A 144,179-nucleotide genomic window follows, 5' to 3' on the forward strand; every position below is an offset into this window, starting at 1 on the left:
CAATCTTTATGAGCTCCTCTTGAGGACATTATCAACCTAGTATCTCTAGGACACAGTTTCCTTCTATAATCAACAACACACACTATAAGTGATATCATTTCCCAACTTATCGGGTTTATTGATTCAACGAACTAAATCTCACCCATTGATAAATTAAAGAAATAAATATCAAATATATGTGCTTGTTATTACATTAGGATTAAGAGCACACACTTCCATAATAACCGAGGTCTTTGTTTCTTTATAAAGTCAGTATAAAAGAAACGACCTCAAATGGTCCTACTCAATACACTCTGAGTGTACTAGTGTAATTATATAGTCAAGATAAACTAATACCTAATTACACTACGACCTTCCAATGGTTTGTTCCTTTCCATCATGGTCGTGAGCTACTGTTTATAATTTATAAGGTACTGATAACATGATCTTCTGTGTGTGACACCACACACCATGTCATCTACAATATAAATTAATTGAACAACTACATTTATCATAAATGTAGACATTTGACCAATGTGATTCTTATTTCTAGATAAATGTTTATACCAAAAGCTAGGCTTTTAGTATACACTCCAACACATACGAGCTCCGAAAAATTTCCGAAAATTTTGAAAAAAATCCCCTTATTATTATCTTCCCTTTTCTGGTATTTTACAGATCCTCTCCCCCAAGCCCCGGGTTCCTCTCTTCGTCAATGTTCTCGTCATCGTCATTAGTACCCCCATCTGACTCAACTTCTGGATGGGATATGTACAACTAAGGCGTCTAAGATATATCCAAGCGCCTTAATTTAAAATAAGATTTGTTTTTTGTTTTTGGCTTTTATTGAAGCGCCTGGATTTGATCTAGGCACCTTAGAGCATGTATATTTTTTTTTTAGATTCGGAGTTAAGCTAATTAGATTTTATCTTTAGGGTTTAGGGGTTGGATTATAATATTCAAGTTAAAATTTTTTTCAGGTGCTCATGACGTGTAGTATATAGTATTTAGGGTACGTTTTTTTTAAATTTTTTTTAAAACTTTGAATTTAGGATTTAAGATGAGGTCTAGATTTAGTGTCTAGGATATAGTATTTAGGGTGCTTTTTTTTAGATCAATTTAGGGTGATAAGATTTAAGGAATTTATGATTTTTAATATATATATATATATATATATATATATATATATATATATATATATATATATATATATATATATATATATATATAGATATATATAAAAGTTGTCTAATTAAATTTACGTAACAAATAACATATAATAATACCATGGAAATAAATATTTGATTATTAAAATTAAATATATTATTAATATTTTCTTTTCAAATTCCTTAACAAAGTGAATATTTATTTATGACTTCAACTACAAAATTTAATTTAATTGGTATTGACTTAATCAGTAAATTCTTTTTAAATTTTTATCAATAAAATAAATATTTATTTATAATTTTAATTACAAGAATTAATATTTATTTTTAAATTTCTATGAGATTCAATTTAATTGATATTGACTTAATCAATAAAACTATCCTTAAACTTCTCAAATTCCTCTTCAAATTTTAATTTTAAATTTATTAATAGCTTGAAAATATAAATTGCATTTAAAGATTCATCTCAGTTCCATCATATGATTTAATACCAATGAAGGTGAAGGTTATCTGTAATATATATAATACCTGCACTCTTAAAAAATAGTATATACTATCTTAAATGATTACTTTATGCAGAATATATAAAAAAAATGACCCCTTTGTTTAATGCCATCCAAGAGATTAACTCTTAAAATACAATGAGCTCTAAAACTATGCTTGATTCGTTGTTATGATTTATTTGCATATCGAAATAACGGAGATTTTAGTTTGAAATGTGTCTTTTGTGTTAAAAATGCTGTATAATTTTTTTTTACATATTTATTTGATTATTATTGGGATAAATTATGAATATTTACTCTTTCTCTGGAGACATTACATAATTTTGAAATCGATGAAAAACATGCACGGCGACATAATTTAGGTTCCGACTAAGAATGTGATAAAATGAAGTAATTTTCGAATTGGATCGTTAATTTAATTAGGAGATGAAAAATTAGAGAACAAAATGAAAGATTGCAATGATCGTATTGAAGCAATAGTGAGACTATGTCTCCGTCTTCAAGCAATAATATCATCGATGATACAGTATATTTTTAGCAGAGGGTTATTTTGGCGTTGATTTTTGATGGTGTTCAATTCATAAATGAATACATGATATCTTTAAATCATTTAGAGAGAAGGTTGTATATAAGTTATGATTCGACGTGTCACTCGGATAGAAATATTGATTTACTGCATGATGTGCATACCCGTGAAATTCTTAAATGGTATAAGATGTTTTGGAGTATTGGAGTATTGAATGACGAGTTAAACTTGAAGGTTGAAACTCCGGTTGTGCTGTATGAGGAATATATATCAATTTCTTGTATTATGATGGGAAAGTTGAATATGTTCGTTTTCAGCGTCTCTGTCAATTTGTCTCAGGATCAATACGGAGGAGATAAATCACGGACGACTACTAGCCTTTGAAACAATGACTAGCATATAAGGGAGACATTTACCTCGACTTTGTCGAAATTCGAACCCCAGACCTCATGATGATAACATTTCATGTGCTAGCCACTAGACCCATCCGAGAGTACACTATATTGTTTGTGACTAAGCTCGGAAATCATGTTTTGGGAGGACAAAATTTTAGTGGAAGTAATGTGGGCCACAAAATGCTTATTCTAAGAATGCCATCGATCCTTTATGATCCAAAACTTCCTTTTAAATTTCAACGAATATAGTCCTTTGATTGTATCATATGCAATGACAGTTAATAACATTTAGGGTCAATCATTGTCTAATGTAGGACTTTTTTTCGAAGAACTCTATTTTTAATATGATCAGCTGTATATCAGTATCTAGAGTTATGAATCTTAAGGATAGAACATTTTTTATATGAGATAGTGATAGCAAATATAAAAATTCAATAACAAATATTGTATTTAAGGAAGTTTTTCAAAATTTATAAATTATTTTTTATTTTCTAATTATGCGTTTTATAATCAATTTAGTTCATTTATATTTTAATCATACTTACTAATTTTAATAATTAATTATATAAAATAACGTGCGTATGGGGTGAAATACTAGTTTCTTATAAAACATACTTGTTTTCCACGTAATTATATTGATTTTAGGATTTCTATCTTTATTTTGAAAAAAATGCAACACCACTTGTATATTTTATTTTTAGTACCATTTTCGATATCCTGAGATTATAATATTCTAATAGGATATTCAAATTATCATCCAAATATTTACAGTTTGAATCCTAACTATAATATATTTGTAAAAAAATATCAAATGAAGAACGTAATTAAAAAAATATAAAAGTTTTAGATTGATCATCGCATATATTTTTTAATTTATGTTAGTGGTTGAATAATCAAAATTAACCGAGATATTTGAAAAAGTAAAATATGATTTTAGCGAAAGGCATAAAATTGAAAATAAATGCATCTGATATTTAAAAGTTAAATATCTTTTAAAAATGTTTGAATTCCGTAACTTTAAATCTGAAATTAATAATAATAATAATAATAATAATAATAATAATAATAATATTATTATTATTATTATTATTATTGGAGGAGGCAGACATGAGGTCAGCTGAGACAGTTCGGATCGTCTGCACCATAAATCCCTGCTCCATCCCTGCACCACAAAGACCATATAAAATGTTATCACGTGAACAGCACGTGAGCTCGTGCTGGACCACAAACTCATGCGAAACGCAATCCCTAGCCTCTCCATCGTCCCGCGATCGCGACAGTCGCCGGTTTACCTGCTAAAACGAAGAGGAGGAGGAGGAGCCCTAACCTCACGCCGGCGACGGAAGCCTCTCTCTACCACAGCAGCCCCGACGGCGGAAAACCTTCACGCCCACATATTTCCCAACCCTAACCCCTCGCGTCCCCGACGGCGCGCGGCGTCCGCGACGGCCTCCAACGGCCCCGACTCACGCAGAAATCCAACTAAGGTCCAGCCCTGCCCGGCGACCAACGACACCCAAGCTCTGCCGTCCTGATTTCAACTGTTGGTACATCTTTTGAGCTTTCCTCAGTGTCATCTTTCCTTTAGGCCACTATATGGTACAATTGATCAGCTTGCTATATCAGCTTTCCTTCAGTGTCAGCTATTATCAGATGGCACTCCAAAAAGAAAATTGATCAGCTTGCTATATACGTATCTATATGTGTTTGTTGCATGTTTATATTGCTATATGTGTTTGTTGCATGCACATGAAAGTTTTGACAAAGAAAATGCTGCACAGATGCAGTCTACTGTACCATGCATCGTGCATCTTTTCAACGCCTCGACGTGAGCTTACATTGAAGGGGACATCGTGTCTTCCTTTTCATGAAAATCTACTCTCTTTTTTAGGGGGTAAAAAAACAAAGAAGAAAGTATTCAATTCTCATTTCTCAACCTATTTCAATCGTATTAATTTAATTTTCAAATAAATCCTATATTTCTGACTCATTAAGTGAATGATCAGATACATTATACATAATTATTTTTAAATAAGTAAAGTCTAACTAATCAAGGACAATTTTCCAAAAAACTTATCTAATATTTGATATTGTCCAAAGGACATCTAATATCTAATATTGTGATTATCCAAAAGGTACAAATCTTTTTCCGTTTACCCTTACGAGAAAATTGATTTTTGGTCATTTTTTCTCTCATATTTGCATGCAGCTCTCCTTCCATTTTACCCAATATTTCTCTCTCCGTTCATAGAACAACTGTGCTGATTTTTAAAAATCATACACCAACATCAAGCTTAAATCCTACACCAACACCATAATAGTTGTAATTTTAAAAATCAACATCAATATGGTACTAATATTTAGAAATTAGCACTATAATAATACTGATTTTTAAAGACTAGCATTTGTGTGATGTTGGTCTTTAAAAACCAACATTATCATAGTGTTGATGGGTTAAATTGTCTATTTTTTTTTTAAAAATAATAAATAAAGATATATTTGGATTCTAGAATACTATAAAAATCTATAGGAATCGGGATGGATCCCAGTAGAGGTGTCTAGGTCCATTATAGGTTTTGATTGAAATCCATTGTTGAACATGGGGATTTGAATTTTTGAAAATTTGACATGTAATGAAAGGGTAATGCAGTGAAGGTATTTATGATGCCCATGTCTGGTTCTGACATCCCTATAATAAGTTATGGGTATGCGCAAATTGTCTTAAAGTCATAAATTTTAAAAATCGTTAATTATTTCAAGCTGATATTTTTGTACACATATAGACTATAGGATACTTTAGAAACCTATAGCACTTGGAATGAGTCTGATCGAAGCTCTCTAGATCCATCGATGAGTTTTGATAAAAATCCATTGATGGACCTAGTGGAATCAGAATTATGAAAAATTATAATGAGATGAAAGCTCTGAGTGTGGAGAATATAGAGATGTCGTGAAATCATGGTTTTGAGTTTCCTACAAAAAGTTATGATTATATTCCAAGTTGTATAAATATCGGTGCTGATATTCTAATAGCAGCACCACTATGGTGCTGATATTATGAAACCAACACCACAGTATTGTGTTCTTCTCATAAACCTAGTATTGATTTATAAAGATCAACACCACATGATTCCTTAAAACCAGCACCACAATGTTTTGAAATTTTAAAATCATTTAAGCACCGCTGGGAAGGTCTAGCTAGGAAGGTCTAGAAGCGATAAAGGAGAGCACCTTTAGATCCTTGTGCATCATATCAACTCACGAGACTTAGAATGGGTATGATTTAAGTTCTCTAGGTCCATTAATAAATTTTGACTGAAACTCATTGGTGGACCTATATGTTAGTATTAGCCCTAGTACCAATTATGAGATGATTGTAAATGGCTCATTTTGTATAATAAAAGACAAAGTTAATTATTATATTTATTTCAGTTCAGTGCCAATTGAATAAGTATAATAATATCCTTGGGTAGTAGGTCCTTATCTACAGTATATCAATTGGTTGAATTGATAGTGAGATATTGTAGAGAACACTACTCTTAACTATTCCTAGTCGAGCATTAATATACAAGGACAATATTAATGCGTTGAGACTAGCATGTAGGTCGACGAATGACTTGATTTAGTCATGAATATGAGATATCAGGTTGACACATGAGTATATATTAAAGAATATATACTGAATGACCCGCAATGAGAATGTTTCATGGATCATTATATGAGTGTTATAAACATTCTCATGTGACTATTTGTATGAATAGTCCTTAGACCTGAAGTCACTACGATTCCCTACATAAGGAGTTGTGTACTTTGGTATCGGCAAACGTCACATGTAATAAGGTGGACAATAAAGTCGATCACCGGATATGCAATGAATTATGCGGAGGGATGTGAGTGATGTAGATGGGATCTATCCCTTCCATATAACGGAAGCGATATCTATGGGCCCCTTCATTAGTAGAACACAAAGAAAGCATGACCATGCTCAAATGAGTCAATATGATATATTGAGCTTATTTGATTGAGTGTGTCTACTTAGAGATCAAGAAACACAAAGATTGATAAGAGGATGACACGGTCTATGCCTCATTGATCAATCTAGATATCAAGGATAGAGAGACCAAGTCATACAAGATAATAGTCACGGACAGATTAGGTCGGATCTTGACCTTCTCGTCACTTGGGTAGCAATGATGTCTTGCTAGATGTCACTCACAGGAGCGAAACCAGGATTTTATTTTAGGAGGGGCTAAATTTAAAACAAATCATCACTATAAAAAAAATTGTTATCATATTATATAGCAAGTCTTTCATATAATAGTGATAATATTTCAACAAACTATAAAAAAAAAGTAATTCAAAAAACAAAATAGATTAAAAAAGTATAAAGAGAATAACCTTACAAGGCACCAGAATTACAATCAATCAAGTTCATTGACACTATGCTTTACTCTACGAGACTTCTCATTAAACTCATCTATTATAGATTCGACATCTATTGAATTGGCAAACTCTCGCTCAATGTAAACAACCAAACAATCTGCAAGGAAATCATTATCCATCTTATTAAGAAGTGATGTCTTCACAAAATTCATTGCTGAAAATGCTCTCTCTGTAGTTGCTGTCGAAACGGGAAGAGTCAACACTAAGTGAATTAATCTATCAACCAAAAAGAAGTGATCCGGTTTTCTAGTTTCAACCAATACTTGACATAACTGAGAAAGAAAAGCAATATTCTGAAAATCTGCATGACGAACCACTGTATACTCATAGTGCTCCAACTGTCTTCTCAAAGCATCTAACTCAATTCGAGTAAAATCTTGAGGATAGAAAATTTGAGCAAGAGTATAAATATCCTCAATATTGAATGATTTAAACCCATCAATAGGATTCAAGGCTAAGCTAAGAGTTAGGAGTTGCATTGCTTGTTCAGTGAATCTATTATTCAACTCCATTAATTGAAAATCTATCACAACATTGAATATGTTAATGTGATTGTTCCTGTCGGGAAGTTGAGAAGACGGACCTGTCGGAATGACGTGTCTGGAAGGTTGACCGCATCCTCATGACCCGACTGATGAGTTGTCTCCTGTGTTGACCAAGTCGTCCGATATCTTCTGGTCAACAACACCTGCAACCAGTGATCGGGTTGCCTCGATCCCTGGTACCTCGATGCTCGAGGTGGGTCCCGCGAACATATAAGCATCCACATAATAACAGGACAATAAATGCACGAATATGAAGTACGAGAACATGCCCTGGCCCCGAGGGGGCGCCCTCGGATGGATGGGTGAGCTGGTTGCGGTGCTGATCAGGTTGTCGTGGCCGTGAGGAGTAGATAGACGTCCACCAGATGAATAACTGGCTCCTGTTGCTCAAAGCCGGACGCGATATGGATCCGCGGGGTGACACATGATCCGACTACAGCCTCGGCTCGCAGGCCGGAGCGCCACAGCGGCACGAAGGCCGAACACTCCATCGCCTCGCAGGCCGAGATACAATAACGGCACGAAGGCCGAATACACTCTCGACTCGCAGGCCGACATATAGACATAGTACAATATCTGAGCCCTTGGACGGCGGCTGCTCGGAGGGTGGCGACGGTTGCCAGGAGGTGTCGGCGGCTACCGCAGTGGCTGCCAGAGGTGACGACGCTGGACGCCGGAGGCGCTGGCTGCCAAAGGCGAGTGTGGCAATGGTCACCCGGTTGCCGGAGACGGCTGCTGTGGGAGGCGGCTGTGACAATTGCGGGAGATGACGATGGTGCCCCTCAACGGCGTCAGCGCCGGAGAAAGGAGGAGGAGGCGGTAGTGCCGCATATCTAGTAAGGAAGGAGGAGGTGGCACGTCACCTGCTCCAGCCGACTGTGGCCCGGATCGGGGACGAGGAGAAGGGCGAGAAGAGCAGAGAGGCGGTGTCTGTCGGCGATGGCGCCGGTGGGCAACATGAGATGAGGAGGGAGGAAACCCTCTTCGTGTTGGCGACAGCTCAAGGGAACGAACCCAGTCTCCTTCCTCCTGATGACGGAGCCGGAGTGAAGAGGAGGTAGAGGAGAGGAGGAGGGCAACACCGGTAGCTTCGTTCGGCACCGGCGAAGGGTGTGAGAGGGAGAAGGCGGCGGAAAAACCTGAACGCGCCACCCTCAGCGTTGTGCTACAGTGCCCCCTCTTAACCCCCCAACCCTACTCCTCCCTAATGACTAAAATGCCCCTCCCTCCTCCCCTAATTACTCCCATGCCTCTCACTATATCCGGATCACAAGTCTCCCCTTCAAGTCTAGTTGAAGGAGGCGCGAGTCCGACTGACTGGACAGTCTATCGCAGAGGCTGAATCACTCTCAATATCGAAGTTAAATTGTTGCAACCCTCGTATAATGCCTCACGAGTGGTCGCTATAGTAATGGTGTCGCATGAGATGGTAATCATGCTGAGCGGACCAAGTCAATAACCGATCGAACTGATGCTAAGCGAGCGATACAACATTAAGCGAGCTACAAGTAAGATGATAGTAGACCGAGCAACATACGGGAGTAGACCGAGCAGATGAGCGATGCCGAGCATGCGACCTCGTAGATGTCGACCAATAGATTGCAAAATGCTGACCGGACCATCTAGAAAATGTCGAGAGCTCGACCCAAGTAGTTTAAGTGTGTGGCCGAACTGACGGCTGAACGATACTGGTCGGGGCGATTACGAGAGTGCTGAGCGAGCGACCCCGAGACTGTTGAGCACACAACCGCGAAGGTGTCGACTGGATGATCGGAAGGATGTCGATAGGAAGAGTGGACGATCAGGCGGCTGCCAAAGCGCCGACCGAGCGACGAAAGACATGGCTGAATTGCTGCCAGGTAAACTATCGGACGAACGCCAAGTGTGTGCCTGGACAAATATCAAGCAAGAGTCGAAGCAGCACCGGGCAGGAGTGGAACTCGAAAACCGAGCGGGAGCATAGCCCGTGAAATCGAGTGTGCACAAAGACGAAAGTCGTGAGGCCAACGGACGCATCACACGTGGACTGAACTAGAGCGTAGCCCGTGAATCGAAGGCGCATGGAAGCGAAAGTCACGAGCCGAACGGGTGCGTCGTACGTGAACTGAACTGGAATGTAGCCAATGAATTGAAGGTGCGTGGAAGCGAAAGTCATGAGCCGAACGGGCGCATAGCCTATATTCTGGTCTGAAACCAATAGAGATACTCTTCGTTCGCGACCATCGGAGATAACTCGACCCCGAATGGGGGAGATAAGAAATAACTGAAGCTGGTCCGAGACCAGTGAAGACCACTCGACCTCAAATGGGGGAGATGAAATAACTGATAAGCCGATCCGAGACTAGTAATAATTGCTCAACCCCGAACATGGGAGATGAAATAACTGAAGCTGGTCCGAGACCAGTGAAGACCACTCAACCCCGAACGGGGGAGATGAAATAACTGATAAGCCGATCTGAGACTAGTAATAACCGTTCAACCCCGAACGGGGGAGATGAAACAACTGAAGCTGGTCCGAGACCAGTGAAGACCACTCAACCCCGAACGGGGGAGATGAAATAACTGATAAGCCGATCCAAAACTAGTAATAATCGTTCAACCCCGAACGAGGGAGATGAAATAACTGATAAGCTCGACTCCGAAAGGGGGGGATAGCTGCTCTAATAAGCTCGACCCCGAACGGGGGAGAAAGAATATCCGATGAGCTGGTTCGTGAAGACGAGGGTTTAACGTCACCACTCGAAGGTCTTCAGGCCGGGTGTTTTTTATAGTCGCTGGTTCGACTCTAGAGTTTAACGTTGCCGCTCGATGGTCTTCAAGCCGAGGGTTTTATAGTCGCTGGTTCGACTCTAAAGTTTAACGTCATCGCTCGACGGTCTTCAAGCCGGGGTTTTATAGTCGTCGGTTCGACTCTAGAGTTTAACGTCGCCGCTCGACGGTTTTCAAACCAGGGTTTTTATAATCGCCGGTTCGACTCTAGAGTTTAACATCGCCACTCGACGGTCTTCAAGCCGGGGTTTTTATAGTCGCCGGTTCGACTTTAGAGTTTAACATCGCCGCTCGACGGTCTTCTGGCATAACTCAAACACGGCCGATCGGCACGGGGTCTTCGCTATCGAGCATGTGGCTCGGATAATATACGCCCGGCCGATCGACATAGGGTCTTCGAAATCGAGCCCGTGGCTCGGATAATATACGCCCGGCCGATCGGCATGTGGTCTTCGACATCGAGCCCGTGGCTCGGATAATATACGCCCGACCGATCGGCATGGGGTCTTCGATAATGAGCTCGCATCTCAGATAATATACGCCGGACTGATCGGCACGGGGTCTTCGACATCGAGCCCGTGACTCGGATAATATACGCCCGGTCGATCAGCACGGGGTCTTCGATAATGAGCTCGCAGCTCAGATAATATACGCCCGACCGATCGGCACGGGGTCTTCGACATCGAGCCCGTGGCTCGGATAATATACGCCTGGCCGATCGGCACGGGGTCTTCGACATCGAGCCGGTGGCTCAGATAATATACGTCCGGCCGATCGGGACGGGGTTTTTGATAATTAGCTCACAGCTCAGATAATATACGCCCGGCCAATCGGCACGGGGTCTTCGACATCGAGCCCGTGGCTTGGATAATATACGCCTGGCCGATCGGCACGGGGTTTTCGATAATGAGCTCGCAGCTCAGATAATATACGCCCGGTCGATCGACACGGGGTCTTAGACATCGAGCCGGTGGCTCGAATAATATACGTCCGGCCGATCGGCACGGGGTCTTCGATAATGAGCTCGTAGCTCAGATAATATACGACCGGCCGATCGGCACGGGGTCTTCGACATCGAGCCCATGGCTCGGATAATATACGGTTGGCCGATCGGCACGGGATCTTTGACATCGAGCCGGTGGCTCGGATAATATACGCTTGGTCGATCGGCACGGGGTTTTCGATAATGAGCTCGCATCTCAGATAATATACGTCCGGCCGATCGGCATGGGATCTTCGACATCGATCGGCACGGAGTTTTTGATAATGAGCTCGCAGCTCAGATAATATACACTCGGCCGATCGACACGGGGCTTTCGATAATGAGCTCGCAGCTCAGATAATATACACCCGGCCGATCGACACGGGAGTACTTGCTCGAAAAACCATGATAAATTCTATGACCAAAAGAGAACATAACTGAAAAACTAACCTGCCGACTAGTAAAGGATCTGACTCCATTTCTCGACTCTCGAATACCCGTGGAGTGAGGAGGATATGATATACTCGTCAAAACCCATCAAAGTCATGAGTATGGCGGAACTTTCTGGGTCGTCCGTCTTTACGTTTCAGACCAGGTGCATTCCCACAGACAACGTCATATTGTTCATGTCGGGAAGCTGAGAAGACGGACCTGCCGGAATGACGTGTCAGGAAGGTTGACCGCATCCCCATGACCCGGCTGATGAGTTGTCTCCTGTGTTGACCAAGTCGCCCGATATCTTCTGGTCAACAACACCTGCAACCAGGGATCGGGGCTGCAACCAATGATCGAGTTGCCCTGATCCCTGGTACCTCGATGCTCGAGGTGGGTCCCGTGAACATATAAGCATCCACATAATAACAAGACAATAAATGCACGAATAAGAAGTACGAGAACGTACCTTGGCCCCGGGGGGGGGGGGGGGCGCCCTCGGATGGATGGACGAGCTGGTTGTGGCGTTGATCGGGTTGTCGTGGCTATGAGGAGTAGATAGACGTCCACCAGATGAATAACTGGCTCCTGTGGCTCGAAGCCGGACGCGATATGGATCCGCGGGGCGACGTACGATCCGACTACATCCTCAGCTCGCAGGCCGGAGTGCCACAGCGGCACGAAGGTCGGGATATAATAACGGCATGAAGGCCGAATACACTCTCGGCTCGCAGGCCAGCATATAGACATAGTACAATACCTGAGCCTCGGACAGCGACTGCTCGGAGGGTGGCGACGGCTACCAGGAGGTGTCGGCGGCTGCCGTAGTGGCTGCTAGAGGTGACGACACTGGACGCCGAAGGCGCTAGCCGCCGGAGGTGCTGGCTTCCAAAGGCAGCTGTGGCAATGGTCGCTCGAGACGACGGCGTTGGTTGTCGGAGACGGTTGCTGTGGAAGGCGGCTGTGACAACTGCGGGAGATGACAATGGTGACCCTCAACGACGTCGGTGCCGGAGAAAGGAGGCGGCGGTGCCGTATATCTAGTAAGGAAGGAGGAGGTGGCACGTCACCTGCTCCAGGCGACCGTGGCCCGAATCGGGGACGAGGAGAAGGGAGAGAAGAGCAGAGAGGCGGTGTCGGCCGACAATGGCGCCGGCAGGCAACATGAGATGAGGAGGGAGGAAACCCTCTTCGTGTTGGTGGCGGCTCAAGGGAACGAACCCAGTCTCCTTCCTCCTGATGACGGAGCCGAAGTGAAGAGGAGGTAGAGGAGAGGAGGAGGGCAACACCGGCAACTTCGTCCGGCACCGATGAAGGGTGTGAGAGGGAGAAGGCGGCGGAAAAAACCTGAACGCACCTCCCTCGGCGCTGTGCTACAGTGCCCCCTCTTAACCCCCCAACCCTACTCCTCCCTAATGACTAAAATGCCCCTCCCTCCTCCCCTAATTACTCCCATGCCCCTCATTATATCCGGATCAGTGATAATAATGCTCAACAGTGATATAATTCTTTTGTTGACAAGAACGTCTTGTTCCTTCCAAATATCGAGCACTCATATTGGGCATTTCAATGTGATGCCTTCCAAAAAAAAGAAAAGAAATATTATCATCATATAACAAATTTCATGTAAAAATGAAAAATAAATAGTTAAATAAATATATCTATACCTTTCATAAAACTTCAATATACTTTCCAAAAGTTTCTCCCATCCAACTTCTCGTAACTTTTGAAGAAGAGTCTTGGTTGATGAGACCAAATTGATTGCATTTAATATGTCTTGAGATTTCATTTGCAATGCTTGACAAAGAATATTAGAGATTCCCAAAACTTCGTTCTGTTGGTGCAATATTCCCTGGGTCAAGGTTGACCTGGTTGACTGAGCTTGAATTGGTTCAAGTTCGAGTCTTGATGTTTGGGTTTCGATGTTTGACAATACATATAGACAACACATGCAGATTGCAGGTGCGATTGTTCATGTGGGGAGATTATGCAGGAGAGTCAAGTAGGTCAAGGTTGACTGGATACTTGACTGGAAAATCTTGGTGAGTGAAGTCAGGTGAAAGACCTAGTGAGTGAAGCTAGGCAAAAGGGAAGTCCTGGTGAGTGAAGTCAGACAGTTGTGGAAAGTCCTAGTGAGTGAAGCTAGGTAGAAGGGAAGTCCCGGTGAGTGGAGTCGGACAGTTGAAAATCTTGGTGGGTGAAGCTAGGTGAAAGATCTAGTGAGTGAAGCTAGGCAGAAGGGAAGTCCTGGTAAGTGAAGCCAGACACAGGAAATTCAAATGGATCAAGATTGATCGGACATCTGGTGCTGGGAAGTCCAAGTAGGTCAAAGGGATTGACCGGATACTTGGCACAAGAAAATCCAGATGGGTCAAGATTGACCAGACATCTGGTGGAAGTCCAAGTGGGTCAAAGGGATTGACCGGACACTTGGTGAGGGAGTCCTAACAGGTCAAGGGTGATCGGATTCTAGGCATGATGAACCAACAGGTCATGGTTAATCGGATGTTGGTGTAGGGGACTTTGGACTTATTTTTGGGCAAAATCAGGAGCTGAATCGATGAGCTGATCGATTGGCTCATGCCCAATCGATCGGCTGATCGATTGAGTAAGTCCCCGCGACAAGGCTCCTCCCAATCGATCAGTGAATCGATTGGGGAGAAGTGTTGCGCGAACAGAAAGCCTCCCAATCGATCGGTCGATCGATTGGGAGCCTCCAATCGATCGGGCTATCAATTGGGAGCTGCGATTTTGCGCGATAAGCCCTGGATCGATCAGCCGATCGATCTAGGCAATTCCCAGGAGCACAGAGGCGCTTTGGATCGATCGGGCGATCGATCCAAAGCCTCCCCAATCAATTGGGAGTAATCCGATCGATTGGGATTTGACTGTTGGCGCAGGATATAGCTGTTGGCAAGTGTTTCCCACAGCACTTCTTCCTCTCTTCGACACACACGACCAGAGCTTGAGTTTGGGCGACTTCTCCACAAAGTTCACCGCCAGATCTTGAAGGCTCTTGGAGGTACGTCCAAGTTAAGAGGCGAGAATACAACAAGAAGAATGAGCTAGAGTTTTATTGTAATCCTGTAAGATTCATTTGTATTTTGCTTTCTTCTTTCTTGGTGTTATATTGTGAGCTTGTAGGGCTTCTCCGCCTTCGGTAGTTATCATAAAGGAGTGTTTTATTAGTGGAGGATGCGTGAGTGTGTGGATCCTTGGATTAGTCACCTCTTCTTGAGGTGGATACCAAGTAAATCCTTTGTGTTAGCATTGTAGGTATTTGTTCTTGTATTTCCGCTGCACATCATCTTAAGAAACAAGCAACGAAGAGCACGAAGATCGCGACGAGCTATTCACCCCCCCCTCTCTAGCTCCATTTTCGGTCCCAACAAGTGGTATCAGAGCAAGGTTGTTCTTCATCAGAATCATCGCCGGAAGGGGCAAAAAGCTAGAGGGTGAAGAAGTTGGAGCATTTCTACAAGTAGAAGACTTCATCAAAAAGCTCAAACTTCAAAATGGAATTCCAAGATGTCCTTGCATTCGACACAAGGGTACCTCCACCATATGTATCTACAAGCTTCGATTTTTGGAAATCAAGGATCGAGAATTTTCTTATGATGGAGATAGAGCAATGGTTTGCTCTTATGGAAGGCTTCAAAGCTCCAACAAATTCAAAGGGCAAAATCCTCAAGAAGAGCAAATCCAAAGATGTGAGACCAATGACAAAGTGACCAAGCTTTTGGTCAATCTATTGCCGAGCAATATCTTGGAGAAAATTAGAGAATTTGAAGACGCCAAAGAGCTATGGAGCAAATTGAAAATGATTCATGAGATCTCCTCCACTGTACCAATCCAAGAAAAATCTAAAGAGGGCGTCTCATTGGAGCAAGACCAAGAGGAGGAGAATTCCGAAGTTGAGAGATGCTCAACTTCCGAAGAAGAAGACCAAGAAGCTTCATCTTCAAAGGAATACAATGAAAATGGCAAAGAGGAAGCATACTCTTTGTTCAATATACAAGATGAAGATGAAGAAGCCTCCACCTCTAGGATTGAGGGGGAGCTACTTTTGGTGACATTGGATCAAGAAGAAGGAGAAGCTTCTACATCCGAGTCAAAGGGAGAAGAAGACGATACATCCTCCAAAAATCAAGAGACATCAAATGGAGGATCAAGTGTCATCCCTACATATGAGGGTATAAATATTTCATCTAAAAATAAAGATCATATCATATGTTTTGAATGTAGGGGGCATGAGTACTACAAAAGCAAGTGCCCTAAATTGGCCAAGAAAAAGGATCAAGTGGCACCAAAGGACAAGGAGAAGCCCATAGAGACCGCTTCTACAACAAAGAAGAGCAAGGAGCACATTGTGTGCTTCTTGTGCAACCAAAAGGAACATTATTGGAGCCAATATCCTAAGGGGAAGAAAGCGGTCAAAGTCAAAGGAGGAAGTACTAGTCAAGGGGGAGCTTCCAAGGTAAAACGTAAGGTATTAGTTATTGAACCTATTCCTTTGACAAATGGTAAAAAGCATGCTAATTTCAATTTTTATCATTTTAATACTATTTACCATAAGAATATAAAGCATGATAGCTTTAAGGAAAAACATGTAGCTCTCCATGTTAAGACTACCACACCTAGGATTAAAAAGGTAGGTAAAATGTTAGGCAATAACACTAAGGACCATATTTATAAGCCTAGAAATAAAAATGCTCAAGAATTTAAAGAAAAATCAAAATCTAGGGATTTATGGGAAGAAAATCAAGTCTTGAGGTTAAGGCTTGACAAAATGGAAAAGACCCTAAAAAGGATGGAAAGTATCCTAAAAGGGCAAAAAGAGCAAAACCTAGGTTTAACACAACAAAAGTCATTCAAGGGCCATAGGGGTTTGGGATACAAACCTAAAACTAAAAAGGATGTGCCCTCTTACCATATGGTTCCATATAATTATGGAACCAACCCTAGGTCAAATGGTCAAGTCAAAAACACTAGGGAGGTTATCCCTAGAAGTATTTTTGCAACACCAAACGTGACCAAGACTCCTAAGAAGTCTAAGAAAGTCATTAAAAAGGTCACAAGGGAAGCAATCCCTAGGGTTGACCTAGAAAATGTGAGCAAGGCCTCTAAGAAGCCTAACAAGGTCACTAGGAAGGTATCTAGGGAAGCTATCCCTAGTGAGTACCTAGAGCATCCAAGGAGCACCAATAAATTTTAGGTTCCTAGGAGCATTTTCTCTACCCCTTAGATGTGTTAGAGAGTGTCAACTCCGATTAGAAGGGTAGTTAACCGAACTTTGGTGAAGTTGACACTCGAAGAGCATTTTCAAAGTTATTGTTAATCTTTGAAAATGATATGGATAAACGAGTTACTCTTGGAAAGAGTAAAATGTGCCATAATTTGAGTATTTGGATATAATTTTAATTGGTACAAGAAATCAAATCATAAGAAATGTCAAGTTGGAAGTTTGACATTTTATTAGGGAGTTAAAGGCAATCTAGGACTTAAATTTTAAGTTAGCTAAGGCTTAAGGATACTTGGATAGGTAATCTAAGAAAATTTTATTTATTCTAATTTACCGTGTTTGTTTGCCTTTAATACGCCATGACATCATATTGTTGCATTCATGCCTTATTATGAAAAATACAAAAATACCATGTCATGTCATACATACATCATGTAGTTATAGGAAAATTTCTTTTAAAAATTATTTCTTTTTGATGTATGCCATAACATATCATGCATTATGTTTAAATTCCTTGCAATTAAGGACAAATGACATTTACTTACAAATAACATCCTCGGTGGATGTTCATAATTCAAAATGCCTAGATAGATATGCATGATCCCTAGATTAGGGCAAAACCAAGATATTACATCTCACTAAAGAACTATAAGGTGACTTGTATGTGGTTTCGTACACATTAAATACAAGTGAGATATTAGAATGATGAACAAAACTCAAGATGTTGATTTAGTGCATTTCTTTTTGTTTTAGATTCATCAAAACACATAATTATGTGTTTTCCAATCATTGGGAAAACTAATATACAAGTCATGTGCATTGATCCCAAAGAACATGGTTGGGTATTGGTTTTGAAAATTATTTTCAAATACTTTTGGAAAACCTTGATGAAGACTATCTTTTGATAGTAATTATCATTGAAAAGTTAAACACAAACTCGAAGAAAACACTAAAGTTTTTATAAGTTTTCAAGTTTGTGTCAATCTTTAAAAATATGAAGTACTTTCTTATAAAACTATTTTTCCATGATAATATATACCCTAAATAATGTCTACATGAATTTTCATGATTTTTAAAATTTTGTAGAATTTTCTAGGGGTTTCTGAAGTTGACTGAAATGAAATTTCAGCAACTTCAGACCTTCAATCGATCACCCGATTGATTGAAGGGTCTCAATCGATCGGGCGATCGATTGAGAGTGAGCTTCTCGCGAACAGAAGCTCACTGGATCGATCCACCGATCGATCCACACTAGCTGAATCGATCAGTGGTCGATTCAAGCATGTTCAATTGATTGGGACCCAACTCCAATCGATTGGGGATGCTGATTTTGACTGGGAAAGCTTATTTTCAGCATTCTAAACCACTTTTAGTCTAGGTAACCATTCATTACCCCTCAAAATACATTTGTATAATTTAGGGGGAGTTTTCATGATGAAAACAAGGATGAATTGGTTAAGGAAGACTAAGTAGAAGTTTAGGTTGAGTTTTAGTTTAAATATTGAATTTATGAACTTCAAAACTTCTAAATTTGGGTTTCCTAAAGTTTTAGGAATTCCAAGTCATTGTTGGTGCAATGATAGAAGTTACGCGCATGTCTTTAGGGGGAGTTACTCTTTAAGGACATGAAAATCTATTTTACATACACCTTGGAAGGTGGTTAACCTTCTTTAGTAAAAATGCTCAAGGGTGGGTATTTGAATATAATGGAGAGTGGATATCTTCATTATTCAAGTGGTGATGCTCATGGATGAGCATTTGATAATAATGAAGGGTATGAGACCTTCATTTGAATCGTGTGTGAATATACCAGGTGGTATATGCTCAAGGGTTGAACATTCAGAATAATGAAGGGTATGAGACCTTCGTTATTATGTTGTGAACAACGAGTGAAGTTGTAAACAACGTTGGGTAACTCTTCAGGGGGAGAGTTCTTGATGTGTGCTAATAGGGGGAGAATGGGTGGTTAAGTTAGGCCTTCATTACCTGTAAAGGGAGTTTGCCCTCTGATAAAGGGGAAGAATGAAGGAAACCATCACTATCATTCATATATTGGCATGAAGAGAGTTGAGGCTATGAGATTATCCTAACTTAAATGTGGTATTGTTAAACATCAAAAAGAAGAAGATTGTTGGTGTAATATTCCCTGGGTCAAGGTTGATTTGGTTGACTGAGCTTGAATTGGTTCAAGTTTGAGTCTTGATATTTGAGTTTCGATGTTTGACAATACATGTAGACAACACATGGAGATTGCAGGTGCGATTGTTCATGTGGGGAGATTGTGAAGGAGAGTCAAGTAGGTCAAGGCTGACTGGATACTTGACTAGAAAATCCTGGTGAGTGAAGTCAGGTGAAAGACCTAGTGAGTGAAGCTAGGCAGAAGGGAAGTCCTGGTGAGTGAAGCCAGGCAATTATGGAAAGTCCTAGTGAGTGAAGCTAGGCAAAAGGGAAGTCCCGGTGAGTGAAGTCGGGCAGTTGAAAATCCTGGTGAGTGAAGCCAGGTGAAAGACTTAGTGAGTGAAGCTAGGCAGAAGGGAAGTCCTGATAAGTGAAGCCAAGCACAGGAAATTCAGATGAATCAAGATTGATTGGACATCTGGTGCTGAGAAGTCCAAGTAGGTCAAAAGGATTGACCGGATACTTGGCACAAGGAAATCCAGATGGGTCAAGGTTGACCAGACATCTGGTGGAAGTCCAAGTGGGTCAAAGAGATTGACCGGACACTTGGTGAGGGAGTCCTAGCAGGTTAAGGGTGACTGGATGCTAGGCATGATGAACCAACAGGTCATGGTTAACCGGATGTTGGTGTAGGGGACTTTGGACTTGTTTTTAGGCAAAATCAGGAGCTGAATCGATCAGCCGATCGATTAGCTCATGCCCAATCGATCGGCTGGTCGATTGAGTGAGTCCCCGCGACAAGGCTCCTCCCAATCGATCAGTGGATCGATTGGGGAGAAGTGTCGAGCGAACAGAAAGCCTCCCAATCGATCGACCGATCGATTGGGAGCCTCTAATCGATTGGGTGATCGATTGGGAATTGCGATTTTGCGCGATAAGCCCTGGATCGATCAGCCGATCGATCCAAGCAATTCCTAGGAGCACAGAGGCGTTCTGGATCGATCGGGCGATCAATCCAAAGCCTCCCCAATCAATTGGGAGCAATCCGATCGATTGAGATTTGACCGTTGGCGCAGGATATAGCTGTTGGCGAGCGTTTCCCACAGCACTTCTTCCTCTCTTCGACACACACGACCAGAGCTTGAGTTTGGGCGACTTCTCCACAAAGTTCACCGCTAGATCTTGAAGGCTCTTGGAGGTACGTCCAAGTCAAGAGGCGAGAATACAATAAGAAGAAGGAACTAGGGTTTTATTGTAATCCTGTAAGATTCATTTGTATTTTGCTTCCTTCTTTCTTGGTGCTGTATTGTGGGCTTGTAGGGCTTCTCCGCCTTCGGTAGTTACCGTAAAGGTGTGTTTTATTAGTGGAGGGTGCGTGAGTGTGTGGATCCTTGGATTAGTCACCTCTTGTGAGGTGGATACCAAGTAAATCCTCGAGTTAGCGTTGTTGTATTTGTGTTCTTGTATTTTCTGCTGCATATCATCTCAAGAAGCGAGCAACGACGAGCACGATGATCGCGCAGAGCTATTTACTCGCCCCCCCCCCCTAGCTACATTTCAGTCCCTACACATTCATCAGGTGCAAGATAAACACAAATTCAAATGACATCATCTCTTTGTAAATGCTTTTAGCTTCTCCACGTATACTACTATTGAGTCCATTATCAATCATTCTTTCAAGAAGTATACAAGTTGCACCATACATATCAATTAAATTATTAACAGAAGCAAAATGAGAGCTCCAACGAGTAGCTCCAGCTCGTTGTAAAGTATGAATTTGATTAGCCCCTGTGCCAGTTTTAAGTTCTCCCGAAGCTATCATATCGGTGATTTCATCTTCTCGAATAGATTTTAATTCACATTGACGTTTGAAAGAAGAGCCAAAAAAATTAATAATGGAACTCAATTTTGAAAAGAATAACCATACCTCATGCACTTCTTTTGATACTGCAACTAAAGCAAGTTGTAAGCGGTGGGCAAAATAATGCATATAATAGGCATACGGACAATCTTTGCGAAATAAGGCTTGTAATCCATTCCATTCACCCCGCATATTACTAGCTCCATCATATCTTTGACCTCGTAAATTTTCAACCAAAAGATTGTAACGAGAAAGCACATTACATATTTCTTTTTTAAGCGTTAATGCATTTGTGTCGATCACACTAACAACTTCAAAATAATGTTCTCGAACAATGCCCTTGCAGTCCACATATCTCAAAATGATGGTCATTTGTTCCTTATTAGATTCATCAAGAGCTTCATCGACAAGAATACAGAACTTCACACCCCCCACTTCTTCACGAATCATATTTCGCACTTTATTAGCAAAAATATGCAATAATTCTTTCTGAATCTTGGAAGATGTATACTTGGCATTTTGAGGAGCTTTTTCTAAGACAACTGAAGCAATTTCTTCATTCACTCTTGCTTGCAACTTAACCAATTCAATGAAATTTCCACGATTAGTAGAATGGATAGATTCATCATGACCTCTAAATGCACACCTTTGCATAGCTAACCATTTCATACTCTCTATTGAAGTCTTAAGTCGTAATTGATTCTCAGTATTTCTTGAGAAGTAACCTTGTTTATAACTTTGTCAATGCGATGAGATGAATCCACTAAATTATTTCACTTTTCCATAGCAAAATTATGTAGTGAATTCGCATTGCCCTCATGTTGTGCAAATGGGCATTTCTTCCTTTCTTTGACTCTCTTCCAATCTTTAAATCTTTCACGAGTAAATGTAACATACTTCGAGGAACATGTGTCGAAAAGATAACATGGAAAACAAAATGTACTATTTTTTGCTTTTGAGTACTCTAACCATGGGAATTGTGCAAACCAACCATATTGAAAATGTCGATTTTGATTTGAATATGCAATAGGTGGATACTTACTCAATTTAGGTTGACATGACCCCATTTTGATATAATTCTTTCTAACATCATCACACATATCCACATGATGGGATCATATTGGCAAACGTAATCCGGGATCACGTTCCAAGTAAGGAGCATCAATCGTTGATGAAATATCAACTTTCTCAACTTCAATTTTTGCAGATTCTTGAAAAGGAGATGGGGCATCATCAACATTCATTGAAGAATTAATTGCACTTGTTTGTCCATCATTATTTGCTTTGTTGTAAAATTGATGAAGGGTTAACCTTGATTTTGTTCGCTTGGGGATATGTTCACTTGACATTGTAATCAATAACCTATATACATATTCATTAATAAAATAATTAAACATAACCAATGGTCAATGAGTTAGAAAAATAAAAATTAAGAATCTGAGTTTTATACAGACTTACACTGTTAGATGCGTGAATCATGATCAAGTGGAGCAAAAAGTCGCAGACTCACTATTAACCATTGCAGAAAAGAATCTCCATCCTCCACCCTTCAAGAAGGAAAGATCCAAAGGCAATCAGCAAAAAGTTAGATGCTGATCAAGTGGAGCAAAAAATTTCTTCAAACTGCAGCAAGCGGTAGACCATAGCCACGAGGTAAAGACGTGAAGTGAGAAATGGGAAGGAAAAAGGGGGGAAAAAAGGCAAATAGAATAAGATATGCCCTAATGGGCTTTGGGTCGAGCTAGCCTGGGCTAAAGCCCATGCTAGCCCCCTGATATGGTTCGCCCCTGGTCACTCATTGCTTATGTATCTAAATGTTGATTTAGGTACATTGTCAATGTTACGAGAACCTATTGAGTCACACACAAATAACAAGTAGATTTGGAGATGAGTTCATATGATGAATCATTGGATTAAGTCTTATCCGAATTGGACTTATTGAGTTAGACTCAATTGGATCTAATTGTTGGATTAAGTCCAATTCAAACTAGACTCAAGGAGTCAATTCAAATTAATGAAATGTGATTCATTGAATTTGAATTATATGAGATTAATTGAGTAAGACTCGATTGAATTAGACTTGAGTTAGACTCAAGTGAGGAGACTTGAGTTAGACTCAAGTGAGGATTAATGAGACATTCATTGAATTTCAAAATTTAATGATACATTTGATTCAATTTTTGAATTTGAAATGAGGAGTTATAAGTGTGTGGCCCTTAATGGAGTGTAAATGCTCATTACGGCTTTTAATGCTAATTAAGTGTTTTCATTGGATGAAAATACTTAAGTGTTTTTCTCTTCATTTTGGTTTAATGCTCTTCATTCTCCTTGCTCTTCTCCTCTCTTGGCTGAAAATCCATTCTCAAGGTTGCTAGCACAACCTATCTCCATTTGTGAGTTTGTGAGACAAACGAACGCTTGTTCGTGTGGATACCGTAGAGGCGCGAACGTGAGATTGTGCTGTGATCCGAGCTGCCGGGAGTCCGTGAGCACGCTTCAAAGGTATAATCTCTCATGTTCCTATGTAAACTTAGTATATTTTTCTTCTCCCTTCGCATGGATCTTCTGGAGGAAATAGGTTTTTCCGCTGCGTGTTTAGCAACCTATTTCCTTAGACTATAAAATTTGTATTTATGAAAAATTGACATATAATAGAAGGGTATAGTGTAGTGAAGGTATTTATAATATCTAAGTCTGATTTTGACATCTCTACGATAAATCATGTGTATGTATGTATCAAATACTTACTTCCAGAGGTCATAATTTTTTATTCCAACATCAGAACAAGGTGTTCTTTGGTTTGAATCGAAGCTCGTTTAGAGATCTACATTTATTATCGGGTGGAACTCAAAACAACCCCTTTAAAGCCAAAAATATGATTTAAAGCCTTTTTTTTTAGAGATCATGGGGCTTTAGTTAAAATTCATAAATAAACCTAGACAACTTCGATCGGACCTATTCCAATTCCTCTGGATTTTTTGAAGTGCCCTAGAGTTTATATGTACCAAAAAATATCAGTTTGAAGTAATTAATAGCGGTGATCAAAGATTTTCAAAATTTATAATTTTAAGATAATTGACACATACCCATAACTTATTATAGGAATGTCATAACCATATATGGACATCATAAATACTTTTACTGTATTACCCTCTTCCGTTATATGCCAATTTTTCAAAAATTCAAATCCCCTAGATCCATCAATGAATTTAATTTCGGTCAAAATCTATTGATGAACCTATACAACTCCAATTAAATCCATTCTAATTTCTATAGTGTTGAGTTAAAATATGCCCTTATTTATTATTATTTTATAAAAAATGCACCGTTTAACATACCAACACCACCATGATGTTGATCTTTTAAAAACCGACACTATATTAGTGTTGGTTTTTAGAAACCAATACCACAGTGGTGTTAGTGTAGGATTTAAGTTGTGGTGCTGGTTTTTTAAAACCAACACCATAGTAATTGTTGGCAGCATGCAAAGGAGCGAGAACACAAGTGTTGGTTTCATAATACCAGCACCATAGTGGTACTGGTATTCTAATACTATCACCAATGTTCATATAACTTGGCACACAATCATAATATTTTTAGAAGACTTAGAATCATGATTTCATACCATTTTTACCTTATCTACACTAGAGCTTTCATTTTATTGTAATTTTTCAGAATTCTGATTTCTCTAGATCAATTAATAAATTTTAGTCAAGACTCATTGATAAACCTATAAAGCTCTTATTGGATCCATTTCAAGTGTTATAAGTTCCTGAGGTGCCCTAGAATTTATGTGTCCAAAAATATCAACTTGAAGTAATTAATAGTAGTGATATGTAGGTTTTTAAAGTTTATGATTTTAAGGTAATTTGCATTTATCTATAATTTATGTAAGGATGTCAAAATTAGACATAAACATTATAAATACATTTACTATATTACCTTCTTCCATTATATGCCAATTTTTTAAAAATCTAAATCCCCGAGGTCAACTATTGAGTCTTCCATCAATAAATTTTAGTTAAAATTTATTGATATATTTAGATAACTTTAATTAGCTCCATTATAATTTCTATAGATTTCTATCGTGCTCTTATTTATTATTAGTATTTTTTTTTAATACACAACTTAACACATCAACATTGCTACGGTGCTAACCTTTAAAAACTAATATCAATATAATATTAATTTCTAAAAACTATTATTAATATGGTGTTGGTATTTAGAAATCAATACTATTATGATGCTGATGTAAGGTTTAAGTCATGCTGAAATATTTTGCACGTATGAATAAAAATAAGAAATATTTAATATAATTTAAGTGGAAAGAGAAGCGACGAGAATCAGGTGAAAAATAAAATGATGCAGGAAAAAAATATCAATTTTATCGTATGGGTAAAATGATAAAAATGAGCACATTTTAGGCCATGGGCACTCAAATATTGGGTATTTTGGGAAATTGCCGAACTAATTACGATTCCAACTTTTCTATTGAATGTCGAATTATTTTATTATTATTAACATTCCGATGGGCGCTGAAGTGCTGTGTGCCTCCGGTCTTCTCCTTCCTGCGGGCGCAGCCGCCTTCTCCGTGGATGAGAAGGCAGGAAAAGGTTGGTGCAAGATGGAGCACACAGCTCTTCTCTCTCCCCTCCTTCCCTCCCTCTCGTGCACGCGCCTCTGCCCAAGTAACTGACGAAGCGACGAGCCCTAGCTGCACCATCGTTTTCGTCTAGTGTTTGCTCGCGAGATGGCGACCTTCGGCGAGGTGCCTCCTGGGAATGCAAGGGCGGGGGAGAAGATCTTCAGGGCCAAGTGCGCTCACTGCCATACCCTTGAGAAAGGATCCGGCCATAAGCATGGTAGATCCTGTTCCTTATTAGATGAGTTTTTCTTTTACTTATGTTATGTGATTTCGCCCTAAATTTTTTGCCTTTATAGATTATCGTCGAGCATGTGATTGGTTATTGGTAGTTGTAAGAAGAGATCGAATTGTTCTCCGTAGTGGACTAACTCTGACCTGACCTGTAGAATTGCCCCACTCCTTGAAGGCCTGTCACCTTTTGTGGGACTAGATCTTGTTCTTTGCCACTTCGTTGCCTTGGTGCACAGAACCCCCCTCTGAACACAAGCCATGGTTTCTTAAAGGTTTATGACTTAGTCTCCATCGACATGCCTACACTATTAATTTATTTCTTGTTTGTTTTCCTCCCTTGCGTTTATACAGACTTGTTTTTTGTTGTTGTTGTTATTTAATGTGAGCCTAAGTCCACACTAGCTAGCCAAGACGCCTGGCTATGAAACCAATTAAACCTCTCCTTGATCGATGCTTGTTTGTGATTCCAATGGATAGCTTTGCATATCAAGCTATCTCCTCAGATAGCATCTAAGTCCAGCTCTTAACTCTTATTATGTTCGTTTTTTTCCTCATACTTTCATATGCTTTCTTATATGCCTATGTTTTATCCTTATTACTAATGCAAATTGGTAGGCTTCTTTCCTCCCCTTCAAAAAGGAAAAGAAAAAGGAAAGAAATTTACACTGAGCCAAGGTGTATCTAGAATGTTGTTGATCTCCAATAGTTGCATTCATTCAATAAGTTGCTATGTTCATTGTTGTTACCTGTATCAATTTTTGGTTGTAAAAAATAGATTATTTTTATTTTATTTATTTTTTTAAGCCAAATGATTAGCAAGGAACCAACCAAAATTAACTTTTAATCTAGAAAGTTTTATATAGAATATTAGGTTAGAAGGAATGACATTATAGGAGGCCTTTTTTTGAAATGTTTAAATAATGATTGATAGATGAACCACTTCTCATTGGGTTATTATAGAGAAATTGTTGAGGTCCCCTCGGATGGGTCTTGTGGTAAATACCTCCCTTATGCGCTAGTCACTATTCCAAAGGCTAGTAGCCGCCCGTGATTTACCTCCTCCGTGTTGGCCTTGGGACGGGTTGGCGGGGACGCTGGGGGCGAGCATATTCGTCTTTTGCCACAATTATAGAGAAACTGTTGTCCCCTTGGGGCGGTGCGGTGATTAAGACATGAGGTGTTGCCACATGTCTGAGTATGCCTTCCCTCATGTCTTGGCCATCTGCACTAATGGCTAATAGTCATCCGTGATTTACTACTTCTGTGTTGATTTAGAGACGGGTTGGCAGGGGCACTGGGGGCTAGCGAATCACTTTTTTTTGACACATTATAGAGAAACTGTTGATTAGAATTGGAATGTATAACAACTTCTTTCAAATGATAACATGCTCTGCTGGATTATCAGAATTCCTAAAACCTGGTCGTTTTTCGTAATCGGATTACTTGATGTTTTATGGTATAAAGGTGATCCAATGCATGAAGCATTGGCAAGTAAATGGTTATTAATTTAGAGTTCACTTGTAAACACATTTACATCTTGAAAAGCATTTAGCTTACCTTACTTTTCATTGTGGAGTATTAAAGATCATGCAACACAGAAAAATGGGTCATTAAGTTGATTTGATGAGTTGAAAATGTAGTTTTTCATCGAAATTATGATATTTAAACAAGACTTTTTGCAGTCTAATTAAGATGACCACCTCAATTATAGGTCCAAATCTGCACGGCCTATTCGGAAAGCAATATGGTACCACCCCCGGCTTTTCGTATTCTGCTGCAAGCAAGAACAAAGATGTTGTCTGGGAAGAAAACACTTTATACGACTATTTGCTAAATCCAAAGGAGGTAAAGATTGCTATCTTGATTGAACCGATAAATTCATATCTACACAAAAATGTTTTAGTTCCAGTGACTTGCATAATTAAGGTACATCTTTTAGCTGCACTCAAACACAGGTGGGATTTGGTAATAGAAGAAATATGTTTCATGATCTAATGGTTTGTAGTTCTTGTTTAGGAAGGTTGAAGCTTAAAACAATCTTTCTCCAAAGCTGGGTCTGGACTGTAGGGCACCCTGTTCGATATCCAGTTTACCAACAGCAATAATACTCTATTCTATTCCTTGCTATCATATGATATTTCTTCTTTCTTGCTGCAGTACATTCCTCTAAAGGCGAAATTCCCCTGTATGAAGAATCCCCAGGAGCGTGCGGATCTGATTGCCTTCCTCAAGGAAACCACATCCTGATCAACTGAAGTTTACTTATAGGGATGGATTTGTATCCATTGGACTTGTTCAATTTCACCTCCTATCAGACAACTACTTGCAGCCTTCTTAATGCACTTATTCTTAGATAATCCACTAATGTCGGTCATAATACATGTCTCTGTAACACTAACTTGGACGATGCCAGTTAATCCTAAGTTATGCTTTGGTTGACAGATTTCAGAGGGAAAAAAAATTGAAGCAAAATGGTCCAAGGTATCACATTTTAGAAATTGAATCAAATAAAAAAAGTTATCATGATATCAAGTCAAAGGAGATTTCTTCTTTTATTTTTAAGGATATTACTAAATGGCCAGAATCTGGCCAGTTAGAATATATGCATGCATGCATATGTATGGGTATTTTAGTAATTTCATATGGTCACATTAATTATATGCATGTCCATGCATACATTTTAATTGGGAGATAGAAATTTCTAGCTGGTCAGATTCTGGATTTACTCTATTTTTAAATGCCATCGTATATTTTTTGGATCGGTCACCATTATCAACTTTACAATATCTAAATACCTAACGAGCTCATGAACTCAATCCAAAGTTCGGCACAAAATTCAAGCCTCAAAAGCTGCGCTAAGATCTGAAAACACTTCATACTTGTAAAGGAATTTATCAAAAACATGCAAATTAATCACAACATGCGATGATTCATCATAAACGATTATTCGAATCTGGGAGTAATAAGTACGTAAAGCAAACTGTTCATTAAATGCTGGCTGATGTGATCTTGATATCGATCCATGGCGAGTATGGAAGCTCGAATCGAGCAAAGTAGTTAAGCGCCATTCCCGAAGGAGGGGGAATGGTGGTGCATTCATGTGAACGTCTGTGTTCAAATCTTCAGAAGAGATTTGAACTGGTTTTGTTTTTTTTTTGTTTTTTAATAATGAGAAACGAAGTTAAGCAGCAGATCCCGATGCAGAATTCACAGAGGACGATGCTTGCCTCTATTAATATTACAATTCGCTGCAGCAACACGAACTTGGCCAGAAAAATGACGTCGATGAAGCTGCTGCTCTGCCTCTTCCTCTTCGCCGGCAGCTGCTTCTTGCGAGGGCTGCAAGTCCTTGGACACCCAGATTACGCCGACGCTTTGGCCAAATCCATCTTGTTTTTCCAGGGCCAACGGTCCGGTAGACTCCCCGTGGACCAAAGGATCACTTGGAGGTCGAACTCCGGCCTCTCCGATGGCTCGGCAGCTAATGTAATTGCGTTTTAGTTGGAATTTTTGAGCGTGGGTTGATAATCAATCGTCTGTTTTTTGAGGTTGCGAAATCAAAATGTGATTTTTTTTTTTTAATAAATTCTTTACTCATTGATGTATGTATAGGTCGATCTCACCGGTGGCTACTATGACGCCGGCGACAACGTCAAGTTCGGCTTCCCAATGGCTTTCACCACGACCATGCTCTCGTGGAGCGTGATCGAGTACGGCAAGCGCATAGGCCCGCAGCTTGGCAATGCTCGCGCTGCCATCCGCTGGGCTGCAGACTACCTCCTCAAGTGCGCCGCTCAGTCTCCCGGCCGACTCTACGTCGGAGTCGGAGACCCCAGCGCCGACCACCACTGCTGGGAGCGGCCGGAGGACATGGACACGCCCCGGACGGTGTACTGGGTGTCACAGAGCAGCCCGGGGTCGGACGTGGCGGGGGAGACGGCAGCGGCTCTGGCGGCCGCCTCAGTGGTCTTCCGCGTCGCCGACCGGAGCTACTCGAAGCAGCTGCTAGCGGCAGCTAGGGCGGTAATGGCGTTCGCGATGCAACACCAAGGGCGCTACAGCGACTCGCTTGGCGGAGTGATGTGCCCATTCTACTGCTCCTACTCCGGATTCAAGGTACATAAATTGCAAACCTTCAATTCCTACTGATCTCTAAATTTCAATTTCTTTTGATCGCAGGACGAACTGCTGTGGGGTGCTGCATGGCTTTTCAGAGCAACAAACGATGCATTTTACCTAAACTACACAAGATCTTTAGCTGCAAATGACGACACTGATATCTTTAGCTGGGACAACAAGTTTGCTGGAGCAAGGGTGCTTCTTTCTAGGGTAAAATACCAGTTTTATTTGTTGTTTTTGTTGTTGTTTGATTCATGTTTCTTGTGCAGAGAGCATTCGTGGACAAAGACAGCTCTTTCGCACAGTTTGAGCATCAAGCTGAGGATTTCATGTGCAGAATACTCCCCGGTTCTTCTTCCTCCTCCACCCAATACACTACAGGGGGTTTGATGTACAAGCAGAGCTCTGCCAATCTCCAGTACGTCACCTCCATTTCTTTCTTGCTCTTCACTTACGCCAAGTATATTGCTCCCTCGAAACACACTTTTACATGTGGAAATCTCATGGTGAGATCGAGCACCCTCAAGTCCCTTGCGAAGAGGCAGGTCGACTACATTCTCGGGCAGAACCCTCTAAATCTGTCGTACATGGTCGGCTTTGGAGCAAGGTACCCCCGGAGGATCCACCACAGGGGCTCCTCGTTGCCTTCCATGGCTACTCACCCTGGCCGCATTGGTTGTCAAGCAGGGTTCCAGTACTATTCGTCGAGCAGCCCGAACCTTAACATCTTGACTGGTGCTGTCGTCGGGGGACCAGACCAAAGTGATGCCTACTCCGATGACAGGGGCGACTACAGCCGGTCCGAGCCCGCCACCTATATCAATGCTCCTCTTGTTGGATCCCTTGCTTATTTGGCTGCCACTTATGGCAGTTGATGAGAGTTTAACACAAGGAAGAGCACTGTAAAATCGCAGATCCTCTATTATTCGATAGAGGAGCTTAAGAAAACCACTTAAAACAGTGGTTGTAGATGAATAAGTTATACTGGCTCACAATTAACAATGTAAACCATCATAACCACCCTTGATGGTTTTATGAAGCTCACAAAGTTAAAAGAACAAGCTAAAATTCCTAACAACAATTTAGCATGAAAACTATACCTCAAAGGTTCAATCTTGATATGCGTCATTCACTTCTCCAATGTCCATTTCAAAATCATCCACTATGGAATCATCTTCATCTTCGCTAAGAGTTTCGTCGTCTTCAACTTCCACAAACGAAATTTCCTTCTCATGACTTGTATCGATCAAATCATCATCAAATTCAGACAAGTCGTTAGAATTTTTGATTCTCTTCCTTCTCCCTCTATACCCAGAAAGTTTTTGAATCTTCTCCTTCCACAGCACTAAAGGGCCTTTATCTATCAACTCCATACGATCATAAGCTTCTGTCAGGAAGACGCTAAACCGCTTGCCCCTTTCTGAAACGTAAAATATGGCAAAATGCTTAAGCAAAATTCGCATTAGTTTTTGAGGCATTACGAATTCACGCCTGAAGTGTGTGAGATGATCACAAAGAAGTCTCTTTTCTGTGGTGAAACTCAATAGCTCATGCATAATAGCCACTGCCCTTTTATCAAATTCCTGTGAGCCAGGCATTAATCCTCTTGCATCAGCGTAAGGGGACAAATAACTCCTCTTTTGAAAATGCTCCATCCGTCCACCATGTCTATAAACCTTATAGTCTCGTGGAAATTTCATCGGAAAAGGAAGGGAAAGAACTCCAGGCTCAGGTTGAAGCTCCGAGATAACTCCTGTCGCCAAAGCTTTCTTTTCTAACTCTGTAACTGCCCATGAAGGGTTCCATGACACCAGTTGCAAGTATTCATCATCTTCTCCTCTCACAACTTTGAAATGTTCAGGAAACCTATGAATCCATCTTTGCCTAAAATCATCAGGAAGGCCCATATCTCTCCTAAAGTGTATTACCTTATCCACAGGAAGCCTTTTATCCACAGACATCATGAGAAGCCTCGTGACGTACTCGGCAGCCTTCTGCGAATGCTGTTCCAGAATCCTAGCCTCTTTCTCAAGGAGATACTCAGCTTTTTCTGTGAATCCGCACCAGACCACTCCTTTCTTGTCCTTGTAGAGCTCAAACAGCTTAGGAGACTTGCGGATGAAGTCCTCGAGCTTATGCTGCTTACTCAGATTGATTTGCTGTCGATACTTCTCCAAATGTCTTAGTGAAATTACTTGCTCTGGTTCTTTCTTCAGCGCGTCCATTACGGTTAAAATTTTTGAAACGCCCTTCCAGCGCTCTGTGGCGAACTCAAGGTCATGCATCTTCTTGAACCTGCTCCTATCCTGCACCCTTCGGTTCGTCGCCATCCAGCGCTTTTGAAAGACGGAGAAAACCCCATCGGGATATGATCCAACTTTATCAATGGATGCATTGGACAGAAACCTTCTTCGAATCATTGCATAACCACGTATGCCGAAAGCAAAGGGGATCAAGGTTGATCTTTATTGATATTTAGCTAGAAAAAAACGATCTTTGTACTGATAACAATGGTGCGAATGGATTTACAGCATAGTCTTTCTCCTGTTTTTTTAATTTACAAATGCAAAATAAATAAACAAATAAATAAATAAATAAATAAATAAACTTGAATTCACTGCATGAACGCACGCTAATAATTCGTACTCGAAAAGCTTCATACCGGATATTCAGATGAAGCGAGAAACCTTAAGTATCATCAGGATAATCGCCAAGGTTTGGATGATTGTGCTACAAAGCTTCTTCCATGAAGATATATAAAAACCACTCTTTGCCACAATCAAAAGTCGGTCAGATTGCTTCAACCGGGAATCTTACACGTCCGACGGTGCCAGAGATCAGAAAAGTTCGAAGTTAGGGTTCGTCGTTTCCAGGTAATTCAGGAAAGAGGAACCGCCAACCTGAGAGGCGGAGAAGGGAGCACTGCCACGCCTTCCTGCTCCCTGCGGCGCCTCGTAGTCTCGCTCCTGCGAATAGACGAGCTAGGGTTTACGGCTCAAGGCGAGTGCCGATCAGTTCGAAATAGCCTCTTTGGTAGGAAAATTGCCCCCTTTTATTTAAAAAATAAAAATAAAACGATTAATTGGCATGTAGAGTGTGGAATCGGACCGTACATTTTAGGATTAATTGGTTCGTAAAATTATGATAACTCATATAAAAAATAAACAAAAATTAAAAATCGTGTCATGTTGGACTAGGCCGTGGGGCTCAGCTAGCGGGCAGCTTAAACACAACTCTATTCTAGATTACGGTGAGTTCGACTCGACTATTTAAAATAATAAAAAAATTATTTTAAATTTTAGAAAAATATATGAGTTTAAGAATATCAACGATTAAGCGGCGTTTCTTCTGTTTATACCCGATGCGGTAACACCAATCCTGTCGCCGTTGTCGTACCTGCCTTTTGACTGGTGGTAGATGAAAAGATACGGCTGGACCCACACAGCCGTTCGTGCAATTTTCCCGTCTTTGATAATCCAAGACCAAGGTTACGGAAGGAAGGGTATTAAAGTTTTTTAACTGCTGCAGATCTCCTTACCCTACGGCTTCTCCTTTGCGCTTCGTCGTCAGATCGGGATTCTTTGGCGGCCGGAGATGGCGCAACCGGAAGGGCGGCCGGTAGTGGCAGGGGAAGCGACGAGGCAGGGGCGGCCTGGCCAGCAGCAGCAGCAAGGGTTCGGCCAGACGTTGGCGGGGATCGTGCGGATGGCCGTGTTCTGGTACTTCGCCATGAAGTTTTTCGGCGCCAAGAAGCCCGCAGATCCCTCTCAGCTCATGTCAAATATGCTCACTAAGGGAGAACCCTTGGTCCGTGGCATCTTTCTCCCTCGAACCCTAGCGCTTTTAGAAGCTTTCCGTAGGATCTCTCGAACGGCAAAGAGTTTTTTGCGGTGTTCGATCCACGCGAATAAAATACGTTTTCTTTGAAGAATCTATAGTTGCTTGAAAGCATGCGGATGGAGTAGCTATATCAATTAGTGATCTGGGGTTGGAATTTTAACCGGGGATGTTCCTCAAACCGATTTCATTTTCTTCCCTCCCTCATTTTTTTTTTGAAAGATTGATTGTGCATTCAGGGTAGACTGTCGGGTGATAATTTCATTAATCATCAAATTCAACATAAAAGTGATTTCCTGTTTCTTTATTTTTTTAATTATGTTTTCCGATTTTACATTTTTTTTTAGGGTAGATTGATTGTCTCATATTGTTTTTGGGGTGATAGTTTACAGGTATACTTGAATTTGAACTATTTACCATATATTGTTTGAAAACTAGCTGAAACAATGAATTCTCTGGGCTACCGGTCTAAGTTCTATAGAATTTGGAGATGAGATAAACACGGATCCCTATTTTTGCTAAAGTTTGTTAGCTTAACCAGCTACTCCCATTGATTTCTTATTTCAAATTTTATTTCTTCAAGCCAGCATGTTTGACTTATTTAAAATTTTACTCCGATTTGTATTTGTCTAATTGTTTTCATCCGTAAATAAAAAATGCCTCTAAGAAGGACATGGCTTGATTTGTGAAAGATTTGCTCCACTACAAGTTAATTATACTTAAAATATCAGCCGACTTTATTTTCACAAACTTTATTCTTGATTGTTTACAATGTAATGGTGTTATGGACTCTACTATGTCAATGGAAACTCAGGACAAGTCATGATTTGAGGTAAATGTCTTGTTCTGTTTTAAGGAACAATATTCCCTTTGGAGCTACATCAGGGAATGAGTCCATAGGTTAAATATGCAAAATTTCTTATGCAGCCTTAGAAGTCGGTTGAATTAGTTATAGACAGATATTTGTAACTTTAATGAATATTGCAAATTCTTTGTTGGGCCTCCACTCTCTTCACATGATATAGATAGAAATATAAACCTCCAGCATGGATTGTTCAGTTCTTTATCACTCACAATCTAGCTGATGTTCAATCTATCGCACCATTTTCATCCTATTTAGGAACTACGAGTAACAGCTGCACTTTTTTTTTTCTAAATGCACAATAAAAGTCGTCTATGTTTGGATGCAATGCATAGTTGTTCTCTCTTATTTTTTTTTTTTCCCTTATCCAGGACATGTGGGTCTATCTCTCTGAGAATCAGAAGTTTAAGGACTTTGGCAAAGAGGATGCCTTAGTTTGGCATGAGGCAAATATACCTTACGCAGTTTGGGGACCAAGTAGTTTCAGATCCATATCTTTGAAGTATTACCCATCAGAGGTGGTGCCACATGGTTTTTGAAGATATAAGCTTGAGTTTCTAGTTTGTGGTTAAATTTTGCTTCTATTGAACATGTAATTTTGACTTGTTTATCTTAGGTTGTAAAGAACAATGGTAGCCTGTATGCTCATGTTTTCTTTGCTCGTTCGGGTTACCCTCCAGATCCTAATGATCCTGAGTATGAACCACTATCTACCTTTGGAAGAACCCATTGTGAGTATTGTAGTTTTTACATTTTTTCAGGTTGCTTGTATAATATTGCTCTGAATTGTGCATTCTTTTTTCTATTAGCCATTGTTACCTTCTTGCCCAAGCCAAAATCTGGTAAAAAGAAGAGTTTGCTTGGAAGTTCCAAGGATTCCGAAGAGGAAGAATCTGCATTTCAGGTTCTACTAATCTATTTCATTGCTCCTCATGCCCTTTCCTATAAGTTATCACTATTGTTCTGCTACTAATTTGTCTTGTTAAATGCCTCGGTTCATTTTATTCTGATCTTATTTCTTTTCTTGTCTTCCTGACATATATTTTATTAGATTCCTTGCATGCCTGCTACTTTTCATTCTTCTTGCTTTTACCAGAACTCTCTTATTGTTATCCCAGGCAAAGGATGACAAGCAAGTTGACACAATTGATGAGAGTCATGTTGAATGGATTCCATATTGGAAACCAAATGTCACCATTGATCTTGTTGATGATTTCACTAGGTAACACTCCCTATCAAAAGGCAACTGATTGACAACTATGTGCTTGCATCATATTGTGGACATATACTTTTTTTTTTTAATTAAAAATATGCATTGAATCTTTTTCTCAAACTGAGTGAACTAAAGTTAAATGAGTTTTCAGTGTTTGAATGCTGAATTTTATAAGTGATGGGATTTTTCTGAATATTATTATTATTTTTTTATTTACTCTTAGACTTTAACATGAAGGGGAGCCTTGACGCAATAGTAAAGTTGTTGCTTTGTGACCAAAAGGTCACGAGTTCGAATCCTCGAAACAACCTCTTGCAAAAAGCAGGGTAAGGCTGCATACAATGGATCCTTCCCCGGGACCCCGCATAGCGGAAGCTTCGTGCACCGGGCTGTTTTTGTACTCTTAGACTTTAACATACATTGTCTATTGACTTTCATACATTTCTCAAAAATTCAATTTTGTTATAGTAGGACGCATTGGGTGTATAAGTTTTGCATCTCTCAGGTTTTTTGGAGTGTTAATGATCTAAGATAAAAGTATGGATTATGATTCATGATAAAAATTGCGATTTGTTTTGTCAGATCATGTCCTAGAACTGAAATTTATATATTAATTTTTTTTCCAATTTATTTACTCATAGTACAATATATATGGGAATATTAACTTATAGATTTCTCTCTTCCTATTGGATTGCCGTTATTTAAATTTTATTTTAGATGATTCTCTTACAATTAAAATTGGATGTTGGATCAAGAATTAGTTTGCAGTTCTTTTCTGATGCATCTTTGCGGATACATTGGCTTTAGGCAAAATAAGTTATTTCGAATCTTTGTTTGTTAACACTTATTACCACAAAGGATTGCTATTCATAAGTATTCACTTCTCTAATGACCTCATCATGGATAACTTATCGAGCCAGAAGAATCAATCACATGAATTATCTAGTTCAGGCTATTGTGCAAATAAGTTATTTTTTCAACTGTTCTTTAGATGACATTTGCTAGAATCATTTTTCTGTAATTCTGATCCCAACAATCTTTGCTTTAAAATATTTATGACACTGGTTTAGAAGGTTCTTTCAAACTTATGTATTGAAGATTGTTTTTATGATAAGACTTTATCATTTTGCAGTTATTGTACACTGTTCCTCAGAACTTAATAAAATAGTTTCAGACTATTAGTTGCTAGATATCTTCTGTGGAAAGTTATTAAACTTATTTTGGTTTCTCCATTATTTTATGGTTACCCATTCTGGTGTTCTAATTTCCGTGTCATTTTTGGTCAACTGTGCAGATACTCACATAACCAGATCCCACCACATATTGCTGGCCGTATCCAAACATTTTTATGATGTTTGATTTCCTAGATACAAGAGATGTTTCTTGCCAACTTTAAGTGATGCATTGTTGTATATTCTGAGTATTATATGAGGCACTGCAATTATTACCTTTGTTAGTAACTTGTGTTTGCAAAATCTGGATTTCCTTGTGAGTTTACATATGAACTGATTAGGCTCTGAGAATGTTTTTACATTCCACTTACCTTTTACTTGGTTCTTAAAATATATCTATTCCGATTATCATAATATATGTTTTTGTTAGAAAACATTCAGAAGTAGTACTCATAGGGGTTCATAAGGTTTATGAATTGTTTTGTTCAGAGTTGTCCATAATCTAATATTATGATTTTTGCTTTTGCAATTATCCATTTCCTTTTATTTTAATTGAGAGGACATATAGTGTGGGCACAGAAGATCTATTGTTTTTCTCCTTATCTAGTCTATTCCAAAAGATACAAACCTGACTGTGAATCTTGCTGGATATAGGTAGATAATTGGAGCATACAGAACACTTATGAACCATTGGGCCAATGTTTGTATTTTCCAAGAAAATCACTTGTCGGCCTTTTATTTGCTATGCATTCAAATTCCTTTTATACTTGGTTCTCTTATTAATTATGATTCTTGACAAACCACTTACTGATAAGATTGGCATTCTAATTTTTGGGCATTATATGTTTTCTATATCTTCCCCTCACGTTGATTGTGAGACCACTTAATTCAATAATAGGTGACATACCTTTTGAAATCCAATTTTCTTAGCAGTGCAGGGTACCTACCCAATGGCATAATAGTGCAATTTTGCATAAGTAGCATGTATCAAGAACATGCCATGCTTCATATTTTTCCTCAACATATTATGAGTTAAATTAGTTCATGTGCATATCATAGAAATCACGTTGTTATTGAGCTGTATACTTGAAATGCTTACACTAATTGAATTTCCTTAACGTAACTGTCTTAAATAGCTGCTTTTCTATGCTTATCTCTCTGCATTCTTCATGCATCAACTCTTTCCATCCTTAATCTTGTTCTCACATCGCATGAAGTTGCTTGTTTTTAAGAGAATAGAACCTAAAATTTACTCCTTGACGGTGTGATTAGCCCCAAATGAGCTCTTTGTTACTAAATAACTTGCAACACTACCCCCTTGCCTTCGATTTGTGTGTTTGCTAATTCATAAACATGGACTGTATGCCCTGTAAAATAGGTTTATATTGTTCCTTGACTTTAATTCCAGATATAAATGTTGAGCCAACCACAGGGAATTACTATCCCACTATTTTCTTCAATGAATTTTGGCTATTGCGGGATAAACTGATACCACTAAATGACACCGTGATAGAACTGCCACTTAATTTGGAAGTGGGGCTCATCAGCTTGACTAAGTGGCAATTCTTTTTGCAAATTGAGCAAGCATTTCAGGTACAGCGTAGCTATGGTAGCATGCTTGAAGGCGAGTCTGATGAAATTAAGGTACATTTACTGAATTATAACTGTTCTGCCTTTCAACTTTTGGTTTTCTAAATGCTAGACAGGCAATTATAATTTACCATCCAGCGTGGTTTGTTCATTCTTTCTCCTTGTAAATGATTATCGATTCGGGTATATGTATTGAATTGCTCCTATATCTGTGGATTACATGAAATTAGTAAGGTTTGATATGTTTGAATATAAGTTTTCATATTAGCATGTTTGGTTCTTCCTGCTTCCTGATTTATTGAATCACCTTATCACTATTTGTAGGCTTTATAGGTCCGTGGCTAATCAAAACCTTTATTAGGTTAGGGAACTATATGAATTGCACAAGTAGCAGAATACATAATTTTGAAAATTCTTTATCTGATATTACAGGTGGCATTGTAATAAGATTTCTATTGTTCCTATCATTTTTCACAAGAAACAACAAATATCAAATATAATACTGTCATGGTCACTTCGAATAAGCTATATGCTCATTGGTGAATTGGCATGCCTGATATTTTTTCCAATTATGTAAAATTTATCTTGTGGAATGAAGAAATGAACTGCTGAGATATTAGCCAAAATACCATCCAAAGGTTATACCAATTTCCTTACAGAAATTGAAAACCTGGCCATAAATGAATTTTTATTATCTACAAACTAATGAACCTATCCTTCAAAGCAAATTGAGGATATCTGGAGAAACAGTAGGTACATTATTCAAATCATTTCAATCCAACACAGTCAAAATCACAAGGAGAATTGATCAGGAATCAAGTTGCAGCTGATTCATAAGATTCAACAGAATGAATATATGGAGTTGGGCAAATGCAGCCATCAATTGAGGAGGATTTTCAATATCTCGATTCCAGTTGGGTTACATGGCAACTTTAGTAAGCATTTGGAGCCTGCTTAATTGATCAAAACATGCAGGCTTATCTTCTTAGGCCTCACCTATTTTGCCTTTAGACAGACTCAATCTGCACTTCACACGGCAGTTTGTATTACTGATAGAGCATATTGGTATTTTCTTTCTTTCATCTTTCATGTGAAAATTTAGACCAGATATCACTTCTACTTTTGCAAAATTATATCTACAAGGTACGGGCATGAATGCTCCAGTTAGGCAATGTGAAACTATGACACACACACATATTAAACGAGGAAGAGGAAGCCCAAAAAAGTCTTGGTTAGCAATTATTTTAATTTTTTTAACTATAGATGATGATATAGTAGGAGATAGAACTCAATGGCATAAAAGGATCCATATAGCCGACCCCACCTAGTGGGATACGGCTTGGTTGTTATTGTTTGTATCTACAAAGAAAATGAGTTGAAACTCTAGCATTGTTTCAAGTCTTTGGTAAAACAACTATAGTGGTCAATGCACTTGATTAGTCACTATGGGTGAGGATGGTTAGGATAACTAACGATCATTGGTAGAAGAGAGAATCCATATGCTCCACCGGTTCATTGAGAAAACAAAGGTCAGATCTTCTTGGAAGAGGACAAAGGAGAATCATTGTGTTTGGACTTTGGGATTGAACTTTCTTGCTTAGTTTTATAAAACCATTACACGCTCACATATGGGTTATATAGATTATTATTCTTTAACACCTATAAACTTGGTTAGCTCTTATTAACTTGATCTACAAAGACTTTTTATTTGAGCCACTTCCTATAAAGTAAATCATTCCTAATCCTTAGTCTATAGTGGATCAACTCTCTTTTAATTAAAAATCTACAACTAAAATATTTTAATCTAGTTGATATTGCCATTGTAGTTAGATTACACTGTGAGAAACATATTTTAATCCTCATAGTGGTCTTAGGCAGTGTTTAAAATATTGTTCTGATGATGATCATAATGTTTTGTAACAAGACATCTTGCATACTGAGTGGTGGTGGTGGTTTGAAACATACACACATGTGGAGGATGATGAGCAGAGGAGAGCGTGTTTTCAGTTTTTTTTTTTTTTTTTTGGGGGGGGGGGGCACATTTATTGCATATAGATGGAGGTTGCACCACTTCATACACGCTGCCTCACACTAAAAAGATTGAGAAGAAGACAAGTCTTGGCCCTAGAAGAGATCGTCCTCTGCTATCACGTTGAGAGAAAACCATATCATACTTATTAAATGAAAAACATAAGATATCTAGCCCATTTGGAAAAACATAAGATATAGTTAGGTACCTTTGTATATTCCTACATTAACTCTAGTTTTTTTGGACTTTTGTATATCTAGTCAAGCAATGACCTGCTGATGGTGCTTAAATTTATGTTTCTTACAGCGAGTATTCTTGGAAGGGAACCCATATCTATTGGCATTGACAATGATGGTATCGGTTCTACATTCTTTGTTTGATATCTTGGCCTTCAAGAATGGTATGTCAAAATTACAACTCAGAGACATGTAAAATCATGCTTCCCATTTTTCTACTAGTGTGAAGATAAAGATTCATGAGTACTGCAAAATTATATATCTCTGTTTATCTTTCAGATATTCAGTTTTGGAATAAGAACAAGTCTATGGAAGGATTGTCTGCAAAATCAGTCATCTTGAATTTCATTTGCCAGCTTATTGTTTTCCTTTACCTCTTTGACAATGAAACTTCATGGATGATACTTTCTAGCTCTGGCATTGGGTGCTGCATTGAGTTTTGGAAAATCGGGAAAGCCATGCACATTGAGGTACACTCTGTTTTTCACTCTTGTTTCTTTTGGTAATTGTATATAGACAATCTAACATCACGTCAAAACTTGTGTAGTTTTGCAACAATCTTTGCTTAATATATCAAATTAACAACCTGCACAATCAATAGAAAAAATTGCATCTATCATTCAACATATTTGCATGTGGTTCCTTATATAGCTGCATAATTGGCTTGTGCTATTACTTTATAGAGTAGTGATTCCTGTTCTTAGAAGTATTACTTATCCAATGTCTCACAGTCAATTTTTTAATTTAGTCATCAAAGTTATTATTCTATCTTTGCTTATTGCCTGCATTTAGCATGAACATATGTGAATTTGAAACAGTCTAGTAGATCAACAAAATTGGTGACTAATTATTTACCATATTGATGATCAAACAGGGCAAAAATGGACAAATAGTTGAACTTTATCGTGTTATCATCTATCTCATCCAAAGCCAAACCATAAAATTTCATCCATCATTCAACATATTTGCATGTGGTATATAGCTGCATTTTTGGTTTGTGCTGTTACTTTATATAGCAGAGGTTCCAACTTATCCAAGATTTCATGGTCAATTTTGTAATTTAGTTATCAATGCTTTTATTCGATCTTTGCTTATTACCTTCATTTAGCATGAGCATATGTGAATCTGAAACAGTTTAGTAGATCAACAAAAGTGGTGACTAACTATTTACCATATTGATGATCAAATAGGGCAATAAAAAATGAGCAAATAGTTGAACTTTATCGTGTTAACATCTAACTCATCCAATAGTCAAACCTTAAAATTGTTTGCATCACACTTTTTTTAATGAAATGAACAGATTGACAGAAGTGGCAGGATACCCATCTTGAAGTTTCGAGACCGTGAGTCATATGCTAAGAACAAAACAAAGGAGTATGATGATCTTGCCATGAAGTATCTCTCATATATTCTGTTCTTCCTTACAATTTGCTTCTCCATATATTCACTCATGTACGAGCAACATAAAAGCTGGTATTCTTGGATACTTTCTTCTCTCACTAGTTGTGTATACATGTTTGGTAAGTCCGCTGCTCCATTTTCAGTTAGAAACTAAACATGATGCATTTTTCTCATGCTCTTATAGTATTTATCTAACGTTGCAATTACTTTCACTCTCATATAGCTAATTTTCTTCTTTATTTCTTTTAATATAGTTAGCATCTTCACAATAATTTTGTACAGGTTCTATGACTTCCTTTGTACCCATGTGTACTTTGTAACACATGCCTTTGGATCTTTATAGATTGTTCCCACAGATTGATCACACATTGCTTCAGACTTCCACTTTCATGATGATGCATGTGTGTAGATTAGTTTCATTATTTGGAATAACTTTCTTCTCCATTCATTTGATGATACTGTCAGAAGACCATAAAGCGCACATATTAAATTTAATGACAATCAAAGTGTCAACCTAGAGGCGTCAAAATGGTTCGACAAGCTTGTGTCAGATTGTCTTGTTAAAATGGGTTGACGTCTGTTTGATTTTTTAAAAAAATAAATAATGAAAATATAAAAATATATAAAATAAGAATAGAACAAATAATAGAAATATTTTTATAAAATAAAAATACTTTTATAGATATATTTTATTTTTTTAATATATTTTAATTTTTTAAATATATTTTAAAATTTTTAAATATATTTTAATATTATAAGTAATTAGGTCAGGTTCAGCTTGCGGGTTGTGTCCAACCTTGCCTGTGGGCTAAGCCGCCTTCATTAGATCCAATTGTGGATTGGGTTGGGCTTGACATGATCCAAATTTTATCAGGCTATGCATGCTGCAAATCTGTCATGCAAATCTGTCACATGGTTATCGGCTTGGCTACGCCTTGGGGGCTAGGCTATGCATGTCCCATGCCAGGCCATGTCATAGCCTAATTACTGCCTCTATGTCAACCTTATTAACAAAGATTATCCCTTAAACTTGTATAAATGAACTTAACCCAAACATAAACTTCTAATCATTAGAATACCCATGGTTTGAAATCTTGCATATCCCTTAAACTTGTATAAATGAAACATAAACTTCTAATCATTAGAATTCTCATGGCTTGGAATCTTGTATCATGCCAGCAACACAGTTGAAATGTTTCGTTCCGATAAATTACCAAAAGTCAAAAATACGTGAACTTGGGTAAATATGATTCCTCACTAGTGTGACCAAATAAATGCAAAAATTGTATAGCATTTGTTTTATAGAAAAGTGGTAATGTGGGGAATCCACATGAAATAAGTCCTGTGATTCAAAAATACATTATTTCTATTGGTAGTCTACTGGCCACCAACTCCATCTTGACTGATAAATTGCCTGGCTTTTCTTCTTCATTATCTTTCGTGACCATATCAGATGGCCTGATTTGTTAGATACGATGTTTTGTTGTTAAAATTTAGTCATACAGACAAAAAGAGAAAAAAAAATTTAGTGAAAAACTGATGGAAAATTGTTATCTTGGTAGAAAATGGAATATTGAAGAATGAGTCAGAGCACAAAAAGTCACAAGGTTGCAACATTTGTTCAGAATACGTCACACTTTCTCTGGATAGGATTGTCCTCTTGGAAATAAAGTTTTCTCTTTAGTTTCTAGGTTTTTTTATGGTGGATAACATTTTATGGGAAGGAGGGGGCACTATATTTTTTTACAGTACCTTTGAAGAGAGGCCTGAGTAGTGGTAAGTTGCTACTAGGAAATTGTTTTGAAGCAGGATCTGACCTGACCCCTTGGTGATGAGTTTATTCCTTGGGTAGTTTTTTTCTTTTAATCTTTGCATCACCTAGATTCTACAGAAGCACCAAGTCGTTGCCACTTGCCATATATGATCTGATACTATAAGGAACCTCTTAAGATGCATACCGTGGAATGCTCATCCCCAAGGTTTGATCTCAGAGACCAAAACTTTCAACCATTCAGACTACATTAGTTCAACCAATAGTAGGAATTAAATTAAAGCAGGAGTGACAATTTAATTTTTGCTCCATTCGACGGTATCAAATATAACATTAGAAGGAATTTCTTGTCTGATTGTTAGTTCAGATATGTGATGGTCTTTTGTTCAGTCAGGGCTTGATCATTGTTTGTAACTTTTTATACAGTTTTTTTTTTCCTGGCTCACATTAGATTGTTCTCTGGGAACTTGTAAACTACATAACGATACTGTTGTTGTGATGATATAGTTGATTTATAGTTTTTTTATACCTTATTTTTTTAATTAAGATTTTTTTTTTTTTGCTTTCAGGGTTTATTATGATGTGCCCACAGCTTTTTATTAACTTAAAGCTAAAATAGATAGCTTATCTTTATTATTATTATTATTTTTTTATTCCTCAATACTTGTCGTGGTTCATTAAGCCTCTTATTTATTAGATTTTTGGCTTGACAGATTATTTCGATGGAAAAAAAAACGTGGCAAACTAGTACGAAACGATCTTCGTACTCTTGTAAATTACTAATAGAATTACTTGTTATTACTCGATATATGAGCATAAATTAAGAGCAAACCTCGTTATTACTCATGGATTGTTTAGGAAAATTTAGACAGATGGCAGACTTAAAAAGGCAAACTGGAGCAAATTGTATTTACATGGCTAGCTAGAGGAGTACACACCACAGGAGTTCTTTACCATCACGGGATTTCAATAAGGAAATATTGGGGAATTCCCTCTTGAATAACTAAAGATTGTAGATTATAGTCCACCGATTGACACTTTGAGCAAAAGATTATTGTATGGTCAAAAAATTACACTTTCATATGCACGGAAGGCATAATTGATTAAATCAGTCTTATAAGGGGTTGAATGTTGCTGAGATGTGTAAACCCATAGCTATGGACAACTAAACACTTACCCATAGCTTGGACAGAGATGCGTAAACCCAAGAAGAAGGCGTGAGATTTAAGGAGTTGAAAGCTTGGAATAATACTTTATTTGTAGAAGTATCGTGACAAGTACAAGATAAGTAAGATGTACTCTGGGTTAATAGGTTCACTACACGTACCTACAAAACAGAGATATATGGGAATGAAAATCCAAGTATATTAATTCTCTACTCCTCAAACGACTAACACATGCAGACGCATGATCAGATAGTGACATTAGTGGGATTAGCAGAGGCTATCTGGTATTACACCCGACTTGAATAGATGACCAAGGGCCAAAAAATGAAAATCTCTTTTCACCATCCATGGATGGAGCATCATCGGCATTGGATGGGGCCTCTTGAAGCCAACTTCTGGCATCTCATCATTTTGGATAGAATAATCTTATGCAGCTTCATCTAGAGCCGCATCAGCTTTGGATGGAGGACTCTCCTAGAGCTTCTTCTAGAGCCGCATCAGTCCAGAATGGAACACTCTTTTGGAGCTTCTTTTTGGAGCCACATCAGCTTTGGATGGAGCACTCTTCTGGAGTCACACCAGCTTTTGGAGCCGCATCAGCTTTGGATGGAGCCACTTAGGAGCATCTCATCCGCTTGGATGGAGTTGGGGTACACAGAGCCTTGGATGGAGTATACTGAGTGCATACATTTTTCTGTGAGTTTGTGAGGTGTGAGAGCATACATTTTTGTTTAGAGAGAGGGTTTACATTCTGAGTTTTGTGAGGCGAGAGCATACAATTTTTTTTGTTTGAGGAGTAAAAAAATATACTTTTTGTTTTGTTTTGAGGGTGTATAGATAGGGATGGTGAATAAATTTATCAAAAAAATCTATCTAGTCATGTAAAAACAGCTCATGGTAAAAACACATCAAATCCGTTTAAAACTAAGATTTTACCAAAAAACCTAAAGAAGATGAATAAATTCATCAAAAAGATCTACCTAGTCAACAAAAAATGGCTAGTAGTAAAAACAAATCAAATCGATTAACAATTGATCACTTGCTAAAATTGAATGTGGATAGTAATCATTATGATAGATAGGCTGATTAAAGACATCCAGATGTGATCAAAGGTGTTTGAGCTGACCTCCAGAGATGATCAAAGACATGTAGATATAATCATAGGTGCCTAAGCTGACCTCCAGAGATGATGAGAGGCATGCATTGCTGGCTGCTAGAGGGGAAGGGTAGGCGGTATGATAGGATCGAGAGTTTGGAGAATAAGAGGGCTACATTGAAAATACTATGCACCCTCCTGCACATGTCGATCAGTATGGAATGAGGACATGGATGCTAGTAGACCGCTGAGCAACATGATACAATTAGCTGAGGATGAGTAGACCGGAGGACTAGAGCTAAGGCTTTTGATTGTCATATGCATTATGCCACTAACAGAGCGGATATTTTAGTTTGCTCAGACATCCCAATTTATTCACTACATATGGTAGGATGATTTTGACTAGATAACTACTTAGATCTAGTACTTCATCGTAAACAAATAACTATCTTTCGATGCATGTTTAGTTTAATTTTTTTTTATGATATATAATTTATTTTTCATTAAAAGTAAATAAATTAATTAATAACTTAACCTTCATAACACTCACTAAATCTCTAGACTTAAACTTGAATTCGTGATAGAGATAATTATTCTTACGTGTTAATTCTCTCCTTTTTATGAAAAATAATTTTAATAATTAAAAATATTTAATTTTAATTATATGAAAGTTATTTTGATATTTCTATTAGAAATTATTTTAAAATTTTAAAATATTCTTATTAATTTATAAATAAAAGGACCATGCTGGACCAGAGCCCGATTCGGGCCGGACCTACCCACAGGGCGGCCCGTTTTACACTGGCTAAATACGTAATTTACTAAAACTCCATATTGGCAGCGAACATATAAAACATCTGTCTTCCTAACGAGTAGTCGCTGGGGACCTTAATACCGTCATACCGATTCGTGTTCGATTGCTTTCGGCTTTCGTCGGATTGGAACCCGATTTTGGGGAAAAACCCTAGCCGGGATCCAAGGGCTTCCTGGCGTCCCAATCGATCCCTTGGGAGGATTACCGCAGCGGGAACAACGAGATCTTGGAGCGGGAGTGTCAATTTTCAGTCGAATTGGAGGGTTTTCTAGAATCGAGCACATGAAGGATCCTACGGACCGGACGAAGGTCGCGGTTCGGCGCTTGCCGCCGTCCATGTCTCAGACGACGCTGGTGGAGCAGATCGACAGCAGGTTCGCGGGCCGCTACGATTGGTTCTGCTTTCGCCCTGGGAAGAACAGGTAAGGGAACATTATCATGCCTTTTTGAAAATAAATTTAAAAACGTTTTTTTTTTTTTTTTTTTGTGTTCCCATTGGACGAAGTTGGGTTGGTGTTTGCTGTTAGGAAAGTCGTGAGTTCGATAGGGTTTTGTAGGGACCATTTAACGCCGTAATCCAGCGTGGGGATCGTGGTTAGGTTGCAGGCGGCATCGGGTTGGGCTGTGTGACACAGGAATTCATTTAGGCTTAATTTCGTGGCCATTGTTCTGGCACTATGTTTCAGTTATATACGGATCTAGATCTAGTTGCACTGGAACAAATTGGTTTTGATCTTCGTGTCGGTATCTTTTTTTCATAAGAAGTCAATTGCCTTCTAACTTTTGTCGTTTGAATTTTTAAATTTGAAGTATTTTGTTGCTTGTATTTTATTCTTCTCTTTCCTTTTCATTCATACAGCTGAATTAATTTAGTTAATGCACTAGATTTTTTAAATTTCAGTAGGATAATGTTAATGTTTTTGAAATAAACCTGTTTCTGTATTTTTCACTTAATTTACCTATAAAACTCTTGTTTACAATTTTTTGGGTTCTAAATTTAGTGGCTGACCTGATTTAACTCATGATAAATGGTTAGGTAAAATTTATTAGTCATAAAAAAACAAAATATACAAAATATTGTTCATGCACATTGTGTTTTTTCAGTTAGTGCTAAATGACATACATCATGTTTCAAAATCTCATCACTAAGTACAATCGCTCTAGTCTCAAATTCTTATTATCATCCTAATATATCACTACCACCTATTCACACAATTTGATGAAATGGTTGAGGCCATCTTGAATAGGCTTCATCCATGTGGCTCATCCATCAAGGCCTGCTATACGTGCAATGCAATGATAATATTATCTGAAAATTGAAATTGAGGGAAATCTGAATGAATGAGGTAAAAAACCAAATTAAATCAGTTGATTGGTTAGCATTTAATCCCAAGCCCTCCCCTGCATTGGCATGCTTCAAGCACTGTCAGTGGTGGGAATGCTCCAACTGGCAAGTTTGTATTCTTGTAAGGATATGAACTACATTTTTAATCTGAGCCATACAATGATGAAAAATTGGACAAAAGTAATAGTTTGAGAAGTTGAGAGTTGTTACTCATTTGACATTTCTTCACCCCAAGGGCAGAGCCGCTACAATTTTTATCATAATTTGCAAATTTAGGGGAGTTTGCATTATGGTTTGTGAACTCAGCCAATCTAGGAAATATTTTCATGTTAAACTCCATTATAGTTTGTGAACTCAGCCAATCTAGGAAATATTTTCATGTTATTTAGTGTTTCGACAATAGTTTGTGAACCTAGCCAATCCACTGAAATGGGCTGTGTTGGATATGATCAACAATGCTGAGACGATCTTTCCTGATTTTGTGAGTATTGGTCCGTGACAAATATAATCTGTAAAACTATACCTAGACAGGTGATAAATGGTTATGTTCGACTGAGAATGTTGAAAATCTTATCCAGCTTCATGAGGATGGATTAATCAGCTCTTATGTTCTCAGCTGGTTGTAATATTTTATATTATCCATGGTTGATAAACTTGAATGTGTATTTTGAAATTGCAATGGTGAAAGGAGAGTTGGAACTTAATCATCACTGTCTTTGTTGTTAAATGCCAATTCGTTAATCCTTTCGGAATACAACTTGTCTCCACTCCCAACCAATTTTTCCAAAAATGGGACTGGATGTCTTGATCGAGGTTTTAAAAGACATTCCAGGCAGTTGACTCACTGCATAGTGCATATGAGCTAGGCGAGGGAATACTTTGTGGGATATATGTAGAATGTCTTTGTTGGTCATATTTTTATCTATTGAAATTGTGGCCAATTCATAATTGCACATAGGAGCAAATATGCATAAAAATCACATAATTTGGCAATGTAGAATGTCATATTTACCAGTAGCATACATATAATTTATATCTAAAATGTTTATCTTTTTTAAAACAAATGTTCAACAGTTACAAGGTCTTCTACCACATTAAAACTTAGTTTTGATTTTAACAATCACAAGAATTAGTCTTTTCTAACGGAAAGAAATCATCAGAAAAGTCATTGCTAAGTTTTGATCATCAAATAAACTTTAGTGTTTGTTTCTTTTCAGCACATAAAAGGCCCACCTGGCCTGCCAAGGCTTCTGTCTAGTCATTGAAATTGTAGATGAGTGTTGGGACAAACATGGCTTGATGATGATTTTGAGATGGTGATGATTGGAAGGATTGTTCTTCCATGATTTTCAATTTATGACATCTTCATAAATGTAAATCTTAGACACATAAAAGCGATATACAACTATTTTACTTATGGAAATAATGAGATCTTTCATCTACCTATAGGAAAATCTTAGATACTTGAACACAATATACAAATGCATTAAAACTGAAGAAGGCTATTTTTTTTTAAAATTATTGAAATGATCAAATAATTCATCCACCTATTGAAGTTATAAAAAAAATTGTATAGTTGACATCCTTTAAAGCTTTAGGCAAATAATATTATGAAATGTTTAATTGTTATACAGATTAGCAAAATTATCACAACTAAGATTGTATGTAAAACATTTTTTAATCTTTATTTGCAATCCAAAATAAAATTAGCATAAGGCTAAAAATAAGCTTGTTTTACTTTTAGTAATATTGTGAAGTTTTTTTCTTTAAAAATATCTGATATTTTTATATTATGATTATATCCTTTTCCATTATTTCTTTAAGTCATTTTTTACCTTATTCCAAGCCTTTTGTGGGACTGTAATTTTTATGACATGTTCATGACTTTTCACCTATCATTTGGAGGAAAATTGTTTATATCTCAATAGATGAACAAGCCTGTACATCTCTTGTCAATGTTGATTGGTCGTGTCTGTGAATTCCTTATTCCTTAAATCTTTTCATATCTCCTCTCTTTCCCTCGTGTGGACTATTTTTATGCAAAAGTTGATTCATTTGTACTTTGTAGCACTTAGTTGAGGAATATACTAATATGTATTTTTTTAATATAAATTATGAAATTATCCTTTTATGGTCATGTTTTATTCTTGTGAATATTACCATGATAAATTAACTTTCTGTCTCTTTTGTTTGATCTGCCGACCCCACCTAGTGGGAAAAGGCTTGGTTGTTGTTGTCGTCGTCTCTTTTGTTTGATAAGTTCCTACTTTAAGTTTGTGGAAAATCCTACTTTTAGTTTGTGGATTTAGATTTAATATCCAAATTTGCTGAATTTCTGCAGCCAAAAGGACCACATACATTCTCGAGCATATGTCAACTTTAGAAAACCAGAAGATGTGGTTGAATTTGCTGAGTATTTTGATGGGCACATATTCGTCAATGAGAAGGGTATTTAACATCATTTCATTCACTCTGCTTTTCTCTGTTTGACCTACTTTGTTGTTACAACTTCCCGAATGATTACCTTGTAAGATTTCCTCTGTATAATTAAGTTCATTTGGTTGCAACAAACCATTAAAACTCGATTACTTTCAAGGCGTGTTTTTATGATGTGCTCTTGAAATATTTCATGCCAGGTGCTCAATATAAGGCTCTTGTAGAGTATGCACCATCTCAACAAATTCCAAAGCTATGGTTAAAGAAAGATGGCCGTGAAGGGACTATATCTAAGGGTAATCTATTTTCAACTTTGGTGCATATTGTCAAACTTTATTAGATTTGTGCTCGTCACCTTTCCATTCTTACTAATTAGCTGTTTTTCCTGTGAACTTCCAGATCCTGAATACATTGAGTTTCTTGAACTTGTATCAAAGCCAGTAGAACATCTTCCCAGTGCAGAAATTCAGTTAGAGAGGAAAGAAGCTGAAAGAGCGGGTCAGTGGCTAAATGTAGCTGCAATCACTACCATCTTAATTAGATAGTGCTGAGAAAGTAGTTGTCCAAATCACATTGCTTAACTAAGAGATATATATATATATATAATTTATTTTTTTTATATTCCATCCTTTTCTTTTACATAGGCACTACGAAGGACACACCCATAGTAACACCATTAATGGATTTTGTTCGACGAAAAAGAGCAGCTAAAAATGGTTCTCAGGTATCATATTATCTCCAATGTCGCTAATTTATGTTGTATCAAGTTTATGGTGTTTAATGTAGCTATCTGTCATTGTCATTTAGCTTTTAAACTCGCCAGGTAAACTTCAGAATTCTTGTCATGGTCGACCCTTTTAGATTCTGGGGCTGCCTATTTCCCTTGGCAAGATGAGTGGTCATTTGTATTGTGAGGCTGACTAGCCATTTAGACACTTCATGAGGGTGCTTTCTGAGTGGCATAAGCTTGACAGTTGGGTTCTCTATGTTAATGGGAATTATTATTTTATGAATGTGAATATAACAATGATTTCTATTATGAAACATATCAAAGGAGCCTATTTATTATGCTTATTTTTTTAACAAAATGATCAAGAAATTATTTTGCCCACTTCAATAAATCCTGATGCTGCTTATCTATTCTATTACTTTTAAGATGCTTTTCAATAAATATTGAATTAGGTTTCATTTCATATACACTCTTATAGTTCTGTTATTTGGATACATATAATTGTTTGGATTTCAAACTCGCTACACTTTTTTCTTTTTGCTGCTTTTGGTATAATATTTTTACAAGTTCAAATATTTTTATTTCCGCAGAAATTATCTGGTAGTGGTAAAGGTAGTAAACGAACTTCAGGAGTTTCTGCTAGCACTTCAAATTCCTCTGCAAAAAGAGGTTCTGAGAGGCGTAGAATTGCGACTTCAACTGTATGCATTCTTTATTTCAGTTTGAACTGATTTTATGTCCTTCAAGTTCTTGGGCATGAATGTGAGGCATTTTGTTTCTGATTACTTTGCTTGTTCAGTACAGGAACCTTGTCCTTGATGTCATTAACATTACACTTGTACCCAAATGATCAATTCCCTTAGTATGGCTAGTGATGGCCGCTGCAGAGTTTGGTGAAATGACCAACATTTATAGAATCACCAATATGGAAAGTCATGATATATTATCTGAAAAAATTGCTATTTAAGAGAAAAAGTAGACCTGAGGTGCCTACTTGGCTTCCTAGGAAGTACCTACTTAGCTTCCTAGGCATGATCTGGGTCTTCAAGATTGGCTAGACCTGGTAACAGGCTGTGAAGATTGCCTGAATGGTTGGGTTGTGTGATTGTTTTTTTTTGTGTCATCTTGGAAGAGAGTGTGTTGAATGGAGGAGAAGGTCAATATTTTTCCCCGATACATTTGGATGTTTCTTCAAATACAAGTGTGGCGATAATTTATCTCATCATATTTGATGTGATCCTCGGTGATGAATAGGTACTCTAGTGGGTTATGCTGACTTGGTTAGCAACATTTCTTTCTCCTGCATCATTTGAAAGTCACTGTTAGAAAAACAAGACATGTCATAGTCTGGCTTGAACTTTTTTGTAAAGTAACCATATGTCATTCTGATACTTTTGATTATGCAACTTAAGAATTCTATCATACTTAACCATTCAGCACTGATGGTAGAAAAGTCAACATTTATTTTTATACTTGCAAAAAATGCTTCTGAACCTCCATCAATATCCGTAATCTAGCATTTCCTTCCATTCATCCTCCTGAAGCCTATGATCATTTTCTATTTAATCATTTCTCATGTCTTTTACACTCTTTGCAGTATGTGCTAAGGGATAGCATGAAAAAAGGAGGCCTTAAAGACAAACCAACATACATTTTGATGCCAAGGAAGAAAGACCACGTGTCTGCCATGGATAAATCTGTTTCTGCAAACTCTACAATTGAGAAGGAAGCAGTGGAAGATGAATTTGGTATGCTATGTTCAATTCTGATTACGCAAACATCTTTTTTGATGATTTTTGGTTGGCTGCTCTAAGTCCTCTGCTATTGATTATGAGGTCCAGAAATCCATCAGGCTGTTGTCCAACCATTAGCTTTAATAATAATAGTCTTGGGCATTACAATCTTTTGTGAATATTTTCCACACGTGCACACACAGTGTATGTTGTTTGAAATATAATTGCCTATTCTTTTTTTGTATTTTAGTTCCTGATGTATTTCCTTGTGGATGGATTACGATATAATTGATTGATTATTTTTAGCTTTTACGTATTGTTGAACTTTGTATTTATAGATTGTATGTTCCACCGTTGTTATAGATTGAATTTATAGATTGAAAGTTTGCTTGGGATAAGGTTCCTATTGTTGGGTTGATTGTCCTATATATTGTTGTTTTAATTGTGGCGGGGAGGTGGATAGCTTGAATCATCTGCTTTTTAGATGTAGTCATGAACAAGAAGTTTTGGGTTTTATTGAAAAGGATAAGGGGATGGAATTTTGGACTTCTGGATGTTTGATGGAAGGGACTATGGTTTGACAAAGAGGGATCTGTTTGGTAGTTTCTCTGTGCTTTTATTGATATTGGATTTTGGCATAATGTATTGAGGAATTCTATTTTTTTATAAGAATTTTATCTCCATCTATTTGGCTAGTCAAGTTTTCTTTTCTTATTATTCATATACTAAAGTTTAGTTCTTGCATAAAAAAATCAACCTTATGCCCCATCTTTTTTATGATAGCACTAGATGAACTAATCAACCATATTTAACATAAACTTTTTTTTTTTTTTGGTGTATTGTATTTATTGACGAAATTGTCTAAATGAGTGTAATTAGATTAAATTTAAAGATTGAATTAAGAAGAAAAATATTTTAGAAACTAAAGGCTTTAGATTAGAAAGTAAAATAAAAATTGAATATATATGATATGTAGGCTTAGTAATAAGAAAAGAATCAAATGACATGAAATGTTTATCTTGTGTGCTTGTCGTGTGCCTCGACTAAAAGGAAATTTTAAAGACTTATAAAATTGCCATACTTTATAGATCAGAGTGTTGGATGGTTAGGAACATATATAAACGTTAAATATGTCATATGGTAAGTTACTGGAAAGGATAAGATAAAAATACTAATATGTGAGAACAATTAGGTATAACATCAATAAATGTATAATAAGGGAAAATATATTTAAATGATGTGATCATGTCCACAGACAACCAATAGAACATATGTGGAATTGCTATGTTTTTATAGAGTAATGCAATTTTTACCTCTCAACTGCTAGAATAATGGAAAAACTTTTCCTCTCAACTGCTTCATATATCTGTACTTTTAATAGAACACTCCCGGTGTCAAAAACTCTAACATTTGTAACATACACATATATTATATGCTATATGTAAAAGCGAAGTATGAGTTGGCTTTATTCTCTTAATCAGCAATTGAATTATTGGAGTTCCTGTATGCCCAGGAATTGAATCTGGAAAAAGCAGAATTGTGCTCCTGAAAGGGAAGGAGAGAGAATCTTCTGATGTAAGCAACTGATGGTGTGTAATTTCTGTATTCTTGATCATTGTTATATGATAAGTCATAACAATTGCTTGGTAGTTTGGCCAGGCTTCTAGAGTTTGGGCACAACACCAGATTGTAACATCTTCAGTCAAAGGTTCACCTATTTTAACATCTAGAAAGAACCAAGCGAGTGGAAGGATCATTAAAAGCATACTTACAAAGGAAGGTTGTACAGATGTGCCACATATAAATACGACCCATAATGAACAGCAAATGCAGGTGGTAAATGGAGAGGACAAGCATTCATCTCGACCTCCCTGTGCAAGCTTGAATTCCAAAGATCACATGCCACGTATATCACCATTTGTATCTGCTTCTGATGACGATAAAAAATATGTAGATGATAAGGCTGCTGTAAACAACAAACATGGTTCTGTATTAACCAGTGAAAAGCATGAAAGGCGAACTAGGAATAGAGACAGACCTGATTGTGGTGTTTGGGCTCCTCTTCGTCGTCCAGATAGATCTCAATCTAATGATGGAATGCTTACCGAAGCATCCCAAGAGTCAGCAAATTCTTTAGAAAGCTTATCCTTATCTCAACAGCCATTTGGGAAAGTTAGGGAGGATGAGATGGCTATTCAGACCCGCAATGGACGTGGCAATAACTTGCCTGCTGTCTATGAAACATCATTGGGTTATGGAGAAAGAAAACCAGATCTTTCTTATGCAAGTAGAAGTGAAGACATAAAGGTTCACAAAGGTGGACGAGTTGATTATTCTGGAGCTGAAAATGGTGAGGCCCTGTTATATTTGTATACAAACTGTATAGTGCTTTCTTCCTTTAGTTTGCATGATTGATGATTGTGAATAATTCAGGTTCTCATAGACATGTTCGCCGTCGTGGATCATTACGTAGTCTGAAGGATGTAGATTACTCTTTAAATGCTTCAGAAGGAAAGAATTCTAAGAGAGGTCCTACCGTCTATAATTCTCATGAGGTGAAATATCATGAATTAATGAATATCAGCCAGTGAGATTTTACAATGTTATACTTAATCTTGGCAAATTATGTGCAGCGACAAGTATGGGTTCAGAAGTCTGGCTCAGCTTCATGAATTTTGTACTGAATGGTAAGTGTTTATATATTTTGTTTGATTCTGAGAGTCAACAATTCAGGGAAAACTTCACTATTAGAGAGCCATTGTTATAAATATGTAAATACTTGCATCCTTTGTTAGTAGGTTCATATATGTTTCAAGATTGCAATTCTAGTATCTTTCCTTAATACATACCACTAACAGAGCAGCAAATTCTTTGTCTGCAACCTTGATCTGTAACACCCCCACCCTTATTTTTCCATAACTGCTCATCTTTGCTTTCTTGTATTAGGCCTTCCTTTGTCTATGATCTACTTAACAGCAGGATATATGTGATGCTGCAGTTTATCCAATTGTTGCAAATGTTCTGTTTGGAGCTCATTGTTACGAGTTTTTGATTATGTAAAGTGCACATTGGCAGCGTTTCTCTGGGCAGATGCTGCTTGAAGTTTGCTATTACCAAATTGGTCCACAAGTACAGCTATAACTTGTCAGTAACAAAAAGCATGAGTTAAACCGCCTGGAAGGTGAAATAAATTTGCTAATGGTCTGCAATTTGCTGTGAATATGATTTATTTGAAGCTTAAGTTTGCGAAAGGATGGTGTTGGCAGTTGTTGGCCTTGAATGCAAATGCTTTCTCCCGTTCCATTGTGCTTGCTAAGTATTTTTGGCAGACCTCCAGCTGAACTTCTCTAGTATTTTATGCATGACAGTGAGGGGATCATCCGGAGCAATTATTCTTGGTGAAAAAAAAAATGTAAATAATGCTTGAGGGGGTATGTTGGTTTTGCTTTCTAGCCATTGTTTATAGGTTCGAGAAGCGTGCATGACCATTATGTTTCTGGGTACTCATTTTGGCGAATACTTTGTGTAATGATAGGAACTAGTTTTCTTGACAAATATAAGTTTGTCATCAGTGTTTTTACAGTGGGCAGTGGAGAAGTGCCTCCATTGACGTTTGTGGATGATATTGATGGTTTGTACTACATCCATTAAAGTTGCTAATGACTGGTTTATAGAGATGCACCTTTTATGCCTTCATGTTTTTGTTTCCCTTGCAAAAGATTGGTTGTCGGGCGTATATATGATATTACGATCCAAAAAACTTGATCCTTTTGAATCATTGCCAGCTGAAATTTCTTAGCTTGTGAATTTTTATCCCTAGTTGTAGGTAGAATTGGAGAGCAATCTTGAACCACTCGAGTTGTCTGAACAGCCGACTTGATTGAAGTAGTTCAGAAAAAGGGGTCAGGCTGTTGCATCATCCAACATAGGCTACAAGATCTATCAAAACACCCGGCTTTGACAGCAAACAGTGTGACTCCATCCTCATAAATGGATCAGGTTACTAGATCAACTTATGCCGACATGTTTACAGGCGACGCTAATGGATCTGCTAATGCATTAGTTCAAAGAACAAAAAGACAACATGCATGAATCAAAAGCTGTAGCTTTGTTGATGTAGAAGGAACCAGTACATTGTTGATGCAGTGCTCTTCTGATACATACAGACACGTGATGAAGAGAAAGCTAAGGAAAATCAAAGGAAGGCTGATGATGAGAAGGCCAAGGGACTCCTTCCCTTGGGCATGGCAGAGGAGCTGGTTGAGCAAGGTATGTTGGATATAGCTGCCCTGGCATCAGCACTGAGAAATCCACTGCAATGCTACTTGTTTCCTGCAACAACCTAAATCGGTTTAGTGATCTCCTTAACTAATCGAATGGGGTGAAATTGACTTGTTTCATGAAATGAATTGCTAAAAGCAAAGAAGCATTGATCTAGAAACGATTTCAGCGATTAATGTTAAACTCAACTTACACTCTGTGAATTCTTGTTCTTCTTTGCCTGAGTCTGATCCGCCTCTTGTCGCGCTCTGATGGCATCGTCGAGGGGAGATGACGTGTGGGAGGCCCTTGATCTGAACAGGTGCTCAAAGATTGCCATGATGAGGAACATCGAAATCAAGATTGCAGTGGCAAGAAATCCAAAGGACAGAGAATTCATGGATGATCCATAGTTCCTGAATGGAGCAGCATTCTTGTCACTTGTTCCTGATCCAGTTGCAGAATTCTCAATCCAAATCTTGGGTTTTTGATCACCAAGTCCATTCATTTTCCTCCAAAAAATAAAACACTTTCTTCAACTCTGCAACTGCTTCAATCTGCTCAAATTCAATATATAAAGAAGCATGTTTTGACAAACAGAAAAAAAAAAAAAAGGAAAATGAAATGATTGCTGACCTTGGATTTCAGTGAAGGTCAAGGATGAGAAGCATTGAAGCCTTCTCGAGGAGGATTTTGCAAAACAATTGCTCGCGATGTGTCTTCTTGTCGGCTTTGCAGTGGCTTAACAATCAAGGAAGGAATAATGGAAGGTCGAGCTCTCAAAGATTTGTGTAGCTGAAGGTCAAGAAAAGAATGCCCAACAATTACGAATCTTGAAGGCTTTTGCTGCTTCAGTGAGCTTTATACTTTCTGAATAAGTTCACAAAGCTTTCAATAGCATCATACGCCCAAAGGATGGCCATTCAGTTGAAACGAAACTGAATCAAACACAATATATATATACCGTTAAAAACTAATATCTTCAGACTGGTTGTTGAGTTCTATTTAGATTTTTAATTTGAGTCCAATAATGGACACACCTAAGTTCGATTTCAATATTGACACTAGCACAATTGCTTACAGTCAGTATGAAGAAAAAAAATCTTCTAGAAAACATAAACTAAGGTCTCCTCATAATCTTGTATTGTTGGACGCCACTAAGTGAACAAGAAAAGCTGCTAAAGCAATGGTTTTGGTGTTTATTTAAAGAGAGCAAAAGGCTGCAAAGGAAGGCAAAGTGTAATGGCTAAACCGCATTTGAATGCTGTAAAGTAACAACTAAAGCTTAAGAAAGTAAATTAATCAAGTGGATGTATGAAAGGATTCATCTGTTTATCAATACATGAACCAAAAATTGATGTCCAGTGGTGAAACCCAATGGTCTAGTTTTCTTTCTTCGATTTCGATTTCTTTTTGGGCACATGCAAGCAAAGAAAAGGAAAAGGAATTGCAACTTTGCTTGAAAGAAAAAACATATGATGCAAAGAGTGCTCTTGGTAAAAGAAGAGGTGACAAGGAGCAACATAGCTTTAGTAGCTAGGTTCTGATGAGCCTTATGGGTCCATGCTATGAGGATGTTCGCTTGAGGAAGCGACTAATTAAAGCCTAAACGACCTATAAATATGCATTTGCAAAGTGAAGGAAAGGAAAGGGAGAATGTCATGGTTTAGACATAATGAAGACATTGTCAATGGGATAAACAATAAACGTACGATTGACATGGAGAAGAACACCAAGATGATCCTAAATGATATGCAAACATTGGCATGTTAATTTAAGAACTGGGAATATAATTAAAGTTTCATATTAAAAATACATAAAAATATCATAAATTAAAAAAATAAAAGATATCTCCATTAGGATGAGACTAGAGTCCAAAAATAAATTTATGAACTTTAGGACTAAAATGAACAATATTATATATTATAGAGATATATGATTTTTTTTCCTAACAAGTCATATCAAAGTCAGGTTGTTCTTCATCGAACTAACCACTGGAAGAAGCATGTATCAAAGTCATGGTCCATGCCAGATATTATGTGAGGTGATCTTGAACGAAGTTGAGGGGAGACCAAGAGCAGGTCAAGAGTAATCGGATGCTTACAAGGAGGTCTGAAGTAAGTCAACAATGACCAAATGCTTGCGGAGAGACCCGGAGCATGTCAAAAATTATCAGATGTTCAGGAGAAGCTCAGACTATGAGATTATTAGTGGTCTTTTGTTGGAGGGGAGGTTTGTTGGGAATCTAATCAAAATCTCACATTGGAAAAAAATTAAAAAGATTATGAGTTTTAAAGATAAAAGATATTTTCATTGGAATAAGACTTTTTTAGTAGAATTAAAAAATAAATTCATAAAAATTTAGATATAAAGTGAATAATATTATACTATTATTATAGAGATATGTGAAGTTCAGATGAAAGTGTCATAGAAGATATCGTATTTGTCACTTAAAAATGCAACCTATAAATTCTATATTTTCGAGAGAGTAAGAAAATAAAATGTATAAATTCTATATTTTTGAGAGAAAGATAATAAAATGCTTCTAATGTGATCGGCGTAATAGCCCAAATGCCTATACAATGTATTTTTTTGTTAGTGCACAAAACTCAAATGTTCTTACTCGACTATTCATATCCAATTTAATGGAAAAACAATTGAAAAAAACATATAAGAAGAATAACAAAAGACTTTCTTAGTGTGGGTCAAAAATCGCAAAGGCTCACTGTAGCCTTCCACATTTATGAGTCAAAAAGAGGACAATAAGTCTAAAGTTAGCATAGTCATAGTTTATTTGCGAAAAACAGAAGCATCTTACTTTTGTCTTCTCCCTTTATTTTTACACATTGACTTCATTAGTTTTTCTCACAGCAACTCAAATGGTTCATTATTCAATAAATCATTCATCAGTTAATTCTTCATAAAAAAAATAATGAACCATAAATGTGCCATAATAGGGTTGGAACCGTAGAAACCCTTCCGTTGTATCATAGTCCTAGACATGATGAATTAGTGCATCATAAATTTAATATGTGTTTGTTCAGTCATATATGTTCAATTGATTTTATTGTGTTGGATCATATTGGCCGGTTAGAAAGGGAGTTGAATAACCCTATAAAAAAAAAAAAAAAAACTACTTTTCTCGAACTCTCAGAATAATACTTGTATAAAATAAATAAATAGAAAATAACAAAAAGAAGAGACACCAGATTTGACTTGGTTACAATCGGAAAGGTTGTTAATCCAAGAAATGTGCCGCACTAGTATCTTCTTCAGACGGAGAAGCCTCTTACAGTAATGACGCACAGAAAAATAGAAGCTAAACTCTAAAGAAAGTGTACAAGTGATGGAAATACTAATTGCTTGAGTTGATTGAGTTTCTTGGACCAAAGCTATATTTATAACTTTGGTCGGGGTGCCTGGAAGGGTTCCAGACATCTGGGAGGGGATAAAACTTTATCTCTTCTCGCATAGATCGTGTTTGACCACGATTAGGATAAACTTCAGGTCCGGGCGCCTGGGAGGGGATAAAACTTTATCCCTTCTCGCATATATCGCGTTTGACCGTGATCAGGATAAACTCTAGGTTCAGGCGCCCGGAAGGGTTCCGGGTGCCCTAGAATGGTTCTGGGCACCCGAACCACAATAGTCAACAAAGTTGACTTTTGGTTCGGTCCCTCTACTTTGGTGCTGCTCACCTCGGTCCGGGTCTTCCGCTTTGGCTTTGCTCGCTTGGGTGATTTCAGCCAATCGAAATAAGGCTCACCTGAACCCAATTTCGACCTTCTCGAGCAGACTTCTGCTCTGGCTTCTCGTCCCTCGAAATCGTCGCGTGCTTCCTTCTCGTCTGCCAGCGTACTCATCCGTAGCTCTTCGTCTCTCGGTCGCACCTCGTGCCGACCTTCTTGCTAGCTGCGTCTCTTGCTCCCCGAGCAATCTTCCGCTCCGGCTTCTCGTCCCTCGGAAACACCACACGCTTCCTTCTCGTCCGTCGGTGTACTCTTCCGCAGTGCCTCGTCCCTCAGACGTACTCTCCTGTGCTGTTCTTCTCGCTAGTTGCGTCTTCCGCTCGACTCCCTGTGCTCCTAAGCTCCTGCACACTTAGACACAAGGTTAAAATACCACAGGACCTAACTTAATTTGTTGATCATATCAAAATAACTTTAGGATTTCAACATATTGAGCTAGGGAATATACTTACAAAGAAGATTTCTTAGGCTCTTAGGGGATGGTTTAGTGGTAATAGTTTAAGATATAGCTATAGTAGTCGGGGGTCAAAACTCAGTAGAGGATTTCACTGTCTCTATAGACCCCTCGCCTAGACACTTATCACTTGGACTTTTCTGCTTTATCTCCCTCAATAATAATGGATGGCTGAAATGGTTAATGTGGTGGTTTCACATTTTTAGTAAATTATTTGTTAGAAAGAATTGTTTCTTCACATATTAAAACAGATGATACAACGACTGTTAAAAGGTGTCATGGGTATAAAAGGGGTCAAAATAGCATGTTGAATTGGGTCAAAGTCAAGAGATGTCAATAACTATCTCTCCTAGACTAGGGTTGACCCGCCAAGGCTGACCCGACCGGTCACTCGACCACTCTTCTAAAACCAACAAGCATACCTAGCAGAGCATAGTCAAGCCAACTAGGCTGCCTAGTAGAACATTCGACAAGTCAGTTTTCTTGGTCGACCAGAACATCCAACAAGTCAGTCTTCTTGGCCAAGCAGAAGATCCGACGGGTCAGTCTTCTTGATTGAGCAGAGCATCCGACCTGCCAATCTTCCTGGGTAGACAAATCATCCGACTGACTAGTGTTCCTGGCCAAGCAGAACATCCAACGAGTCAGTCTTCCTGTTAGAGCAAAGCAACCGACTAGCCAGTTTTCCTGGCCAAGCAGAGCATCCGACCAGCCAATCTTCCTGGCCAAGTAGAGCATCCGATCGGCCTTCCCGGCTGAGCAGAGCATCTGACCAACCAATCTTCCTGACTAAGCAGAGCAACCAACCGACCGCCCAGTCACTCCTCCAAAGCCAACCAGTCTTCCTAGTCGAATAGAGCATCCGACCGACTAATCTTCCTGGCCGAGCAGAGCATCCAATCGGCCAGTCTTTCCCGTTGAATAGAGCATTCGACTAGCCATTCTTCCTAACTAAGCAGAGGAACCGACCGACCACCCGGTCTCTCTTCTAAAACCAATTAGTCTTCCTTGTCAGTAGAGCATTCGACCGATCAGCCTTCTTGGTTGAGCAAATCATCCAACCGGCTAGTCTTCCTAGCCGAGCAAAGCATCCAACCAACCTAGCCGAGCAGAGCATCCGGCCAACCAGTCTTCCTGGTAGAGGAGAGCAAGAACCAAGTCAATCCATTAAAAATCCGTTAGACTGCTATTCCCATCATCCCTTTTTGTCTCATCTACTTACATCTAGACAAGGAAAATATGACCCTCTAACATATAGACAAGTGTATCATGATCCTCTGACACCTAGATAAACGTATCACATCTTTTATCTTAACATAACCCTCCTATAAAAAAGTCCCGCCCCCAAAGGCCAAACAAGGAGGAGGGAGGTAAAAGAAACTCCCTACTACATATATTGATTCTTCATTATTCTTTTGCACTATTAATCTTCTTCATTCTTGGCATCGCCGGAAACTGATTTGAGTATCGGAGGGGATAACTGGGCAGCTCGGTCTCCATTCTAACTCCTCTTTTATTCTTTTACACTCTGTAGGCTCTTTCAACGATGAAGACATCTCACCCCCTCCACCGAGTCTCTAGCTTAAAGCCTTCCTCAGTCCACCTCCAAGTTAACTCACCGCTAGCCCATCACCACCACTTCTTAAAAGGAGCAACTTATATTTTTTAATTTGGTCTACTAGGAAGTGAGCGAGATTTAGAAAGCATTTGACTAAGTAAATTTATTATTATTATTATTATTTGATGCGGATATATATTTGGGCTAAGAAGGAAATAGGAGAAAAGAGAGGGGCAATTTGGTCATTTCACATTTTAAGGGTTTTGGTATTAAAGGGAGCACTGTTCATCAGAGAAAAGGGGAGGAAAAGGGGGCTGGATTGGATCCCGCCGCTAGAGGGACGAAGCACGTTGCACCATCGTCGGAGGCTCTCACCGTCACCTCGCCATAGATCTCATACGCCTCTCCCTCTCTCTCGCTGCTTTAGGTTTTTTCCAGTGCCGCCACGAGGTTTTTGGTTGGATTCCCTTCTTCGCATCAGTCCACCGCCACCGAAGGAGAAGAGGAGGAGGCCTGCCTTAGTGATCTAAAGCCGCCACTACCCATTAGAGGAAGTGTACGCATGTTGCTGGCGCCGACTACGCCGATGCCTTCACGCGAGGGTTCTTCCGCCGGTCACTGACACCCCCTTTCCTCTCTTGTGTGTGAGTCCTCGGCACTTCGAGCAGTCACGGGCAAATCTCGTCACTGCCTCAGGCCTTTGAGCCGTTGGCGCCATGTATTCCCTGTGGTGCTTTGCGCCGTCTTCGCCCCTTCAGGTCAGTGTTTCCAACAGCAGTCGTTGGCCGACATACGACTTCCGCCGGCCTCGCAACATCACCGTCGCTGCCCTTCTTCTCATCACCGCTGCCCACCTTCTCTGGCACCTCTACAGTGACCTTCAGTGCCGCTACAGCCGACTTCGGCACCTCTACTGTCACTGTCGCCGCTTCCGGCGCCGATCCGACCACCGCTGTGTTTCACCCTTTTCGCTACTATTATTATGGGGACCTGTTAGTATTATCCTACCTGGGAGCCATTAGTGTGATCAGGCCTTTGAGCCTCTAGGGTATTCCGACCTACGTGCCATTGTCATATGCCGACCATGCCGATGTTGTATTTCGATTGTGTGCCGCCTTTTGGATCCATGCTTATTCAGCTCCGTGTCGTCACCTGCAGATTCAACTCCTCTTCGATCGGCTCAGATTCATCTACTCTTCTGAGTCACGACGACTTGATCAGCTCCACGGTTAGCTCATCGATCCATCCGAGGGCGCCCCCAGGGCCAGGGTACGTCACCGCACTCATCTTGTGTTTATTTCATTGTTCTATTATTATTCGACCACTTATATATTATTGGGACCTGCCTCGAGCACCGGGGTGTCAGCGATCGGGCAACCCGATCGCTGTCTATAGGTAGCGTTGACCAGAGGACTTGTGATGACTAGGTCAACATAGAAGACAGCTCACCCTTTGGGTCATGACAACTCGGTCAGTATTCAAGCCACATCACCGACAGTTCTATCTTCTCATATTCCTGACAGGATCATATTGGCGTCGTCTGTGGGAACTTCGCCTGATCTGGAACGTGAAGATGGACGACACCGAAAAATTCTGCGATACTCATGACCTTGGTGGGTTTCGACAAACATATCGTATTCTCCTCACTCCACGGATGTTCGGGAGTCGAGAAATTGAGTCAGATCCTCTGCTGGTAGGCATGTCAGTTTTCCATTATATTTTTTTCTTTCGGTTATAGGATCTGTCATAGTTCCTTGATCAAAGACTCCCGTATCGATCGGTCAGGTTTATATTATATTAGAGTCTAGCCTCAATGTCGAAGATTCTCGTGCCGATCGGCCGGGTTTATATTATATTAGAGCCACGGACTCAATGCCGAAAACTCCCGTGCCGATCGGCCGAGTTTATATTATATTAGAGCCACGGGCTCAATGTCGAACACTTCCGTGCCAATCGACCGAGTTTGAGTTATATTAGAGTCACAAACCCTAGAAGTCGAGCGACGACTATAAACCCTAGAAGTCGAGCGGCGATTATAAACCTTAGAAGTTGAGCGGCGATTATAAACCCTAGAAGTTGAGCGACGACTATAAACCCTTCAGTCAGAGACTCCCGTGCCGATCGGGGTGGGTTTGAGCTATATTAGAGCCACATGCTCTAGAAGTTGAGCGACGACTATAAACCCTAGAAGTTGAATGACGACTATAAACCCTAAAAGTCGAGCGGCGACGATAAACCCTTAAGTTAGGGACTCCTGTGCTGATAGGCCAAGTTTGAGTTATATTAGAGCCACGGGCTCTAGAAGTCGAGCAGCGATTATAAACCCTAGAAGTCGAGTGGCAACTATAAACCCTAGAAGTCGAGCGGCGACTATAAACCCTTGAGTCAGAGACTCCCGTGCCGATCGGCCGGGTTTGAGTTGCATTTGAGCCACGGGCTCAGCGTTAGAGACTCCTGTGCTGATCAGTCGGGGTCAAATAGTACCAGTCACAGACCAGCATATCGGATCTCTTATCTCCCCCGTTCGGGATCGAGCGGTATTCACTGGTCGCAAACCAGCTTATCGGATCTTTTATCTCCCCCGTTCGAGGTTGAGCGATTTTTACTAATTTCGAACCAGCATATTGAATCTCCTATCTCCCCCGTTCGGGGTCGAGCGATTTTCACTGGTTTCGGATCAGCTTATCAGATCTTTTATCTCCCCCGTTCAGGGTCGAGCGGTCTTCACTGGTCTCGGACTAACTTATCAGAGCATATATCTCCCCCGTTTAGGGTCGAGCAGTCTTCACTGGTCACGGACCAGCTTATTAGAGCATCCATCTCTCCTAGTCAGGGTTGAGCTATCTCTAATGGTCGCGGACAAGAGTATGCCTACTGGTTTTAGATCAGAATATCTTATGGGCGATGCGCCCACTTGGTTAATGACTTTTGCTTCCGTGCGCCTTTGATTCCCAGGCTACACTTCCATTCAGCTCATGGGTGATGTACCCGCTCGGCTAAGAACTTTCGCTTCTGTGCGCCTTCGATTCCCGGGCTACAGTTCCGCTTAGCTCATGGGCGATGCACTCGCTCGGCTAACGACTTCCCCTCCTGGGCACATTTGATTTCACGGGCTATGCTCCAGCTCGGTTTTCAGGCTCCACTCTCGCCCCGCGCTTCGTAGCTCGTGTGGTATATGCCCAGGCACTCACTTGGCGTTTACCCGATCGCCTGCTTGGCATCCACTTGGCACTATTTTCCGCCGCTCGGTCGACACTTGCCTCGCTCGTTGCTTCGTCGATATGGGCTTGATATTTTACGACAAACCCAGCAATTTGACTCTGTACCAGAGGAGTGATTCAGTCTTCTGCTATAGGCTGTCCAGTCAGTCGGACTTGCACCTTCTTCGACTTGACTTGAAGGGAAGACTTGTGATGCAGATATATCTTTGGGCTTAGAAGGAATTAGGAGAAAAGAGAGGGGCATTTTGGTTATTTCACATTTAAGGGTTTTGGTATTAAAGGGGGCATTGTTCATTAGACAAAAGGGGAGGAAAAGGGGGGTGGATTGGATCTTGCTGCCAGAGGGACGAAGCACGCTGCACCGTCGTCGGAGGCTCTCGCTGTTACCTTGCCGGAGATCTCATACGCCTCTCCCTCTCTCTCGCTGCTTCAGGTTTTTTCCAGCGTCGCTGCGAGGTTTTTGGTTGGATTCCCTTCTCAGCATCAGTTCGCCGCCACTGAAGGAGAAGAGGAGGAGGCCTACCTTAGTGATATAAAGTCGTCGCTACCCACTGGAGGAAGCATAAGCATGCTGCCGGCGCCGACTACCCCGATTACGCTGACGCCTTCGTGTGAGGGTTCTTCCGCCGGTCACTGATACCCCCTTTCCTTTCCCGTGTGTGAGTCCTTGGCACTTCGAGCAGTCACTGGCAGATCTCGTCACTGCCTCAGGTCTCCGGGCGTTGTCGCCATGTATTCCTTGTGGTGCTTTGCGCCGTCTTCGCCTCTTCAAGTCACTATTTCCAGCAGCAGCCATCAACTGACATACGACTTCCACCGGCCTCACAGCATCATCGTCGTTGCCCTTCTTCTCGTCACCGTTGTCCGCCTTCTCTAACACCTCTACAGTGACCTTCAGTGCTGCTACAGCCGACTCTGGCACCTCTACCGTCACTGTCGCCGCTTCCGGCGTCAATCTGACCACCGCTATGTTTCGCCCTTTGCGCTACTATTATTATGGGGAACTGTTAGTATTATCCGGCCTGTGAGCCATTAGTGTGATCAGGCCTTTGAGCCGCTAGGGTATTCCGGCCTATGTGCCATCGTTATATGCCGGCTGTGCCGCTATTGTATTCCGATTGTGTGTCACCTTTTGGATTCATGCCATATTCGGCTCTGTGCCATTACCTCTGGATTCAGCTCCTCTTCAGTCAGCTCAGATTCATCTACTCTTCCGAGTCACGACGACTCGATCAGCTCCATGGTCAGCTCGTCGATCCATCCGAAGGCACCCCCCGGGACCAGGATATGTCAGCGTACTCATCCTGTGTTTTTTCATTGTTTTATTATTATTCGACCACTTATATATTATTGGGACATGCCTCGAGCATCGGGATGTCAGTGATCAGGCAACCCGATTGTTGTCTACAGGTAACGTTGATCAAAGGACCTGTGATGATTGGGTCAGCATAGAAAACAGCTCACCTTTCAGGTTATGATAATTCAATCAGTATTCTAGTCATGTTACCAATAATTCTGTCTTCTCATATTCCGACAAAATCATTATTATTATATTTTCAGTTAAAAAAAATCCATTGAACACGATTCAGCTTTCCAACATGAGCATGCAAAATATAAAAGCCAAAAAAACAAGTGAGAATTATTGTGTCACATAAAGTTCAAATAAACGACACAAATTAGGGTGCAAAACAACATCATTAGCCTTGTCTCCAAATGATGGCATGCCTCCTTAAATTATAGAAAACTAGAGGAGCCAATTGCATCCCCATTCTGAGCAAATTTATAAAAAAGGACAGAAAATTTAAAGGAAAGAATAATACAATACATCATCGTCCATTAATTAAAACAACCTCAACATAATTACCTATTTTACAGAGAGGCCCTTATGCGCCCCGGCAATTTAGTTATTCGGTCCTACCAAGTATCAGAATTACAACTAGGTCAAAAGATCCGGAACTAGCTGGGGCGGCGACTGGTGGCTGCAGCTCTCCGGCAGCCTGTGGGGGAACTCCGACAGCATCTGCACTACCTCCCTCATCGTCGGCCGCTCCACGCTGTTCTCCTGCACGCACAGCATCGCCACGAAGAAGACGTGCGCGACCTCGTCGGCCGGCGGCGCCCCCACGCCGAGTCGAGGGTCGACGATCGCCGCCACGCCGTCCCGGCTGCCGCCCGTCGCGAACTTCGCCCACTGCACGATGTCGACGCCGTCGCCGAAGTCGCCCACCGGCCGCCGACCGGTGACGAGCTCGAGCAGCACCACGCCAAAGCTGTACACGTCGGATTTCTCGTCGACTTTGAGGGTGTACGCGTACTCTGCTCAGAAGAAAGAATCAAGTAAAAACAAGACAACGAGTATATTATTCGCCATCAAATCTAATCAAAGAAACAGAGGACTGAGGGTACATCATGGGAAGAATCTTTGTTTTGCCATCCAAAAACTCAACAGGATCTGGTCCGGTAACAATTCCTAGGAATTAATTAATGAATAAGTAAAAGAAAAACCCATCCCAGTTCACCAGGATCGAGAAATCTATCACAGCAATTGTTTGACCGAGAACAGAGCAGCGAGTGATCGTCACTTTGGGAACGGCGCAGTCACACAGGCCGATGCTGCGGACTGAATAACTTGACCGAGACTCCTCCCACGCCACGGCATGCATGCATGCATGCATGCATGCATGCAGTCGCCGCAGTGTCACGTCCCTGTTCGTGTTCCTCCTCGTTGGGATTCATAAGCTGGACGGGAATTAAATTCCATTGATGGGGTTCGCAGAACAAGGAGATTTGGTGTTGGATTTCTGTCATTTGTGTGGACGAGGGGGGAATAGTTGTGTAGTAAAATTGGACCACGGATGATTGAACTTTTTCATTCAATTCTTCGTCAGATCAATGAATTCGATTGTTCCATCAATTCAATTAGGGTTAGTGGGAAAGCTGAATCCAGAGAAGAGCTAAAATTTGGAAGTAGAGTTGGCAAAATAAAACAAGAAATTGCAGAGCCAAAAAGAACGAAGAAAGAATCAAACAAGAAATCGAGAAACAAGGAATTAACCATTGATTGTAATTAAATAAGGAATTGTAATGGATAGAGAGTGGTATTTGTTGCACCTGGAGCGATGTAGCCGTAGGATCCGGCGATGGCGGACATGCTCTCGGAGGCGGCGCCGTCGTGGTGGAGGAACTTGGCGAGGCCGAAGTCGGCGATGTGGGCCTCGAAGCTCGCGTCGAGAAGGATGTTGTTGGATTTCACGTCGCGGTGCACGATCCGCGGGCTGCAGTCGTGGTGCAGGTAGCAGAGCCCCCGCGCCGCCTCCATGGCTATCCGGTAGCGTCTTCCCCAGCCGAGGGATGCGCCGCCTCCCTTGCCGTGCAGCGCCGCGCCCAGGCTGCCTTTCCCCATGTACTCGTACACCAGCACGTTCGTCTCCCCGTCGCTGCAGAACGCTAGCAGACGTACGATGTTGCGGTGGCGGATGCTCCCCAGAGTGCGCACCTCCGCCCGGAAGCCGTGGTCATGCCCGCCACCCCGCAGCCGCTTCACCGCGATCTCGCTGCCCCCCGCGCGACCGAGGTACACTGTCCCTCCGCCGCCGCGCCCGATCACGTTCCCTTCCTTCATACTTTCCAGCACCTCCGCCAGGCCGAACCCCACCTTCTGGAATGCCGTCAGCTGCCACTCCCCCGCCGCCCTGCCCCCTCCGGGACGGTACGTTCGGGCCCGAGCCACCGCCGCTGCGGCGAACACCAGCGAGCAGAGCAGCAGTCCCAGCGCGACGATCAGCTTGAAATCGCTCCCTGCGCGGCCCCTGCCGGCGGGAGGCCGCGACATCGCCGCCGCCGGGTGAACATTGCACAACTGACCCGTCGCCGCCCCGCACAGAGCGGCGTTGCCCGCGAATGCCGAAGCGTTCAAGTAGGCCAGCTGGCCGACGGCAGGCACCTCACCGGAGAGATCGTTATAGGAGAAGTCCGCCGCGGTGAGGCTTCGCAATTCCGAGATGGATCGCGGAATCGAGTCGCACAGATGGTTGCGCGAGAGATTGAGATAGTTGAGTACCGAGATCCTGGCGATCTCGCCCGGGATCGGCCCGGAGAGGTTGTTCTGGCTGAGATCCAAGTATATGAGCTGGGTGCAAGCCCCGAGCTCGGACGGAATCGCGCCGGAGAGAGCATTGTGGCTAAAGTCAAGCTTGGCCGCGTGCCGGAGTTCTCCGACGTCACCGGGGATCTCGCCGGAGAGTTGATTGTTGCCCAACAGCAAGGTCTGGATCGAGGAGAGATTGAAGATTGACGGAGGAATTGAACCAGAAAGCAAATTGTTGGATAAGTTAATCTGCGCCAATTGGGAGCTGCTCTGTCCGGAATCATCATTGGGTGGTATTGAACCAGAGAGGTAGTTGCTCTGCATCTCTAACAAGTTCAGACTGGGCAAGTAGAGAATCCCCGAGGGAATGCTGCCATTGAGATAATTCTGCCCAAGCCTCGCTCTCGTGAGGCTCCAACACTTGCCCAAGCTCTCAGGGATCGGTCCAAACAAGAAATTGTTCAACAAGATCAAAACTTTGAGCTGGTTAAGCGGACAGAGATCGCCAGGAATGGTGCCCGTCAGCTTGTTCGACGAAAGGTCCAGCACGCGGAGCCGGCCGCCGGACCCCAGCTTCTCCGGGATCACGCCGGTGAAGTTGTTCATGAACAGCTGCAGCGTGTCTAGCTTTGGCAGCCTGGCGACGAAGTCAGGGATCGAGCCGTGGAGCCGATTGATGAAGAGGTTGAGCAGGGTGAGCTCGGCGAGCGCGGCGAGCTCGAGGGGTACCTCCCCGGTGAGCGCGTTGTTGGAGAGGTCGAGCAGGGTGAGCAGAGTGAGGTTGCCGAGCGCCGCCGGGATCGGCCCCGACAAGCGATTGGAATGGAGGAAGAGCGTGTCGAGGTTGGCGAGGTCGCCAAGCTCGCCCGGGATGCCCCCTTCGAGGCCGCAGCTGGAGAGGTCGAGATGCACTAGGGTGGCGGCGAGCCTCCCGAGCTCCGCTGGGATGCCGCCGTCGAACACGTTGTAGTAGCCCAAGTAGAGCTGCCTGAGTCTCGTCAAGTTGCCAATCTCACCGGGAATTCTGCCGCGGAGATCGTTCCCATTCAACGACAAGTACTCCAACGCGGCCAAACTCCCGTAGCTCGCCGGAATCCTCCCGGTGAAGTAGTTTCCGCCGAGGTCCAAGTACCGTAGTCGACTCAAATTCGCGACGCCGGACGGCAACTCGGCGGTGAAGTTGTTGTCGTAGGCGTCGAGCACCTCCAGGCTCCGCAAGCTCTCGAAGTTCCACTCGAGCCCGCCGTCGAGCAAGTTGCCCGAAATGTTCACGAACCGAAGACCCGGTAAGTTGGCGAGCTTAATCTCGCCCTCGAGCTGGTTCCCGGCGAGCGAGAGGTTCACCAGCGCGTCGAGGCCTGAGACGTCGACCGGCATACTGCCGGAAATGTTCAAGTTAGAGAGGTCGACGCCGGCCACGCGGCCGAGGTCGCACCGGACGCCAAACCACGAGCACACTGAGGTCAGATTGGCTTCACTCCAGCTTTCCAGCTCCGGGATGGAAGACTGGAACCCTGCTTTCATGGATGCCAGCACTGAGGCATCATCATGAAGCGTAGCACCAGCAGCAGGGTTTACAACGGCGGCCAACGCCGCTAGAAGAAGAAGAAAAATAACCATTTCTGTGGAAGAGTCGGCCATGACATGAAATATAGCTTTAGATTTCAGGAAGGCGGCATGCATCTGTTGTAGAAGACAAGACTTCGCAGTGAAGATCCTTGAAGATAAGTGACTACTTGGCAAGTTCCTCAGCCTCAATAACAGATCTTTTGTACTTGATTGGATTTAGGAGCTGAGGGTGTGCTCGAGGGGATACTAATAAGTATGAAGTGGAAGAGGGAAAAGGAAGAGGGTGTATTTGAATAATATTGGCAGGAAAACCATGACAGCCGACAGAAGTTTCAGAGTTTTTTCATTAAAGTTTTAGATTTTGGAGAAACAAAAAACAAACAAACAAATAAACAAGAAAAGATTTAAGAGGCTAAAGTGTTATTAAGAATCATGCCTTACTTCACTTGCAGTAAATTTGGGCATCAAAATAGAATTTGCATTTGCAGAGAAGCTGGACCTGAAACTGGAACCTGCAACTGATTCCTCCCTCGTTCAGCCACATCTCAGAGCCTGCACCTACCATTAAAGTGAAGCTCGGAAATTCGGAGTAATTTTGCCAGAAACATTAATTTCAGTTTGTTATCAAAGAAAAGATATAGACATTGACAGAGAGAAGATGTGAAGTGTTCCACTGTTGCAGCGTTTGACAGTTCATGTCCTCCTACCTTAGTCAGTAAAGCAAAGTGTGATTATAACTGAATCATTATGTCCTAGTAAGTGAGGCCATGCATGTTTTTTAAAACCTGGAGGGAAATGATGGAAGATTAGTATAGAAATATTTGCAAGTGAATGGATTTGTGGATAGGAAAGGAATCATTAAGCTTTTGTTGGGCTTTGTTTCATGTCCCTCCCAAAGGTGGATGGTTCCTCAGAGGAGGGCTCCCAAAGATCCCCTCCACTTCAAAAGACTTGATAAAGATGAAATTGGCTGGCCCCCTTCACATGGGAAAGAGTGCTCTTGTAGCATATGGATTGATTGAACAAGAGGCTGAGTCACTCTCTTTTCTTCCTCTTCTTTGCCAAAGTAGCCTTCTTTGCTTCCTGGTGCTTCTACTTCACTCCCTTTTTGCTTTAAGTCTTTGTATGATTTGTAATCTATGCATGGTTCCCACAAGATAATCTACAAGCCTTAATATGAGGGAGGTCGCTTTGTTTGAAGTCATCCATGGCATCTGAAACCTCCCTTGGTGATAGGTCTACTCATCAAAGGAGCCTTTATCTTATGGTGCCAGTGAATAAGATGGAAGAGGATCACACAGTAGGCATTATTGTTATGAATGCTAGTTCATGATTTGGGTAGTGATTATTGGATTCACATATATATAGATTTAGAAGACCATTTGCACTCAAGATTTACTCTAGTACTTGTAAGCATATTTATTTAATCAATTTTCAAACTTGATGTATATGCGAAATAGAATGATCATGGAGCTATGTGGATTGGAAAGTTCATTTGTAGAGATAAGATTGAGAGTTTGGCTGAAATTTTAGCATTCAAAGAGTTTGGTCGCAAGATTTGAGAATCCTTCCATTCATTTATAATGCAATAAAAGAGATCTTTTGATTCTTTCAAGATTTACAAGATCCTTCCCCAATTGCCAGTGGTCCTTGATCACTCTTTCTTGGATGCAGGTTTTTTATATTTTTTATATGTAAAATTTGTGTTCTACAGATTAAAAACCTTCCTTTTTGGATCATCAAGAAGGAATCTCAGTTTTTCTATTTGTGCATTGTTTCCCACCTGAAAGCAGATGTTCTTCAGTATTATTCAAAAGCTACAAGGCATGAACACTAGAGCCTCTTTAACTTTAATGAGCACAGGAACACCTCAAACATTTTCATTCTTAAAGACAGCAAGATGATGAGACAAAAAGAGAAAGTTGAAAATTAAAGCGAGAACAAAAACAAAGCAGAAAATGAGCTTTTTTTCTTTTTCTTTTTTTTTTTAAAAAATACTTCTTTCTATAAAATAATTTCCATTTCTTGAAGGCTTCAAGCACAAGGGAGTATCTTTGGAAGCTGCCATGTCTCATTTCCAATGAAATGATATGAGGAAGAAATTAAAGCTTCAATGACTGCACTGTTCCCTAGCAAGATGGTGGTTTCTTTTGGGTTTTGTAATGCCCTTGCATTGTCTCTGAGCAGGCATCAGTTCAGATCAGACAAGATTAATTCAGCTTTGCTTGTATGAATGCTTGTAAAAGACATTAAAACTCGATTCTTATTAGGTGATCATTATTTTTTTTTAAAAAAAAAAGGAAAAAGAAAAAGAAAAAGAAAAAAATTGGCTTTGAGTTAGTGGAAGAATCCTTGGATTCTCTCCTTCTTTCCAGACCTTTGGAACTGCATTATTGCAACGGCTACAAGATGTTTGTTTAAATTCCATCAAAGAGACACGTTCAACCAGAGCATCCATTTAAACATCTGACAAGGACCAAACGAACATGATTAAGTCTGTGAGACAATTACTTCTCCAGGACAGATATTTACATCGCTGGATTGCCCTTCGTCTTGTAGACATAAAATTGTGCAGAGCAAAGGAAGATGAGCAGCTCTACGGCACTGAGGCCTGCAAGGAGCAGGTAGAAGTAATCAAGATGTGCCCTGTTGAGGTTATCAGGGAACCAGCTCCCTCCCTGGCTGCTGGTAATGAGGTTGATTGCTGACACAATGAAGCCGCTTATGAAGTTTCCAACGCCAAAGATGCTGAGGCAGAACGCGAGGCCCAGGCTTCTGAATGCCTCGGGCACCTGGTCATAGAAGAACTCCTGAAGGCCGACGACGGCGAAGACATTGGCAATTCCGCACAACACGTTCTGCGGCATCAGCCACCACATGCTCATGGGGATCACCTCGTCCGGCAAGTCCACCAGCCCCATCTCTCTGCAGGTCCTCAGCCTCTTCATCTCGACGAATGCAGCGACGAGCATGACGACGACGGAGAGCGCGACTCCCGTGCCGATGCGCTGCAGCATGGTGATCCCGCTCGGTTCGCCGGTGAATCTTCGAGCGAGCGGCACGAGGAGGCGGTCGTAGACCGGGATGAAGGCGATGGCAGAGATGCCGATGAAGCACTGCAGCGATGCCGACGGGACTTGGAATTTGCTTCCCAGTCTCCTGTCCATGGTGCTGCCTTGTTTGGTGAAGAAGGTTGATGCCTGAGAAAGGACGACGGCGTAGATTAAGCAGGACGCCCATATGGGAAACAACCGAAACAGTCCCTTGGCCTCTTCACGATCGACATTGTTGGCCGTGCTGTCTTCTTCACTGGCAAGCAAAATTGGGGAATCATCAGAGACAAGCTTGATTTTTAATAACTGATCATGAAACAGGATCAAAATGAGCTGCTCTTACTTGGCTAGATCAGGTGCCTTGCTCAGTAAAGCCTGTCTTGATTCTTCTTGCTCTGAACCAACCTGCCATTTTTTGAACAGAGTGAACAATGCTTTAGATGCTCCAGAGACGGGGTTCTTGCCGTGCCCAACGTTATAAAACCTATACGTGCCGGTGCCCAGCAAGAAGATGAGAAGACCAAGTGCCATGAACACGCATGATACCCCAAATCCTACGACCCAGCTGACGTTATCTTGGACATAATTGAGGCAGATGGTGGCGATGGTGGAGCCGGCAATCAAGCAGAAGGTCCACCAGTTGAAGAAGGAGCTCTTGAGATTGCACTCCTCGGGGTCGTTATCGTCGAACTGGTCGGCGCCGAATGCCTGGAGGCAGGGCTTCTGGCCGGCCTGTGCGACTGCCACAAGATACAGGGAGAAGTAGAACAGAGCGAGCTGTAGCTTGCTGGGGGAGCAGAGCGTAGAGTCTATGTTGCATTCCAGTGGATGGAAGGTTGGAAGAACAGAAGACAGTGTCAACAAGCCTAATCCCTGAGAAATGTATTGAGTTTACAAATACTATTGTGTTCTAGATAGTCATCATCCTTCAGATGAAATGGTAAAGAATGAACAATAAAAATAAAGAAACATTGTTTTTTACCCAAAACATGCATATGTTCAAGGTATATTTTTTCAGTAGAATGATAAATCTAAAAATGTTCATCATTCTAGAATCTATTTGTATATGTAAATTATTATTATATAAGAGTAAATTGGTCTTTTGCTATTATTTTTATTATCTATTGATATTTAATTTTCCTTTATAAATCATGAGTTTTTTTAATACAATTATCTAGCCTTAGTTGGTTTTCTTTTTTCTCTCATCTTTTTCTCCTTCTCTTTTCATCATTTGTTTGTATTTTATTTGCATGGTTCATATGATATCAGAGCACGGTCCTGTCGAGCTGAAAAGTTTGGATTTGGAAGGACTTCAATGTCGTTGTTGAGATTTGTTATTTCAAGATGTCTGAAGATTGATCATTATGAGACTTCTTCAGCGATTCCTATATTGTGGTTGGTTTGTTGGAAAAATTGACTCACTGTAGCGGTAGGAGAATTATATTTTCTTGAGTTTTAACTGTTGGATCGTCTTGAAACTTTGAGTGAACATTTCTCATATCGAGGGCTGCATTTTGAATAGTGGAAATCAGATTTTGAGTTCTTTAAGTCCACTTGATAACTAAAAAATGTGAATATTAATTCTGTTTTCTCCTTGAAAATGCAGTAGTCAATCACAACAACAATTCCTTAAACCCGGAGCACCCAACATGACAACAGTAGTTCCTCCTATATACTTTGGAGTGACTCAATCATCTAATGCCACAATCGCTACTCTTAATAAACAGTTTCAGAAGTTCCTTGCATCTCAACCACATGTAATGCCTGTCTCTTCTCATATAGGTTTTCCCTCTAGTGGTACCTCAGGTATACCTTCCCTTATCTGGATCCTTGAATTGGGAGCTTCGCATCATATATCACCTAATATAAATTCTTTTGTTTTTATAAATTCATCTTCTTATTGTTGGAGTGTATACTGAAAGCCTAAGCTTTGTAAACATTCATTATGAATAAAGAATCACATTTGGTCAAATTGTCTACATTTGTTTGTAGTTGTTCATTTAATTTATATTGTAGATAACATAGTATGTGGTGTCACATACAGAAGATGATGTTATCAGTACCTTATAAATTATAAACAGTAGCTCACGACTAAAATGGAAAGGAACAAACCATTAGAAGGTCATAGTGTAATTAGGTATTAGTTTATCTTGACTATATAATTACACTAGTACACTCAGAGTGTATTGAGTAGGACCATTAGAGGTCGTTTCTTTTATACTGACTTTATAAAGGAACAAAGACCTCAGTTATTATGGAAGTGTGTGCTCTTAATCCTAATATAATAACAAGCACATATGTTTGATATTTATTTCTTTAATTTATCAATGGGTGAGATTTAGTTCGATGAATCAATAAACCCGATAAGTTGGGAAATGGTATCACTTATAGTGTGTGTTGTTGATTATAGAAGGAAACCGTGTCCTAGAGATACTAGGTTGATAATGTCCCCAAGAGGAGCTCATAAGGATTGTCATGTTAAACCCTGCAGGTGGACTTAGTCCGACATGACGATAAGGTTGAGTGGTACTACTCTTGGACTTAGATATTAATTAAATGAGTTGTCAGTAACTCACTTAATTAGTGGACATTCGATATCTTAAACACAGGGAGACTAACATGCTCATAATAAGGAGCCCAAAAATGTAATTTGGGATTGGTGCGGTAGTTCAATGATAGTTCTCTAGTGGAATGAATTATCATTGATAAAATTAAGTTGTGTGTTCGAACACGGATGTTTAATTTTATCGGAGACCAAAACCAATTCCTCCTCTCGGTCCCTATCGTAGCCTCTTATTTATAGAGTTCTATACTCACCTATACCCACCTTCTATACCCACTAATAGGGGGTCGGCCAAGCTAGCTTGGGAACAAGCTAGGGCCGGCCTATTGGGTGGCCGGCCCTAGCTTGAACCCAAGCTAGTAGGGCCGGCCAAATTAAATTAAAAAAGAAATTTAATTTTAATTTTTATTATTATGTGGAAGATATAATTTAAAGAGAATTAAAATTAAAATATCTCTCTTGTAAAAGATCTACAAAAGATTAAAGAAAGAGATTAGATCTCTTTCCTTATTTGTAGATTGGAGAGATGTTTTATTTTCTCTTTTAAAATTATTCACATGTTAATAAAATTAAAATTATAGAAATTTCCTTTTATTAACCATGAAGAGATTTTTAAAGAGAATTTTTTTTTTTAAATTTCCGGAAACAAATTAGGAAGTTTTAATTGTTGATTAAAACTTGTCCAATTTGTTCTCCAATGATGTGGCCGGCCATTGAAGTTTGATTTGGAAAATTTATTTTATTTTTCTAAATTAAATCATGTCAAGGAAATTGAGGAAATTTTATTGTAATTAAATTTCCTAATTTGCCTAGGCCAAGGAATATAAAAGAAGGGGTGAGGGTGCCTTCAAGGGACACAACATCTATTATTTCTCTCCCTCTTTTGTTCCTTGGTGTGGCCGGACATCATCTCCTTCTTTTCCTCTTGTGGTGGCCGAACCTCTCCCTCTCCCTTGGAGCTCTTGTGGTGGCCGGATACTACTCGGAGAAGAAGAAGAAGAAGGAGAGAAAGCTAGCATCTCTTGGAGCTTGGTTAGTATTTTGGTTTTCCTCCTTGGTGAAGTTTTTCCTTTGTGGCCGAACCTTGCTTGGAGGAGAAGAAGGTGGTTGGTGTTTTCTCATCTTGGTAGATCGTTGCCCACACAACGTCCGAGGTTAGAAGAGGAATACGGTAGAAGATCAAGAGGTCTTTCTAGAAGGTATAACTAGTAGTTTTTCCTTTTCCGCATCATGCTAGTTATTTATGGAAATAATACCAAATACAAGAGGCTTACGTTCTAGAATTTCGAATATGTTTTTCAAAGTTGTGTTCTTTTGGTTTTTTCTTTTCCTTGTGATTTGATTGTTCTCTTTGGTTAACCTAAAGTTATTTTAGGAAATTAAATATTATCTTTCTATAAAAGGTTTTGTCTAGTCGGTGGTGGTTGCTCCCATATCCAAGAAGGTCATGTGCCTCGCCACGTCAGTACTGGGAACCTTTTATGGAAATTAATATTTAATGGAATTAATAACTTAAGGAGACTTGGGTCGAACGTGTTAAGTTCCGCAGGAGATCCAAGTCAAAACCTAAAAGAACAAATAGATTAAGTTTTGGATCAAACGTGTTAAGTTCATGCGATCCAAAATTTAATTTAAAAGAACACATGGTAGCTAGGAAAGGTTCAGATCTTTGTACAAAATTTTGCATTGGAACCTATAGGTTTTCCGAGTAGCAACCAACAATTGGTATCGAGCTAGGGTTTTGCCTCTGTATTTGGTATTTAGTTTAATTATGCACATGTCATACATAATTTAGGCAGGTTAATAGTAGGATGTGCTAACTTTGTGGATGCAGGATCCAACTATTATGGCTTTTAGTTATTATGTGTGTGATTGGACCCTTGGACATGTCAAGGGCATTTATATGTGTGTGCATGATTGTATTAAAATACAGCAGGAGCTGTATTTAGTTTTATTAGGATTTTATTTTTGATCTAGATACATGTACATTCCTTTTATGGAATATAGGATCAAAATGTAAAATTCTATTTATGTCGCTGATCGAATCTTGCAAAGCGTGGAACCTTCTAGGAACCAGAGGCGCAGCGGAACTAAGGGCAAGATGGATGCGACAGCTAGACCCGGTGGCGGTGGCCAAATATGGCAGCAGCTTGGGATGACAACACACGGAGAACAACTAGAAATAAAAGCCATAATAGTTGAAAATTAAATTTTCTATTTATTGCTTTTATATTGTGCTGTGTGTGCATGTTAGTTTACAAGTTTAGTAGGCTAGCATAGTTAAAATTCCTCATTTATAAATAACTAAGTGGGAGAGGGATTTTAAATAAATCCCATGGTCTCCATTACTGGTTTGTAAGTGATACAAACAAGTTTGCGCGTTGGCTCTGAGTGCCTTCCTCCATAACGGATGAGCTTGTTTGTGGATCACTAGAACAGACTTTCATTTTTGGATGTCTATAGGAAATTAATTAAGAGCGTGTGATCTTCCCCAACGGAAGGGGCATAATCTTATTAATGGACTTAGTGTCAAGTAATGGTATACACTTAGACACATCTAATAGTATCCTCCCCAACGGAGTCACTACTATTATTTGTGTGACCAAATAATACCAACTATTAATTTTATTTGTCAAAAAGTTATGTTGACAAGATAATAAAATTAATGGGTTAAAACCCTTCTTTACGAATGTTGAATTTGTATACGTCCACACTAACGTGGCATACAAAATTCACGGTGATATGAGGTGTTGGTTAATTAAAAATAGTATTGTTTGAGAAATCAATATTATTCTAAATTTAGAGTTCTGACCAAAAGTTATTTGTGATTCTTAGGATGACTTTCAACCCACTGTCCATCATACTTCAACAAAATAGACTTACTGGACCTAATTACATAGATTGGAAAAGGAACATGGACATTGTTCTGACTGCTGAAAGCTATAAATTTGTACTGACTGAACCTTGTCCTGACTGAACCTTGTCCTGATGCACCCACTGGTGAATCTACCCAAGAGGAGATTGAATATCATAAGAGATGGGTAAAGGCAGATGAGATGGCGCGGTGTTACATTTTGGCTTCAATGTCAAATGTATTGCAACATCAGCATAAAGATTTACCAACATCTTATGATATTATGAACAATCTCAAGGAACTCTTTGGTCATCAGGATAGGGCTTCTAGACAAGAAGCTATGAGAAAGATAATGACAGCCACCATGCAAGAGGGTACTCCTGTAAGGGATCATATCCTAAAGATGATGGCTTATCTAAACGAGATACAGATCCTTGGAGGAGAAATTGATGGGGAAACCCAGATCGATATGATCCTCCAAACGCTACCTAGAAGTTTTGAGCAGTTCCGCCTGAACTATAATATGAATAAGAGGATTTATTCATTAGGGGAACTACTGACAGAACTTCAAGCAGCAGAAGGATTATTTCGTCACAATTCTCAAATTCACTATGCTGAAAATGGTTCTACTTCTAAACCGAGAGGAAAGAAGAAGAAAAAACAAGCTGGCTCAGCAAAGAAAGTGAATAAATCTCAGAGTACGGGATTTAAAGCTGGAGTGAAGAAGCCGAAGGGCAAGTGCTTCATCTGCAAGCAGGCAGGACATTGGAAGGCGGACTGTCCTCGTAAGAACCAAAACAAAGGTATATCTCATGCTCTAGTTGTTGAAACATGTTTAGCGGTGTTATCTACCAGCACCTGGTGTGTAGATACGGGAGCCACTGATCATGTCTGCAATTCCTTGCAGGGGTTCCAGGAAACCCGATGACTATCTGAAGGGGAGATTACCGTCTACATGGGCAATGCTACTAAGGTGGCAGCTGTTGCAGTGGGAGACGTCTACTTATCTTTTAGTAGAAATAAAAATTTGGTTTTAAGAAATTGTCTTTATGTACCCAGTTTTAGAAAGAATTTAATTTCAGTTTCTAAACTGTTTTTAGATGGATATTCAGTTTCTTTCAGTAACGATGTAGTTATTAAAAGAAATAAAGTGATTATATGTTCTGGTGCATTAGTTGGCAATTTGTATACTTTAAATCCAAATTCTTCCACAAAGCAAAACATGGAAATTTATAATTCATCTTCTAACTCAAATAAGAGAAAAGAACCTTCAGAAATGAACCAAGTATATCTTTGGCATCTAAGGTTTGGTCATATTAACTTAAGTAGGATTCAGAGGCTTATAGCCGATGGACTTTTGGGTTCATTAGAGTTGGAAAATTTTCCAACTTGTGAATCTTGCTTGGAAGGTAAAATGACCAAGAGGCCTTTTAAGGCCAAGGGGTATAGAGCAAAAGAAGTGTTAGAATTGGTTCACTCTGATTTGTGTGGTCCTATGTCTGTCCAGGCAAGAGGAGGTTTTGAATATTTTGTCTCTTTCATAGACGATTATTCAAGATACGGATATATTTACCTAATGCGCCGCAAGTCCGAGTGCTTTGATAAGTTCAAAGAATACAAGGCTGATGTGGAAAAACGATTAGGTAAAAGTATCAAGACACTACGATCTGATCGTGGTGGCGAATACCTCTTAGGAGAGTTTAGGAATTACTTATCAGAAGCTGGGATTCAATCCCAATTGTCTGCACCTGGAACACCCCAACAGAATGGTGTAGCAGAACGAAGGAATAGGACTCTTATGGAGATGGTTAGATCGATGATGAGTTATTCAGAATTACCAAATTCATTTTGGGGATATGCTCTGGAAACAACAGTATACATTCTGAACTTAGTACCTTCTAAATCAGTTTCTTCTACTCCCATAGAATTGTGGAATGGGCGAAAACTCAGTCTAAGACATATTCGGATTTGGGGTAGTCCAGCACATGTGCTGAAACCAGATGCTGATAAGTTAGAATCTCGTACAGAAGTTCGCGTGTTTGTAGGATATCCCAAAGGAACGAAAGGTGGTTTATTTTATAGTCCTAAAGACCAGAAGGTCATTGTTAGCACCAATGCCCAGTTTTTAGAAGAAGACTATATAATGGATCACAAGCCCAGTAGCAAAGTTGTTTTAGAAGAACTTAGAGAGGACACGTCTACCTTAGTACCAACAATACAAGATGAAGTACCACAAGAGACTACAACACGTGTCACACATGATACACAACCACAGACAGTGCCTCATCGTAGTGGAAGGGTTGTAAGGCAGCCTGATAGATTCATATTTTTGGGAGAGTCTTCGGACTTGATCTCGGGTAAACATGAACCTGATCCCCGAACATATGATGAAGCACTCCAAGATATAGATGCAGCATCTTGACAAAAGGCAATGAATTCTGAAATAGAGTCTATGTACTCTAATAAGGTCTGGGAGCTTGTAGAACCACCCGATGGTGTAAAAGCCGTTGGATGCAAGTGGATCTACAAAAGGAAAAGAGGGACAAACGGAAAGGTAGAAACCTTCAAAATTAGGCTTGTTGCGAAAGGACACACTCAGAAAGAGGGAATCGATTATAAGGAGACCTTTTCACCGGTAGCCATGCTTAAGTCTATCCGGATACTCTTATCCATTGCTGCTCATATGGATTATGAGATTTGGCAAATGGATGTTAAGACAGCTTTCCTTAATGGAAGTCTTGAAGAGAACATCCATATGAAGCAACCAGAATGGTTCATTGAAAAAGACAAAGAGCATCTAGTGTGCAAGCTCAATCGGTCCATTTATGGACTGAAGCAAGCTTCAAGGTCTTGGAACATCCGGTTTAATGAAGTAATCGAATCATATGGATTTATTCAGTGTCCGGATGAGTCTTGTGTATACAAGAAGTGTAACGGAAATATGGTGGTATTTCTTGTACTATACGTAGATGATATTTTGTTAATTGGCAACAATGTCAAGCTATTATCAGACGTAAGGGTATGGTTGTCTAAACAATTTGATATGAAGGACTTAGGAGATTGTGCACACATTCTTGGGATCAAAGTTATAAGGGATCGTAAGAAAAGAATGTTGTGTCTGTCCCAAGCTTCATATATAGATACAATCCTTGCTCGTTTTAGCATGCAGGATTCCAAGAAAGGTTTCTTACCTTTTAGACATGGAGTAGCTCTATCTAAAGAGATGTCTCCAAAGACATCAAAAGAGATAGAGGACATGAAAGCAGTTCGGCTGTAGGAAGCCTAATGTATGCAATGCTATGTACGAGACCTGATATCTGTTTTGCCGTGGGCATGGTCAGCAGATATCAAAGTAACCCTGGACAAGGACATTGGACTGCGGTAAAGCATATATTAAAGTACCTGAGAAGGACTAGAGATTATATGCTAGTTTATCAAGCAGACGATTTGCTCCCTGTGGGTTACACGGATTCAGATTTCCAATCAGATAGGGATAACAGTAAGTCTACATCAGGCTATGTGTTTACTTTAGGAGGTGGAGCCATTTCATGGAGGAGTGTTAAGCAGAAATGCGTTTCGGACTCAACCATGGAAGCTGAGTATGTAGCAGCCTCTGAGGCAGCTAAAGAAGCAGTATGCTCAGGAACTTTCTAATGGACTTAGATGTGATTCCTGGTTTGCCCAAAATCATCATAATTTATTGTGATAATAGCGGTGCAGTTGTAAACTCGAAGGAACCACGAGCCCATAAGGCAAGTAAACATATAGAGCGCAAGTACCACCTGATACGAGATATTGTGAAGCGAGGAGAAGTTGTCATCGCCAAGATTGCATCAGCGGATAACCTGGCAGATCCTTTCACTAAGGTCCTTCCGGCGAAAGCTTTCGATCGGCATGTGGAGGGAATGGGAATCAGATGTATGGTAGAAGATATGGCAGCTTAGTCATTAGTATAAGTGGGAGATTGTTGGAGTGTATACTGAAAGCCTAAGCTTTGTAAACATTCATTATGAATAAAGAATCACATTTGGTCAAATTGTCTACATTTGTTTGTAGTTGTTCATTTAATTTATATTGTAGATAACATAGTATATGGTGTCACATACAGAAGATGATGTTATCAGTACCTTATAAATTATAAACAGTAGCTCACGACTAAAATGGAAAGGAACAAACCATTAGAAGGTCGTAGTGTAATTAGGTATTAGTTTATCTTGACTATATAATTACACTAGTACACTCAGAGTGTATTGAGTAGGACCATTAGAGGTCGTTTCTTTTATATCGACTTTATAAAGGAACAAAGACCTCAGTTATTATGGAAGTGTGTGCTCTTAATCCTAATATAATAACAAGCACATATATTTGATATTTATTTCTTTAATTTATCAATGGGTGAGATTTAGTTCGATGAATCAATAAACCCGATAAGTTGGGAAATGGTATCACTTATAGTGTGTTGTTGATTATAGAAGGAAACTGTGTCCTAGAGATACTAGGTTGATAATGTCCCCAAGAGGAGCTCATAAGGATTGTCATGTTAAACCCTGCAGGTGGACTTAGTCCGACATGACGATAAGGTTGAGTGGTACTACTCTTGGACTTAGATATTAATTAAATGAGTTGTCAGTAACTCACTTAATTAGTGGACATTCGATATCTTAAACACAGGGAGACTAACATGCTCATAATAAGAAGGAGCCCAAAAATGTAATTTGGGATTGGTGCGGTAGTTCAATAATAGTTCTCTAGTGGAATGAATTATTATTGATAAAATTAAGTTGTGTGTTCGGGGCGAACACGGGATGCTTAATTTTATCGGGAGACCAAAACCAATTCCTCCTCTCGGTCCCTATCGTAGCCTCTTATTTATAGAGTTCTATACTCACCTATACCCACCTTCTATACCCACCAATAGGGGGCCGGCCAAGCTAGCTTGGGAACCAAGCTAGGGCCGGCCTAGGTATAAAATTGGGTGGCCGGCCCTAGCTTGAACCCAAGCTAGTAGGGCCGGCCAAATTAAATTAAAAAGAAATTTAATTTTAATTTTTATTATTATGTGGAAGATATAATTTAAAGAGAATTAAAATTAAAATATCTCTCTTGTAAAAGATCTACAAAAGATTAAAGAAAGAGATTAGATCTCTTTCCTTATTTGTAGATTGGAGAGATGTTTTATTTTCTCTTTTAAAATTATTCACATGTTAATAAAATTAAAATTATAGAAATTTCCTTTTATTAACCATGAAGAGATTTTTAAAGAGAATTTTTTTTTTTTAAATTTCCGGAAACAAATTAGGAAGTTTTAATTGTTGATTAAAACTTGTCCAATTTGTTCTCCAATGATGTGGCCGGCCATTGAAGTTTGATTTGGAAAATTTATTTTATTTTTCTAAATTAAATCATGTCAAGGAAATTGAGGAAATTTTATTGTAATTAAATTTCCTAATTTGCCTAGGCCAAGGAATATAAAAGAAGGGGTGAGGGTGCCTTCAAGGGACACAACATCTATTATTTCTCTCCCTCTTTTCTTTTCCTCTTGTGGTGGCCGAACCTCTCCCTCTCCCTTGGAGCTCTTGTGGTGGCCGGATACTACTGGAGAAGAAGAAGAAGAAGAAGAAGGAGAGAAAGCTAGCATCTCTTGGAGCTTGGTTAGTATTTTGGTTTTCCTCCTTGGTGAAGTTTTTCCTTTGTGGCCGAACCTTGCTTGGAGGAGAAGAAGGTGGTTGGTGTTTTCTCATCTTGGTAGATCGTTGCCCACACAACGTCCGAGGTTAGAAGAGGAATACGGTAGAAGATCAAGAGGTCTTTCTAGAAGGTATAACTAGTAGTTTTTCTTTTTCCGCATCATGCTAGTTATTTATGGAAATAATACCAAATACAAGAGGCTTACGTTCTAGAATTTCGAATATGTTTTTCGAAGTTGTGTTCTTTTGGTTTTTTCTTTTCCTTGTGATTTGATTGTTCTCTTTGGTTAACCTAAAGTTATTTTAGGAAATTAAATATTATCTTTCTATAAAAGGTTTTGTCTAGTCGGTGGTGGTTGCTCCCATATCCAAGAAGGCCATGTGCCTCGCCACGTCAGTACTGGGAACCTTTTGTGGAAATTAATATTTAATGGAATTAATAACTTAAGGAGACTTGGGTCGAACGTGTTAAGTTCCGCAGGAGATCCAAGTCAAAACCTAAAAGAACAAATAGATTAAGTTTTGGATCAAACGTGTTAAGTTCCGCAGGCGATCCAAAATTTAATTTAAAAGAACACATGGTAGCTAGGAAAAGGTTCAGATCTTTGTACAAAATTTTGTACAGTGGAACCTATAGGTTTTCCGAGTAGCAACCAACACTTATATATCGATCATGACCACTGATGGTTCTTCCATACCATTAGCTTGTGTTAACTCTATTTATACATTTAATTTGTCTTTGTTTAATGTATATCATATTTCTAATCTTATTTTGAATCTTGTCTCATCGGTCAATTATGTGATTCTTGTTTCTCAGTTTCTTTTACTTCATATTCTTATTATGTGCAAGATCCGTGATCCTAGAAGTAGATTGGATAGGCCATAGGCAGAGGGGACTATATGCATTAGAAGACCTCAAAGTTCTAGATGTTGCAGCTTCTAATATTAATTTGTCATCCTTTCGGTTAACCTATATTTTCTTCTGATTTTTATTTTAGGATTCTCATCTTGGATATAGTTTTTCTTCTTGTTTGAAATACTTAGCTTCTAAAAGAAATTTAGAAAAATTGTAAACTCATGATATTTTTGATTGGTATGGTTGCAAATTGGAAAAATTATCTGCTTTACCTTTCTATAGAAGTATCTATGTTTTTTGTGCACCGTTTGAATTGGTTCATTCTGATGTATGAGGTCCATCTCCTATTCGTAGACTTGGTGGATCTCATTACTACGTTTACTTTGTTGATGATTGTACTCATTACATTTGGATTTATTTTATGAAACATCATTCTAGTTTCCTTGGTATCTATCATATGTTTCGTGTCAGGGTAAAAACTCACAACATATTATTGTTATTAAATGCTTTCGATATAATTTGGTTGATGAATATATGTCCAATATTTTTTCTGAACTACTTACCTCAGATGATACACTTCATCAAAGTTCTTGTACTGATACTTCTAAACAAAATGATGTTGCTGAAAGGAAACATAGACATATTGTTGAAATTATACATTCTCTCTTGTTATATGCATATGTTCCTAGAGAATTCTGGGGGGGAACTATTCTTATTGTAGTCCATTCTATCAATAGAATTCTATCTTCTATTATATCTGGTTTGTCTACTTTTGAAAAATTATATGGTTTTATTCCTCATTATTCTGTCTTAAGAGTTTTTAGATCCACATGTTTTGTCCTTCGTCCTCATGTTGAATGTAGTAAGCTTATTTCTTGGTTCACTCTTTGTGTTTTTCTTGGTTACGATAAATGTAAAAAGGGATATAGATGCTATGATCCAGTTAATAAAAAATTTTATATCTCGCGTCATGTTTTTTTCTTGAACACATCCCATTCTAGTCCATTTCAGACTCCTAATCTTCAAAAATCTAATCTCACTCGTATGGATCCTTTTTGCAATGACTCTGATGATATGTTATCTCATGTTTCCTCATAATTAGACTACCCTAGCACCTCTTCTTCTAATGATGCTACTTACAGGATTGACACTGATACAAATTCTGGTCATCAACTTTCCAATGATCCCTCTGCTCCTACTACTTCCCATGATGTTCCTGTAATGGTGGATCCTCCTCCTCGTTACCATTAACTATTTCATAACTCCAATTAATTACCTTATTTGCGGATTCTATTTATTCTGGTTCCTTTTCTTCGTTTTTGGCTTCTATTCACCAATTGCCTGAGCCTCCTTTTATAGAGAGGCTGTTCTTGATCCTCTTTTGTAGTAGGCTATTGCAGAAGAAGTTTCTACTTTGTATCAAATAGGTATTTGGGATCTTATAAGATCGCTCTTCGTTTGGAAAAGCGTATGATTGGTTCTCAATGGGTGTATAAGAGCATCCACAATAGCTTGGGATATTTCTCCCAAGTATTTGTGGACCACACTTCCACATCAACTTTCAAATATCCCACTATTCAAATATCTCAACTTTCACAATGAAATATCCCACCATCCAAATATTTATGGGTCCCACTCATCAAATATTCACTCTCAAATATCCTCAATTCTACAATTAAATATCTCACCATCAACCAAATATTTATAGGGCCCACGACCATTTAATTAACTAATTACATTTAATTTTAATAAAAATATAATAGAAATATAAATTTAAGTTCATACAAATACAAACATTTTATAAATTTAAAATTAAAATACAGAGATACACACCATATTTAATTAATAAAATACATAACGATAAACTACAATTAATAAACTAAACATTAAGCAGATAAAATAAACCATAGAAATTCACTACATGTTCAATTTTTTCTTCAGTTGTTCACATATCGCAAGATGATTTTTAAGTTGTTCATCAGTCATGCCTCGTGTGTCCATTACGAGGAGTTGATGTGCTTGGATGAGTTGATCAACTTTCTTATTGTTATTATACTCTTCCAAATGTGTCATTGATTGTTGCATAGCCTGATTCAATTCATCAAGTAGGCCTACTCTTTCTTTGCCTTTCCTCTTTGCTGCCTTCTGTCCCATTGGACGAGATCGGATTTCTCTATCATCTATATCAACAGTTGTGTTAGGATTAGAAGAGTTAGTATGTGCACCTGATGATTCTGATGTTCTTGCTTTTTTTGTAGCCCATCGATCTGAGGATTGAGGAGCATACATAGGACTATCTTTCACGATTCTTCACACATGCTCATATTGGAAAGTAGTTTTAAAAGTACTCTTGTATTCTTCATGAGCTCGGACCATCAAATCCTCGTCACTCCATCCGCTTGGTTGATTATTATACCATTTATTGTAGATTCCATTGTATCTATTTACGATCTTTTTCAATGAAGCCCAATGTGATTTTGCTTTCTCCGCAGTTCTCTTTTTAGCTCCCTTAGCTCGATTGGTATTGAAGTATGCCACAACTCGTTTCCAAAATGACTCACTCTTCTGGGCATTACCAACTATTGAACCTTCACTCATAATTGTGTAGGCCGCTGCAAGGAGCTTATCATCTGCTACTGTCCATACTGTTCGCTTGCTATGATCTTCATCTAATTCGTTGCCCATCTCTGGTGCTTGATTTAGAATAATATTGTCGGACCCTATTTCAGATGAGAATGGAGGAAATTGTGAATCGGGAACTGCATAAGGTGTATCTTTATCACTGTCAGCTGCATCAACACTAGCTCTTCTCGATTCATTTGATTGAATCTCTGGTGATTGAAGTTGATTATTTCCATGAGATGGGGCTTGCATGAAATACTGACTACTCTGCCAATATTCTGGAGGATATGTATAAAACGGAGCTCGAGGGTCGTCACTCAAAGAATTTGGATAACTTTATAAATTATGGTAATATGGTGGTGGGTATGGAAAAGGTTGGAAATTTGGTGGATGTTGAGTGGGAAATGGAAATTGAGGATTGAAGAAATTAGGACGGACTCGAGAACTTTCCTCACTAGAATTTTCGTCGATATTTGGAGAGTTGAACAAATCCCTAAAATAATGACCATAATTTTTATCCATCTCTCTAAATTTTTGGTAGGCAATGGGTATGGAAATGATGAAAATAGATGAAAGAAAGGATGTATATATAGGGAGAAATTAAACGTTACCCAACGTTTAATTTTTCAAACGTTTTCGAATGTTTAATTTTCCGAACATTGATTCCTCGAACGTTTAATTTTTCCAACGTACGCTTCATTTTTAATGTTTTAATCGTCTGAATTTAATTAAATTTAAAAAAATAAAAAAATGAAGTCACAGATCCACATTTAAGGTGGGGCCCACCAATTAAAAGAATAAAAAAAATAAAAAATAGTGGCAGCCCACTTTTTGTGGGCCCCACAAGGGGAAATCACCGGGCACTGATGAGTGCCCGGTGATTTCCATTACCCCATCAAATATCCCCCACAATAGAGGATATTTGGGAGTGGGGGATATTTGGAGAAATATCCCCTCCAAATATCCCCCATTGTGGATGCTCTAAGATCAAAACTAAATCAGATGGGTTAGTTGAGCAGTATAAAGCTCATTTGGTTGCTAAAGAATTTTTTCAACAGTTTGATATGAATTATAAGGAAACCTTTGCTCTAGTTTCCAAGCTTGTTTCTATCCGTACTCTCATTATAATTGCATCAGTTCGTGAGTGGTCCATTTTTCAGATAGTTGCTAAAAATATTTTTTAAATGGAAATCTTCTAGAAGAAGTTTACATTGTGCCTTTACCAGGTATCAATCACAATCTTAGTGAATTTTACAGACTAAAGAAGGCTCTTTAAGACCTTAAACAAAATCCTTGAGCTTGGTTTGACAAGTTTTCCATTATGATTAGATCTCTTGACTTTCTTCCTAGTCAATATGACTTCGCTCTTTTTGTTCATTGTACTTTGTTAGGTTGTACGTTACTCTCTCTTTATGTTGATGACATGATTATTAGAGGGGATGATATAAGTGGAATAGAAGAGTTAAAATTGCATTTGACTCGTGAGTTTAATATGAAAGATTTATGTCTTCTACATTATTTTTTGGGACTTGAAGTAGCTAATTCTCCTCATGGATATCTTCTCTCATAATCCAAATATATTGGTGACATTCTGGAGCAAGCTCATCTATTTGACACTCACACTGTTGATACTCTGTTTGAGGTTAATGTTCGGTACTCTTCTACTGGTGGTGTTCCCTTACTAAAAAGGTAGATCCGCTACCTTAGCGGCCCCCCTAGATCCTTCTTTATATCACACTCTAGTTGGTAGTCTAGTGTATTTCATTATCACTAGACTTGACATTACTTATGTTGTACACATTATCAGCCAATTTATTACTTCTTCTACTTCAGTACATTGGGGGGGGAGGTATGCTTCGCATCCTTCGATATTTTTGAGGTGCTTAGTTTCGTAGTTTTCTTTTTCTTCCACTTCTACCTTAGAGTTGCGCGCATATTCAGATGTAGATTGGTGTAGTGATTCTATATATCAAAAGTCTACCATAGGATTTTGTATTTTATTAGAAGATTCCCTTATCTCTTGGAAGAGTAAAAAAGCAAAATGTTGTTTCTCATTCTTCTACTGAATTAGAATATCATGCTATGACCTCTACTACCGTCAAAATTGTTTGATTTTGTTGGTTACTTACTAATGCGAGTATTTTTCTCTCGAACCCTATCTCTATGCATTGTGAAAACTCAGTGCAATTCAAATTACTCGCAATTCTGACTTTCATAAGCACACCAAATATTTCGAGATTGATTGTCATCTTGTCATCACTATCAAAATGACAATCACTTTGTCATTTATCTCATTTTCCTAGCAAATTACAGACTTGCTCACCAATGCACATTTCACTACACATTTTCAATTTTTGTTTAACAAACTCTTGATATTTTGAGTTTGAGAGGGAAGTAAATATATGTTAAATTATTATTATTATATAAGAGTAGATTAGTCTTTTGTTATTACTTTTGTTGTCTATTTATATCTCCTTTCTCTTTGTAAACCCTAATTTTTTTTAATACAATTATCTAGCTTCTGTTGATTCTCTTTTTTCTCTCATCTCTTTTTATTGGTGCAATTATCCTTGGGTCAAACTTGACTAGTTTGGTTCAAGCTTGAGTTTTGATATTTGACAATATATGAAGATTACAGATGTATTGTTCATTAGGGAGAATGTTAGTACAAGTCTTTTCTAATTAAATGTTACCAGTTTGAAGTTAAAGAGTAGTCAAGTAGGTTAACGTTGACTGAATACTTGATTGACAAAGTCCTAATTCAAAGTTAGACAAGGGCAAGACCAACAATATAGTTTATAGAAGAAGAAAAAAAATCAAATGGGTCAATGTTGATTGGACACTTGGTATGAAAAGTCCCAATGAGTGAAGACGGGTAGTGAAAAAAGTCTTGGTACACAAATATCTCTTGGCACACAAAGATCTCTTGAGCACAAAAGACTACTAATTAGACTTTAACCAAGTCCAATTTCGTCAACCATGGCCGGCCATCCCAAGCTCTATTATATAGAGCTTGAGAAATCAACAAGGCTGACTTTACCGTTATCAGTCGACTAGTCCTTGCACCAGTCAACTGGTGCCAGCCCAATGGTACTCCAATGGCTCTCTACCAGTCGACTGGTCCTTACACCAGTCGACTGGTGCCTAGCCGTTCGGGCACAGAAGCTCTCTGTGCTCACCACCAGTCGACTGGTACAAACCTAAACCCAGGGTTTCCCATCCTGAGTACATTTCTCTCGCACTCGGACCCTCACGACTCACTTGACTCTTCTTCGCAGCTTTGACCTCTTGCCTTCAAGCCTACTTCCTTTGGCTCTCGTCCCTCGGACGCATCCAAGCTTGCGGCTCGTCCCCAATGTCATCTTTCGTGTATGCCTCGAAGTCGCTTCCCTCGGCCCTTGTCCTTGCTGGCTTGTCCACGGTCCCTCAAATGCTCCATCCTTCACCGGACCTGAAGCCATCAACCTGAGTCACATGTGTATCCTGTAGTCCTGCACAACTCAAGTACACATATCAAATACAAGGGTGAACCTAACTTAAACCCTTTGCCCAAACACCAAAACACATGGTCCCACGGACCATTGGGATTGCTTCAACAATCTCCTCCTTTTTGGTGGTTGACAATACATTTAAGTTAGAGAAAACAAATAGCAAAACAATATACTAAAAATAATGGACTTATGATGCCAAGGCTACACACTTGGACTTACACCGCCGAATAGACTTACGTTGCCAAGGTTACACACTTGGATTTACACCGCCGAATAGACTTACATTGCCAAGGCTATACATTTGGACTTACATCGTCGAATGGACTTACGTTGCCAAGGCTACACACTTGGACTTACACCGTCGAAACAAAATGCAACATGCATTGGAACCTATCACAAGGCTCCCCTACACCTAAGCTCTCCATTGAGCTAGGAATTTTCTACAGGGATATTTAAGAACCTATCACAAGGCTCCCCCTACGCAAAGTCACTTAAGGTTTTCCCAACTAAACCTTACTTCTCCCCCTTTGCCTAACATCCAAAAATCTCTCCAACAATATCCCAATTGTTGAACACTTATCATCCAAACTGACCCTAAACTCATGTATTTATCCCCCATGGATCACATACATCTAAACGAGTTGACATGGTCAAGACCAGCACTGAAAAATACTTTCAGGCTGGTATCAGTCGACTGCCCCTGAGTACTAGTCGACCGCCCCCTTCGACACAACCTTACAGAAGCATTCTGTGGTCGAAAAATACTGTTACCAGTCAACTGGTATCTGCATCAGTCGATTGGTACTTTATTTCTACAAAAATCAGTCTTTTCAGGCCAGCTTTAGAAATGTACCAGAAATTTCATAGAGCTCCAAAAATCTCCAAATTTTATGGAGAGGCCTATTATACCCTTGTCTACTTGGGAAAAATACATTATAAAATGTATCTATCACTAATCCCAAGATTGACACAAAATCCAAAACTAGCTAAATAGTTCAATTGAACCTTAACCTAAAGTCCTAATTTTGGCTTCCTCTTGATGTATTTGCCCATATCAACCCATAATTCATCCCTAGCATTGGTTTATATGGCATCTATACATACAAAACTAATTATCATGCTATATGACCCCAAATGTCATATTTCTTGCATGAAACACAAACCATGGATGTCAAATCCCTATGTTTGAGACTCAAGTCCGTCTCCAAACCATTTGGCACACTCCATGGCTCCTCTAGACTCCCAAGTAGTGCCCACCTAAGATCCATTTACCATGGGTCCCAAATTGACTCTTTGAGCTACCCCTAAAGCTCTTAGCCTTAGCCACCTCCCTAGGTGACTCATCCACAATCGCTAGGCCATATCGGTGCACCTCCGGTGACACTTGGCCTACAAATTTAATATTCTTAACCTTGGACACCTTGTCATTGGTTAACTTAACCTTACCTTTAAATGGCTTTCCCTTGCCATTTATTGGTTTCTCCTTGCTATAGTCATATGCGACCCTAGCATATGACTTTCCCTTAGCCTTAGAGACATTAGATTGGTATCCCAAACCTGATCTATTGTTGTTGGGTCTTTGGTGTTGGTGCAAAATCCCTCAGGTCAAGGTTGACCTGGTTAACCAAGCTGAGTCTTGGTTTGGGTTTAGATGTTTGACAATAAGATATTGATCGAAGAAGAGTCAAGTAGGTCAAGGTTGACCGGATACTTGACTGGGAAGTCCTAACTGTCAAGTTAGGCAGAAGGAAGTCCTAGTGAGTGAAGCTAGGCAGAAGGAAATCCTAGTGAGTGAAGCTAGGTGAAAGTCCTGGTGAGTGAAGCCAGGTGAAAGTCCTAGTGAGTGAAGCTAGGCAGAAGGAAATCCTAGTGAGTGAAGCTAGGTGAAAGTCCTGGTGAGTGAAGCCAGGTGAAAGTCCTAGTGAGTGAAGCTAGGCAGATGGAAAACCCTAGTGAGTGAAGCTAGGTGAAAGTCCTGGTGAGTGAAGCCAGGTGAAAGTCCTAGTGAGTGAAGCTAGGCAGATGGAAAACCCTAGTGAGTGAAGCTAGGTGAAAGTCCTGGTGAGTGAAGCCAGGCAAGGAAGGAAATCCAGATGGATCAAGGATGATCGGACATCTGGTGTTGGGAAGTCCAAGTAGGTCAAAGGATTGATGGATACTTGGCAAGGAAGGAAATCAGATGGATCAAGGATGATCGGACATCCGGTGTTGGGAAGTCCAAGTAGGTCAAAGGATTGATCGATACTTGGCAAGAGGAAGTCCGGATGGGTCAAGGTTGACCGGACATCCGTGGAACTCCAAGTAGGTCAATGGAGTGACCGGATACTTGGCAGACGAGTAAAAGTCTAAGTGGGTCAAAGGGATTGACCGGACACTTGGTGGGGAGTCCTAGCAGGTCAAGGAGTGACCGATGCGAGGCATGATGTACCAACAAGTCAAGGTTGACCGGATGTTGGTTAGGGAGGATTGGGACTTGGTTTTGGGCAAAAACCAAGTCGGATCGATCCGTGGATCGATCAGGTGGATCGATCGGTGGATCGATCCGATTCTTTCAATCGAATGAGCAGTCTGGATCGATCGATTCGAGGTCCCATCGATCGGCCGATCGATCGGGCGATGTCTTCGCGACAATGCTGGATCGATCCGTGGATCGATCGGAGCTGCGGATAAGCGCCGGATCGATCCGTGGATCTATCCAGCCTCCCGATCGATTGAACATTGAATCGATCGGGATCCACCGATGCGTCGGGTTTAAAGTCGTGACGGCGTGGTCTTCGCATCGCTACGAGCTCTTCTCGATTCATTCCAGCTCCTCCACGCTCTCTACAAGCACGTGATCGCCAGGTTCTTGAAGGTTCTTGGAGGCTTTCCAAGTCAAGAGGCGGATCTATTGCAAGAGGAAGAAGTTAGGGTTAGGTTTTCTTGCACATCTTGTAAGCTTTGTGCTTGTATTTTGTTTCCCTTTCCTTCTTCTTGTACCGAGAGTCTTGTAGGGCTTCTCCGCCCTCGGTAGTTATCGAAAAGGAGTGTTTCATAGTGGAGGGTGCGTGCGTGGTGTGGATCCTTGGATTAGTCACCTCCTTTGGAGGTGGATACCAAGTAAAATCCTAGTGTTAGCGTGGTTGTATTTGTTTCTGTATTTTCCGCTGCATATTCTTGAAGAAACAAGCAACGCCAAGCAACGCCGAGCAACGCCAAGCACCGAGCGAACGCGACGAGTTATTCACCCCCCCCTCTAGCTACTTTTGGTCCTAACAAGTGGTATCAGATCGAGGCCGCTCTTCACCGGAATCATCGCCGGAAGGGTCAAGCATAACAAGAAGAGCTAGAGGGTGAAGAAGTTGGAGCAAATTCTTCAAGTTCAAGACTTTATCAAGCTCAACTTTAAGATGCAATTCCAAGATGGGCTTGGATTTGACACAAGGGTGGCTCCACCATACACTTCTACGAGTTTCGATTCTTGGAAATCAAGAATCGAAAATTTTCTTATGATGGAGATAGAGCAATGGTTTGCTCTAATGGAAGGCTTCAAGGCTCCAAGAAATTCAAAGGGTAAAGTTCTCAAGAGGAGCAAGTGGAGCCAAGAGCAAGTCCAAAGGTGCGAGGCTAATGACAAAGTGACCAAGCTTTTGGTCAATTTATTGCCAAGCACCATCCTTTGCAAAATTGGAGAATTTGAAGATGCAAAGGAATTATGGAGCAAATTGGACAAGCTTCATAAAGAGATCCCCTCCACTGTACAAGATCATGAAGAATCCAGAGAGGGTGACTCTTTGGAGCAAGATCAAGAGGAGGACTCCGAGGTTGAGAGATGCTCAACCTCCGAAGAAGAGGAAATCCAAGAAGCTTCATCCTCAAGGGAATGCAACGAAGGGAACAAGGAGGGAGCATACTCCTTGTTTCATGTTCAAGATGATGAAGCCTCCACCTCTAGGATTGAGGGGGAGCAATCCTTGGTGACGCCGGATCAAGAAGAAGGAGAAGCTTCTACATCCGGGTCAAGTGAAGAAGAAGAAGATGGTGCCACCTCCGAAATTCAAGAAATATCAAATGGAGGAGCAAGTGCCATCCCTACACAAGAAGGTATAAACATTTCAATTAATAATAAAAATCATATCATATGTTTTGAGTGTAGGGAAAGTGGGCACTACAAGAGCAAGTGTCCCAACTTGGCCAAGAAGAAGGGTCAAGTGACGCAAAAGGGCAAGGAGAAGCCCGAGGAGACCATTCCCGGAACAAAGAAGAGCAAGGAGCATATCATATGCTTCTCTTGCAATCAAAAGGGGCATTACCGGAGTCAATGCCTCAAGGGGAAAAAGATGGTCAAGGATCAAGGAGGCTCAAGTCAAGGGGGAGCCTCTAAGGTAAAAAGGAAGGTAACATTTATTGAGCCTACCCCTTTACATTATGGTAAAAAGCATGATAGTTCTAACTTTTATCATTTTAATGCAATTTACCATAAGAATAGGAAGCATGAGGGCTTTAAGGAAAATCATGTGGCCCTACATGCCAAAACTACTACATCTAAGGCTAGGAATGTAGGTAAAAGTCTAGGCAAGAACTCTAAGGATTGTAGCTACAAGCCTAGAAACAAAAATGCTCATGAACTTAATGGAAAAACAAAAACTAAGGACTTAGTGATGGAAAATCAAGTCTTGAGGTCAAGACTTGATAAAATGGAAAAGACCCTAAAAAGGATGGAAAATATCCTATTAGGGCAAAAAGAGCATAACCTAGGTTTAGGGGTACAAAAGTCATCCAATGGCCATAGAGGTTTGGGATACAAACCAAAGGCTAAGAAGGATGTGCCCTCTTACCATAGAGTTCCATATAGTTATGGAACAAACCCTAGGTCTAGTGGTCAAGCCAAAAATACTAGGGAAGTCATCCCTAAGAGTATTTTTGCAATAAATGTGACTAAGGCTTCTAAGAAGTCTAAGAAAGTCACAAACAAGGTCACAAGGGAGGCTATCCCTAGAGTTGACCTAGAAAGTGTGACCAAGGTCTCCAAGAAGCCAAACAAGGTCACTAGGAAGGTATCTAGGGAAGTTATCCCTAGTGAGTATCTAGAGCATCCAAGGAGCACCAATAGGTGTTGGGTTCCTAGGAGCATCTTCTCTACCCCATAGATGGGTTAGAGAGTGTCAACTCCGATTAGAAGGGTAGTTAACCCAACTTTGAGGAAATTGACACTCAAGGAGCATTTTCAAGGTTTTTGTTAACCTTTGAAAATGAAATGGAACTATTATTTACTCCTTGAAAGAGTAAAATGTGCCTAGTGGTGAAAATTTGATTTTAATCTTAAAAGGCACATATTGGGAAATTCACAAGAGCTACCAAGTTGGGATTTTGGTATGTTCTTAGGAAATTTAAGGCAATCCGGGCCTTAACTTTAAAGTGCTACTCTTGTGGAAAAATGAAATATGCCAACATTTGAGGAATATGCTTAATTTCAATTGGCATAAATTAATCAAGGGAATTAGAAATGCCAATTTAGGTTTTGGCGTTTTCGTGACGCACTTAAGGGCAATCTAGGATTAAGTTGTAAGTTTAGCTAAGGTTTTAAGGATACTTAGATAGTTAATCTAGGTATATTTTATTTATGTTAAATCTTGCCATGATTGTTTGCCCATCATATGTCATGACATCATGTCTATTTTTGCGTTCATGTTTTATTATGAAAAATCCAAAAATACCATGTCATGACATTCATACATCATGTAATTATAGGATATTTTCTTTTGAAAATTATTTCTTTTTGATGTATGTCATAACATTATCATGCATTAAGTTTAATTCCTTGTAATTAAGGACAAAAGGCATTTAACAACACTTATTAACAAGTGACATCCTAGGTGGGTGTCTAATATCTCCAAAATACCTAGATAGATATGCATGATCCCTAGATTAGGGCAAAACCAAAATCTACATCTCACAAAGACCTATAAGATGACTTGTATGTGTTTTAGTGCACATTAGATACAAGTGAGATGTTAGGATGATGAACAAAACTCAAGATGTTGATTTAGTGCATTCTTTTGAGTTTTAGTTTCATCAAAACACATAGATATGTGTTTTCCCATCATTGGGAAAGCTAATGTACAAGTCATGTGCATTATGCCCAAGGAACATGGTGGGATATTGGTTTTGAAAAAGTTTTCAAAATGATTTTAGAAAACCTTGGTGAAGGCTATCTTTTGATAGTAATCACCATTGAATAGTTAGACACAAACTTGAAGAAAACACTAAAGTTTTTGCAAGTTTTCAAGTTTGTGTCAATCTTTGAAAAGATGATGTATTTTCATAGAAAACTATTTTTCCTTGATAATATATGCCCTAAACAATGTCTACACGAAATTTCATAATTTTGAATTTTGTAGAATTTTCTAGGGGTTTACGAAGTTGACTGAAATGGAATTTCAGCAACTATCGAGCTCGATCGATCCATGGATCGATTGGGTGCTGAATCGATCCATGGATCGATTCGGAAGCCTCTCATGACAGAACTCGCTGGATTGATCGACCGATCGATCCGGTATTCCGAATCGATCGGTGGATCGATTCGGAAAGGTTCAATCGATTGGAACCCAACTCAATCGATCCAATGCTTGATTTTGGTTGGAAGCCTGATTTCAACACTTTGAACCTATTTTAGTCTAGGTAACCATTCCAAACCCTTAAAATACATTTGTATACATAAAAGGGTGTTTTCGTGTTGAAAACAAGGATGGAATGGTTAAGGAAGACTTCATTGAAGTTTAGGTTGAGGTTTGTTTCAAATTTTGAACATTTGAACCTCAAAACTTCTAAATCTGGGTTTCCTAAAGGTTTAGGATTCCAAGTCATTGTTGGTGCAATGACAGAAGTTACCACCATGTCTTTAGGGGGAGGGACTCTTTAAAGACATGAAAATTATTTTTCATAAACCTTGGAAGGTGGTTAACCTTCTGTTAAGAGAATGCTCATGGATGAGCAGTTGAACTTGAAATGGGGAGTGGATATCCTCATTATTTCAAGTGGGAACTCAAGATGTTAGAAAATGCTCAAGGTTGGGTATTTGTCTACATTGAGGAAGAAGTTAAGGATAAATGAAGGGTATGGGACCTTCATTATTGTGTTGATCACAATGAGTGAAGTTGTGATCACGATGAGCAACTCTTCAGGGGGAGAGTTTTCAACAGATGAAGTTGTTGAAGTGTGCCCAAAATTGGAGCATAGGTTGATGTGTGTCCAAAGACGGGTTGATGTGTTTTATTAGTAGGGGGTTGATGTGTGCCAATAGGGGGAGAATGAAAGGAAGTAAGTTAGGTTTTCATTACCTAGAGGGAGTTTGCCCTCTTAGGGGGAGAATGAAAAGCTTAACTTATGTGTTCATTACCTAGTGGCATGAAGAAGGAGGCTATAGGATTAGCCTAACTTACATGTGGGATTGTAAGTGTTATTGTGGTATTGTCAAACATCAAAAAGGGGGAGATTGTTGGTGCAACATCCCTCAGGTCAAGGTTGACCTGGTTAACCAAGCTGAGTCTTGGTTTGGGTTTAGATGTTTGACAATAAGATATTGATCGAAGAAGAGTCAAGTAGGTCAAGGTTGACCGGATACTTGACTGGGAAGTCCTAACTGTCAAGTTAGGTGGAAGAAGTCCTAGTGAGTGAAGCTGGCGGAAGGAAATCCTGGTGAGTGAAGCTAGGGTGAAAGTCCCGGTGAGTGAAGCCGGTGAAAGTCCTAGTGAGTGAAGGTAGCGAAGAAATCCTAGTGAGTGAAGCTGGGTGAAAGTCCCGGAAGCAGGCGGTGAAAGTCCTAGTGAGTGAAGCTAGGCGGATGGAAAACCCTGGTGAGTGAGCTAGGTGAAAGTCCGGTGAGTGAAGTCGGTGAAAGTCCTAGTGAGTGAAGCTAGGCGGATGGAAAACCCTAGTGAGTGAAGCTAGGTGAAAGTCCGGTGAGTGAAGCCGGGCAGGAAGGAAATCCAGATGGATCAGGATGATCGGACATCGGTGTTGGGAAGTCCAAGTAGGTCAAAGGATTGATGGATACTTGGCAAGGAAGGAAATCCAGGATGGATCGAGGATGATCGGACATCCGGTGTTGGGAAGTCAAGTAGGTCAAGGATTGATCGGATGCACATGGGAAGTCGGATGGGTCAAGGTTGACCAGACATCGTGGAACTCCAAGTAGGTCAATGGAGTGACCGGATACTTGCACGACGAGTAAAAGTCCAAGTGGGTCAAAGGGATTGACCGGACACTTGGTGGGAGTCCTAGCAGGTCAAGGGAGTGACCGATGCGAGGCATGATGTACCAACAAGTCAAGGTTGACCGGATGTTGGTTAGGGAGGATTGGGACTTGGTTTTGGGCAAAAACCAAGTCTTGGATCGATCCGTGGATCGATCCGGTGAGTCGTCGATCGATCCATTCTTTCGTGAGGAAAGCTTGGATCGATCCGTGGATCGATCGAGGATCTCGATCGATCAGTGGATCGATGAGCGCCTCTTGCCGGATAAGCGCCTGGATCGATCCGTGGATCGATCCGCCGCTCGAGAGGCGCTCCGGATCGATCCGTGGATCTATCCAGAGTCCCGATCGGAAACATTGAATCGATCGGGATCCGACCGTCGGCGTTTAAAGGCGAGCGTGGTCTTCGGCATCGCTTTACGAGCTCTTCTCAGATTCATTCCAGCTCCTCCACAGCTCTCTACAAGCACGTGATCGCCAGTTCTTGAAGGTTCTTGGAGGCTTTCCAAGTCAAGAGGCGGATCTATTGCAAGAGGAAGAAGTTAGGGTTAGGGTTTTTACTGCACATCTTGTAAGCTTTTGCTTAACTTGTATTTCCCTTTCTTCTTCTTGTACTGAGAGTCTTGTAGGGCTTCTCCGCCCTCGGTAGTTACCGAAAAGGAGTGTTTCATAGTGGAGGGTGCGTGCGTGGTGTGGATCCTTGGATTAGTCACCTCCTTTGGAGGTGGATACCAAGTAAAATCCTAGTGTTAGCGTGGTTGTATTTGTTTCTGTATTTTCCGCTGCATATCCTTGAAGAAACAAGCAACGCCAAGCGACAAGCACGCGACGAGCTATTCACCCCCCCCTCTAGCTACTTTTGGTCCTAACATTTGGCTACCCAACACCATACCTAAACCCTTAGATCCAACATTGAATCTTCCTAGGGTTTTCTTCAACTTATCAAGCTTTATCTTCAAAGCTTGATTTTCCCTTTCTAGGTTCCTAAACCTAGAGTCAACATGTCCACCTTGGATATTCCTAGACCTACCCTTTCTAGGCATATGTCTCCCCTTCTTAGGATTAATGTCTTAGTTCTCCTTAGGTCTACCATTTCTAGGTTTATCATGCATGGGTTTCTTAGGGTTTTGATCTACATTAACCATATTCCTATCATGATATCTAAAACCAAAATTTTGTATGGGTAAATAATAAGAATTATTCCTAGCATGCATCGAAGCATAAAAATTTGAATTACATTTCAAGTTGAGGTATACCTCCCTTACCCTTGAAGCTCCCCCTTGATTTGAGCTCCTCTTCTTCTTCTTCTATTTCTTTATATGCGTAAGCTTCTTGATTTTCCTCTTCTTGGGGTATTTTGTATGGTAGTGTCCCTTCTCCCCACATGTGAAGCATACAATGCGCATTTTCCTTCTTTGATATTCTTCATTCCTACAACTCTTGTTAGTGTTTAAATTAACTTGAATGAGTTTAGGAGTTACCTTCTTACCCATAGGACATCTACTCTTGTAGTGTCCCTTCTCATTGCTTTGATACCAATTGTAGGATCGAAAGAATTTAGATATCTTCATAATGGTATCACATTATCCACTTTAGGCCTAAGCCCTCATGGTTTTACTCTTGGGCTTTACCCAAAAGGCCTCATACCAATGAAGATATCTTTCTCTTATAAACCCATGATCTTTCTCTTGTGTTTTCAATGTGGGACTATGTTTGCAACCTTGCAACCCCAACAATCCCCCCCTCAAACAAAGGACCACAGACTTTCCACGTCCGATTCTCGACCCACCAGGTCATCCTGCCCCTCGGTCCACTTGACCTACTAGGACTTCCTTGCCTAGCCGCAATTAGGACTTCCTGCCTGGTGTCTGGTCCTCTTGATCCGAACATAAGAGTCCCCACTTTATTTGTTCGAGGTTAATATTATACCCACATGGCACCAGGCAGGACTTCCTTGTATTTGATATGTGTACTTGGGCAATCAGATCATAGCTGTTGTGCACAGTCGGCGGTTAAACCTTCTGGCAGTCCAGACTCTAATACCACTTGTAGGTGATCGGTGGCCGGCTTGAAGGGGGGGTTGGATAGACGACACCTCTAAATCGATCGCTTCCTACGCATTCGTTAGTGTACAGCGGAAAACAAAGAATACAACCACGAATACAAGTATGAAAGCTAAATACAAAGGAAGAGATGCAAACCGCTAACACGTTCGTTTACGTGGTTCGGAGATAACTTGCTCCTACTCCATGGCGTGTCCGTAAGGTGGATGATCTCTTAATCCGTTGGTGGATTAGTCCCCGACAAACTCCGGCTAGCTCAACCTCCTTGTCGGTGGAGAAACCTCACCACAATTCCAACCAAGACCTCTTGGCACACAAAGATCTCTTGAACACAAAAGACTACTAATTAGACTTTAACCAAGTCCAATTTCGTCAACCATGGCCGGCCATCCCAAGCTCTATTATATAGAGCTTGAGAAATCAGCAAGGTTGATTTTACCGTTACCAGTCGACTGGTCCTTGCACCAGTCGACTGGTGCTAGCCCAATGATACTCCAACGGCTCTCTACCAGTCAACTAGTCCTTGCACCAGTTGACTGGTGCCTAGTTGTTCAGGCACAGAAGCTCTCTGTGCTCACCACCAGTCGACTGGTCCCAGTACCAGTCGACTAGTACAATCCTAAACCTAGGGGTTCCCATCCCGAGTACATTTCTCTCACACTCGGACCCTCACGACTCACTTGACTCTTCTTCGCAGCTTTGACCTCTTGTCTTCAAGCCTACTTCCTTTGGCTCTCGTCCCTCGGATGCATCCAAGCCCGCGGCTCGTCCCCAATGTCATCTTTCGTGTATGCCTCGAAGTCGCTTCCCTCGGCCCTTGTCCTTGCTGTCTTGTCCACGATCCCTCGGATGCTCCATCCTTCACCGGACCCGAAGTAATCAACCTGAGTCACATGTGTATCCTGTAGTCATGCACAACTCAAGTACACATATCAAATACAAGGGTGAACCTAACTTAAACCCTTTGCCCAAACACCAAAACACATGGTCCCACGGACCATTGGGATTGCTCCAACAGACTAGACATTTGACACAAAGAGAAAAGTCCAAATGAGTCAAAGTATTAACCAAATAATTGGGGGAGAAGTCCCAACCAGTCAAGGGTGACCGGATGCTAAGCAATGAGGAGTTCCAACAGATTAAGATTGACTAAATATTAGGAAAGAAACCCTCGGACTCAAGGTTAAAAGCTAGGATTACCAAATTGATTAAGACAATCGATTTAGCAAAGCCTAAGCAATTAAGACTATGCTTAATCACTTAAGAGCTTAGAGTCGCGATCGAATAGTGAGGTGTTGAATCGCTTACCCTAAGCGATTCAATAGGCCTTAAGCGATCAGGATGATTACTTAAGATCCTTTCCGTGGAAAGACAAAAAGGGTGCTAAAGTGATTACCTTAATCGCTTCAGCTGTGGTAAGAGATTAAGTAAGGAAGCTTAATCATTTATGACTTTTCTCGAGATCGAGCAGAAGGGAGCAGAATCGATCAGGCTAATCGATTTTGACCCTCTTAAGCGATTGGGGTAATTACTTAGGTTTAAAATATAGCTGTTCTAAGCAGGTTACTGATGTGGTAATCGCTATTAAGACACCCGAAGTAACCTTAGAAAAGGGTTTTTCGTGACCGTTCTTGATAGAACACTCAATGCTAGTTCGTGGGAGTTTTTGGAGCTTAGTGTTGTTGCATTTCCTTCTACCAAGAGGCAGATTCGAGCAACAAGAAGAGAGAATGCAAAGATTTCATTATTGTAATCTCGTGTAAGATTTCATTGTATTTGTTCTTGCTCTTCTTGGTATATTTCGTGTTGTGAGCGTGTACAAGGTTATTTTGCCTCCGAATTATTTCCAAGAAGGATTGTTTTCATAGTGTAGATGTGTACACTATGTGGATCCTTACATTAATCATCTTAAGGAGGTGGATACCAAGTAAATTCTCGTATTAGCATTGCTTTTTAAATTTAGACTACGCAATCAAGAAGATCAAGAAATTGAAGCGAGCTATTCACCTCCTCTCCAACTCCCCTTGATGCTAACAAGTGGTATCAGAGCGAGGTCACTCTTCACCGTATTTATCGTCGAAAAGCGCAATGAGCTAGAGGAAGAAGAAGAAGTTGAAGTCCTAAGTTAACAAGCCAAAGATTATCATCAAGAGATCAACTTCAAGATGGATTCCCTAGATGGACTCGGATATGATACTAGAACGCCTCCATCATTTATATTGACAAGCTTCAGTCTTTGGAAATCAAGGATAAAAATTTTCTTGATGATGGAGATAGAGCAATGATTTACTCTAATGGAGGGGTTTCAAGCTCTAATGAATAGCAAAGGAAAAAATCCTAAAAAAGAGAAAATGGAGCGAGGAACAAATCAAGAGATGTGAGGTCAATGATAAAGTGACCAATTTATTGTCAAACAATATTTTGAGCCAAATTAGAGATTATGAAGATGCCAAGGAGCTATGGAGCAAATTGGTGAAGCTCTATGAAGATCCATCCTCAATTGAGAGCAACGACAAAGGCAAAGAGAGAAACTCTTTATTTCATCTACATGAGGATTCAAAGGTTGAGAGATGCTTAATATCTAAGGATGAAGATGAAGAGACATCCACCTCAAGGATTGAGGGAGAGCGTAGATCATCAATGTCGGATCAACAAGAAGCATGTACATCCAGATTAAATGAAGATTGTGTCACCTCTACATATCAAGAAAGATCAAATGGAGGATCTTGTGTAATCCCTACATGTGAAGGTATAAAAATTTCAAATTGTAATAATAAAGATCACATAATATGTTTTGAGGATAGAGAAAAAGAGCACTACAAAGTAAGTGTCCTAATTTGGTCAAGAAGAATGTTCAAGTGGCTTCCAAGGAAAAAGAAAAATTGAAGGAAGCTTAACCTTAGTACGCAAATTAGGCAAGGAACATATTATATGCTTCATATGCAATAAAAAGAGGCACTACCAGAATCAATTCCCAAGAAGAAAGATTTCAATCAAAAACTAAGGAGGAAGCTCAATTCAAGGGGAAACTCTTAAGAGCAAATCCAAAGTATCATTTATTGATGTAATTCCTTTAAAAATTGATAAAAAGTATGCTAGAAATAATTTATATCATTTTAATACTATTTATAATAAAAATAGGAAGCATGATAGGATTAAGGAAAAATATGTAGCATATCATGTTAGAACTATCTTACTTAAGAATAGGAAGGTAGAAATGAGTTAGGCAAGAAATCTAAGAAACATATATATATATATATATATATATATATATATATATATATATATATATATATATATATATATATATATATATATATATATATATATATATATATATATATATATATATGCCTAAAAACAAACATTCTCAAAAGATAAATGAAAAAACTAAGTTTGAAAATTTATGGAAAGAAAATCAAGTCTTGAGTTCAAAACTTAAAAAATTAGAGAGGAGACTTAGAGAAAACAAATGAAGAAAAATAGTCCAAGAACAAAAATCTAGGTCCAAATAAACAAGATTCATCCAATTGATGTAGGGGTTTGAGATACAAACCTAAAGCAAGAAGGATATGTCTTCATACCATAGAGTTCCAAATAGTTATAAAACTAGCCCTAGGTCTAGAAGTGAAGTCAAAGTTATAAAAGAAGCAATCCCTAGAGTTGATTTTGAGGAGACTAGTGGGACTAAGGCTTCAAAGAAACCTAGAAAAATCATTAGGAAGGTACTAAGGGAAGTTATCTCTAATGAATACCTAGAACATCCAAATAGCACCAATAGATTTTGAATTCTTAAGAGTTTGTTCTCTATACCCTAGATGGGTTTAGAAAGTGTTAACTTAAATTGAAAGGGTAATTAGTCCAACCTTGATGAAGTTGACATTTTGGAGTATTTTTAAGGTATTGTTACACCTTGAAAATGACAAAGATTAATTGTTTACTATTTGAAAGAGTAATGTGCGAAAATTTGAAGGTTTGGACCTAATTAAATTGGCACAATTAGGATAGAGGTTAAATAAATATCAAGTTGGGATTTTAGTAATTTCTTAAGGAGATAAGGGCAACTTAGACTTTATTTCTAAATTTAACGATTAGTTAGAGACACTTATATAGATAATCTATATATTTTCTTTATGCTAAATTACAATGTTTTGTGTATTTTATCACATGCCATGTTATCATGACATCAAATTTGATATTCATATTTCATTATGAAAAATGTCATGATATTTTTGATATATCTATACATGCATAATTTAATTTATGATATATTTAGATTGCATTTTTGGAAAGTATGCATGTGAAGTATATCATGATTATTTTCATGCATTATTTTAATTCCTTATAATTAAGGACAATGACATTGATTATCAAATCACATCTTAGGTGGATGATCAAAATTTAAAATGTCTAGTTAGAAATATATGATCCCTTAGATTAGAGAAATCCAATATCTACATCTCATAAGGACTATAAGTTGGGTTGTATATATTTTGATGCATATAAATACAAGTGAGATGTTAAGAGGATGAACAAAACTCAATATATTGATTTAGTGCATCTATTTGAGTTTTAGTTTCATCAAAACACATAGATTATGTATTATCCAATCATGAGAAAAGCAAGTATACAAGTTTTGTGCATTTACCCCAAAGATTATGGTTAAAAATTACTTTTGAAAATGATTTCAAAAAGGTTTTGGAAAACCTTGGTGAAGACTATTTGTTGATAGCAATTACCATTGAATAGTTAAATACAAACTTGAGAGAAACATTGAAGATTTCAATAGTTTCCAATTACGTGTCAATTTTTGAAAATAGATTATATTTTATTAGAAAAATATTTTTCCATGTCAGAAACAATGTCTACATGAATTTTCATGATTTTGAAATTTTATAGAATTATTTAGGGATTTTGAAATTCAAACAAAATTAAATTTTAGAAATTATAAACGATAATCACTTAAGGGAAGATTTTAAGCGATTACGGAGTGGCTGAATTGATTAAGCCCTAGCGGTAAGTGATTACTGTGTTCTAAGAGATTAACATGGTGTGTTAAACGCTTATGACATGTTTTAAGCGATTAAGAACTGCAAGTAATCGCTTAAGGACTAATTTCTATTGAAATAAGATTGTTTTAGTTACTTAAGTCATGTTTAGTCTAGTGCAATTATTCCTAACCCTCTAAAGTACTTGGATAAGCATCCAAGGGTATTTTTCGTGATGAAAATAAGGAATGAAGATTAATTTGGAATTTAGTATGAGGTTTGGTTTCAAGATTGAAATTTTAATCTCATAATTTCAAATTTTAGATTTTCTAGATGATTAGAAACTCTAAATCATTGTTGGTGCAATGATAAAAGTTTGAAGCATGCTTTAAGAGGGAGAATTTCCTTAAAAGCATGATTTAAGTATGTAAAGGAAGAATGCTCTAGGTCGAACATTAAATGATGGAAGAATGTTCTAAGATGAGCATTGGAAAATGTATTCTCAAGGGTGAGCATAAAGAAAATAAAGGGTATGAGACCTTCATTGTGATATTGTGAATAACGAGTGAGGTTGTGGACAACAAGTAGGGGATAAATCTTAGGAGAAGATTTTTGATGTGTGCTAAAGGGGGAGAATGTAGGGTTTAAGTTAGGAAATTCTTCATATTTAAAGGGGGAGAATGTGAAACCCTCATGTTAAGGGGGAGAATGTAGAAACCCCTCATTCATGCTTTGGCATGAAAAAGAAGTTGGGACTATTGGATGAGCGTAACTTAAATGTATTGTCAAACATCAAAAATGAGGAGATTGTTAGTGCAATTATCCCTGGATCAAAGTTGACTAGTTTGATTCAAGCTTGAGTTTTGATATTTGATAATATATGAAAATTGCAGGTGCAATTGTCCATTAGGGGGAATATTGGTGCAAGTCTCCTCTGGTCAAAGGTTGACTAGTTTGAAGTAAGAGAGCAGTCAAGTAGGTTAATGTTGACCAGATATTTGACTAGGAAAGTTCTAACTAGAGGTTAGGCAAGGACAAGATCAATGGGATGGTTAGTAGAAAAAGGAAAACCAAGTGAGTTAATATTGACCAGATACTTGGTCTGAAAGTTCCAGTGAATAAAGCTAGACAGTGAGGAAAGTACTGGTGAGTGAAGTCAGATAGATGAAAAGTTCTAGTAAGTGAACCCAAATAATTAGAAAGTCCCGGTGAGCGAAGCCGAATAGTGAGGAAGTCCTAGTGAGTGAAGTCATACAATTTGAAAGTCCCGGTGAGAGAAGTCAGACAGTGGAAAAATTCTAGTGAGTGAAGCTAGGTGGTGAAAAATCCCGGTGAGTAAAGTCAGGCAGTAAAAAATCTTAATGAGTGAAGCTAGGTGGTAAAAAGTCCTAGTAAGTGAAGTCAGACGTTGAAAAATTCAGGTGGGTCAAAGGTTGATCAGACACTTAGTGTTTGGAAGTTCAAATGGGTCGTGGAGGACCGGATACTTAGCACGAGGAGAAAAGTCTAAATTGGTCAAAGGATTGACAAGACACTTGGTGGGGAAATCCCATCAGGTCAAGGGTGATCGGATACTAGGCAATGAGGAGTCCCAACAAGTCACGATTGCTCAAATGTTAGGCAAGGAATCCTAGGACTCGAGTTTAGAAGCTAGGGTTGCCAAATCGATTAAGACAATCGATTTGGCAGAGCGATTAAGACTATGCTTAGGGATGTAAACGAGCCGAACCGAGTCTAACAGTATTAGGCTCGAGCTTGGCTCATTTAAGTTATATTCGGGCTCGAGCTCGAATCGAACTTTTATCACAAGGCTCGAGCTCGGCTCGTTTTAGAATTATTAAGCTCGCGAACAGTTCGAGCTCGACTCGTTATTAGTTCGATTATCAAAGTTAACGAGCCTAACTCATTAAGCGAGCTTGGACTCGTTTTCGGGCTCGTTTAGAGCTCGTTTTAGAGCTCATTTTTTTGACTCATTTTAAAACTCATTTTAAGGCTCATTTTAGAGCTCATTTTTTTGGCTCGTTTTAGAGCCCGTTTTTTGGTTCGGTTTAAAGCTCGTTTTTTTTGGCTCGCGAGCCTATAAACGAACATGTTCATGAGCTCACGAGCCGAATATCCTTAAGTTCGAGCTCGGCTCGATAAACTAAATGAACGAACTCGAACGAGCTTTTTACCGAATCGAGCTCCGAATAGCTCGCGAACCGTTTGGTTCATTTACATCCCTAACTATGCTTAATCGTTTAAGAGTTTAAAGTTGCGATCGAATAGTGACGTGCTGAATCGCTTAAGGTAAAAGAAAGGTGCTGAAGGGATTACCTCAATCGCTTCAGCTGGGTAAGTGATTAAACAAGGAAGCTTAATTAATCGCTTACGATTTTTCTCACGATCGAGCAAAAGGGAGCGAAATCGATCCGGCTAATCGATTTTGACCCTCTTAAGCAATTGGCGTAATCTCTTAGGTTCAAAATATAGTCGTTCTGAGCAGGTTGCTGACATGGTAATCGCTTAGGAGATTCTTAAGCGATTAAGGTGTCCGAGGTAACTCTAGTAAAGGGTTTTCCGTTGATAGAACACTCAATGCTAGTTCTTGGAGCTTAGTGCTGTTGCATTTCCTTTTACCAAGAGGCAAATTCGAGCAACAAGAAGAGAGCAAGCTAAGCTTTCATTATTTTCATCTCTGGTAAGATTTCATTGTATTTGTTCTTATATTCTTCTTGGTGTATTTCGTGTTGTAAGTGTGTACGAGGTTTCTCCGCCTCCGGATTCTTTCTAAGAATGAGTGTTTTCATATTTTAGATGTGTGCACTATGTAGATCCCTAGATTAGTCAACTTAAAGAGGTGGACGTCAAGTAAATCCTGATATTAATATATTTTTTTTAAATTTCTGTTGCGTAATCAAGAAGATCAAGAAATTAAAACTAATTATTAACTTCCCCTCTAGTTCCCCTTGGTCCTAACACTTTATTCTTCATTTTATATCATCTTTTACATTCTATTTGCATTGTTTACATAATCACAAGTATATTTTAATTTATTTTGATGACTAATGTAAAAAAATTTTTATGATCAAATCGATCACCACCGGCATAATCAAATTGAAGAGTTTATATATATATATATATAAAACCTCAGTTTAGGCCAAAGCTAGGTCACGGGTCACGAGGAAGGTGAAGGTAGCATGTAAGCGGTGTGAGCACTTTACCCTGGTTTGACAAAGAGGGAATATTCATTAATTTAACATTTAATATGTGTTATGTTATTTGGAAGGTAAAAAAGGAAACTGAAAATTAAATATATAAAGTTAAAAAAAATAATATTTAAATTAGACATTGATTTGATTTTTTTTATAACAGAATACTATTGGGAAAAAGGTATTTTGGATTCTTTTTACCTTCCTTATGCGTCAAATTGTTGTGTGGGAAAATCTTCTTTTTGGTAATGAAGAGTAAAACTTACAAATCCCTATCTTTTCTTTCCTTCAGCTGACTTCTTTCCAAACAAATTTAAAGTTTCCTTTCCCCTTATCTTCCCTTGTCTTCCCTTCCCTTCCCTTCCCTGCTATGGTCTCCTCCCAAACAAACCCTAAACCCTAAATTGCAGAGGAGGAAGGAGCAATTTATATAATAAAAATAATTTTATTACATAATAGTTAAATAAAATAACTGTATTATGTTAGATATAAATTCTACTAGTGTTTGCACTGGCTCAGCGGTCGCCACGGACATGCACTTATCGTGCATGCCACAAAGTGCGAGTTGCGTGCCATTTGGCACACTATTCTGCCAAAATAAACTGCAACTTTTGAAGAACTGATCAACAGCATGCAAACCAATTGAATAATAAGCAAATAATAATAATAATAATAATAATCAAAACCCAATAATTAATTAAGATCGATCGATGTCAAGAATTAACTTAAAATTGATACCAGGACGTAGAGGATGGAGGCGACGACGATGGTCCAGTACCGGCCCAGATAAGCGTCGGCAAGGAAGGCTGCCACCACCGGCAGCGCCGACGTCACCCCCGCCCACGTGTTCACGGCGGCCGCCGCCACGGCCGTCTTCTCCCGGAGCGGCCCCGACAGGTAGTTAATCAGATTAGAGGAGACGCCGTAATAGGCCGACCGCTCCGCCGTCTCCATTCCTAATCCCATATCGCATCGATTTAAATATCAAAAATATTTACGGCAAATAGATGAACGCGCGTGGCGTTAGCATAAAGACCTATGATGAAGAAGGCGGACGTCCACTGGCCGGAGGACCTCCGCGCGACGGGGCGGCCACGGTGATCGACGGCGCCGTGGACAGGACTACTGCCGCTGCGGTGTCGGGGATCAGGTGGCGCTGCAGATTCGCTGTCGTTCATGTTTCGAAGATATGATCTGTTTTACGAATTACGGCACCAAGAGTAGCTGAGTAGGCTGGGTAATATAGTCTGGAGGATTCAGAGTGGCGTCAGTTGGTGGGAAGTTCAGTCAGTGACAGTACAATGTTTCCATTGTCGGACGCGATGTCATTGGAGGACGAGGCGTGGTGCTTGAATTCTCTCTTGCTTTTTGTCACAGAACGTGATGTCTTTTGTGGACACACGTGGAAGGGGTTGTTTTCTTGTATGCTAATGGGGGCGTCGGCGTCCGGCTTCGGGCGTTTCATGCCAGAAACGTTTGTATTTTGTCAATGAGGTGGGACCCTTAAAATTGAATTCGACGAAAAATAGTCAATTAACATGACGGTTAAAATTAAAGAAGGGATTGATTAAAATTAAAAAGAGATTAATTTTCGGGTCGAATTGATATCATACTGAGGTAAATAAAGTATTACCATTAAGTGCTTTGGTTGATCGGATCAAAAAGTTGATCAGACATGTTAGGTATATCGTTCGATTGAACCAAATTCTATATTCAATTATAACAATTGAGTGTAAAATGAACCTCCGACATAAAGTTTGATCGAACATATTGTTCGAGCAGATTCCGAATCTCCAGCATAAATCTCGTTGACTCAAGGCCGGGCGAACCTTAGGGGCTCAGCTCCCCATTTCTCTAAATGCAAGGCCCTTAGCTTACATCTGCCTGACTCCAGCACCAGTCAGACATTTGGGGCCCAGTTTTCCACATGAGCATGCTCCTAGTTTATAGCTGGTCGGCTCAGAGCCCGTCAAACTTTCTCAAGGAGATAACATTATCAGTAGAGATGTAAACGAGCCGAACCGAGCCGAACAGTATCAGGCTCGAGCTTGGCTCGTTTAAGTTATATTCGGGCTCGAGCTCGGCTCGAGCTCGAATCGAGCTTTTATCACAAGGCTCGAGCTCGACTCGTTTTAGAATTATCAAGTTCGCGAACAGTTCGAGCTCGGCTCGTTATTAACTCGATTATCAAAGTTAACGAGCTTAACTCGTTAAGCGAGCTCGAGCTCGTTTTCGGGCTCGTTTAGAGCTCGTTTTTGGCTCATTTTTGGCTCGGTTTAAGGCTCGTTTTAAGGCTCATTTTAGAGCTCATTTTTTTGGCTCGTTTTAGAGCTCATTTTTTGGCTCGATTTAAGGCTCGTTTTTTTGGCTCGCGAGCCTATAAACGAACATGTTCGCGAGCTCACGAGCCGAATATCCTTAAGCTCGAGCTCGGCTCGATAAAACTGTCGAGCTCGAAATCGAGCTCAAGCTCGGCTTGATAAGATAAACGAACGAACTCGAACGAGTTTTTTACCGAATCGAGCTCCGAATAGCTCGCGAACCGTTTGGTTCATTTACATCCCTAATTATCAGGAAATCGTAATAATTTATCAGGGAATATGTCATTACTCTGACATATGCATGCAATGGAACCTTCCTCCGCCTATAAAAAGACTGTCATACATACTCCACCACTCGACACACTCTGACATCAAACATTCTCTGTCACCTCATTAATGCGGATGTTATGAGAGGCGATATAAAAAGAAGTCCTCTCCATTGGCCAGGTGTGTGCATGAATGCATACACATCCGTACACTCGTACATTTTACGTCATTATTCTACTGTTCATTGTCTTCTCCATTTCATTCAATTACTGTTCTGACTTGAATATCGGAGTACCTGTATTAAGGACCTCTTCCCTAATTCTCATTTTAATGTTCTCGTTGACTTTGTTTGTAGTGTGTATGTCCACAGCTCTTAACTCTAGGATCGTTTAATATCATCTTCTTCCAATTTAGAATTTTTTTCCCAATCAATATACAAGCTATCTGGACGTCACCTCTAGTTAGTCCGTCACCTTCTCTACTCTCAGACACGATGATATATTATTTCAGATTTTCTCATTTCCCATATTTAATATATTTCAGACTCTATCAGATCGTTTTAGAGGAATAGCTAAGATAAACGCTTTACTTATTACCACTAATGAAACACTTGTATTTGGCTCACGACTTACTGATAAAAGAAAGCTGAGTTGATAACTTTAGTATGGGAGAAGTAAAGGTCGACGTTAAGCTAACAGTTAGTGTCGTCTTGAGGCTCTTGTTTCAATTATTCTTTTTCTTAACTCTGCTAGCGACAATTGTTGGAGCTAATAATGATGGTGGAATATTTGTACTTTGAATTCAATGAAATGATTTTATCAGTAGGGGATCTTTGTTGGTATTTTGTGAGGTCCTCGGAGCTACGGTGTTATGGTAGGATATTAAAATTATTATCTAGATATTTATAGTTCGATTTTTAATTATAGTATATTTATAAAAAAAAATTCTTCAAATAGGACGCGCAATCAAAAGATGTTGGGCTACCCGTAACGTGCATTTTTTGATTTACCTTAATGGTAAATGGAAAATTTTCATGAAATCGAATTGATCATCTAGATCAGGTTCCATTTAAAGGATCATATTGACCCTTCACTTGGATGAATCCAATTTATCCATTAACCTAGCTTCACTTTGAATGAATCTAATTCATTCACATTATATATTTTTTAAATTCAAATATCTGATTCTTATCATCCGATTAATCTTTGAGATGATTGATCTTGTCCTACAAAAATTTTCTATCAATTATTATGATAATTATGAAGTGTAGTGGGTCTTGATGGATGATCCAACGTCACAAATAATTCGAACTCTTAGAGTGTAATGTGTCCTGAGTGAGATTCAAACCCTCATTGTATAAAGAATTCGTCCCACCACTTATTATTACATCCATTCACATGATGCACCTTGTCATATGTGCGGTGCTTGGATGATATCACCCCGAGGTAGGGTTGAGTTGGCTACTGCTGGGCAGAACTTGCTACAATGGATAGGGGTTGATTCTCGGGAAGGTCGAACAAACAACCCTCCCCCACAGTCGTTAACTATAATTTCTTGATTTACCTCCTCATAGATGGTTGGGGGACCGATCATGTGACATCGCTACGATGCCACAACAGTGCTTGGACGATATCACATCACTACAATATTAGTATTAGCTCTAAGAGTCAATTATGAGATGATTGACACATCCGAATTATACTCATTGAGTTAGACTCAAGTGAATTCAACCATATGGATTCAATTTAATTCTAATTAGACTTGAGTTAGATTCCAGTGAATTCATTCGCTAAAGATGATTAATGGAGATTAATGAAATATTAAAAGAGTTAATTTCAAAATTGATTATTCATTCAATTTTGAAAATTGAATTCAATGAAGAATTCAAAAAATGATCTTAATGGAGTGTTAATGCTCATTAAATATCATTAAGTATTTTCATTAGATGAAGTACAAAAGTATTTTTTTTACTCATTTTGAATGGAGATTCATTCTTCTTCTTCTCTCCTCTTTCTGTGGCCGAAACTTACTAGAGGGTTGCTAGCACAACCTTAACTGTTGGTCTTCTCCATTTTCTTGTGTTCGTGTGGATACCAGAAAAGGCACAGACACGTGATCGTGCTGAGATCCTTGCTGTTGGGAGATCATGTTCACACTTTAAAGGTAGAACTCTTTCTCCTAAAACTTAGTATATGTTATTATTTCTCCTTTGTATGGATCTCCTGAAAGGATCTAGTAAGTTTTTTCGCTGCGCTTTCTGTGTGTTTAGCATGCTAACAGTAGTATCAGAGAAGCTTACGAAGACATATACTAAGTTGTTGTACATTTTATATGTGATACAGAAATGCATGAGATGTTACTATGATTTGTATGATTATGAGTTTTTGTTTTTATTGGGAACGAATTATTGTGTTGAACAAACTAAAGGATATAGCATCTTCATACATGTTATGAACATGTGCTATAACTGATTTTGTTTGATAAAAATATGTACTTCCAAGGTCTCATCCAAAAATCTGTTGTGAACAACAAGGTCTCAGCTAAACCGTTAAGAACAGCAGGACCGTTGTGGCGTTATGACTCATAATTATTTGTAGAGATTTTATGTCATAAAGATATTGTAAATATTATATGACATGGTGCATGATTATAACTCTTAACCCCAATATAATTGAATGTGTGTGTTGTAATTCATAATATGACTTGTGTGTCGTGCCTCTCCTTTTCATTCTTGTTGTAAATTTAGACTATCTTCGAATGTAACTCGAGGTTTCTTTAGATTTTATAATGCACAAATTAAAAAAGAACTAGTTTACTGGACGATGGTGAAAAAGGAGGGAAAACAACAAGACACGATGACCAAAGGAAGCACTTAGAGAAGCTGCTTTGACCTAAGTTGACTTTTCGCTCTTCTCATTGGCTTGAGAAGATCATAGTTAATGGGGTCATAACCATGTCATATTTAATTTAGCATTTATGTTGATGTGTGCTCTGATTGTATGCGATGCATGTGTAGTTTAATCATAATTAGGTCTCTTTTAAATATGCCTAACAAAGTTTGGTCCTCACTTTTACTTGAATCAATTGTAGACATGTTTACCAAAGTAAAATGACTCAATTTATCATGGTAGAGTGCGACAGGACAATTATGATATCTGACTATTAAACTTTGGGCGTGACTTAACTAGGTTATCTCAATTAGATTGAGAACTTAGAGGCATATCCCATACGATAAAATTCAAATTATACAAGTCTTGAGCGTTTAGCCAAAGCTAATTCAAGATGGGTTATAATGTGGGTTTCATAAGATGGGAAAATGAACAAATAGTCTTGTTCACCCAATAATACAAGAGTTGTATATGATGTAATTAGTAAACGTTGTCTACCTATGTTATATTAAGTCTTGGGCGACTAGCCAAAGCTAACTCAAGATGAGGTATAATATGGATCTTATCCCACATGAATGTCATTGTGATTGGATTTAGAGCTAGTAGTGTGGGTAAAACCACATCCATGACTTGCTCCTACCAAACTTTACAATTAAGTGAGAGAATCATTTAATTAAAGATCTAATTAAATGATCTAAATATAATACTTATTTCTGCATTTATTTGTTGTAGATCACCATGTTATCCGATACATCGAATATTCTCTCTCTGCGATTTGTCCTTGATAAGGAAAATCTCAATGGAGCTAACTTCCTGGACTGGTACAGAATCTTGAGAATAGTTCTCAAGCAAAAAAGAAAATTATACGTTCTTGAGCAGCCCATTCTTGAGACACCCCCACCACTGCCACTAGAGCTGATAATGATGCTTATAAGAAGTATTAAGATGATGCATTAGATGTATCATGTCTTATGTTTGCCACCATAAACTCTGAGCTTCAAAAGCAACATGAGAATATGGATGCTTATGATATGGTTGAACATCTTAGACAACTATGTCAAGGACAGACAAGACATGAGATATTTGAGATCTCTAAGGCTCTTTTTAAATGCAAGATGCAAGAAGGAAGTCCCATAGGACCATAAGTACTCAAAATGATTGAGTATGTAAAGAATCTATAAAGATTGGGATTTTCATTGAGCCAAGAATTGACCACTGATCTTTTTCTACAATCGTTGCTAGAAGGCTATAGTCAGTTTGTTATGAATTATAATATGAATGAAATTGACAAGTCATTGCCTGAGATTTTAAGCATGTTGAGAACTACTGGACTCAACCTTAAGAAGGTAAAAATTAGTAATGTACTGATGGTGTAAAAGGGCAAAGGTAAACAACAACTCAAAGGTAAGGGTAAGACCCAAACCAAAGGGAAGCCCAAAACACATGCATTGAAACCTAAAGGCAAGATGGTTAAGGAAGGAACCTGCTTCCACTGTAGTGAGACCGGACATTGGAAAAGGAACTGCAAGTTATACTTAGAGGAACTGAAAAGGAAGAGAAGTGAGACTTCTGTTTCATGTATATATGTTATAGAAGTCAATTTATTTATCTCGTCTTATTGGGTATTAGATACAGGTTATGCATCTCATATTTGTACCAATGTGCAGGGCTTTTGAAAGACTAGATCATTGATGAAGGGCGAAGTGGATTTACGAGTGGACAATGGTACAAGAGTTGTTGTTGTCGCTGTAGGAACATATTTCTTATCTTTGTCCACTGGGCTTGTTTTAGAACTAGAAGAGTGTTGTTATATGCCTACTTTAACCAAGAATATTATTTCTATTTCTTGTTTAGACTGTTAGAGTGTATACTAAAAGTCTAGCTTTTTGTATAAATATTTATTTTGAAATAAGAATCACATTGGTCAAATGTCTACATTTATGCTAAGTGTAGTTGTCCGTTTAATTTATATTGTAGATAACATGGTGTGAGGAGACACACAAAAGTTCATGTTATCAGTTCCTTATAAATTATAAATAGTTGCTCACAACCAAGATGGAATGGGATAAACCATTGGAGTGGTTGCAGTGCAATTAGGTATTAGTTTATCTTGACTAATAAATTACACTAGTACACTATGAGTGTATTAAGCAGGACTATTTGAGGTAGTTTCTTTTTATACTGACTTTTTAAAAAGAATAAGACCTTTGTTATTATGGAAGTGTGTGCTCTTAATCCTGATATAATAACAAGTGCATATATTTAGTATTTATTTCTTTAATTTATTAATGGGTGAGATTTAGTTCGATAAATCAAGAGGCCCGATAAGTTAAGAAATAATATTATTTATAGTGTGTGTTGTTGATTATAGAAGGAAACTGTGTCCTAGCAATCTAGGTTGATGATGCCCCCAAGAGGAGTTCATAAGGATTGTCATGTAAACCCTGCAGGTGGACTTAGTCTGACATGACAATAAGGTTGAGTGGTACTACTCTTGGAATTAGATATTAATTAAGTGAGTTGTCAGCAACTCATTTAATTAGTGGACATTTGATATCTTAAACACAGGGAGATTAGCACACTCATGATAAGAAGGAGCCCATATAGTAATATGAGATTGGTGCGGTAGTTCAATAATAACTCTTTAGTGGTATGAGTTATTATTGATGAACTCGAGTTGGGTGTTCGGGGTGAACACGGGAAGCTCAAGTTCATCGGGAGATAAAAACCAATTTCTCCTCTCGGTCCCTGTCATAGTCTCTTATTTATAAAGTCTTATACTCACCCAAATCCAACTTCTTACCCACCTTAAGGTGGCCGACCAAGCCTAACTTGGAGCCCAAGCTAGGGTCGGCCAAACCAAGGCTAGATGGGTGCAAGTGGTGGCCGGCCCTAGCTTGGAGCCCAAGTAGGGTGGCCGACCACATTAGATTAAAAGGAATTTTAATTTTTTAAAATATTTCCATATGTGGAAGCCATGGTTTTAAAAGAAAGTTTAAAATTTAAATCTTTCCTTTTATAGCTTTCTACAAAAGATTAAAAGAAAGATTTGATATCTTTCCTTATTTGTAGTTGAAAAGGAAGATTTTGATTTTGGAGAAAACTTTTCTTTTTTGTAACCATCCACATGTTTTAAAAAAGAGATTTTAATTTATAAAAGTTTCCTTTTATAATCAACCATGAAGGAAATTTCAAAAGAGAAAATTTTATTTTAAAAATTTTCGGAAACACATTAGGAAGTTTTAATTTTATGTTTAAAACTTTCCTTATTTGGAGGACATGTAGTGGCCGGCCATTGAAAGATTAAAAGGAAGTTTTAATTAAATTTTCCTTTTTAGTCATTGGCAAGGAAAATAAGGAAGTTTTAATTATGTTTAAAACTTTTCTTATATGTCATGACCAAGGATTATAAAAGAGAGGGAGGGGTTGCCCCATGAGAGAACACATCTATTATTCCTCTCCTCTCTTCCTTGGTGGTGGCCGACCCTCTTCTTTCCCTATTCTTCTTCCTAGGTGGCCGGCAACATCTCATCTCTAGGAGTTGTTGGTGGCCGAATCTTGTTAGAGGAAGAAGGAGAGATAGGAGGCATTGTTTCTTAACATCCCTTGGAGCTTGGTTGGTGGCCGAAGTTCTTCATCTCTAGGAGATTGTTGGTGGCCGAAACTTGCAAGGAGAATGATCCGGTTGTAAGAACAGGGGACCCCTGTCCGATGGGGTCAACGCCACGTGGAAGTCAAAATGGCAGATGGCCGGCCGGAGAGGGAGTGGGCTGACCGGCCGGCCGACCGGGGTCTAGGTGATGGTTATAGGCGCCCTGTCGAAAGTCAGGGTTTCGGCGCTCAACGGACAATATCACATAGCCGAGCGGATCGCTTGGCCGAATACACGAGGTAGCATACTGCTAATAGTCTCTACAAAGCACCCCCACCGAGAATCTTCCTAGACCGTTATATGTATGTGTCTGGTCGGACGTAGGGCGGATGCGAGCCGGCCGGACGCTCGGAGGCAGGCCGGCCGGACGCCAGTTCGGGAACCAAGTGGAAAAGGACAAGGGACATCTTTTTTTGACAGCGGGTATGTTCCACATGTAGGTCATACTCCAAATCTTATGACAGGGGGTTCCGTTATCCCATCAAGGACATGCTTTGACTGTAGCAGTATGGGTCAGGTAAGCTTTCTGACAGACACATACCGAGGTATGGGTTGCGGACACGTATGCGTCTCGGAGAACATGTAGGAGCTTTTTCACCGCTCTATATAAAGAGCCTCACACTTCGCCGGAGGTGCAAGATACAACTTTGGAGCCACTTGTTTTACTGCTAGCTTGCCTGACTTGAGCGTCGGAGGGTCGCCGCCGGGAACCCCTTCCCGGCCCGACTTCTGTGCAGGTTCGCCGGAGCTTCGTGTAACCAGTCGAAGATCCACACCAGCCTCCTGGGAGCGCCACGTGCCCAGCGTCTGTTGATTCAGCATTCAGACAGGATCAGAGAAGAAGGAGGCTTGGGTGGATTCTCATCTTGGTAGATCGTCACCCACACGACGTCCGAGATAAGAAGAGGAATACGACAGAAAATCTAGAGGTCTATAAGCTACAAAAGGTATAACTAGTTATTAGTTTCTACATCATAACTAGTTCATTCTTTTGTTTAGATCTTGAAATACCAAATACAAGAGGCTAACGATTCTAGGTTTCAGATTTATGATTTGATTTTGTGTTTCTTTTGTTTTTCGATCTTGTGATTCGATTGTTCTTAATGGTTAAACCTAGGGTTACTGTAAGGAGATTAAATATTGAATTTCATTGAAAGACTTGGTCTAAGAAGTGGTGAATGATCACATACCAAAGAAGGCCAAGTGTCTCGCCATATTTAACCTGGAAGTCGATCTCTGAAATAAATATTTAATCAAATTTGTAATATGGGTGGATTTGGATTAATAATGTTAAGCATCGTTTGCAATCCAAGTCTAAACCTCTAAGAACAGATAAGTTGAATTTGGAATCAATAATGTTAAGTTCTATTTGCGATTCCAAATTTAATTTTTAAAGAACACAAAAGGTTGTTAGGAATGGTTCGGGACTTGTACAAAATTTTTGTACATGGGAACCAGTACGATATTTCGAGTAGCAACCAACATAGACAAGATAAGTTTTCCATTGTAATAAAGGACAAATATTGTTTCATTTATTTAAATGACATATTTTATTATAGTGCACCTCTTATGAATAGACTTTATGTTCTAGATTTTAAAAACCCAATCTATAACATAAATACCAAATGGTTCAAGTCTAATGATTTGAAACAAACATATATCTGGTATTGTCGCTTGGGTCACATAAATAAGAGTCGCATATCTCAACTCCATAAGGATGGACTATTGGACTCATTTGATTTTGAATCATATGAGGTATGTGAATCTTGTCTTCAAGGAAAAATGACTAAGACTCCTTTTAGTGGACATAGTGAAAGAGCTAATGATTTGTTAGGACTCATACATACTGATGTATGTGGCCCTTTCAGAGTAACCGCTAGAGGAGGCTATCATTACTTCATTACTTTTACTGATAATATCAGTAGATACGACTACTTGTATCTGATGAGACACAAGTCAGAATCTTTTAAAAAGTTCAAAGAATTCAAGAATGAAGTACAAAACCAACTTGTTAAGCGTATTAAGGTGCTTCGATCAGATCGAGGTGGGGAATACCTTAGCCAAGAGTTTTTTGACCATCTCGTAGAGTGTGGGATTATATCTCAACTCACTCCACCTAGAACACCACAATGGAATGGTGTATCAGAAAGGAGAAATCATACTTTATTAGATATGATATGATCGATAATGAGTCAAATAGATCTTCCTAATTCTTTCTGGGGACATACTCTAGAGACAATTGCTTTCACACTTAACTATGTTCCATCTAAGGCCGTCATAAAGACATCATATATGATATGGACTGAGAAGAGTCCCAAGATATCTTTTATGAATATTTAGGGTTGTGAGGCTTACGTTCGACGACAAGTCTCAAATAAACTAGGATCCAAATTGGACAAGTGTTATTTTGTAGTATATCCCAAGGAACTAAAGGGGTATTATTTTTACAATCTCACATAAGGCAAAGTATTTGTTGCCAGAAATGGTGTTTTTCTAGAAAGGAAATTTATTTCTAGAAAAACTAGTGGGAGTAAAGTCAATCTTGAAGAAATTCAAGATACACAATCTAGCACCGAAGCCTTGATGGAAATTGAATAGGTACCACAAGATATTGTGAATCATGATTTTGTTACACCGCAACAAGTTGTAGAGTAACAACTTGTTCAAGTAGTACAAGCTCTACGCAGATATGATAGGATCCATCGTCAATATGAGAGATTCTTTTCTCTTGTCTGACCACGGTAATGTAGTGCTTGTTAGTTTCAATGAGCCTACATCTTATCAGAAAGTTGTACAGAGCCTAGATTCTAAGAAATGACTAGATGTCATGAGGTCCGAAATGGAATCCATGTACACTAACCAAGTATAGACTTTGGTTGATCCACCTGAAGGGGTCGAATCCATTCGGTGTAAGTGGGTCTTTAAAAGAAAGACTGACCTAGATAGTCATCTGCATACCTATAAAGGATGATTAGTAGCTCAAGGATTCAAGTAGATTCATGATATAAACTATGATGAAATATTTTCACCAGTTGCGATATTTAAGTCTATTCAGATTTTACTTACTATTACAGCTTACTATGATTATGAGATTGCGCAGATGGATGTCAAAACTATATTTTTTTAATAGAAATTTACTCGAGAATGTGTACATGACACTGTAGGGATATGCCTGATGTAGGTGTGTGTTAGAATACGTTTTGTAAACATGCACAGTGGAAAAAAATTAATAATTCCTAATTATTACATCACACACATCTCATGCATATAAGGATACAACATGTCAAAAATGATCGCATAATTGAAATTTTACGAGAAGTAAATTTACGTTAGGTATACACAGATGACCTGTAACAAGAAGGACATCAATTGTAGCGACGTTGTCGAACCTCGCCTCTATTCGTATCTGATCCTGTCTGAAATCTATGAAGACGTGCGCTAGCTCCGATGAACGATGCTCCTCGCTGAAGATAACTGATAACCATGATTTAGGCTTTATTATCTTGATTCATAATGCACATTTTTAATGGTCTTTTTATAGCTTAATCTCACATTTACATCATATTTCATAATTGCATTTGAATTTGGACTTAATTGCAAATTGACTTATAATTATGGTATTTGATTCTTATTTTGTAGGCATCAAAAGGGTCATGGACCCGATCAAATCAGACCACATTTGAGCTCAAATCATGGGCTAAACGAGGCAATCAAAGCTTGGAACATTATGGACCGTTCGTTGAAGATCAGAGAGATCTGAGCCATCCGTTGAGAATTTGGTCCATCCGACCTAATGAGGAGCAGATCTCGTCCATTGATGAATATCCAGAAGTTTTGATCCAGATCTGAACTCATCCAGCCGTTGATCAAGCCCCGAATTGTTCTGGACCGTCCGATCAAGTTTGAGGAGATTTAAAAGGGATGAGAAACTACAGTGTTCCCTGGGCTTGGTCGCGATTTTTATCTACAGTATCTTCGTCTTCTTCACGCGATCCGCAGCTCCCATTCTTCATTCCTGATCCAGAAGTTAGCATTCTTCACTGGCGACGATCTATGAGCTAACGGCGATCATCATCCGAGGGCACAGAAGCGGCAGGGGCGTTCTCCAATCCGCGAAGTTGTGTTTCTGTCCATTTCCGCCATCCGGATGCAGGGGCGTTCTCCGATCCACGATTTCCATCATCACCGGAGCTGGATGGGCGTTCTCTGAGGCTCCGATCATCCTTCCGTTTCCCCATATCATCAGCGACTCCGACATTGATCTGATCAATCAATTGGTGTCCGCAAGTTCCAGATTCCAGCTCTGTTTCTTCGTGCGATGTGGATTCCACTCGGGTGTGAGCTGTATGGGCGTTCTCTGAGGCTGTGATCATCCAGTGGATTAGTTGATAGCTCAAGGTTGAACGCCAATTACCAGAAGGGTGTTCTCTGCGGTGGTTCTGTAGTGACAGCAGGGTGAAGAAGGTTTGCGCAAGGATTTGGGTTTGTGGAATGATTAGGGTTTAGATTTTTTTGTTTTGTTTTTGAATTGCTATTGAACTTGCTCAGATCCTCAGATCTGATTTATTTTTCTTGCTATTTCGTTTTGTTGAATTTCTTTCTCAAATCCAATTCTGAATTCCGTTTACAGCTTTGTTATTGTTGAGTCTGTAATCTAAAATCTATTTCAATTGTTTGTAGTTTAGTTAATTGCTAACCTTTTTCTTTCAGTTTTGTTTAGTTAATTGCTAACCTTTTTCTTTCAGTTTTGTTTAGTTAATTGCTAACCTTTTTCTTTCAGTTTTGTTTAGTTAATTGTTTGTAGTTTTGTTCCGTTTACAAATTCTAGCTCAATACAATTGATCTTATGACTATGATCTAGCATGAATGTTTGATGTTAAACTTGAGCCCTAGAATGTAATTTCTGTTCAATATTGATGTGTTGAGCTTGTGAGATTACCTGTTGCTGTGATGAAGATGAATTCGTTAATGCTTAACTGGAGAATTTTGTTTGTGTTCTTTTGTTGGAGGTTGCTGTGATTAAGCATTTGAGTTTAGTTTTTGAATTTGATTATAGATGTGAATGGAATGCTAATTTGGGTTCTATGAGTTTGATTGTTGATTGTATTTGTGTTTCTGAATTGTGGATGAATAAGAATCCAAATTTAATTGACACGAAGTTGTTGAGATGAGTGTATCATGTGAAGATGAGAATGAACCTTGTTTGATTTAATTCTTGATTATAGAAGAATTTAGTTTGAGTTGTGAATCGAATGGAAGTGCTAGCTTGACCTTGTGGATGTGATAACTCATTTCGAATCAATTTTAGAATTTTCACACACTCACTAGTTATCCTTGGAGAAAAATACGACTTGGGACTCCTTACTACGACACGTGTCTTAATTTTAGTGAGTTTCCAATTTTTATTAATTTGATGCGCCTCGTGACATGTAATATGGTCGACACCAAATTTTGGCGCCGTTGCCGGGGAGTAACTAACTAGTAGTGTGTGTTTAATTTTAGATTGTGCATTGATTGATTTTATTTGTTATCATCTTGATTGATTTGATTACTTATTTCTTTTTGTATTTTCATGTTGACTTGTTCTTGAATTTTTAAGTGCTTTTACTGTTCACAATTTCATGAGTTTGAAGCTTTATGCTTTTGAGTTTTCTAATCTTGATTTTTAGTGTTGTAGTGAAGAACAGGAGATTTCTTTAGCATGGATCCATATTTTCAGAATTTTGGAGGTGGAATGGAGAATTATCATTTTCAGCCTGAGTATCAGTTTTACCCAAACATGGATCAACAAAATAGGTATGAGTCATTTTCTAATGGTTTAAATGCTAATTGGGTTGATAATTCATGTTTCAGGTATGAAAGTGCACAAGGACCATTTATTGAGTCATATCCAGTCTACCAGAGTTCATATGGATTTCAAGAGGTTTCAACAAATTTTATGCCACAACCTTTTCAACAAAACGACCCTCAGATGGATGAGTCAGCATGGAAACTCAAGGAGATCATGCAACAAATGAGTGAACATCAAGAGCAACAATTTTCAAGGATACAGAACCTACAGTTACAGTTAGATCAAATTGCATCATCCATCAGTCAGCTGCAAACACAAAACTCCAGTGGAGAGATGGAAAGTAGCGATTCTGTCAAGTCTGACCCTACTCCCATTACTTCACATGATTTTTCTAATATTTTTTGTGATGATTATGTGATTATGCAAATTTCTGATCCTACTGATATTGTTGTTGAAAATGTTGTTAGTGATTCAGGTTCTGAACATGTTTTTGAAGATGATTTAAGTGTAGGGGGATGCTTACTGGAAGCATTACCTCAAGAATCACCAAGAATTAAAGATGTAAGTGTAGCGACTTGTGCGATGGAGCCAAGCACCCAAGAATCACTACATGAAGATGTACATTCACCAGAACAAGAGTTTGAGCCATATCATGATGAAAAGGAGGTAACAATCACCACTCCAGGTACCTTTCAACATGAAAAGGTGAGTTTTTCTTGTGATTTATCAGAAAATTTCATTGAGGTACCAATTGTTGACTTTATTAGATGTGATTCATTTCTTGATACATATTTTACCCACACTCATATTCTCCTATCTTCTTTTTACCCCACATGCGTGTGGGAGATGTTTTCTTTGATTGATATTGTAGGAGAACATAAGCTTCCGGAGTGGATGCTTACATTGAACCGCCTCAGACCTCCAGAGAGAATTTGCAATGGAAAAATGGCCAATAAAAAGAAGTTAATCGCAAACAAAGATACTCCACTTCCGGCATGGATTATTCTTCTCAATCTTCTTCGACCACCGGAATGAAAGGGGAGTTGGTTCCAATTTCACTTGCTTTTGCAATTTTAATTCATGTTTTGCTAATAAATTCTTTTTGTGCAACTTTCTTTAGTTTCATACTTTGCATTTGCATTTTACTTCCACACTTTGCTTTCATACTTTACATTTTGTTAGTACATAGCATTTTCATTTTGAATAAAAGTCTCCATGGGAATTTTCTAAGTAATATTTTTAAGAGGGTAAAAGTCTTTTAAATTTGATTATCAATTTTAGGTCACTTGACATGATTGGATGCTTACTTACATGATATTGGTTAGTTTGGTGGAAGAGTCTAATTTGATTGATTGAGCTTGTTGCATGAATATTACCTAGTGAGGTCCACTTCAAGCCTTTACCTAATTATTTTCTCTTGTGTGGCATGCACTCATAGCAAATTAAACTCTAGAACTTGCTTAGTTTCTTTTCAAAGTTACAATAGCATATGTGTGCATGGAAATTGAGGATTTTGTCAATTTTGTTCCCCATACTTTCCAATTCCTTTCCTCATAATTTTCTTGAAACATTCTCATCTAACATTCTAAATCTTAATTCTCTTTGCTTGTCATATTTCTTTTATTTCATTGAGAGTTTGGATGAATTGCTTGATGAGTAAGGATGTCCAAGATTTTAAGTGTGGGGGAAGGAACATCACTGAATTTGAAATGGCAGAAATGGATGAAGATTTGGAAAATGTTTGAACAAGGGTTGATTTTAGGAGGTGTTTATGGTGCAAAATTCAGAAAATTCGTTTGTGAAAGAATGACTCTAATGATCTATGCTAAATGTGTCCATTTCTTGAGTCAATTCATGTCAAGAGAAATCTATAGTTGTTTTAGATTTAGAGAGACTTGATACTATATTGATACATTCAAAACTTTGAGAGACATATGTTGGAAGGTGTTAAAAATGTTAAATCTGAACATTATGTTAGAGCTGCTGACCAGGAGCTTTACTATATCCATTTGAGAATGTGGTTATCAGTAAACCTTAATGGAGAAAGGAGAATTGAAGCAAGTAAGTTGGGTTAGTGAAGGGTACTGAGGACAGTAAGTGGAGATGTTCCTGTGTTGAATTTTGCAGGAATAGATACTGAAATTGTGGAGTAATGAAAGGCTGAAGGAATGCTAGTGAATATGACTACATCTGGACATTGCTGGTGCCAATGAAAAGGTTTGTTTAGAGTAGGATACAGTAATAAAAATCTGCAGAACACAGAAATGCAGAAACAAGAAAGCTGGAATTGTTTTGTATCAATATGGTGCCGGAAATCAGAAGCAGTTTTAAAACCAATGTGAAACTCAAGTTAAGTCAGTATTGTGCTGAAACAAATGATATTCTTGCTACGATGATCTCTACAAACTTTATAACAGAAATTTCTGAGCTATGAATCACTGAAACAATAGAAGGAAATCAGAAACGAAACTGAAACAGAACTTGATACTGAAATCTGATCAAAATGGACCAGAATTCGAAATTCAATTGATGAGTACCATTCACTCATGAATCACTTGAAGATAGCATCATAAATTCTGAAAAGTTGAAGAAAAGGGCAGTAATTGATACCTTAAACAATGAAGAGATAGAAGCTAGAAACAGATTGTTGCAAAATCTGTTTGAAATCAATTTGTAGGAGCTAAATCTCAACTAAATGTCTTTCTAGTTTAATAAGTGATAAGTTCCATCTACAGATGAAGAAACGAATTTTGGGAAACTGCTTAAATCTAGGAGTTCAACCATTTTGAAAATGAATGAATGAGGAGTCATTGATCAGAAATCAGATGCAGTCGTTTTGGAAATTGAAATTGTTTTATGAGTTGCATGCTAAGTTCCAGTTTGAAGTTCCATTGAATTAAATTTCCAAGGATGAAACTTAAGGACATGAATCAGGAAACCAGTATTAATTCTGAAATCTGGAATTGAAACTAAATCAAGTTGCTGGAGTGCATGTATTTTATGTGTCAATTGCTAATTCTGTTGCTGATTATAACTGTTAGTTAAATAAGTGGATATTTTCAACCTAATTGCTGGTCAGGAGCAAGTCTTTTGTGTGTAAAACTGTGGGGCTACAAGAAATGAAAGTGTTGGAGCTGGAAATTACTGAAACTGGAAATTGAGTTTACAGTTTCTGAATTTTTCAGAAACTGAACATCAATTTTGTACCAAACTCTTTGACAGCAGCTCTCAAATCAGTGAGAAACTCGAGTAAGCTCTTGTTTTTTCAGTGACAAATGGTGTTATTTTCTTTCCAGGTCTTCCATAAACTAGAAATTCAGATGTACTAGAATGTAAAATGAGTGCAGAATTTAAGATGTTGAATTTATGAATGTTGTTGCTATTGGGCATATATTTTGTTTGGGATTTCAAGTATACGAAGTGAATGTGCTATACAAGCTAAGAAAAGGCTAAGACCCATTTACAATTGAGAATATACAGCTGAAAAACAGATAATATACACTGAAACTGTGCATCAGAAGTGTGAATTCTGGGACTCGATATTAATATAATTGTGTTGTTTCTGTCCAGAATATAAATTGAACTCCAGTACTATTAATTCAATGCTTGATGATATCTTCTTTAGTAGCAACTGGAATTTCACTTCCTATTTAATCAATGCTCAAATGGAAATTTAGGAGACTGAATTATTTGAGGCTGCTGTTGGATGTTTAATAGTGTTCCTCAGTTCTATTTTCCAGTTCTGAATTTTGTGCTGCACTTCAGTTTTTAATTCAGTTATGGTCATCTCAAGTTTTTTTTTGTGCTGCAATTCCAGAAGGGGTTTCTGAAACTCTGTTATGAAATCTGCTGCTGATTTCAGAATTCAGAATTGATGAAGCAACTGTGTGCCAAATTTTAATACAGTTTATGATCAACAAAATTTTCCATCTGAAGTTTCTATCCATTGTAGTACTAGAAGCTAATCAGGACTTAAGCTAAATATTCAGTGAATGCATTGTTTCTGCTTGTCTTGTTAGTGCAGTGTTATCAGATACGTATTCCTTTATGCTGCCTAACCACTAAAATCTTAAACTTTTTTGCTGCAATTGTTGGAACCCTGTTTATTGCTGAATTTTATTGCTGCTTAATTCACCTAAGGTCTTCTTAATTGCTGCTGGCAGTATATCCATTAAAGATGTAATTGATTGTGTCAATTAAGCATGATTCATGCAAATTCTTGTTGCAACATTCGGATCAAAGGATTTGAAGTGAAGCTTTAATTCAATCATTATCAAGTGTCGGGTAGATGGTTGCTGTCGGGTAGATGAAGAAAATGATGACAAAAGGTGTATCAATTCATTGGAGGAGCATGATGTGTTTCATTGTCCGAGACGGACAATGTTTTAAGTGTGGGGGAGGGATTCCTTATCCATTAGTTGATTTGAAATGATTTGAGTTTCAAATGTTGGAATTGAAGTGGGAAAAGAGCAAAAACAGTGACAAAAAGAAAAAAATGTTGGCACATCAAGAGAGTATCAAATGGAAGATAGAGTATCAAGATTTTTTGTTTGTCATCAAATTGAAGGAGAGGTTAACTTGATACTTTGAATTGGTATTGACAAATGATATACAACTCTTTTTACATCAAATTGGTCAACTCATCAAGTATATTCCTCCAATACTCTCATCTTCTCATATACTTCATTAAATACTTTTCTTTTGCCAATTTTATTCATTTTCATTGTTCTTTTTGCTTCCATTTCAATTCTTGATGATAAAATCCTTTTTGATTCATGTATGCTATGTTCATAGTGGTGGAGAATTAGAAAATAAGCAAGCTTATGGTAGTGAAATGTTGTGAGTGACATTGAGTGAGCTCCACTTATATGCAATTTTGAGTGTGAGGGCTAGAATAGGTTAATACCTTGTGAGATTGCAATTTGCTTAATTTTTCAATTGGATTGAAATCACCATACCTTCTGATTATTGTTTGAATTGTATTCATGATTGTTTGTGATCTTTACATGATCTTAGTTAAATTCTTTTTACTATCTTCTAGGTATTGCTAGGAAATTTGTGTGGAGATGATTTTAGGTTTTTTTTACTTGAACGGGACGTCCAAGACTAAGTGTGGGGGATTTGATAACCATGATTTAGGCTTTATTATCTTGATTCATAATGCACATTTTTAATGATCTTTTTATAGCTTAATCTCACATTTACATCATATTTCATAATTGCATTTGAATTTGGACTTAATTGTAAATTGGCTTATAATTATGGTATTTGATTCTTATTTTGTAGGCATCAAAAGGGTCATGGACCCGATCAAATCAGACCACATTTGGGCTCAAATCAAGGGATAAATGAGGCGATCAAAGCTTGGAGCATTATGGACCGTTCGTTGAAGATCAGAGAGATCTGAGCCATCCGTTGAGAATTTGATCCATCCGACCTAATGAGGAGAAGATCTCGTCCATTGATGAATATCCAGAAGTTTTGATCCAGATCTGAACTCATCCAGCCGTTGATCAAGCCCCGAATTGTTCTGGACCGTCCGATCAAGTTTGAGGAGATTTAAAAGGGATGAGAAACTACAGTGTTCCCTGGGCTCAGTCGCGATTTTTGTCTACAGTATCTTCGTCTTCTTCACGCGATCCACAGCTCCCATTCTTCATTCCCAATCCAGAAGTTAGCATTCTTCACCGACGACGATCTATGAGCTGACGGCGATCATCATCCGAGGGCACAGAAGCGGCAGGGGCGTTCTCCAGTTCGCGAAGTTGTGTTTCTGTCCATTTCCACCATCCGGATGCAGGGGTGTTCTCCGATCCGCGATTTCCATCATCACCGGAGCTAGATGGGTGTTCTCTGAGGCTCCGATCATCCTTCCGTTTCCCCATATCATCAGCGACTCCGACATTGATCTGATCAATCAATTGGTGTCCGCAAGTTCCAGATTCCAGCTCTGTTTCTTCGTGCGATGTGGATTCCACTCGGGTGTGAGCTGTATGGGCGTTCTCTGAGGCTGTGATCATCCAGTGGATTAGTTGATAGCTCAAAGTTGAACGCCAATTACCAGAAGGGTGTTCTCTGCGGTGGTTCTGTAGTGACAGCAGGGTGAAGAAGGTTTGCGCAAGGATTTGGGTTTGTGGAATGATTAGGGTTTAGATTTTTTTGTTTTGTTTTTGAATTGCTATTGAACTTGCTCAGATCCTCATATCTGATTTATTTTTCTTGTTATTTCGTTTTGTTGAATTTCTTTCTCAAATCCAATTCTGAATTCCGTTTACAGCTTTGTTATTGTTGAGTCTGCAATCTAAAATCTATTTCAATTGTTTGTAGTTTAGTTAATTGCTAACATTTTTCTTTCAGTTTTGTTTAGTTAATTGCTAACCTTTTTCTTTCAGTTTTGTTTAGTTAATTGCTAACCTTTTTCTTTCAGTTTTGTTTAGTTAATTGTTTGTAGTTTTGTTCCGTTTACAAATTCTAGCTCAATACAATTGATCTTATGACTATGATCTAGCATGAATGTTTGATGTTAAACTTGAGCCCTAGAATGTAATTTCTGTTCAATATTGATGTGTTGAGCTTGTGAGATTACCTGTTGCTGTGATGAAGATGAATTCGTTAATGCTTAACTGGAGAATTTTGTTTGTGTTCTTTTTTTGGAGGTTGCTGTGATTAAGCATTTGAGTTTAGTTTTTGAATTTGATTATAGATGTGAATGGAATGCTAATTTGGGTTCTATGAGTTTGATTGTTGATTGTATTTGTGTTTCTGAATTGTGGATGAATAAGAATCCAAATTTAATTGACACGAAGTTGTTGAGATAAGTGTATCATGTGAAGATGAGAATGAACCTTGTTTGATTTAATTCTTGATTATAGAAGAATTTAGTTTGAGTTGTGAATCGAATGGAAGTGCTAGCTTGACCTTGTGGATGTGATAACTCATTTTGAATCAATTTTAGAATTTTCACACACTCACTAGTTATCCTTGGAGAAAAATATGACTTGGGACTCCTTACTATGACACGTGTCTTAATTTTAGTGAGTTTCCAATTTTTATTAATTTGATGCGCCTCGTGACATGTAATATGGTCGACACCAATAACCTCCTAAAGATCTGTAAGAATCCCTCCGTAACCCTACGCATAGCGAGATAAACCAACAAAGCGTTAGTGACCTAAGACCGGGGTGGGGATCTCTGGTTAGACCCTTCGACACTCAAGTCAGTTTCTTTCTCAAAAGTGGAAGAAAGGAAGAATAAGAAGAACAATAACTAAAGTGAAACCGAGTTTAGATGCTAGAACTTGCGTACCTTGCCAACGAAGAGGATTCCCCATTTTATACTACCTCACGTGACCTCCGTAGTCGTGAAGTGATCCCCGGTTCATTAGGGTTTGTTAGGAGATGAAGTCATCTTCTATACTTCGTGCAATAATCCTTTAAGGAATCTTTTTTGTATCCCAGATGTACCTCTTTTGTCGTTTGTAACTTATATTTGTGATGGGGGACGCGCCATTATAATTAAAAAAGCTTCTAGAAGATATTTCTCGCCAAATATTATGTTGGGCCTGTCTCGATCGGTCGTTCAAGCTGTTCGTATATTGAGAATACCTTCTATTGAACATGTCTTTATGCTCGGGCGAGCTTTGCCCGGTCGAGTGTATATGAGCATAGGGATGCTCGCTTGGCCTGTAATCGGCCAGTAATATGCTGAGAATTATATATAGGGCTAAGTACCTTTATGTTTGGGCGGACTTTGTCTGACCGAGCATATATGAGCACGTTGATGCTTACTCGGACTGCGGTCGACCGGTAATATGCTGAAAATTATATATAAGGCTAAATGTCTTTATGCTCGGGCGGACTTTGCCCAGCCGAGCATATATAAGCACGTGGGTGCTCGCTCGGCCTGCAGTCGGCCGGTAATATGCTGAGAATTATATATAGGGCTAAATACCTTTATGCTCGAGCGGGCTTTGCCTGGCCGAGCATATATGAGTACGTGGATGCTCGCTCGGCCTACGGTCGACCGGTAATATGCTGAAAATCATATATAGCGCTAAATACCTTTATGCTCGGGCGGGCTTTACCCGACCAAACATATATAAGCACGTGGGTACTTGCTCGGCCTGCGGTATGCCGGTAATATGTTGAAAAACATATATAAGGCTAAATGCTTTTATGCTCGAGTGGGCTTTGCCCGGTCGAGCATATATGAGCATGTGGGTGCTTGCTCGACCTACGATCGGCCGATAATATGCTGAAAATCATACATAAAGCTAAATGCCTTTATGCTCAGACGAGTTTTGTCCGACCGAGCATATATGAGCACGTGGGCATTCGCTCAACCTTCGCTCGACCAGTAATATGCTGAAAAGCATATATAAGGCTAAATGCCTTTATGCTCGAGTGGGTTTTGCCCGGACGAGCATATATGAGCACATGGGTGCTCGCTCGACCTACGGTCAGCCGATAACATGTTGAACATCATATATAAGGTTAAATACTTTTATGCTTGGACGGACTTTGCTCGACCGAGCATATATGAGCACGTGGGTGTTCACTTAGCCTACGGTTGGCTGGTAATATGCTGAAAAACATATATAAGGCTAAATATCTTTATGCTCGTGCGGGCTTTGCCCGGCCGAGCATATATGAGCACGTGGGTGGTCGCTCGGCTTTCGCTTGACCGATCACATATTACTCCTATCTTTCTTGACCTAAACCCCTCTTTCACTCGCCAGGTTGACCTATCATAACTCATATCAGTATACATGCCGAGCTTCTCAAGACAACTGCTTGAGTACAAGTCTCTCCTTCTAAAGTTACTAGCCATGAGCGAAGAAAAGAGATCAAGAGGAAGAAGAAGAGAAGCACACAAAGGAGAGTTTTTCTCCCTTGTGGTGGTCATGACAACAAGAGGGAGAACCCTCTTGTTGGCAGTGGGAGATAGAGGAGAGGAAGAGGAGGATTGGGTTTCCAAAAGCAATCAACCAAATAATGAAACTTCTATCTAATTCTCTCTCAACTACATCTATATATAATCCTCTTTAATGAGTTGAATTAGAAAGTCCAAATCTAATCTATTATCCCTTAATCAAAAAATTAGTCCATTAACCCCTTGGTTTGATTCACAACTAAACCAAGTTGGTTCATGACTAATTCATGATTAAACCAAATATAGTTCAACTCTACCATAAGAGATGTACCCCATCCGTGCTTCCATTATGACAAATATTTTCATATTTATCTTATGTATGGTCCAACCAAATATTTATCTCTTAATCTAAAAATCTTATTTTTTAACTTGTTTTACGTCTTTTAGAAACTTGTTAGTGCATGTGACCCAATAGGTTCCCTATTTATCTTGGTCATCTATAATTAACTACTTAATTATCTTGGACACCTTGATGTAGAGCTCGAGTGTCGTATTACGGGAGCTTATCAAATTGCAATTAAAGTTACCGAACCCCTCTACACTAAAGTAATATAGAAATGACTCGGGTCATCTCCCAAAGAATATAACGATAGGAATCAAACTTCAGGATTGATTATTGCTTTAGGTTTTTGATATAAAACTGGGGATTTTGGTTTTGGATTCTAAGACTACGATATGAAATAGAAAAACAAGTATGAAACTAAACCTAACCAACAAAAGAGTATTGCAAGTATGAAAATCCAATCTAACTTAAACTACGATTGCAATGAAATTAAAGCAACATAAAGTAAGCATTGAATTAAATCTAGAGCATTAAAAAAATCTAATCTAACCTAATTGTATCCAAATAAAGAACAGAACTTAGAGCAATTGAAAGAGACAAGATAAGCAGAAATTAAGTAGAATAAAATGCATGAATTTAAACCTAACTATTGAAAGAAACATTTTGTCAAACACCTTAAGAGCATGAGTCAAAATAGCATGAGTACGTGCATAAAACATGGGAGAAAAGCTTAGTACAAGCATTCATCAACCAACTAAAAGAAACATCACACTACAACAAAAACTGCAAACGACAACGGATATTATCCGTTGTCGTAGGGTAAAAAAACCGTTGTAACTGAGGGTGTTGTAGAATGTATTGCCCTACGACAACGGTTTTGAATCCGTTGTCTTTGTAGACATTTGACAACGGTTTTTATCCGTTGTTGTTTATATGCCCAAAATTTGGCTACGAAGGATACGACAACGTTTTAAAACCGTTGTGGTAGATAATTTCAACAACAGAAATAAACCGTTGTGGTAGATATGTTTTACAATAGATATAAACTGTTGTGGTAGATAATATTTACTCGTTTTACTTTTTTTAATATAAGCAAACCACCAATACAAAACTAAATATTTACTACATTAAATCCAAAATAAACATCCATATATAATTCATCTTGTAGCCACACATATACAAAAATCTACAAAAATGAGTTGTTACTTATCAAAATACACATGTTTTCCATTTGTTGTTCTCCATATGGATTTTAATTTACAAATTAGCAAGGCAAGCTACATCCTAACAAAGCTCACTTCTTGCATAAAAAAAACTCAAGCCTCACGAATTGCCTGACCTGCAAGAGAAAAATTTAACAAAACTTATCAAATTTCAGAATTTCATATTATAGTCTACATGACAACACGAATTTTTGGAAAACAAGCAATACAAGATAGAACAAATATTAGGTGTTGTTTCATGCTACACAAGTCAAACAAAACGATACAAATCAGTGTGTATCAAGAAACAATCGACAACATCCATTCACGCGGGACAAAATTCCATTATACTCAACACAAAAGAAGGAATGATCTTTTCTTCCTTGAGAATTATACCTCCTTGTCACTCGTTTGACGAAACTAACATGCAGTATATAGAGCGAACTATTAAGAAATCAAACTGCAGTATATAGATGTTTTCTATATCAATATACTATGGATCATACACGAAATGCCTTTACAAATTCTTCATTTCATTCTCAAGCAATCACTAACATGCATAGGGCAAGCTCATAGGGTAAATCAAGGTTTCACATTTGCCTCAGAACATGCTTGTTTAGTGAAAGGTAGTTCATTTGGTAAAACATGCTTGCTATAAATCTCTATGAACAATAATATTTTAATATTATCATACAGAACACTGTGAAATGCAAATCTCAGTATTAGTGGAGAGAGAAAAATGGCAATCCAAGTCATATTCATGCCACATGAACAAAATGACATTTAGTATTATAACACTATGATTCTCTATATAAGTTCCATCGGATTTGAAATTCTTTGTTCAAATCAAAATATTTTAAAAAAATACTATTTATCCTACATGGAGTATATACAATCAAATCCAGCATCAATATGCACAAGTACAGGTAAGATCACCTTAAGAAGAAATGAATCAAGTTTAAATGGCATCCAGATAAAAATGAAATAAACTTACCTGTGGTATTAGACTCTTAAGATGCACTTCCCAAATTTCTTCTCCTTGTGCAGTCCATGCTGCAACATTTCCATGAGTGTCAGCTGTCACTATTTCAATTTTGCCATCATCATTAATATCAGCTGCCACAGCTGGTGCTTGAATCTCAGCCATCTCAAGAGAAAATTTGTTTCTCACTTGGCCTGCACGAAATTGCTTTCATAAATAAAATCAAGAAATCGAAGCTTTGTGCTCGGTTCTGATAATTTAAGATTACATAATTGCATATTTGAGATAGAGAAAGAGCAAGAGACATGTTAATAATATCCTTTAAATTTACATTGTCTTCTCTTTTTGAAAATGAAATACAAGAGATATTAATGTCACATAAGTGTCACATATAGGAAAGTCTTAAGTAAATAAAGGCACGAGTTTGCTATTAGACCTAGTCCATTTCAGTTCAAGATTAGTGAAACTTGGTGAGGACCCTAATTCCCAAATATATACCACAAACTCTAATGTCAGCAACTAAACTAAATCCACCCTTAGGATACACAACCACAAAATTTGATCTCATGTCAAATTCCTATTTCTGCTAAATAATTCACTGACTTCTATTCAGAGAGGTTTCAGTTTGTATTCTAAATTTCTACAAGTTCTAACAGAAAATCCTACTCAAACTATAAAATTTACCACGATAGTAAAGATGCAATTCCTCCAATATATATTGGGTAAATTGCAGTATATAAACATGAAGATGTTGCAGTTAATAACATTACAAAGAACACATTGACTTACCAAAGATAATAATTACAACTATAAAATGAAACCCAAAAAAATTACCATGATGATCAAGAATAAAAACAAAAAGTTGAGATGAATTCTAGGCTTATTCCATGGCATGTACAGTAGAAGTTGCGCAACAGCAGGAGAGGCACATTACCAGTTTAGCCCAGTCTTCTTCAAGATCAATTGCATCATTGTCTTCATCACCTTGCAAGAGTTGAGGTGAGAATGAACCTGCTTCTTCCGTTCTTTGGGTTCATCAGCTTCCTCAATTACATTCTCACGAGAATAATGCTTGTAATCTAGAAAATAATAATAATAATAATAATATTAATAATAATAATAAACTTACAGCATAAGTATAGGACTCAAACAAGTTCAGATAACTAAGTTAATTAAATTCCCAAGTTATTTACCCTCTGGATCCTGCAACTCTTCCTTTTCTGCTTTTGCATCTTCATGTTCATGTAGATGCTTTTGGAGAAGAGAGGCATGGATTTCTCTAAGAGTAGCCTGCATATAGTGTTTGAGCAATAATACCAAGAAATTAAATGAGCTAATTTCATCTTAATAGAAACAATAGATCGAGAGAAACACTTAAAATGCACAGTATATGTTTAGATTACATAAATCCTAAAATTTTAATTTTAAATAATATAAAATTAAAATACCAGTTGAGGAATTGGTAATTCACAAATACCTTGTATCATTCAGATGACATATTAGGTTCTATGAGGAATTACATCAAACACTTGATGTGCATGTGTACCTTATCCAAAGAGTTGAGGTAATCGATAGCCCTCTCCCTGTTCACTAGGAAGGTGTGCTCGTCCATCTCTATGTTCGGTGAGCCTCTGCGTGAATAGTGCACATACATTTTGAGAAGGAACCATCAATGGAAGGATCATGAATTAGTTGTGTGGACTTACTTTCCCCACCAAAGCTCATTGGCAGTGGTTTCATCCTTGACGATGCGCTTGTCCCTCGGCGAACGGCCAGTCTTCACGCCGGACAAGGTAGCCAAGGCTCCTGTCGATGTTATGAATGATCCATGTTCATGTTTTATGGCTTGCTCGTAGAGTTCTACAAGGAATTCGTGATTCTTTCAATGAGAATGAAATGTGATGATTTGAGTGATGAAGAGGAGATGAGAGCAGATACAGGCCGGGGAGAGGTTGTAGAGGACATGGGTAAACTTGAGGGCGCTGTCGTTGATGCTGATGGTCGGCGTCAAGTGGTGGTGGTGCTCGGCGCCGACCTCTTCTTCTGCAGGGAGTGCAGTTCGTCGATGGTCTTCGCCTTCACCGGCGGCGCGCTGTCGTCATGGCAGATTCCGTTCTCCGGTTTCTCCCTCCCGTGCGTCTGGATCTTCGGCAGCCCATTGAAGGACGCCTCCGCTCACTAGGAAACGAGAAGGAGCGCAACGTCGTATGAGGAGAGGGAGCAACGTCGTATGATGAGAGGGAAAGATAAATGGCTTAGGTTTGAGAACGCGAAAACACGGCGCCGAAAAGAAAACAACGAGGGAAAGGAAAATAGCGAAGGGGGGAAATGACCAAATTCAATTACAACGGTTTTTTCAAAACTGTTGTCGTAGCCGCTAAAAATGCGGATAAAGACAACGGTTTATAAAACCGTTGTAAAAAGTGTTGTCGTTTTAAAAAAAAGTCACTCAATGACAACAGTTTTGCCAAAACCGTTGTCTTTTATATTTAATGGGGAGTTCAAAGACAACGGTTTTGGCAAAAACCGTTGTCTTTGAGCAAATACGCAACACTTTCTCTTAAAACCGTTGTCGTAGGGGTGTTGTCGTTTGCAGTTTTTGTTGTAGTGTCAACAATCAATTCGAATCAAGTGAAGAGATGCAACAATCAAAAGCTGTCCAAAATCTGATGAAGAAGAACTGCCGATGAACACGCTGGAATGAAGTCGCCTGCCCTAGTTGCCTCCTCTAACTCTCCCTGCTTCACACGAAACACTAGCTCCAGAACCCCCGGAACTCTGCTGGTGTTGCTTGCTTTAACAACGATGGGATGAACACAAACTTCCAACGAAGAACCCCTTCGTTGGACGTTTGCCGGAGATGAAGACGAACTGCTATGAAATGGAAGAACCGCCGCTCCTCTGAAATCTACCGCCTGAACTCCAGTCGGAAGACACTGTCAGAAGGTGGATGTCTTGCCGGAGAAACCCTCTCCGGCGAGGTGAAGATCGTTGTTGTCACGTGCCGCTCCCTACCGGATTGTTGTTGTCGCACACCGCTAGAATCAAGGAGAAGAGGAAGTGGTGGGCTGTGGATTGATGGCCGGCCGGCGACAGTAAAGGTAAGGGAAGAGTACCGTCGATCGGTGAAAGAAGAAAGAAGGAGGAGGTGGCGCGGGGAGATCTTCGCGTGCCCTAGCCGCTGGAAATCGCGAACAGAGAGGTCCCCCTTCCTTATCCGTCGCGTGGAGAGAATAAGGGTAAGGTTTTCTCTCCTTTAATCTGGGTTGTCGGATTTGATAAGGAAGATAGATGAAGATCTGGCCGTCGGATCACGAGATGAGTGACCTAGATCGCTTGAAATTAAATTGACACTGATTTGATCAAACGGTCCATGTGGCTCCAGATTCGAATGTAGGGCTAGATGACTAGATCTGAGTGAAGGAACAAGATTTCTCCATATCTGGATCAACGGTTCATATTAATTCAACTCCATTTGACCTCCAAATCAAACCAAATTCGATTCGACTCGATTCTAATCCATGACTCTTCTTTAATTCCCTACAAAATCATGAAATAATGCCAAAATTTAGGGAAATTTATGATTAAGCCCAAAATATATTTTTACTCATAAAACATAATATTAATAAGGAATTAAGCATACGAGAGAATAAAAATATCAAATACAAGAGCCAAAATAATGTAAAAAAATACTCGTTATCACACCTAATAGTACATCATGATCCCCAATTAGTGAAAAAATCATAGTTGATCTTAAAACTAATTCTAAACCCTTCAGCAGCTACAGTGAGTTGTGTCTTGTTCCTTTTACTCGTCTTATGTCCACTTGGTTTATGACATGATCTATGTGTCTGTCCCCACTAGACTGATTACGTCACACCTAGCCCAAGTAATACTTCCTTGTTCTACGAATTCAAATTACTTGTACATGTGTCTAAGAGTCACACTCTTAACATGTGATGCTTTGGCTAAAGACTTTGAGTAATAATCCTAACGAGTGGTCATAGGGTATACATTTCCTCGCAAGGAGCGGTGAATCCTCTATGGGCTATCCAAACATCTTCGGATATTTTAACTTATACCCAATTATCTCGGGTCCACACCTTAATAAGGTGTTTTCTTAAGATATCAAAGTATAAATCTCCATGACTAAGATAACTTATATACTTCAAGTCGAAAGAAACTTGCACTTGAGCTGCGGTAAGAGCTTTACAGATATATTTATATATATAGATAACCATATGAAGTCTTACAGCGAGCCACTCTAATGAACTAGTTAGAAAAAACTCTTGACATTGCAATGCCTCCAGCTAGTGAGAAAACAGCTGTTTGGCGAACCAAAGAGTATAACCCGTGCTAGTTTTATAAAATTAATGATGCTCGAATGCATCAATTCAACGACTAGGGAAATTCTAATACGTTCATAATTGCATACGTAGAGATAATCACTAGTTGTAATCCAATCACAATTTCTCTCATGCTATAAATTATATTTTACGTGTGATTTTCTATCCCGATTGGAATCACCATCGATTGGGCAGCCTGCTATCATACCAATGTCGCCCCGAGTGACATTGCTATGATTTTCTTCCCCTCGGGTGGGTCGACACGGCTGTTCTGCAGCTGCTCGAGCCAGCGCTTGATTATTTCTTTGTTAAGGCCTTTGTTGGTTTTGATCGACCCTCGCAAGGCTTTGACCTAGGTTTGGCGATGATGTTAACGGTTAGGAGAAGGGGATCGTTGGCGAAACCCCTAATTAGCTGGTCGACATTGCTCTTAATTAAAATGGTAGCAATCTTCTATATTATGAGTTCTTGAGCGGTGGTAGGTACAAAACATATGAGTCCATTGTCGAGGCTTGGGGAAGTGTGTTCGCTCGACTTCCACATGTTGAACCACCAGCGGTCTTGGCTCATTATGTTGTGGTTGATGGCTCGGTCAGGTCCCCTTAGGCGACAAAGTAGGGGGATGCACTTGAAGCTCAGGCACAGTGGCTGGAGCAGAAGGAGCCACCTCCTTCTTCTGGGCAGATTGAGTTTCTTCGGCGTTGATGCATTTGGTAGCTCGCCCGAGCATATGATCGAAATCCCTTAAAGATTTCTTGTCAAGCGATTGGAAGAACTTGTCATTTGTGAGCCCTTGAGAAAAGACACTCACTAAAATCTCTAGGGTGACTGAGGGAACATTTATGGTCATTTGGTTAAATTTTTTGATGTATGCCCTCAGTAGCTCATTGGACCCTTGCTTGAGAGAAAAAAAAGGCTTAATGTTGTCTTATGATAACGATGGTTGCGGGCAAAGTAATGTAGAAAAGCTTTGCGAAAGTCTTTGAAATAGCAAATGGACTCAGTCGAGATTCAGTTGAATCTCCTCTGTGCCGAGCTAGACAGAGTTGTGAGAAACACTCGGCACTTGATCTCATCCATATACTGATGGAGGATAGCCGTGTTTTTAAATTTGAGTAAGTGGTCCTCCGAGTCAGTCGCTCCTCTGTATTCTCCGATCGAGAGAGGCCAAAAATGAGCTGGCAGTTTATCCTCCAAGATTTCATGATAGAACGACATGCTCGCTCACTCGCTCGGGGGAGCTACTAGTCAATGGGATTTTCCTTTTCAATGGTCCTAAGTGAGTGCATTGTTAGAGGACAATCCTTGAGGCCACTCAACTCGGCTCATATCGTTAAAGGGCGTGCGAAACAACACTCGGTGATATGCTATCGGGGATGGGGGCATGGTCAAGAGGCTGGTCGGATGTACAGGTACTTGCGGGAAGGCAGCCGGGGGAGGCTGAATCAGCTGGAACCCAGTCGAGCCTTCCACTCATGCACCTTGCTCGGTCTGATGATTGATCGCAGACACGACGGGCTCGTTCGGAAGATGACCTTCAATTGCTACTTGCTGCTACTGCACTATTCTAACCACTCGGGTGGATATCAACAATTCTAAATCTTCCTACGACAGTCTCACGATGGTGAGT

The 144,179-nt window shown here is 39.2% G+C and overlaps 7 protein-coding genes, 1 long non-coding RNA gene and 1 pseudogene across 16 annotated transcripts; 4 read left to right on the top strand and 5 right to left on the bottom strand.

Annotated features, from left to right (window-relative positions):
* Positions 1 to 25,472: 25,472 nt before the first annotated feature.
* LOC122006600 (cytochrome c-like) lies at positions 25,473 to 28,363 on the top strand. 4 transcript variants are annotated; one of them, XM_042562161.1, is made up of 4 exons: positions 25,474 to 25,823; positions 27,549 to 27,682; positions 27,854 to 27,900; positions 27,995 to 28,363. In XM_042562161.1, the coding sequence occupies exons 1-3, from the start codon at positions 25,712 to 25,714 to the stop codon at positions 27,860 to 27,862; spliced, it is 255 nt and encodes an 84-aa protein (XP_042418095.1). In that variant the 5' UTR covers positions 25,474 to 25,711; the 3' UTR covers positions 27,863 to 27,900; positions 27,995 to 28,363. The 4 variants fall into 4 exon arrangements, with proteins under 4 accessions (XP_042418092.1, XP_042418095.1, XP_042418094.1 ...); XM_042562160.1 differs by having other exon boundaries at positions 27,858 to 27,900; XM_042562159.1 differs by lacking the exon at positions 27,854 to 27,900.
* On the bottom strand, positions 25,692 to 27,539 carry LOC122006601. The gene is made up of 2 exons (XR_006118732.1): positions 27,010 to 27,539; positions 25,692 to 26,840 (listed from the first exon to the last, which is right to left on the bottom strand). It is a non-coding gene; the product is annotated as an uncharacterized LOC122006601 (long non-coding RNA).
* Positions 28,364 to 29,491: 1,128 nt separating the features above from the next.
* Positions 29,492 to 30,831, top strand: LOC122006598 (endoglucanase 9-like). The gene is made up of 3 exons (XM_042562154.1): positions 29,492 to 29,953; positions 30,017 to 30,166; positions 30,226 to 30,831. The coding sequence occupies exons 1-3, from the start codon at positions 29,507 to 29,509 to the stop codon at positions 30,829 to 30,831; spliced, it is 1,203 nt and encodes a 400-aa protein (XP_042418088.1). The 5' UTR covers positions 29,492 to 29,506.
* On the bottom strand, positions 29,724 to 32,984 carry LOC122006599 (protein WHAT'S THIS FACTOR 1 homolog, chloroplastic-like). 3 transcript variants are annotated; one of them, XM_042562156.1, is made up of 3 exons: positions 32,619 to 32,984; positions 31,057 to 32,500; positions 29,724 to 30,856 (listed from the first exon to the last, which is right to left on the bottom strand). In XM_042562156.1, exon 2 carries the CDS (start codon positions 32,374 to 32,376, stop codon positions 31,066 to 31,068), a length of 1,311 nt encoding a protein of 436 aa, XP_042418090.1. In that variant the 5' UTR covers positions 32,377 to 32,500; positions 32,619 to 32,984; the 3' UTR covers positions 29,724 to 30,856; positions 31,057 to 31,065. The 3 variants fall into 3 exon arrangements, with proteins under 3 accessions (XP_042418090.1, XP_042418091.1, XP_042418089.1); XM_042562157.1 differs by lacking the exon at positions 29,724 to 30,856 and having other exon boundaries at positions 30,860 to 32,500; positions 32,619 to 32,768; positions 32,857 to 32,984; XM_042562155.1 differs by lacking the exon at positions 29,724 to 30,856 and having other exon boundaries at positions 30,860 to 32,500.
* A 473-nt stretch (positions 32,985 to 33,457) lies between these two features.
* On the top strand, positions 33,458 to 45,853 carry LOC122004625 (annotated as a pseudogene).
* Positions 45,854 to 47,186: 1,333 nt separating this feature from the next.
* Positions 47,187 to 57,083, top strand: LOC122006602 (regulator of nonsense transcripts UPF3-like). 4 transcript variants are annotated; one of them, XM_042562164.1, is made up of 12 exons: positions 47,187 to 47,565; positions 50,830 to 50,936; positions 51,125 to 51,220; positions 51,324 to 51,422; positions 51,569 to 51,648; positions 52,245 to 52,355; positions 53,252 to 53,402; positions 54,901 to 54,962; positions 55,038 to 55,737; positions 55,821 to 55,942; positions 56,021 to 56,074; positions 56,334 to 57,083. In XM_042562164.1, exons 1-11 carry the CDS (start codon positions 47,426 to 47,428, stop codon positions 56,057 to 56,059), a joined length of 1,707 nt encoding a protein of 568 aa, XP_042418098.1. In that variant the 5' UTR covers positions 47,187 to 47,425; the 3' UTR covers positions 56,060 to 56,074; positions 56,334 to 57,083. The 4 variants fall into 4 exon arrangements, with proteins under 4 accessions (XP_042418098.1, XP_042418097.1, XP_042418096.1 ...); XM_042562163.1 differs by having other exon boundaries at positions 56,386 to 57,083; XM_042562162.1 differs by having other exon boundaries at positions 56,463 to 57,083.
* A 393-nt stretch (positions 57,084 to 57,476) lies between these two features.
* LOC122006603 lies at positions 57,477 to 58,570 on the bottom strand. Its single transcript, XM_042562166.1, has 3 exons — positions 58,284 to 58,570; positions 57,862 to 58,204; positions 57,477 to 57,719 (listed from the first exon to the last, which is right to left on the bottom strand). The coding sequence occupies exons 2-3, from the start codon at positions 58,153 to 58,155 to the stop codon at positions 57,573 to 57,575; spliced, it is 441 nt and encodes a 146-aa protein (XP_042418100.1). The 5' UTR covers positions 58,156 to 58,204; positions 58,284 to 58,570; the 3' UTR covers positions 57,477 to 57,572.
* A 9,838-nt stretch (positions 58,571 to 68,408) lies between these two features.
* LOC122006604 (leucine-rich repeat receptor-like serine/threonine-protein kinase BAM1) lies at positions 68,409 to 73,009 on the bottom strand. The gene is made up of 2 exons (XM_042562167.1): positions 69,741 to 73,009; positions 68,409 to 68,945 (listed from the first exon to the last, which is right to left on the bottom strand). The coding sequence occupies exons 1-2, from the start codon at positions 72,397 to 72,399 to the stop codon at positions 68,566 to 68,568; spliced, it is 3,039 nt and encodes a 1,012-aa protein (XP_042418101.1). The 5' UTR covers positions 72,400 to 73,009; the 3' UTR covers positions 68,409 to 68,565.
* Positions 73,010 to 74,813: 1,804 nt separating this feature from the next.
* Positions 74,814 to 113,096, bottom strand: LOC122006605 (protein NRT1/ PTR FAMILY 5.10-like). The gene is made up of 4 exons (XM_042562168.1): positions 112,923 to 113,096; positions 112,625 to 112,842; positions 75,682 to 76,211; positions 74,814 to 75,594 (listed from the first exon to the last, which is right to left on the bottom strand). The coding sequence occupies exons 1-4, from the start codon at positions 113,062 to 113,064 to the stop codon at positions 74,814 to 74,816; spliced, it is 1,671 nt and encodes a 556-aa protein (XP_042418102.1). The 5' UTR covers positions 113,065 to 113,096.
* Positions 113,097 to 144,179: the final 31,083 nt, after the last annotated feature.

This window comes from Zingiber officinale, chromosome 7B (genome assembly GCF_018446385.1).
Source record: "Zingiber officinale cultivar Zhangliang chromosome 7B, Zo_v1.1, whole genome shotgun sequence".
NCBI classification, from domain to species: Eukaryota; Viridiplantae; Streptophyta; class Magnoliopsida; order Zingiberales; family Zingiberaceae; genus Zingiber; species Zingiber officinale.

Excerpts from the sequence above, each read along its gene's own strand:
- LOC122006602 (XM_042562164.1), top strand. The coding sequence starts at position 47,426 with ATGAAGGATCCTACGGACCGGACGAAGGTCGCGGTTCGGCGCTTGCCG. Across the intron at positions 54,963-55,037 it reads AGGAGAGAGAATCTTCTGAT|TTTGGCCAGGCTTCTAGAGT; the intron begins GTAAGCAACTGA and ends ATTGCTTGGTAG. Across the intron at positions 55,738-55,820 it reads TTATTCTGGAGCTGAAAATG|GTTCTCATAGACATGTTCGC; the intron begins GTGAGGCCCTGT and ends TGAATAATTCAG.
- LOC122006603 (XM_042562166.1), bottom strand. The coding sequence starts at position 58,155 with ATGAATGGACTTGGTGATCAAAAACCCAAGATTTGGATTGAGAATTCT. Across the intron at positions 57,720-57,861 it reads AGAACAAGAATTCACAGAGT|GAAACAAGTAGCATTGCAGT; the intron begins GTAAGTTGAGTT and ends AGGTTGTTGCAG.
- LOC122006599 (XM_042562156.1), bottom strand. The coding sequence starts at position 32,376 with ATGATTCGAAGAAGGTTTCTGTCCAATGCATCCATTGATAAAGTTGGA.
- LOC122006605 (XM_042562168.1), bottom strand. The coding sequence starts at position 113,064 with ATGAACGACAGCGAATCTGCAGCGCCACCTGATCCCCGACACCGCAGC. Across the intron at positions 112,843-112,922 it reads GTCCGCCTTCTTCATCATAG|GAATGGAGACGGCGGAGCGG; the intron begins GTCTTTATGCTA and ends ATATGGGATTAG. Across the intron at positions 75,595-75,681 it reads AAGGCACCTGATCTAGCCAA|TGAAGAAGACAGCACGGCCA; the intron begins GTAAGAGCAGCT and ends TTTGCTTGCCAG.
- LOC122006600 (XM_042562158.1), top strand. The coding sequence starts at position 25,712 with ATGGCGACCTTCGGCGAGGTGCCTCCTGGGAATGCAAGGGCGGGGGAG. Across the intron at positions 25,824-27,548 it reads AGGATCCGGCCATAAGCATG|GTCCAAATCTGCACGGCCTA; the intron begins GTAGATCCTGTT and ends CCTCAATTATAG.
- LOC122006604 (XM_042562167.1), bottom strand. The coding sequence starts at position 72,399 with ATGCATGCCGCCTTCCTGAAATCTAAAGCTATATTTCATGTCATGGCC. Across the intron at positions 68,946-69,740 it reads CTACGGCTACATCGCTCCAG|AGTACGCGTACACCCTCAAA; the intron begins GTGCAACAAATA and ends TCTTCTGAGCAG.
- LOC122006598 (XM_042562154.1), top strand. The coding sequence starts at position 29,507 with ATGGCTTTCACCACGACCATGCTCTCGTGGAGCGTGATCGAGTACGGC. Across the intron at positions 29,954-30,016 it reads GCTCCTACTCCGGATTCAAG|GACGAACTGCTGTGGGGTGC; the intron begins GTACATAAATTG and ends TTTTGATCGCAG. Across the intron at positions 30,167-30,225 it reads CAAGGGTGCTTCTTTCTAGG|AGAGCATTCGTGGACAAAGA; the intron begins GTAAAATACCAG and ends TTTCTTGTGCAG.